General features: G+C 37.6%; 6 protein-coding genes and 2 long non-coding RNA genes across 22 annotated transcripts in view; 5 read left to right on the forward strand and 3 right to left on the reverse strand.

Annotated features, from left to right (window-relative positions):
* Nucleotides 1–1,395, reverse strand: part of LOC148846958 (uncharacterized) — a 4,276-nt gene extending 2,881 nt beyond the window's left edge. The window contains exon 1 of the long non-coding RNA XR_016100198.1: nt 900–1,395. This is a non-coding gene — a long non-coding RNA (uncharacterized LOC148846958). The remainder of the gene's footprint in view (nt 1–899) is intronic.
* Nucleotides 1,396–12,825: 11,430 nt separating this feature from the next.
* On the reverse strand, nt 12,826–26,719 carry LOC148846959 (uncharacterized). Of its 6 annotated transcripts, none has more exons than XM_088950315.1 (9): nt 26,072–26,719; nt 25,236–25,325; nt 23,029–23,081; nt 18,731–18,833; nt 16,393–16,496; nt 14,192–14,318; nt 13,957–14,061; nt 13,719–13,830; nt 12,826–13,401 (listed from the first exon to the last, which is right to left on the reverse strand). In XM_088950315.1, the coding sequence occupies exons 1-8, from the start codon at nt 26,486–26,488 to the stop codon at nt 13,735–13,737; spliced, it is 1,095 nt and encodes a 364-aa protein (XP_088806441.1). In that variant the 5' UTR covers nt 26,489–26,719; the 3' UTR covers nt 12,826–13,401; nt 13,719–13,734. The 6 variants fall into 6 exon arrangements, with proteins under 6 accessions (XP_088806441.1, XP_088806440.1, XP_088806444.1 ...); XM_088950314.1 differs by having other exon boundaries at nt 14,192–14,321; XM_088950318.1 differs by having other exon boundaries at nt 14,192–14,321; nt 25,236–25,311; nt 26,072–26,551.
* An 18,201-nt stretch (nt 26,720–44,920) lies between these two features.
* LOC148846960 (GATA transcription factor 21-like) lies at nt 44,921–46,934 on the forward strand. Its single transcript, XM_088948434.1, has 3 exons — nt 44,921–45,809; nt 45,911–46,309; nt 46,393–46,934. Exons 1-3 carry the CDS (start codon nt 45,618–45,620, stop codon nt 46,717–46,719), a joined length of 918 nt encoding a protein of 305 aa, XP_088804560.1. The 5' UTR covers nt 44,921–45,617; the 3' UTR covers nt 46,720–46,934.
* A 6,743-nt stretch (nt 46,935–53,677) lies between these two features.
* LOC148846961 (DEAD-box ATP-dependent RNA helicase 20-like) lies at nt 53,678–65,653 on the forward strand. The gene is made up of 10 exons (XM_088948946.1): nt 53,678–54,354; nt 54,469–54,755; nt 57,514–57,693; nt 57,799–57,960; nt 58,978–59,132; nt 62,501–62,593; nt 62,709–62,794; nt 62,887–63,113; nt 64,439–64,672; nt 65,153–65,653. Exons 1-10 carry the CDS (start codon nt 54,299–54,301, stop codon nt 65,209–65,211), a joined length of 1,539 nt encoding a protein of 512 aa, XP_088805072.1. The 5' UTR covers nt 53,678–54,298; the 3' UTR covers nt 65,212–65,653.
* Nucleotides 65,654–67,364: 1,711 nt separating this feature from the next.
* LOC148846962 (uncharacterized) lies at nt 67,365–80,074 on the forward strand. Its single transcript, XM_088948947.1, has 3 exons — nt 67,365–67,659; nt 67,775–67,921; nt 79,378–80,074. The coding sequence occupies exons 1-3, from the start codon at nt 67,617–67,619 to the stop codon at nt 79,689–79,691; spliced, it is 504 nt and encodes a 167-aa protein (XP_088805073.1). The 5' UTR covers nt 67,365–67,616; the 3' UTR covers nt 79,692–80,074.
* A 1,026-nt stretch (nt 80,075–81,100) lies between these two features.
* Nucleotides 81,101–84,206, reverse strand: LOC148846963 (uncharacterized). The gene is made up of 3 exons (XR_016100555.1): nt 83,993–84,206; nt 83,781–83,917; nt 81,101–81,547 (listed from the first exon to the last, which is right to left on the reverse strand). It is a non-coding gene; the product is annotated as an uncharacterized LOC148846963 (long non-coding RNA).
* Nucleotides 84,207–86,666: 2,460 nt separating this feature from the next.
* Nucleotides 86,667–91,404, forward strand: CYP90D1 (cytochrome P450, family 90, subfamily D, polypeptide 1). Its single transcript, XM_088948380.1, has 8 exons — nt 86,667–87,233; nt 87,874–88,198; nt 88,449–88,598; nt 88,708–88,953; nt 89,190–89,279; nt 89,371–89,556; nt 89,692–89,813; nt 91,112–91,404. Exons 1-8 carry the CDS (start codon nt 87,019–87,021, stop codon nt 91,257–91,259), a joined length of 1,482 nt encoding a protein of 493 aa, XP_088804506.1. The 5' UTR covers nt 86,667–87,018; the 3' UTR covers nt 91,260–91,404.
* A 5,932-nt stretch (nt 91,405–97,336) lies between these two features.
* LOC148846965 (DNA double-strand break repair protein) lies at nt 97,337–116,694 on the forward strand. Of its 10 annotated transcripts, none has more exons than XR_016100556.1 (8): nt 97,337–97,731; nt 104,369–104,913; nt 105,625–105,770; nt 106,384–106,457; nt 106,588–106,801; nt 113,310–113,357; nt 115,873–116,235; nt 116,321–116,694. XR_016100556.1 is itself a non-coding variant. In XM_088948950.1 (6 exons), exons 3-6 carry the CDS (start codon nt 104,387–104,389, stop codon nt 106,669–106,671), a joined length of 831 nt encoding a protein of 276 aa, XP_088805076.1. In that variant the 5' UTR covers nt 97,596–97,731; nt 98,181–98,409; nt 104,369–104,386; the 3' UTR covers nt 106,672–107,019. The 10 variants fall into 10 exon arrangements, 5 of the variants coding, with proteins under 5 accessions (XP_088805074.1, XP_088805076.1, XP_088805075.1 ...); XR_016100557.1 differs by having other exon boundaries at nt 115,873–116,231; XR_016100558.1 differs by having other exon boundaries at nt 115,873–115,938.
* The last annotated feature ends 2,688 nt before the right edge of the window (nt 116,695–119,382 follow it).

Here is a 119,382-nt window from a genome sequence, read left to right on the forward strand (position 1 = left end):
ATGGAGCAAAGACAACGACTCCAAATAGACGCTAAGCCTTGACTCAGTTTTATGGGGTTTCCTATTTCACTATTCCATTCAGTCTAGTGCCCTAATTAAATTATTGGTGTTTAAATATCATTTCTTATTAGTTTCATTCAAATTCTTTTAGATGTATTCCTAACTCTTTTAGCCCCTTCAAGTTGTAATATATAAATTATTTTACTTAACATGTGCTATAGATGATTTTACTTGTGGCCAAATAGTTTCAGTCCACTTTCTCTCATTGTATCACCTATTGAAGGCTGAAGCTATTCCTAGATTCCTTTACATGACTTGATTTCTAACCCTGTCTTTTCTAATTAAACATTTGCATTTTGCGATATTCATTTTTTTGGATATATTATTTCTTAACTTCCCAATACTATGCTCCTTACAACCATACAAATTAACATTAATGTCTGATTCCAAATCTCCACCAAGCCCATACCAATTCTTTTATAATTTACATAGTAGAAGTAGAAATTTTGGACACTTAAACTAGGGGAGATATTAATCAATATAGCAAAGACTATAACCAAACACAAGATGCTTTTCCTCCAGGCCCTATTTATGAAATAATGGTCAGTTAATTGCAGTGAAATATTGTGTATAAGAGTGGACTGTGGTTGGGCAATTTCGATTGACCACCTCTTGGTTTTCAAATATAAATCTCAAATTTTAAACCCCAAAACTTAAACTCAAAACCCCTAAACTCTTAAACCCAAAAATTTAAGTGTAAAATACATTTAAATGATATATATATCCTCGCTGACCAGGTAGGAGACGGTCAGCCAGATATTCATCCCAAATCGATAATAAATTGTAAGTAGAAACAAGACACAAATACAATAGCAGGGGAGTTGGCATAAACCACATACCTCGAAATACCAGTCACTTTAGTAAAACCTAAATCTCTATCATCTTCATTTATTTCTTTTTTCTTTCTGAAAATTTTCCTTTTCTTTCAGATATAGAGAAACAAGAAATCCTCATTGAAAGAATCTTCTTTTCTTCCTTTTTCTTCTGGATTGCCCTAAAACACCACCAAGAACTGAATGGAGGAGGGTAGATCTTGGGAGGTTGTGGCGTCCTCTTACTCTTACGTCTATCGTTTCTGTAGGGGTTCAATTTAGAGTGGTACCTGCCACAGACAAAGCATATATAATGGTGTCAATGGGGATGTTTATCCAAAATCCAAATAGATTTGGACATCCATTATGTTCATTGATATAGATTGAATCGAATATTTCAATAACCATCCGATAGATCAAACACAACAACGACAAGAAGGTTTTGATGACTGATCAATGGTGTTTTTTTGTCATTAAAAAAATAAACAAGTAGAATTGCAAACCATGTGAAATGTAATCCAGGATCAGCTCCCAACAAAACCCTTTCCAATTCGTTTCTAATATGATCTGACACCGCATGATTTTACCATGAGATGAGATGTGCTGCGTTGGATCATATCGAGTGTGTTGGACTTGGTATTAAATTAAGTTGAGTTGAATTGGAATATTTAAATTAAGTTGAGTTGAACTGGAATATTTAATGGAATCTAAATATTGTAACACGGAAATACCTTGGTATTAAATTAAGTTGAGTTGAATTGGAATATTTAATGGAATCCAAATATTGTAACTAATGAAACTGAATTTTCCTATATAAAATTTGGAATGGATTGGATCTACATACTTTCAATCGGATTGTAGTTGGATCAAAATTCAATCTATTAGAATTGGAAATTATGGCTTTGTCTATGACATTTAGGTTTCATTTAATATTCCTTATTTTAATCTTTTTTAAAGTTAAAATGTATTATGAATACTGACAAAAAGGAAATAAATCCTTAAAAAAATAAAGAACGCTAAATGCAACCTTATTATATTTTTCCCAACCCAATTTCATTAAAGTGATTGTCAATCCATTTCTTCATTTCCACCATTAATTACTAATTACACGTGTAAGCAAAAAGATGGATTGACTACTCTATTCTTTCTTTATTTCCTTTTTCTTTTTTTCTTCTTTCTTACATATTTGTTTGATATTTTTATCATCAAAATTTCTGAAAGGGGGTCTAAAGTTCCCCACTAATCAGTACCAAACAAAATAAAAAATAAAACGTTGTCCAATAAGTGCGGCCAGCGACCCAGCAGTGACAGCAGTACAGAGAAGGATATATGGAGGGAACATGGAACCCTTTTGCTCCTGCTGTGACCACAAACCCAAAAGTTGGGCCAGTGTTAGCTGATGGGGCATTTTTGCACTTTCTCTGATTGATTAAATTATTCCCGGACAAGGAATAATTGGATAACCCACTTGGGCCAAGTTGGACAAGAACAGTCTCTCAGTGGAGGGTTTCCCCTTTTTCCACTTGTTTGTTTCTCCCTCAATATATACCCCATTATCAAATAGCATTATAGCAACTAGAGATACATCATACATGCATCCCATAGGGATATGTTACCAACAATTCTCTCCCGCCACATGTTGAGAATATTTTCCTTATCATTCATGGGAGATGTTCCCTATGTGCGCCTTACGTAATAACTTGTTGGGAGTGTTCGTTAGGAGCAGATCTCAACTCATATATCGGGTAGGACGGTTAACCGGCTGGTTTTTTTGATTAATTAATCGGCTGGCTCTAATACCAATACGTCGAGTATTAAATTAAAATAGTTATAATGTTCCTCTTTCCCTCCCTCTCTCATTGTTCTCCATCTCCCGCCAATCTTCTGGACAAAAACAAACTAAGGACAACGGAAGAATATTAAATTCCAGCTGCCAAGTTCATTAATGTTGTGTGCAGGGTAAGGCTGGAGTGAGGAATAGTTTCTTTGAAAGACAAACAAGGGTTAAGGAAGTGAAGATCTTTGGATTGAGGATGTTGGAAAAGGGGATAATTTGAAAGTACAAGGTAATAGATTGTTTGGGATCGGATAATTTCTGATACGAGAAGGATCTCTATTTATGGAGGCGATCCTGAGATCCTAAAAGGTAGGACGTGAGGATATTCATTCCGTATTGAGGAAGGGAATATTTGATTCACTGTCAATCATTGGATGTGCTATTGGGGTATCGCCACGTGTCTCGTGAGGACCTTTTCAGGGATTGGTTTTCTTTATCATTGAGATCATTCATTACTCATGTGTGCTACTACCTTTTTGTGCGTTATAACTAATCCTATGTGGCAACAGAGATGTCACCATTTGGCGGTTGGTGCTTCGTCGATTCCACGTGGCGGCTCGTAGAGTTCTTTGTTGTTGTGGGTCTATGTGCGTTTGGGCACACATGGGCCTCACCATGGGCTTGGCCTAATGTTCCTTCTAACCTATCGTTAAGAGTGGGTTCGCAAACTATGAATTCATCGCACATTGTAGCAGGCGTAGTTTCATCGCATGCTTAGGTGGGCTTAGGTCCTTTGGACAGGTCCCTGTGGAGATTTTTTATCTTCAGGCATTGACTAGGCTTGGTGGATTGCGGGTTTTGCAAACTCATCGCAGGAGTGATAGTGTATCGTAAATTCATTACAACATAGGATCGATTGCAAGCTGCTCGCATATAGTTATATGGTATTAATCCTGATCGCCTTAATGCCTCCCTCTTTATTTTCAAGCCTCATACTCTTATGTTGGGTTTCCTTTATATAGGGATATTGTTTTATTATATAGTATCTACTAAAACTAATAAAGATAAAAAAAAAAAGATTTATTTAAAGGGGACCCATTTCCAATTGTCTCTGAAGCTTCAGTCGCCTCTACTTATTTAATTAAAGGGACCCCCCTTCCCCTGGCCTCTGAACTGGTTAAGTTGGACTAACAAAGTTATATTTTGCTTCTAACTCATTTTTTCTGCACCTAACTTAACTGAATTGGCTCACCCACTTGCTGGTAAAGTTGACCCAACAGACAATCACAACTATTATAAAATTGTGTGGCCCGCCATTATAGACATAAACATTTGAACTTAAAATATGGGTGGGTGGGTGGGTGGGGTGGGGGGTCTCCATTCTATTGAATGAATAGAAAACTCCAATATTGTTTCAATTATTTTCATTGATCATTACCATAAACTCCTCATAGAAGAGAGAGATGAGGATGACAGATCAGCTCATTGGTTATAAGTTAATGTGACAGTTGTTTCTCTTCATTGTTAATTATAATGACAATTAATATTCTATTTGACTTCATTTTGCTGAGTTGAGAACTACACGTAAGGAGGGCCATCTTTCTTTTGTTCATGTCAGAAGATGGAAGGAGAGGGAGCTCTCTTGGCCACCCCCCTTCCCCACCCCACCAGTGCCCAAAGAAAGAGGACTGGATCCTGATCTTGCTAAGGATGAGTTCGCCACATTTGCAATATGTGGCTCTCCATTAACGGAGACACAAATTCAAGTCCACACTTCTGGTTTGAGTTGGGCCCAGATGAGATGATCCATTGCAAAAGCCTGTGTTATGTGCTTCTCATATGGGTGCGAAGTATTATGTGGGTCACATTTGAATTCAAGTTGCACCGTCTATCCATCCAATGATGCAACAATTCTTCCCTTTTATTTCTTTTTCTTCTCTCCCATAACATAAATTAAAGGTTCATTTAAGTTGGATTTGGATACCCATTTAGCCATAATCGGATTGAATCGAATCGGAAAATATGGTCCTATTAATAGGATTGAATTCGGATACTAGTTGCAAAAAGTTTTCTTTTAACTTCTTTTTTCTTGATGAAATTGGGTTGGAGAGAACGAGATATAATGGATTATTATAACACTAAACACCTAACTACTTTATCCAATTTCTTGTTTTTCCCATAATCAATCAACTGCCCATTAATTATTAAGAATTTAAGATTGTTCAATTGTAGATTTCCTCGTAATTTTTTAAAATCCTCTTAATTATTATATATAATTAAGTTCAATGATGTAATGGACCTTGCTATTTTAATGTCATCTCAATGCCTAAATGTAATTGTTTATGAAAAAGAGATGGGTAACCAAAAGAGATTGATTTGCGCACATCTCCTAATTAATTGTTCCTAGTTAAAAGACGAAGAAACCCACATTTGCAATGATAAAAAAACAGTTGGTTTTTTCTTTTCAAAGTCTAGTAATTAAGTACATGCGTTGCACGTGATACACGTGTTTTCATATTAATTATTTGAATTTTAGATATATCATAGTTAAGATAGAAATTAAAAATTAATAAAAGTAACAATATGATTAAAGATAAAATTAAATATTTATTATTCAATTATGACATCATGGGTTTTTTTGAAAGGCTAGATCACTGACCCACATCTAGATAAGAAAATAACTTTGCTTTTAGGTTACTTTTAAATTAGGAAAAATTATAGTTGGAGCTGGTTGTACATTTAAAATTAGGCTACAAGTTGGTCAATAAACCAACAAAACTCTGGCAACCGGCTCTACATTTCAAATTATAAAAAGGGGTTATATCAGATAAGGGCAATTTTTGAGCCCTAATATCAATAAAAGTAATATATTTAATAAAATTTCAAAAATAAGTTTACTTTTTAAAAATAATATGAAAAAGGGGCAAAGTTAGTGTTCATCATCATCTTCTTGTAGATTATTCATCAGAGCCGCCCGCCGCTGCCTCTAGCACATCTCCGACTGTTGTCTCCATCTCTAGCTATCCTCTCCCACAACCGCCTCTGACTGTCGTCTCCGACGATTGAGAAAGCATCACTGGTAGTCGGACACCGGTAAGTGGTGGAGTTCCGAATCCATGAGTGTCGCAAAAAGCGGTTCTGTCTTGGCCATCATTGTCGTCGGTTGTCAACAAATAAGTGTCGTCGGGCGCCGTCTATGGTCCAAGGAGAGTCATGAGTAAAATTTTATTTCTCTCACTCACTCCCATTTGAGTAGTGAGATTTTTTTATATAGAGGCGAAGGGGTATGGAGTTTGAGAAAGATTTGAGATGTTTCTACGACCATAAGTGACGGTCAGAGACCCACTTGCTAGTGTTCGACTATTAGCAACACTCTATCGATCGTCAAAGATGACAGTCGGAGGCGGAGATGATAGTTGAAGACGTGCCGGAGGCGGCAGTGGGTGATTTTGATGAATAATCTACAACAAGAAGAAAATGAACAATAACTTTGCCCCTTTTTGATATTATTTTTAAAAAGTTAACTTATTTTTGAAATTTTATTAAATATATTACTTTTATTGATATTAGGGCCCAAAGTTGCCCTTATCTAATATAACCCCTTATAAAAACCCTCGCTACATCATTGGAGGCTTATGTGGCTATTGCTAACATAGGACTCTTAATACATGTTGGACACAACAAAAAGCTTATAGTAAAATTGCCCATTAATGTTGGGTGATTGGAAAATAAAAACAAGGGTTTTTAGTTTCCCTCTCTCTTCCTCTCTCACACACACAATCATCTTTATCTTCTCAATGACTATGTGATTTGAAAATATAAAAATAGTTTTTGGTTTCTGTATTTATGTTCTCTATATTAATTTCTCTCATTCTCTCTTAATTTCTATTGTTTTCCCACAGTTTCTCTCCTGCTCCCTCTCTATTTTTTTTTTATTTTCTTACATATTTATATGGTATTAATCAGATTGTATAAAAGAACATAGATCAACTTGGTATGGTTAAACAATTATTACACAAATTTAATAAAAATTCACAAGAAGCTCTTAGCTATGAAATTTACATCAACTGGAGAATGATAGAGATTAAAGAATAAGGAGATATTGACTAAGAGGAAGAGTGAGGGAGAATAATGAGAAAGATTGAGGGAGAACAATAGACAGAGAGAGAGAGAGGTTTTGATTTGGATATAAATCGAAGCTGAGGGAGCCAGATATCGAGAAATGACTATGAGAGTGAGAGAGAAGGGAAGGAGAACGAGAGACAAAGGGAGTGAGAGGGAAATTAAAACCTATTTTCGATATAGGTTTTTTGTTGTGTCCAACATGGACTAAGAGTCCTATGTTGGCAACAACCACATAAGCCTTCAATGACATGGCAGGGGTTTTATAATTTGAAATGTAGAGTTGGTTGTTAGAGTTTTGTTGGTTTCTGAACCAACTTGCAACCTAATTTTAAATATACAACCAAGTTTGACTATAATTTTCCCTCTAAATTATATATTTCATTTATATTATATAAAATATTTTTTATTTATCACACTTAATTGTTTGTCTATGGTATCATTTGACTCAAATCACTAACCCACCATCTAAAAAAATTGTTTGATTTTTAGATTAGCATTACATTTTGTATTACATTTTCATCATTGATAAAATTAGTTCTTATGTATAAAACTTTTTTTATTCAATATAATGAATGCACAATATTGGAGATGTACTCAATATTTTATTTTTTATAAATATATAACATTAGATATGTGCTCAAAATTTTCTCTATCTTTTTTTTTTTAATTTTGTGATTCTTTGTATTTTCTATTATTAAAAATTTTATTATTTGACTATGACATCATTTCATTTCTAAGTAGATTTTGAATTTGGCATTCCATTTTTATCATTAATAAAAATACTTTTTACATTTCATAGTTATTTATTTTAATTTTTATTATTTAATTATGACATTATTTATTAATCCATTTTACCCCAAATGGTCAATTTGCATACCCACCATCGAGAGGGAAGAAAATGATTTTGTTTTCAAATTATTTTTTAAAATACTTATTTTTATATTATTAAAATTAATATTGTGGATTTAATTACAAGAATTTAATGATAAGAAAAATATATTTTAAATATAGGATTTAATTAGAGAGAATAGGAAAATATTTTTATTTCCAATTGGTTTTAAATTTTACACTCTATTTCCATCATTAATAAAAACATTTCTTATTTGCCATACTAATTATTGTTTAATATGTATGTTAAAAATGTTCCTAATTTTTTTCATTTTATCTATTTTTTTAATTTTATTGTTTAATCATAGCAACATGGATTAACCCATTTAACCCAAAATGATTTAATTTCTTATCACCATCTAGATGAAAACACTATTTTTGCTAGGTAGATTTTTAAAGTATAAGCTTTTATGTTATTGGAATTATTAATTTATTAAGTATGAATTTAATTAATATAACTTAATGATGAGAAGAAACAAAAAATGACTTAAATATATGATTCAATGAACATGAATGCAAGTTAATAACTTAAATTTGGATTTAATAAGAGAGAATTGAATACATTGAATATCTTTAAATTACCTCTTTAACTCATTTATTATCAAGAACCGGTTACCCTATTTGCCCTCATTGTTTATTAATAAATTTAAATATAGAGAGGTAAATTTTATACTTAAAAAAATCCAAAAATATTCTTGAAGCCATTCATGCTTTTTAAAGTTGTATAAATGTGCCCTGCCCCCGCCCCCCATTATCAAAATGGGATGTGCTCAAATCACTTCCCCAAAAAAATGCAGTGCAAGCCTATTACCCGTAGACCAAAAAATTGAATCAAACTATATATTGCATGCAGTTAATGAAAAGAAAATGTAAAATGAAATAAATAATCAAGAAGAAATCAGCCTGGCCATTTATATAGACTTCACTTTTACTAAGACCATGTCGTGAATTAGGCTGTGACTGTTGAAACAAAATTGGCCACATCTCATATAAAACAAAACAAAACTCTTTCCTTGAGAGTTAAAAGGGGAGTTCACTTTGTATGCGGGTGGCTGATTTTGAATGGCTATATACTCTATGTAGCATAAGCTTCGACATAGTTTATAGCCATGATGAACTCATCCATATCTCTATCATCTTCATTCATTAATGAGGTGCTTCTCAGATCAGTTGCGTAAATAAGACCATCTCTCTCCTTAATTTGCCCTATGATTTGAACCCATTGGTTTTCTTTCTTTGTCTCAAGTAAGGTTTGGCCAAATCACCGTGCACCCCACAAACATGTGGTTATCTGCCATGCGCGTTATTACAGAAATAATGTGGGGAAAGAAGGCAGAAGAATCTTTAGTAGTATTAATTTAATCTTCTATTTATTAGGAACTTATTAGCATTGGTTAATAGAGTCAAGCAAGGTTTTTAAAATCAAACTGGACAATGAACCAGCTAGGGGTCTGGTTCCTGGGTTGAATGGTCTGATCGTTTAAATCGAATGGATGATTCATTCTAACGAAAATAAAAAATGTCAAAACTGCTAGAAGATTCAAATGGTTCGACTGCCTAATTCAATGTTTTGCTAACTAAATCAACGGTTTTTAGCAAAATAACAATTCTGAGATAAACAGAACTAATCACCTGACTAATTTCTAATTTTTCTGATCCAACCATCCGATCCGGTCTGATCCGGTTTTGAAAACCATGGAGTCAAAGGACTAATATCAGTTGGGTTGGAAGTCACGGTCATATGCACTGACTTGCATTCATTATCTGTCATAACCTCTAACAGTTGTCACCTCAAACGGGTTGGACCAATACAATTTCGGGTCGGGTCATGTTTTGGGCTGTGTTGGCAAAGGCTAGCTGGACCCTAACCCTGATTTAGCCACTTTGGTCGGCTGATCTTTGACCAAATCAATGCTTTTCTTTCTCCAAAAATACAGATTTAACCATTTAGGTCAATGTTAATTTGAAAACATTAATTTAAAAAGAGGTGACTTCGCAGTGACCTATGACCCAACCCGAATTCTTTTTCAAGCTGGGTCGACTCTTTGACAAGTCTTTCTATACTATTCAATCCATAAAACCACCAGTTAGAGAGAGAAAGAGAAAGAGATTCATGAATGGCTATAGAGTCCAAACAAGGAGATGATATTATCATTCTCTTCTAATTCAAGATTTCTTGTAGTGCTGCCGTGTTGCCCCCTTCCTAACATCTCCCATCCCCATCAGATCCCATAAGATAACCCATTATTAACAACAATTGTAGTGTAAAGCATTGCCTAATAGAGTCAGGGATCAGATAGGTCTTCAACAATACAAGTTATTAGGACTACTTAAAGAGATTGACTCTATTGGGTTTCAAGTTGCATTTAACTTGTAAATGAAGAAAAATAATGGGATACTGTTCTTAATGATTTCACTCTTTAATTTCACAAGTGCTGTCCATGGTTTTTAAGCCGTAATTGATTCTATTTTACCCCAAATTCGGTTTTTAACCAAAAACTGTTAAATCAGTCAATGATTCATTAATTCAAATGATTGATCTGTTTAACGATTTTTTGCCATTTTTTATTTTTAATTATTATTTTTTATTTTTGTAGTTAAAATAGACCATTTATTCGAACCAAACAGTTAAACCATCAACTTAAAAACTGGTGGCCAGAATGATTCCATTTCATGATCGTTTTTTAAAAACATGGTACTCCATCCCCCATTAACTGTCATGCAGAATACAAAATTTTCTTTCCCCTTCAATGTATTATTTCTCAAATCTTTGGTCTAAATGATAAGCCATCGAAAGTTTTAAAAGGAAAACCCCAGTCCCGTTCACATCTAATTTTAGCACTTGTGTCAACCATTAATTAATTATTAATTATTGATTCCCATTTCTTCGTTACAACGAAAACGTGTCTCTCGTTGCAATGATCGTTGTATGTTTTGGAGATCATTCACATCGATTATATTGCACCGTTAAAACCCACCTAACCCACATTGATTAATTGAAGTTTAGACTTCTGAGGGAGAGCTGACCGAAGATTCCTAATCAATTTATTGATTCATCATTGACCTGTAAACTATTGCATTAGATTAGTTCAACCACCACTGGCTTAAAATTTTCCAAAAAAATCCAGGCCCATCCCAATTTCCAACTTCTCTTTCCTCGTTTCAAATTGATCTCAAGTTTTGGAATTTCATTTGTTTGATGGTTTCCCTGGTTTATGCATCCCCACCTGAACTCATCCATGTTTTCAATTTTCTGGCGCTTGGGTCAATGTCATAAGCACTAGGGGAAACTCCAACCTCCAACCCCCAACCCTCAACCCGCACAGAATTTTTGACTAAATCCCTAATTTTCCCAGTGCATAGCATCTCTCTACCGTTGTAGTTGAGTAGGGATAAGATCCACGACATGATGGTTGAATAAAATTTCAACCAATTAAGCAATTGGTCCAACCCCTAAAGATTATTGATTCCCAATCTTATCTTTGATAGGATTGACAACTTAGCTTTGTTGGATTTGGACCAGTATGCTACTGGGTCCAATCCCATGTTTTCGTGATTCCTTTATGTGTCTCACACAACAAAATCACGTGTTATGAATAAAATAATAGTCATTCCAAAACCATAATCAGTTGGACTAAAATACCAGATTTCAGAGACCATTAAAAGCCTACCAACCACAAAGCTAAATTTCTATTTATTTTTCTTGTTTACATTGATTTAGTTAAACCCCCAATTAATTTTTTAATATCAATTTAATAATTTAAAACTGAGGAAGCAGATGCCACTAGGGATGGAAACAAGGGAGTTCACATTAGCACCCCACAGAATATCTCAACCGTGTATTAGAAATATCTCCCAATGACAAATACGAGAAATGTTCTCAATGCACACTGAGATGTGTATGTGGGGCACCTTTTGTGGGTTTGGAGAAGGTTTTGTAAATTCTAGATCCTATCCACCTCTCAAAACATCCCAACCTATACCTGCCCCAAAACTTGTAGCGGGTTGAATTTTGAGAATCTAAGCCCTCCCCATACATGAAAATGCAAACCCTTTCCAACCCTCCCCTCCCCACATTTAAGGGTGAGCAGATTGGGTTAAAAACTTGCATCTAATTTTCTATTATTTCTTGTTATATATTTATATATGATAAATTAGTAAAATAACATGAACAAACAACAACATTTCCAATTATTGATTACAATATGTAAAAAAATATACATAAATTGTCAATTATCCTTTACGTAAAATTCAAAATATTATCAAATTCAACACTTAATACATAAAGTTTATATGCTTTTTAATAATATGCGGGTCAGATAGGGTGGAGTTTAGCCTAATACCTTACCCTATTCATACCTGTATGGGTTGTAGAATCCCAAAAGCCTTCCCCACCCCAAAAACTATCCTGAAAAAAAATGGCCCATTGAGACGGATATCCATCGGGTAGGGTAGAAATTGCCATCCCTAAATGCCAACCCATAGAATTTGGTGGGGTCATAGTGTTCCTTATTCTCACATCCAAACATGATATCATCCAATTGCTTTCATTAAACATGCATCCATTACACGTTAGATCATCGTAAGAAAGAAAGAGGGGGTTTATCATCCTAGTCAGGCAGGGGACGTTCCTAATCATGACTGGGCCAGTCACACTACAGCACAGAAAGAGGGGATTTATCATCCATTACATTATTGTGGGATGGGTCTGTACATGTTGTCATTTTCAACATGGCTCTGCTTTTGGATCTTCTCATGACTGGGCCAGTCACACTACAGCACAGTACATTTGAGGCCCACTAACAAGCAAACGTGGCATATCATGATTGGCCCAGTGTCATCCGGTTCCCATAGATACGATCCCAAAACTTGTTTAACCTAGTTGTCCCCTTAGTTCAATCCAAATTGCAAGGATATCATCCGTATATAAATCCATATAAACAAATTAATGAAGCAGACAGTAACTTGATATGCGTCCATGGTGTTAGGAATGCTTCTTCTATTGGACATGTTTAACCTCTGACTGTGAGAAAAATGAATATTTCTTTTATCAGTTGATACTGTAACCAAGAATTTGATTGTAGGTTGCTTGTAACACTGATTTACAAGGACATGAAGGCGACACCTATACTGAATACTTACATCAGTCCATGGGATTGAAACTTTTACCAGCTAAAAAGAAAGCATTACCTATTACCCAAAAAAAAGTGTTGATGGGCCAACAAAGAATTTCAGAAAGCACGGCCAGAGACAGATGTTCAGATGTTATATAGTTACTGCATATAGGAGCCATCATCTTTTTTTCATAGAACGGGAAAGAACAAAAAGGGGCTACACAACATGGGGTAGGCGGGTAGCACGTCCCCAGTAATCCAAACAACTTAAAATCAACAAAGCTCTAGGCAAAGATTCAAAGGAAACTGGAGAAACATAAGCCTGATTTGCTAACCAATCTGCAGCTTTGTTAGCTTCTCTAAATTCATATTGGTACTCCAAATCTCCATCAAAACATGAATGAGTCCTGCATTCTTCAACGATTGTCTTCAATCTCCACGGTGGCTTGGTTTTGTTGTCAAGGCAGTTGATGACAAGCTTGGAATCTCCTTCAATGAAAATGTGATCGTTGTTGACATTTCTAACTAAATTATGGGCTTTCCAAGCAGACCAGGCTTCAGCTAAACTTATGGTGGATGAGACAATGCTGTAGGCTCCAGATCGAGGATATTTCACATATGATCCCTTGCAAGACACCAAATCGTACATTTAACATTCAAACAAGATGCATCAAGATTTATTTTAATGAAGCCATCTTCCTTCTCTAGTCTAAAAGTCATGCTCTTGAAGACTCTTAACTGTTTACTATTGGATTAAAAAGGGAGTTGGGGTCTCATGCCAGTGTGGACTGGGATATGGTTTTACGTAGATTCTGATTCTATGGCTTCACATCACAATGCCAACTAAATAAAGCAAAAGAATATGAACCCGAAGTGGAGGATAGAATCGGAGATTTTTCTATCAAAATATACACCCTGACTTCTGAACATAGTGTCGAATACCTGGTAGTTGAGATGCTCACTGGCATCCATCCGAATACGGAGGTGGAGGATCAAATCTACAAGTGCAGGGGTCAGTGGACCACACGCACCCTGCTCCATTCCCATTAGTTCCCTGTTATGTGTAATACATTGAGATTTTGTATGAAAAAAAAAAAAAAAAAAAAAAAACTTTGATTTTCAAGTAATCACTAGCACAAAAAGAACATTACAACAGGGGGCTTTCCAAGTATTGTCTCACCAGGGAGTGCAGCCATTCTGAGCACTCCTTGATGAAAAAACCAGCCCCACTTTGTTCACCTTTTGAAACCACCTTAGCCACCTCTACTTCGGCAAATTCCGTCATCTGTAACACACAGCAGAACTGACTACAATGACGAGTCTCGGTTACTATTGATGAAATTTCTAATTAGAACATGAAATCTTTTCTTTTTTCGAGGTTGCAAAAGTTTTGTTAAGTGAGGTGTAGGTTGGACCTCAGTTACTGCAGGCATTTGATGTCCACAGGCTAGGTTGAGGAGCAAGAGGGATGTAAATATGGTCATAATAGTAGCATCAATAGGGTTGTGATGGACCATTTCAACGTAGATGACGACCTTGTTCCTACTAATTCAGACAAAGACAATAACCAGTTAACCACAAATGCTGGAAATGGAGATAACCACCAACAATTTTGGCAAGAGAATATGTCAGAAAACAATCTATTTGCTCTTTTAAAAAAGGGTCATTCGACTCAAGAAAGGGGAGGTCATTTTCTCCGATTCATCACCCTATCTAAAAATCATTCTTGCTCAAGACCATGGTTGAACCGGTGACCAAACCAGTCGGGGGTCCAGTTACCGGTTTGAATGGTCCGACCATTTGACCCAAATGACCGGCTCATTCTGACAAAAAAATTTAAAAATTGGAAAATGATCAAAACCGTTCAAACGGTTAACCGGCCGGTTCAGCAGTTTGCTGACCAAAATCAATGGCTTTGGAGGAAAACGGAACCAGTCAGGTGACCCCAGTTTTTCCGGTCTGACCGTCCGGTCTGGTTCGGTTTTGAAAACAGTGCTCAAGACTACCACAATGTTTCCAACCCACGGTCAAACTAACTGGTCAGTCTATCACCTGGCAAGATTTCTGAGTCCATTTCACCCTCAGACCACTTGTAAAAAACTGCTAACTCAGTCAATGGAGCCTAGTCACCCCCACACAGATGCACAGTCTTAGCGGTTTCATTTTTTGAACCCTGATCACCCAAGTTACAATGGAGCAATTCAACTGCTGCACCAAGGAAGTGGTTTCATTTTTTGATTTATTTTTAATACACTGGTTCACCCTTGACACAAAACATTATTTGCCACTTAAACCAGTTATACCTGTCAATTACCCATTAATTGGATAGTGATTTGGCAATCCAGTCACAGTCCCAGTTCAGGGCAACCTCTAACCCATATTGAAAAAAAAAAAAAAAAAAGACTCGGTCAATGACCTAATGACCTAAATGGTTGAACTGTTGACCCATCTGATCTATTCAGAAGGTCACCAGTTTTTTTCTATTTTGATTTTTACTGTAATGATGGCATCACTAGTTAGCATGTTGACTTGGATGTTTGAACTATTGACCTATTGACCCGGAGAGAAAAGTGGTTAACGGGTTCTAAAACACTGATTGATAAAACTTTTAAGCTTGCAAATAATTCATGTTAGGTTACAAGGTACTTATTTTTGTTTTTAAAGGAGTTATCTTCAGTAATTTTGGCAATAGCAGTTTCATAATACATCAAAATTCAGGCATGCTGACAGTCTGACACGACAAAACCAAGTTGACAGACCTTCACCTGATATCCACCTGGCCTACTAAAAAGAAAATAATTAGTAAATCTAACCACCATCAATCACAAAGTTTCAGCAATCTTAAGCGGTCCCTAAGTGGCACTTTTATGTTATTTCCTGGGCCATTAACCATGAACTTCCATTTTCAATTTTTCACCTACAATATCTCCATTGAGAAAATTAAATAACTACAAAAACTACTTTAGGGACAATTACAAAGCTTTTAAGCATGAAGAAGTCCATAAGTCCTCACACTGGGACATGGCTTTAGCTAACATGCTATAATTAATCAATTTTTCACAAAGTTTCAGCAAATCCCACAAGTCTTGACTTCAATGATGATGATCACATGTGAGTAATTTTTGAGTGCATCTCTAGGGAAGCCACTTAGATGCCTTTTGTACAACATATAGTTGGTTAAAATGCCCGAGAATTCAATCGTCCATGTCTTTGAGGCTTAATACTTCTAACCATCATTCCTAAAGCTAAAAGTGGATGGATAGACCAAGGTGAGAGAAAATAACAAGAAAATTCTGTAAATTGGATGCCATAATTGGGAAGCTGGAACTTTCAATCAACGCAAAGCACATGGCTTGGAATTATATTTGATAGATAGAAGCATGGGATTAATGTAGGAAAAAAAAGAACCAGTTGCACAACCCTAAGAAGATTAATGGGAATAAAGCCTGTGCAAACAGAAAATTTCATGGTTATAAAAGCATATAGATAGATAATTCTAGCACAGTAACATGTATAAATGAAGCTCAGTTGAGAGTTGTGCTGCTGGATATACAGAGAACTTGATACAAAGAAGCAGGTTTGAAATGGGCTCCACAAATTTCTCATTTCAGCTTACTGTGTTTCTTTCAGGATTAATTGGGCAGAATCACCTGTTGAGAATCCCAACTTTTGCATGACTTCTTCCAAGCGTTTCACATTAGTCAGGTAAAGGTAGCCAACCTAAAAAAAATCTTCTTATGAGAAAACTTTTTCAGATAACTTGCATCATTTCCTCTTTCACTATTTAGGCATAAGTATCTAATCTTCTAAAAAAACATGATGAGACTACCAGTAATGTCCTGTTTCTTGAGGACAGTGTTGCCCATATCATATAATACCATAAGTTCATACTTGATTAACCTTCTGATTTTGTAATACAGTTTTTTTTCTCCATTTGGTAAATTCCACATTTTTTGGATGAATAAAATAAGTTTTATTAAGAATTAAACATAAGAGTTACAAGTAAACATAAATTTTATTAAGAAGTGGACTCCACATTAAATTTCATGTTTGTTCTATTTAATAGTACTATAACTTACTACTCTGATAAAAGTTTGTACAATGACTTTGCAATAAACAGGACATTGAATTCTGTTAATATTTTCTTATCCATCTCTTCTTATTTGGTACTACACCCTTTTCTTTTATCCCATTAGTAGATTAATTTGATGTAATAAACAAATATTCATGAAATTGGATAACAAGGGGCCTCCATGTGCCTTTGTGCACAGAAGATCCAACTAGTATATTATTGAAGTATCAAAGGGTAAGAATAAAGCCACAAGACACTACAGAACAATCATGAATTCAGGGACATCCAAGGCCCTCAATTTGGTCCTTCATACAAAATATATAAAAAATAGCACTCAGCTCAGGTGAAAACCCCCAGTACAGATAGGACTTCAATGTTCTCTCTCTTACATGACTATCAACAACCGGATTAGCTATTCTGGGAACAGAAGGGGTTCATTTTAATCTGGTAGAATAGTTTAACAATTAGAAGGCTCACTAGATTGAACATGTGTTCAATGCCACAGTTCACATAAGCCCTATAACCAACATTGCATTTGTGTTTTCCCAATAGATTATAGCTGTTCAAACTTTTGATTTTTTAATATAGAAGTTCCCCATAGAAGTATTTGAGATGACAATTCTTCCATGAATATAAACTGGGGAGAGGAATATGGGGACTCTATTTGAGCCCAGAACAAAGTTTCCTGTTTCCACACGGAAGATTTCTGGGTTGTTTGGAAAGCTATAAGCAATCCAATAAACCTGCTCCCCATGTACATAAACATAACATACATATATGCATATTAGAGTATGGACTACATATCTAATACATTACACAGATAAGGGACATTACCCAATGTTGGTCCTGCTATCAGGGTCTTAGGAGGGGTGGACTGGATACAACCAAACCTTTGGCATTTTTTTGAACTGGCCACTCTCAGACTTGAACCTGCATTCTCATGTTTGTCAGCCTGGGATTTTACCATTGAATCAAGCAACTCCTATATAATATTATAGATATCTAAGTAAATAAGTAGGTCCAGGATTAGGCTTTGTCTCAGGCCAGCCCAAACAAAACTCGGTCCGGGAGATCCAGGCCTCAGGCTAATCAGGCCTGACTACCTGAGGCCCAAAGCTCACCACTACCTTTGGAGCTTTTGGAAATTTGTGCTCCCACAATTGCAGTCCCCCTCCTGCATCAACATCTACTCCAACTTCAGACTCCAGTTATAAGTTTACAACACTGTATATGAAAACTCCTTATATTCAAACACTCAGGCATTCAATCATATGTAGGCATGTTATATTGTATCATATGGAGGAGCCATGTAAATAAGCCTAGTTTGAAAAAAAAAAAAAGAAAAAACTAAACTGTAAAACAAACTCTAAATTAGCTAGCACCTAAAATGGTATCTCTCGGTAAGAGGGCACTACACTGCAATTTGATCCTGATGCCCTAGCATTTGTAGCTAGCTAGACATGAGACACCTACATATGATCACACATCAAAACCTACTCCAACCCAGATAGATGTGCTGAATGCAACTATTTGGATGACATTCAACTGCTCAACAGCTGCAATATACTCACTATAGAATTTCTACTTTTGCCTTTTTCTCTCACAAACAGGAAACTTAGAAAAAAAACAAACTAACTAATAACGATGCCTTTAGTTGGGACATATGAGTAAACACAAGCATGACTGACAACAACCATATAATGATGCACTCAACAGAATCTGATAAACTATAAAATAAACTAACTTTATCCTATCTTCCATTCAAGGCTTATTGATAACACCAAAATAATTGGAAAGCCTCTATGGAAGAAGGAAAAATCAATGGGCTTTTGATATGTCAATTATCATTTTCTTAATACATGCACAAGCATAAGGGAATTACTAGTGTTTCCAATGATGAAGCTCTATTATACACAGATACACCAGCTCTCTTTGTAGTCCGTGTTTTTCCTGAGCCAATGTTTTTTCCCCACCGAAGAACATCCCTACACCCAAATTTATTGGAAATTGTGAGGAAGATTAAGAGAATAAAGAAATGAATACAAGAGAGAAAATGCCAATGAGGTTGCAAGCAGTCAAGTCCAAGAGATGAATAGAAACTAATTCAAAGATATAAACACATTATTGAAACCAAGATACAGATGTTAACTAACTTCCTAATGGTGTAAATAGATCAAGCTCAGCCCTTTGAAAAAAGATCCATCTAAAAAACATCTAAATTGATCAAGAAGCTAATGAATTAACCATTATTAGTCCTGTTTTAATGAGAAGATGCACAAATTTTCAGTCTTTAATATTTGTTAAAGAGGTTTGCATGAGGACTGAATCTTTAAGGTCTCAGGTTGAGCCCGTTGGATTACCAAAGAGACAGTATAAATAACCAGCAATAGTTCAATAAGAAATAAACAACTCCAAACAGAACTTTCCCATGAGCACTTTGATTAGCAGCTTTTACAAGGGGAAAAGAAAGAAGGTTAAGATTTTAAATCACTCATTCTGAGAAGGCTGTTTCCTAATAATAATGTAAACACCTCCCCATTTCTACTTCTAGACCAAATCATTAAAAGATGATAAAAAGAGAAGATCATTTAGTGGCGTTTTTAATTGCTAACATTCTCAACCTTATTGAAAGGTCATTTAGTGAATGATTTGGTATGCTAGCTTGAAAAAAAAAAAAAAACTGTTTACTGACCAACTTAGAAGTCTAAAGAGTATATTTGAAATGCATACCTCACATAAGAGGTTCAAGGTTGCTACTATTGAATAGTGTATGTAGGGGTGCCCACGGCTCAGTTAACCGAACCATGGGCAATTTTTGCAAACCGAACCAGTATCACCGGTTTTTCCATTTCTCCAAACCAAAACCGAACCGATACCACCAGTTAACCGGTCCACTGGTTTTGGTTTTTGACCGGTTTGATTCTTCGATTCTTTGGTTTTTTATATTTATAATGTATATTATATAAATATATGTATAATATTATATTATAAATAATAAATGATATATAATATATGATAAATATTATAAAAATATATAATATATAATACATTTATAAATAGATTATTATAAATATAATATATGTATATTTATAATTTCATATATATAATGAATATATATTTATTATAATATATAGAAAATATGTGACATATATTAAAAGTATATATAAAATATACATATAAAATATATATATATATATATCGATTGGTTCGGTTAACCGCCATTTTCTAGTTCAGTTTTCTCGGTTTGGTTCGGTTTTTTGGTCTTTCGGTTTTTCATGGACACCCCTAAAGTGTATGCCCTCAGATCTAATAGTGTTTGTAATTGACTATTATTATGAATAAAAGTACAATTATTTCATGTGTCATGTGATATTTTTTGCTAGTTTAACCCTTATAATACGTTTTAGGATTACCTTTGAGACACCATATTCGGTATATAGTCTAAATGTTCTCAACCAGTGCCGACTTGGGTAGTCTAATCCTTACAAGGTTGACATTCACACACTACCTAAGTGATGGAGTAGACTATCTCATTTGCTAGGGTTGCGACCCAAAGTGTGGGAATGGGTGTTTACCTAAAACATTGAATTATACCAACTTCTAGGTTATTCTTGGACTTTTGGATAGGTGGAATATCTGCTTGTGATCCTTGACATGATAATGATACTCAACCGGATATTCAGCTAAGTTGCTTTTGATATACCAATCAGTGAGATCCTTTTATGATGAACATCTGTATATGTTGGAGTAGTTATGAGGGGTATCTGGGTTAGTGATCATTGTGATAGGATCAACCACTTTGTTAGACAGAGAATATCTGTGAACATACTCTCTTTAGTGGTAATTAAAACTATCATCAGTGGGTGGGTTAATGAGAAGGTGTGACATTGGGCTATATGTTGAGGGAATAAGTCCTTCCCTGAATCCCAGTGTTGGGTATTAATGGCTGAGAGATCATGTAGCAAATGTCTTATTAGGCCCAAAACCCTGATTGACATATAATTGAATTGGACCATTAAGACTTGGACTCATGGGTGGCTGAGGCCCAAGAAGCAAGTATTAGATACTAATGGGCTGAAATGTTCATAACCTATTAGGTGATTCACTCTTTATTCTTTAATTAGAGTAAATTTGGCCTAATGGGCCCAATTCACTTTAAGTGAATAAGGGGGCCCAATAATGGTCCAATCCAATTGGCATGTTTCTAGTTTGACCAGAAACATGACTAGTCTTGACTAGTCAAACTAGGACTGAATTAGTGGTCTATCTTAATCCAGCAAATAGCCATTTGCATTAGGACTTTTCCAGGGTTTTTTAGAGACTTAATAGAAGTCTTTAAATACCTATTAAAGGCTAGAAACACAGGTTACACGTTTAGGGCATTCTCGACAACACAATTCAGTCAAAAAACATTAGCTTTCACCTAGGATCAGACTTGCAATTGTGTTCTCCTTTCTTCCTCCTTTGAATTACCTTCAAGAAGGCAATTTTTGAGGATCATCTACTGTATAAATCTTCCATCAACAGACATGGTTTGAGCAGCCAAGCATGGTTTTGTTCTCAAGGGATCGTGTGATTCAATATCAAAGGTTACACCATCTTCAACCTGATTGAATTGCTAGAGAGAGGAGATCGGATTCTTGGGCATGAACATCACAACTATTTTTGCACTTGTGAGGACTCTTCTAGTAGGTAAATTTGCAATCTTTCTCATGGTTTTGGATCCAATTTGATCTGCTTCAAATCCTAAAATTGATCTTGAGGAGAAAAGATACTTTTCTCCCATGCAATTTTTCTATTCTCTTATCCAATTCTTCAGTTTTTGAACCCTAGTTTTGGAAAAGTTTTGAACAGAAAAATCCAACCTTGTGCATGTCACAACTTTCAGCTACTGATGAAAAAGCCAGAATATCTTCCTTTTCAATTGGACTTCTGAAATTGTAATTGTCCTTTTCTCCCTTAATCTGCACGTGTAAGCTTCAACTTAATCTATGAAGAGCATTACCCTCAACATAAGATTTGCAGTGATTGGCAACCTCTTTTTCTTTGAATTCTTGAAATAGTGCAGAAGTTAATCTGACCTTGATTTCTTTTTTGTGGAAAATGTTAATAGGTGGTGCCAGGATGGATCCTAAATGAGAGGGAAGGGTCTTGGCACTATAGACATGATATCAGGGATATTAAGAGTATAGCAATGATATTGAGAATAACTTATAGGTGAGTTTCATGTTTAGCCAATAGCAGGGAGCAAGGGAATAAAATGTTCTGGGATCTAATATCCCAGATGGGAAACTTGTAATCGACGAAAAAGTAAATATGCAATGGGTGGGTGACTCTTGCTAGCTCATATAAAGGGGTACTAAGGCACAGATATACTGGTACAGAATTCTTTTTTTCATTATCAGTATAGTTAACTGTTACTGATAAAGAAAATAAAACTCAAGGGATGAAAGAGAGGAAAACAAGACTCGAAGTGAGAACAGAAAGTAGGAGCTTCCCCACCTAAAGCTTAGACTACCCCCAAAAAAAAAATTATAAGCAGTTCACCAAAATTGAATCAAAGTCAAAATCCTGTAACAATATCTCAAAATAATGGTATATAAAAGCAAGATCCTATTTTGCTGAAAGTTTGGTTTTTTCTTGGGCATGAAAAATTAAAAGAAAAGGATTCAATACCTTATCCAGTTATCCCAATAAACAGCAATTGCAAACAATCTTATCCAAGGAAGAATAACAGAAACTCTTCCATTTAACCCCAGTCAACATATCGGGCTATCCAGGTTGTTAGATGCGATCTATTACAAGTTGAAGAGTCTAGAAGAGCTAAGAGAAAACCAAAAAACGACATGGATTGATGAAATGACAAATGGTTTAAAGGCTTATAAGTTAACAATGGACATGGCACTGAACAGAGCAGAATGGCAGAACAGGATTCATGTAGCAAACCCCATATAGTTGTGACAAGCCTTAGTTGAGTTGATTTGTGATTGAGATTGTTAACCTTCTCTTACCATATTACTGAATATTCTGAAACCATGGTTCAAAAAACTGAAAACCATTACTGATTCTTCACCAAATAAAGCATCAACTATAAATTATTCACCTTAATAAACATGCAACAAAAAAAAATAAAGTAACTGGGACAGCTTGTATTGTGAGAGGTTAAAATTTCACACTAACCTTTCCTTTTCTGATAAGTAGTCATCCTTACGAAGTTTCTTGAGCAATGCATCCTGAAAGACAACAAAAATTATAATAAATTTAAAGACTCGGTGCAATTTTTCAGTATTCATGAAAGATAACTATTGCATCAATATTCTTTTTTCCTACACGCATTATTGTAAGTCAATTTGGTGGTGTCTTCAGAAATAGTAAGGGAGAGATTTTTCTTCTATTAGTAACAGGATAAAAAAATAGATTTTACAGATTAACATCAAAGTACAAGTTTACAAGAAGATATACCAGGCTGACCACACTCAAACATGAACCAAGCTACGACAATAAAATGAATTTCTCCTGACAAGTGACAACTACTTCTAGGTAGATTACCAGCAAGAAAAGTTTCAGAGGTCAAGAATCTGCCTTCTCTGAATGAACTGATAAAAGTACCTTGGGAGGTTGGGCCATGTCAAAGATAGTGAGCAGAGATCACATTGCAGTATCATGGCTCCATTGCTTTAGGAGACTTAATATACTCACCCACATTGAGAATATAACTCTTGTTTAAGGCCCTAAGATCCATCATATTTTTCTTTCTTCTAAAAAAAGAAAAACATTTCTATAGTAAAAGAGGCAGACAATGTACATGAAATGCTGTACACAATGTCACTATGCCAGTGAAGCTCTGTTATCAATAAAAAAATTAGGAAGACAAGAGCTACTGTTAAAAAAAAAAAAAAAAACTTCCAAATACCTTCCCACATGAATAATCAGATTGTCCCCTGGAAATATACCTAACAAAAGAAAGAAAGGAATTCAAATTATCTTCAATATCATTAAGAAAGTGTGCTAATCCCCATGGACTAGAGCCTACTTATAAAATCCCATTTGATAGCATTCACTGAATTTCCAAAAACTAAAAAGATGATGCAATCTCTTGGAAATTCTTGAACCAATCAGTAAGGCCATAACCTCAGCTTTAGCAGTATTTTCATACCCTGTACGGCCAATGGAAAACCAGATACAGGCAGGGTTTTAAATATCGACACAGGCTGATACTGCTACCCCATCTACCCCTGAAAGAAGTCAGATGCCGAAACACTCACAGTAGGGGTCTATTGGAGAGTCACCGATACAGCCCAATACATTATGAAATTTTAATCCTTGGGTACAGGTATCTTTCAGGCTAGAGAACACCCCATTATCCCAGCAGGACCCGGGTTACCTCATAACTTACTTTCAAAGAAGACAGTGATCTGGACATCTGGAACCGTAAGAGAGGTGATGCTTAAGAAATAAGAAGATAACTGCAGAATCTCCACCAGATTTCTTGGGATTAATAGGTAGAAAGAAACCAAAAGTTGGTCAGGTAGAGAACACTCCAAACAAGGCATTAAATGATAAAGTTTACCTTCAAAAATGCAGTTGCTTCTTTCTTCCGTCCCCACCAAAGAGCAAGAGGAACTGCCTTCCATTAGTCTTTCCCCAGTACCAAGTCCAACTGACTCCCAATGGAAAAGCAAACTCTCTTATACTGCAATAGACCACTCACTCCAACACAATCAAAACAAGAAAAAAGTACCAAAGCTTTCTTATCTCCAAGAAATGGAGCAAAAAATGTCGAGTTATCTCCTTGCCTTTCAAGCACATAATACACATCTGGGGATATATATGGAAAACAGATAGCTGATGTCATCTTTTCTTAATCATCTGGTCACTAGTGATAATCCTTTCCTTCACTGCTTCCCCACCAAATGACTAATTTCTTCTTTTCTTATAAATGCTTTTAGGCTTGAGAGAGTTGTTTTTTTCCTACCAGGCTTGAGAGATTTATTGTACAAGGGGACTATAGGTTGTGATCGGGTATATAAGAGATGATTGTGGCAACAATTAGCATCCCATTTACATAATAAAAACTAGCTCGTGCTTTCACCTTCAGGAAACTGCTACTTGAATTTTTCATGGGAACAAATTGTATTAAAAGAAAAGTATAAGAACAAACTTCAGAGCATGGTCAGATGCATAATAATCACTCCATGGACAAAATAGTTATAATCACAAATCATTATTAAGTTCAAAATAGGGAGAACTAACCGAAGAATGGACTAAAACATCCATCCCAAAGCATCCACATGGCATAAGAATTAACACATGATATTTTCTCTTAACTCATGCATAAGGTTTCCCATTAAATCAAGCATCTGCATGGAAGAAGAACAAATACGTGCCTGTGCTTCACAACGTACTACTGCTGTCACACGATCATTGTATTCCTCAATATTTAAGGGAGGAAACAGGAAGTGCCTGCGAGCATATAACTGCACAATTTGAGAAACCAATGCAGGTAAGTCAACAGAACGGAATGGAATGGCAAAACAGGATTCAAGTAGCCAACCCCATATAGTTGGACAAGGCTTAGATGATGATGATGAACATAGGTAAGTAAAAAGGAAATAAAGGTATTATCAATTACCAGTTCAGTTTTAAAGGAGAGAAAAAAAAGGCAGACAACATAGACAAAGCTGGGGATATGGTAGGCTGCTTTGCTGTGTCACAAGGTCGAGAACACCCATTAGAATGAACAATTTCCTCAGTTTATGTTTTTTCTTCCACGTGCTAATAGTTTCTTTCTTTACTAAATAATTAGATTCATATCAACATTGAAAAATACACTTGTTTGCGTAACCTGAACCACAAGGTATGTCTTTAGCCCTGCAGATCATAATAAAAAGTACTTATATTGTTGCTAATTTAGACCCAATTTAATCTTTTTTACATTGTGCGATTTCTCGTGGCATAAACGGTAGGTTAACACTTTCAACTTATGCAATAGTATTTCTGTTTTTTTTAATTATTCCTTTTTCCTACCACTTGAACTAGTTCTTTCCCATGACTTTTCATCACCAATCCTGAAGCATTACAGGAAATACTATAACATTCAACCTCAGAATCATCGGCCAAGTATAATTAAACTATTTGAAAAGCATATTCCGATGGAAGTTAATTCCGATATAATCCTTACAAACACAACGTGCGAAACATAAGACAGATATACCAATTTTACCTCATAAATGCAATCACCAATATATGCCAAAGACGCTGCGTTGTATATCGATCGAGGTTTTTTAACCGCTGGTGGATCTGGTAACCATCTCTCATAACCCAAATACGAATCTGAGAATTCAGTGTCTTCAGTAGAATCACGGTTTTTCAAGTCAAGAAGCTCAGAAACATTGAAGTTCTTCTTCAGAGTGGTTGGGGTCGTTGTTGGGGTGATTTGCTTGTTTTGAGAGGGTGTAAGACGAACTGTGCTAGGGTTTTTGTTGTTCAATGAGGGTTGGGTGTGATTGGGAGTGAGGCTTCGCTGCGTGTCCCATGAAGATTTCACCACTCTCACTGAAGCCAGTGCTGCTACAGCCATTTTCCCTTCTTCTCTCCTCCGCGAGCATGGAATGATAACGTAACGAGTGCCCAAGTTCATGAATAAAATGGACGTGCCCAGATCACTCCCCGTAAAACCTACAAGGCAAACAATGGATGCATCACCACCATTGATTCAATCAACAGAGGGACTCTTAGGCTGTGTTTAGTTGCAGTGTAAATTTATTTGTATAAATTTATGTACATTGCAACCAAACACAGCCTTATTGATCAATGGCGGTGGTGGTGTAAACAAATATCATGTCATGTGTAATGTAAGAGTGTAAGATCCATGTCAATGCTATTAGGCAGCCCATTTTGAGGGATAAATCTGGGCCTTGGCCCAAACGTAGCACATTCGGACCCAAACCCAGATAAGTTGATGGGCTTTGGATTTAATCCAGATCATAAGAAATAGCAGACCACATTCTACGTGAGGGACGTTTGTCAGCTGACTTCGCTGTTAGGATTTGGCTTAATGGACAAGCAATTTCATTGGTATTTTGTTTTTCATGGATTAGACAGGTATTAAGCATATTTTTATGTATTATAATTTGCATTCTAGGAGTCCGGGTCTGCTCCATATTTTTATGTATTACAATTTACATTCTACGAGTCCGGATCTGCTCTCACACCGACCTTACAATATATTTTAACCGCATATTGCAAATGCCTCCTGTATTTGTGTTTTATTATTCGTGAGAGATATTTCGAATATATGATGAGATGGGGCTGTGAGGTAGGTGCGAGCAGTAGACCCCAATTCCATTCATATAGTGAAAGATAAAACAGGATGCCATCCTAATGCTCCGTTTGGAAAGAGTATAAATACAAATATGTATAATGTAAATACATACAAAAGGTAAAATTTTGCACTCTATATATTTATGTTTGTACTCGTTTCAAACTGAGTTTAAGCAAGAATTATTTGGGCTTCCGGGTTGTAGCTTGTTGTCTTTGAGAGGTTAGACAATGTAGCAAATTAATTTAATATAGACAAGTGATTTAATTTGATATGGGCACACCAAGGATTATTTAATTTGACATGGCCACATCACATTTTCCCCCTTAGGTGTGTATGGGGTATTGATGGAAACATGAGAAAGAATTTATTATTTGGGGTATGGGTGCAAATAGGTCCAAATTCAATTCATTGATATGAGGGAGTCTTATATAGACAATTGTTTTTTTAAGAGCATAAAAAGTAGTTATTTCCACTTTCAAATATAAATATTCTTTTTTAGACATGTATTTACGCGTTTATAGAAAAGAAAAAAAGTATATGTTTCAAATGATAATTACTTCCACTCTAAAAAGAAAAAAAAAAGTTAGTGATGATTATCTCCACCAAAAAAATAAATTCATGTCGAATATTATAAAAATCCATTATTATTTATAAATAAATTTGATTTAATCTCTTAAATTAAATAATAATCTATATATCAAAAAATAAACTAAAAAGCTAACCTAAATTTATAATACCAATATTGGGTATTAGACAAAATTGATGAGAATACCAACCCCATACAGAAAGACAATGACAGAAACATGTGGCTAAACCATGATTCCTCAACAAATAGGCATTATACATATACATACATATATGTATAATGTATATAATTGGACTGGGTTTGGGTTACCTTAGGTCTAAGCCCGAACCTGGCCCGAAAAATAATAAACCTAACTTTTTGAGCACGAACCAAACCTAAGAACCGAAAATTCAAGTCCAACCATGTAAAATTTTGGATTAGGCCGGTTTGGACTCGGGATAGGCCCACCCAAGTTGCACCCCTAGTGGAAAATAGGAAATGGAGGCTCATGCAAATTTTGGCAAGATAATTGGGTAGATATGCACCCAACCCAAAACCTAAGTTAAAATGAACAAAATGTGGACCTTAGGGTAAAAGACTTCATCAACCCGACAACAAATAAATGTGGACCAAAGAAAACTGAGAGCGATCATTCCCCAAGATCTGGTGGATAAAATTATGGCTATCCATATTCCATCTCAGAATCGAGAGGATGAGAAAGTGTGGGGATGGAGTTCAACGGGATGTCTAACAGTAAAATAAGAATATAACTCCCTAAGAAACAACCAAAATATGGACCCAAGATTGTTAAGTTTAATCAAACAAACAAGAAAGATTCCTTGGTTTTGGGAATGCCTGAAGTATGGGATCAGTTACTAGCTCTGAGAACGAGGCATAATCTTACAAACTGACTGCCCTTTTTGTGAAGAAGAGGAGGACAGGGATCAGTTACTAGCAAAGTGTCGGGCAGCAATCCTCAAGTATGGGATCAATTGAGACCACTAACTCTAGATTCAATGGATGACCCAAATTGAAATCTAATAGACTGGTGGACAAATACAGCTAATGTAGCTCATAAAAACAGATGAAACCGGTTCATTCATTATGACTTTAAACTGCGGTAAAAATAGGCCACACATCAGTTGAGGTAACTGAAATGTGGGCGGCATGTGTAGCTCATAAACTAGCTCTTCAAGCCCAAACTAAGCCAATAATCATCCAAGGAGATTCACTCCTAGTCATCAATATCCTACAAAACCAATCGAACATACCTTGGAGATGCACATCAGCAGCGGAAGATTGCAAAAGGATAGCGCAGAGGACTACATGACGGATCTCGAGAAGGAAACGCAGATGCCTCCGCCTCCCCAGAGGTGGTGTTAGTTTAGGTTTTCCTTAATTTAGCTTTTGTCCTTGTTTTTTCTTTGTTTCCTGTTTTATCTTCCGAATGTACCAAAAAAAAAAAAAGAGTTCAATAATGCATGTGGCCGGGTATGTCTTTATTCCATTTCTGCCTTCTACTATTTACCTCAATTGAAGGAGAGCTGCTGCGTACTGCTATGATTGCAGTTAGATCTGAAGTACCCAGAAAACATGCATATGATTTACTAATCAGTGCTCACAGATTAAGGGTGTCAATTTGATTGGATTTGGTTCAATCCGGTCCAGTCTAATGTGAATTCATTACAAGTGGATTAGTTCCAATCTAATTCGATGAATATTTTGGATCGGTCTAATTCAATGTTTAGACTATCCAATTTATTTAAATTTATTTTAACTTAGACTGATTTCAATTCAAACATGGTCCATTGACACCTATATTCTTATCTTACATCAATGGACCAAATATTGGCTTAATCCAACTCAATCTAATCCAATATAAATTTATTATGAATGGATCAGATCCAATACAATCTAAAAACATTTTGGATGAGATTGATCAAATCCAATATATCTTGTTGGTCCATTCAATCCGTCAAAATCAATTTTCAACTGAACGGCCGGTCCATTGACACCTTTACAAAACTTGTACTTTCCCGTGGGCAACTCAACTTTGGTCATCAGAAACCCCTACATCTACTGTGCTGCATGTGTAATAGACGGGTCCCAAGATTTTTTTCTTGTCTGATTGTCTCTACTCCACATGTTGGTTGCCGGGCTATGGCTAATAGTGGCGGTACATTTAAAGAAGCTTCATGGTTAGAAATTATGAGTATAGACCTCATGGCAGTGTGTGTGTCATCACCACATCTCCTTTCTCAGCCCAATAAAGCTAGATAAACCTTTTGCCACGTGGTAAAGAAGGTATTTCTTCTTCTTCTCTTATATATCATTAATTCTATCATGCCTCCCAAGTGGCCCCTCTTTAATTATTTATTTCATGAAGGAAAAGTTTTTGAGTCTTAGTCGGCAGACCTCCAAATTGGGCTGTATAATGGATTACAATGTGTCCAATGTGGAGGATTGGCCATATTATTATACGGTTACATGTGCCAAAAACCAGCACAGTCATGAGTTTTATTAGCTGTAGAACATCTTTTCTAGGGTGTGAGTGGCAATGAATACAAGAAAGGCAAAAACCAGAACCATATTCCATCTAGTATAGAATAGAATCGGCAGGGCTTTATTGACCCTACTGACCCCATCTCCGTGTAGTAGCATCGATATATTGCATCTGCTTCAGTTACCTTTCCCTAAGACTTGTTCATGGGTTGGGTTGGGCTTTTACTCTGTATTAACAGATTTTTTTAAGGCCCAAACCCAAGTTTAGCCCAACCATCGGGCCTACAATTTGGATTTAAGCCTGGCTCTCATAAAAAGTTCGAAGCCCGATATTTAGTCATACTGTTACTATTGCTGAAGCGGCTGAGTATAGAGAGAGAGAGAGAGATAATTTATAAAGAAAATAATAAAAATATATATATATATATATATTAAATTATAAATATATTTTTTTAATAAATATTATATTATTTATATATTTTATATAATATATAAAATACATATTATATATTTTATAAAATATATAATGCTAAGTCGGATCGGGCCGGGTTTTTTTGACCAATCCCGAGCCCGGCCCGAAACATAATCAGGCTTACTGTGTTAGGCCCGTGGGCCTAATTACATGACTAAGCCCGACCGGAGTGCGGGCCGGGCCATCGGGCTTCCCGGCCCATGAACAGGTCTAGGCTCTACCAAAGGTAATCTCGAACATCTTGTCAACTCGGGCTCTACCAAGGATAGAAAGCAATTTCTGCCTCAGTAGGGCCAAATTTAATTTCCCTGTGGAATCACTGAAGCCCAAAGCTTTCTAAGCTTTCTGTTCTCCTTGTCGATGAAGGTCCCATTCAATTCCAATTGATACAACGTTTCCAAATCGTGTGAAAATCACAAGTCCAATCTTCAAACAACTACATGGTAACCATGAGTTTGAAGTGTGTATAAGAATAGATCCACCGTCCACCCATATCTTATGCTATCAAACATCAGGGCATCTGGTCAATTAGGCTATGAAACCACCTCAAAGACTCGTTCAACCTAAAATCTTAAGCTGTTTAAGTGAGGTGGTCTGAATCAATTCTTATTCTCTAACAGAATCTTTCTCTCTCTGCAGCATGAGGACCATATGAGTATATCACTTAGAGACCACTTGATGACTACTAAAACAGGTGCTGAGTGTGGTAACCACCTCAATGACTCTGCTTCATGCTTCAGCAGCAATTAAATAGATCTCGTGTTACTGAATTATTAAATTTCGAAACTTCTTAGCATTCAGTTTGGAGTTCCTATTATCGAATGCCACTTTGTTGGCATACCTAACTAGAACCACAAAAAAGCATCCCTTGTATTCACGAAGAGAAATATAGTGTTAAGACCAAAAAATGGAAACATCCGTGCATGAATTTTTTTTAGAACATCAAAGGGAAGTTACAAGCCCAAGACCATGGCGCATTCGGTTTCTGATTGCAAACTACAAAAGACTTAGGCCCCGTTTGGTTTGTAGGAATAGGGCTTTGGAATTGGCCGGAATCGGTTATTTTGATTTCAGTTGTTTGGTTGTAGGGGTGGATTCAAGCTGAGATGAGTCGAATATTTGGCTATTCGAGCTCGACTCGCTGCAATTGTGTTAAGCTCGAGCTCGACTACAAACCAAGTTTTTCTAAAAAATAAAAATTATACATATAAAAATATTTTTTATTTTACATCCAAAAATTAAGAATTATAAAAATCATTTACTATTATACATATAAAAAATAAAAAGTATACATATAAAAAATGTTTTTATTTTACATACAAAAAATAAGAATTATAAAATTATTTACTATTATACATAAAAATAAAAATGTTATATATAAAATATTATTATATATTTATATGTACGTATGTATATAATAAAAATTTATTTATTTATTATACTAATCTTGATTAGGCTCGCAAGCCTCATGAGTTGAGCTTCAATGGGCTCGAGCTTGGTTCAATTAGCAAATGAGCCTATATATCAGGCTCAAGCTTAGCTTGAAACTCGGTTTAAACCGAGCCGAGCTCAAATAGCTTGCTCGAAGCTTGGCTCGTGGTCACCCTTATTGATTGGGAAAAATCAGAACCCCATTCCCTACCCTTCCCTTGGGAATAAAATCTTATTCTTGTTGATTCCAATTTCCATTCCTAGTCTTATCTAAACCAAATAGACTATGGGAATAGGCCATTCCGGTTCCGGCTGTGAAGCAAACTGACCCTTATTTGCTTTCATAGCAATTGTGTGATTAGTTAGAAGCCAAGAAATTGTAATGTTGCTGCTCATGAGTAGGGGTGGAGCCGAGCTGAATAGTACAAGGCTCAAGCTCGAGCTTGAGTCAAAAAACTCATAAGCTCGAGCTCGGCTCGGCTTGAGCTCGATTTTGAGAAAAAATATTTTATATAAATAAAAAATATATATATAAAAATATTTTTATTCGATATTTAAAAATTAAGAATTATAATATTTTTATTATATATTATTTTCTATGATTTTATATATATAATATATTCAAGCCGGCTCGCAAGCCTCACAAGTCGAGCTCTATTAAGCTCGAACTCGGCTCATTTCTTAATCGAGCCTGTGATTTGAATTCGAACTTGGCTCGAAGCTCAGTTAAAACCGAATTAAACTGAGATTTTCATGAACCGTGCTCGAATAACTCGTTGCCACCCCTAATATTTGTTGTTCATGATTAACTTCTTTAAAGGTTTAACCTATATGTTCTTTTTGGGTAAGTGTGGAAAGCTAGTGCCCCAATTAAGCCACAGGGACCATGCATGGTCCCGTAGCTTACCAGGGTCGTGACTCTGCCATGGCCCCTGACGCATTGGCGCGAATTTGAATGGATTCCTAGCTCTCCTTTGTGTGCATTGATAACATCTTCCGTATTTATCATAAAAGAGATTTCTAATATACGGGAAGAAATGGGCTATGAGGTCAGGTGCATTGTATTTGTATGGGAAAATCCATCCAATCTCGATAGGCGCAAGCTTTTCTGTCTGATGAAAATACCCTTGTCAGATGTTTTTATCTAACTCAAGTAGTCAAGTTGGATAAGTGAAGACACATCTGTGGTACAGAAAAGAGTAGCTAGGTGAAAAAGGTAGTAATTATATAATCGGACCATTCTCATAGATGCTCATAGCAGGTGAGGTCAGTGGTCCGAGAGCTTCCCAGCAAATAAACAAGGACTGTTTTGTCATGTTTCCATCTCACATTCACATGTTGGTGTTGCAGTACTTTGTCTTCATGGTGCTGGATTTCTACACTCATAATTGTATGTACGAAATGGAGCTCTCATTGGATACTACCCCCCTGAGGTGTGTTAATCTCATTAGACGAGGGAAGGATGGAATTTGGTCATGAACTTTTATTGTCTGCTGAGAGAGCTTTAGACAATGAACAATGACCAATTGAACGCGGTAGAGCTTAATAAGAGGACGATCTATGACTCATCAGTACCGAGTACTCTATATATAAGAAGCTTCAACTGTTAAGGTTTAGCAGTGGGAGATTTTAAATTCATCCTCATCCACATCCTCCTCCCCAAGTCTTGTCACAAGTCACAACTATATGTGGTTGGTTACCTGAATCATGTTCTGCCATTTCGTCCTGTTTCAAAAAAAAAAAAAACCCTAAATTGTGGGCAAAATATATTTATTTTATTAACATTTTGCAATTTATTTTTTATAAATTTTATACAAAAATCCAAACTTTCAGGAGAATGATATTACAAAAGAGGTTCTGAAATTTGATCCAAAATAAATCTATGTGAGTTTTTTGAGATTTCATCTTGATTAGCACAATCAAAACTGAATTTTACAAGAAATCTAAAACCAATGAAAATCATCAAGATGAGGATCAGTGCAATTTAATTTGCACTGTACAAAATTATAAGACTGCAAATGAGTTAGAGTCCAAATTTTGGTTTAATTTTGTTATGAGTTTTATTGTATTTTGTTTATTTGCAATGGAGATGAAGCAAAATAAAGTAAAACCTGAAGCTAAAAATGAACCAAATTTTATAATTTACTTGCATTCATATTAGTGCAAATGAAATGAAATTGCACGGCAAACAATAGAGCGCAAGCAAAAATCCTTTGCTAATCCTTTTCACTCATCAACGTTTGCTTTTCCATTTGCTGATGTAATTGATGCAATTACCAAAACACCCCATTTGAAAGCCAAAAACTACAATGTTAAAGAGTAGGTCTCTTATTGACTTGGCAGGGTACATTTTTGGCATTTCCCTCGTTCTAATTAGAAGGACAAATGCTAGCGAGTAGCGACATTCGTTTGGAGAGTGTCAGTATTTTTTCTTTTTTTTTTTCGACAAAAAAAAAAATGACAGAGCAGAACGGGTAGCAATTTATTTACCAAAGCACATTGTGATTGCCTCACATGTGTGTTGACCAAAGTGAGGCTAATTTGGTAAATCGCGACCATTCTATTTCGTCACTTTCTGCATGCGCATTGAGTGTGAAGTATCACTGATGGCATTCTTCCCATTTCACGTCTGGCTTTTTTCAGTAACCCTTCTTAATAGGAAAACGAGTTTGTTTGGCCAGTTGAGCGTGGGTCCCACATGTGCCCTCCACTTTTTAGCTTTTTTGTCGACAGAGTAGAAACTTTAGACAAAGGTCCATTGATTTGATCGAGTTGCTACTAATTTTTAAGTTGGCAATATTTGCTTTCTTTTTTCTTTTATTTTTTATTTTATATTTATTTTGAAAATAAGATAGCTTCATTAAAATAAGTTAAGAAGGAGACCGAATCAGCAACCACAAGACTCCCCCCACACTACATCCCCGCCTTGTATTGGGAATATCTCCTGATGATGATATCATCAATCCTGAGATTATCATTGGAAGATGTTTCCAATATATGGCGGGAATGTACTGTGGGACGTTGTGGGAGGCTGATTTGAACTCGTTAAGAAGTATATTAAGATGGACAATCTTTGTTTTTCCTTTTTGACCTTTAAACTTAGACCGTCTCTTATATGTTCTAAGAGTTTTTTTTTTTTTTTTATTTTACAATTACTAGGGGTCCCAACCAATTATTTTTAAAGTTCTTAATGTTTAAAAATGTTTTTAGATCAGTGTATCCCAATGTTTTAAAAAACAACCCAAAGTCAAAACCATTATAGCCACTGGTTTTTAGGTTGACGGTTCAACTATTTGGTTTGAATGGACAATCCATTCTAACAAAAAATAAAAATAAAAAAACAATAATTAAAATAAAAAAATGACCAAAAATTATTGAACAAATCAAATGGATTGTTGATCTATTCAATGGTTTTTGGCCAAAGACTGGGTTTAAGGTAAAACGGAATCAGTTGCATGGATGATTCCTAGGCCAAATGGTCCAATTGTCTGAATCAGCAATGGTTTGAAAACCATGGTGTATTCATGCATATTTGGATGTACTAATATGAATATAATTTAAATTATATCAATATTTTAATCCTTGATAACATATTTTTTTCATTTATAACAAAGATGCTTAAACTTCTTTGTTTTATATATGCACCATTTTTTTTTTCAATTCCCCTAAAAAATTGCAATGCTTTGATTCATAACTGCTTTTAATTATTATATTTGCTTTTAATTTGTTTGAGTGTGCACTTTGACTGTTTGAAATTGAGATCGGCTTCACTCAGTGTAAGGCCCGTTTGAACAGCCTTTACAGCCTTGCATCGAAAACATCTCCATACTTCTGTGCTTTATTTAATGGGAAAATATTTTCAATGCAAGACTATAAAGACTGTTGAAACGGGTTCTGCACTGACTGAATCCGGTTTTTTTTTTTTACATTGGTGGTAGCTCAACCCAACTAGAATATTAGGCTGAATTTAGAAAGAATACAAATATATTAATTCTTTATACTAGAAAACATTAGATATAAATGTGATAATTTAGCCGTAGTAGAAAAGGTTAGATGATGATGATATGATTAATTTATGACCATAAATAAGAAGATGGTTATCAATAGTAGTAGTAGATTCCAATAATCATAATAGAACTTATGAAGTTAATATAAGTGGGCGCAAAAGTTCCAATGGAAGGAGCAATTAATACGGGGCAATCCAAAGGTCCCCTACCTGATGAATGATTCACATTGGCCACAATTAATATCTGTTCATATGAGTATGGTCTATACTCTATAGGTGGTGAAACTCAGGATCCCATGATCTGTAACCATCACTGCAGGAAATTCATACAGACCTCCCCCTCCCAGATCGATCCCAGTGATGATGGGTCATGTCAGCAGCCTAGAGAAAACAAAAGATTGCATGGTTCTTTGAATTGAAATAAAGACAACGTTTGGTTGCACATAAAATATATTAGAAAACAGTTTTCTTAGAAGGATATTAGCTTCCTAGTGTTCGGTTGCTACATAATACGAAGGGAAGGAAATTCTTCACTTTCAACAGCTTCGTTCTATCAGCATTCCTATAGCTACCTCGCATATGTTAGGGTCAAATTTCCATCAGTTGGTGGGTTCTATACCCATGAGCCAAAGTTTTTTTTTTTTTTTTTTTCCTTTTTCGCCATATTATAATAGATCTAATGATAAGAATTCAACCTTCATGGAATGTGATTAATTATATCTTTGATTATCAGAATCGTTTGTTTGCCATTGACATAGACATAAATGTCAACTGGGTTACTCATCCATCAAGATCTTGTATGCTGCTTCCAGCAGTAATACATGAACGAATTTTACAAAAGAAAAAAAGAAGGCATTGACATAAATGGGAGTAGTAAATTTGGCACCATCCCATTTTGGATAAACCAAACACATCTCTAGTGAAAAGTCAAAGTCATAGATACCTTTGTTTATCAATAGTTTCAAATTGACCTATACAATCAACTCAGTGACCCAAACAAGTCCTGGGTGTGGGATGGTTTAAGTTAGGAAAAATTACATGAAGGCACCTTGGGAGGTACTCCAAGGTACTGACATCAGTACTAAAAAGGCATCAATTTTCACCTGCGACAATAAGGTATCTTTGTAGTTGTAGATATCAACATTCAAATCCGGCCATGCATTAACATTTCGTCAGTTATCTGAAGCACTAAGCACTTGATGTCATGTGCACATTGGAACATTTTAAAACCCCACAACTATCATGAGACTGTTTTGCCCTTACTTTTATTAGGTCTCTAAAACCCTAGTTCTTAACCTTTTATTTTTCATTTTCGTTTTTAGGGTCCGTTTTGTTTGCAGTTGGAATTGGAATCAGAATTGGAATGGTTTATCTTATAGTTTATTTGGTTCAGACATGAATTGGAATAAATAAGAGTGGGATTTTATTCTCAAGGGAGGGGTAGGGAATGACCATTCCCTCAAATGGAAGAATGTCATTCCAGTAAGAATCGGAATCGGAATCCGAATTGGAGTGGTCTATTCCCATAGTCTATTTGATTCAGAAAGGAATGGGAATAATAATTGGAATAAGCAGGAGTGTGATTTCATTCTGGAGGGATAGGCAATGACCATTCCCTCAAATGGCCGCCCAACCAAACAGTTGGGCCCATCCCAATTCCAGACCCCTATTCCTGCAAACCAAACGGGGCTTTAGAATTGAACAAACACTGAAACAAGATGTTGAAGTAACACAATGATCTGCATGGTAATAACCATGTTCATTATATAAACTTGAGTGTTGATTTTTGTAAGTATAGGGTTCCTCTGCTCTCAATAAGTATAGGGTTCCTTCCAAACTGAGTCTAACTATATACAGCAGGTATATCCATGTAACTCTCCCTTTACAAATACTATTTGTACGCACATTATCTATTATATGTGTACCCAAATCACACTAACAGAAAAAAAAAACAAACAGTATATATATATATATATTACTTTTTTATTGGTCCAAAAAACACAAAGAAATATCAAAATATTCTTTCATTCAGATCCAAGTTTAGATAACCTTCGGATCCATAGATCATAGATGTATCCTACGTAATGAATCGTGCATAAAATGGTTACAAACAACATAAGAAACTTTGGCCTCTAATTAACTGCAGAAACCTGCCCACTCTCTCTCTCTCACACACACTTGAAGCATGGGAATGGATAGCTTCAATTCATATGCCAATATGCCATTCCCAGCGTCGTTGTGCCGTCGTATTCCCGATCGAGTTACAGAGCCTTGGTGCTTGGCAAGCCTGGTTCGATCGGCTGGTACGACTACACATTGCATATACTCTGGCTTATCTGGTCTTGTCCGGCCCGGTGTTTTCCTATCACAAGAAAAAAAAAACCAAGTTTTGAATTTAAAGTTGATAAGAGATGAATAAGAAGGCTGCAATGTGTAGTCGCATTCTCATTTCTGAATTTGTGAACTGTCTTGGTTCATTACTGGGTCGGAGGGTTTGCACCACAAAATATGGAGCACTCCATAGGGAAGAATGTTTTGATGGCTAATTATCGTACGTTAAGTTCTCTCTCTCTCTCTGCATATTACATACAATCTGCTCTGATCAGGAAGAGGGACCGCTTCCAATAAGCAATTGGTTCCGCCCCTTTGCCTCAAATGGTCCTTGCATGCTGCTTTGATATAGATAGTCCATCATGCATGCATGTACTCGACCATCCATTGCTGAGAGCACATATATATATGGATATTTCTCCGCCTGCCTCTGAAGAAAAAATCTTCATATATATAGCAGAACTGATGATGATGATGATGATGATGATAATGATGATAACCCATGCATGCCATGCACATATATTCTAAGGAAGTCTCTTTATCAAAGCCAACGTAGGGTTTCTAGCAAGAGGGAGATGAGGGGACTTTTTGCCTCACAAGCGCAGTGTCGTGTAGTTATGGGAGGGTTTGGGGCTGGCCCCCAAAGATTTACAAGCACCGGTTTGAAAACTACGTCAACTTGGACACACTCTAAACCATTGACAGCGTACCTCAACTGTGACAGCATGTTTATTGACGTCTCTGCTGTACAGGAGTGATTGATAAATGGTGTACGTAGCCTACCTCGTGATCATCCAATCTTCTAGCTACTCTATCTCTAAACCATTGATCTCCCTCTCAATACCGAACCCTTCTGCAGTTAGCAGGTCTCTTTTTAATTTGCTTCAATATCTGTTTCATTTGTTGATTTATTCTTACTGTAGCATCTGCAACCATAAATTATAGAGGTCTTATACTTGTCACCAAATCCACGCATACTTGTCTTTACTATATGGTAGAAAATCTCAAATTTGTCTGTCTTCACTTTCTACTAAGCTAAGCCCAGGCTCTATTTAATTTGTTTGCAAATTTGAATAAGATCGGTCTATATACCCATTTTAATTGCACCCGGATCAGTTTTGCATCTAGCTATTTCTTTGTAATTATGTTTTTTGCATTTCTACGTACCTCATACAAAATTTCTCCTTTGCACTCAATGATAATGTAAATTTTGCATCCCAAAAACTGATCATACAAAACAGCTAGCTCTCCTTCAGCCAGAAATGTGGCTTTCCGCTGAAGCTTATGTCAATGGCTTCTCCAAAGCAGCTCAATCAAAGCTTCAGCCCTCCCAAACATACCCTTTGGAAGGATTTCACCAAGAATAAGAAGTTTTAATGCTCATGCCTACCCAAAAGGTTTTCCATATTAAAATTAAATTGAAAGAGGAAAAACCGAAGAAGAAAAATAAAGAAAGAAAGAAAAACACATGTTATCTTTCATATATAGAAACAAAGTTATTCTTCTGGAGATCATTGCCAAAAGATGAAATGGTAAAAAGATGTATAGTCCTACTCGTATATGGAAGCTACACTCTTTACTAAATCCACTCAATTGACAAATATGATCCTAACTTATGTTGAGATACTTAGACATTCATATCATGTACCTCACCCATTATAATTACAATGTGAGGGTAAAGCATTCAGCTAACATTTACCATTTGTCTCTCTTCTTTTAGAGACAAAAATGCACTTCTAGTTAACAACCAAAACATTTTCCCTCATAAGCTCAAAGTCAATAAAGCGATAAAGCAATGAAACATGCAAAATAACAATGCTTGTTGAAACAAAAGCAGAAGTGGCCACCACCACGGAGGTAATTAACCCTAAATATGGCTCATCAAGACAGTGTCAGTACCTCTCTCTCTCTCTCTCTCTCTCTCTCACATACGAGTGTTTTCCTTCTCTCATTTTTGTGGGTGAATTAATACTTGAAGAAACACCTTACTAATGAGTGAAGTGCAGAACCTAAACCCCAGTTGAGCCAGGAACTGAAGATCTCAATCCATTTATTCATATCTAAGCTTAATTACATTGTAAAAACATATTTGAAACAGATAATGAATTGAAAGGCATACTGCCGATTGTGGTAGTCTAATATAGTTATATATGAAGAGTCTTAGTTACAGTAGGAGAAGGTAAGTAGCACATTGAGCTTGGATTGAAGAAATGAGAAATGTGGATTGGATAGAGCTTTTTGTAAACACATCAGTCAGTTGGTCTTGAGAGGAAATGTGCTAGACACGTAGGTGTTTTCTAGCAACACGTTCTCAAATAAAGTTGTAGTCAATGGCTAGGTGCTTGGTGTGAGCATGATAGATGGGATTCATAGCCAAGTATGTAGAACCAATATTGTCACAAAACAACACCAGGGGTGTTTCAAGACAAAAACCAAGCTCTATTAAAAGTGATTGCAACCAAATCAACTCAGTTGTAGTGTCTGCAAGTGACCTAAATTCTGATTTTGTACCAGAGTGAGCAGTGGTGCACTGCTTACGAGAACACCAAGAAACAAGATGTGGGTCCAGATAAATAGTGTAGCCACCAGTGGAGCGCCGATCATCTAGGCAGCCATCCCAATCGGCATTTGTATAGGCAGTAAGAGAGATGTCTTTGCTAGGTTTAAACCACAAGCCAGCATCTAGAGTATGTTTGAGATATCAAAGAATGCATTTGGCCGCAATAAGGTGATCTTCAGTGGGCACTGCATGTATTGGCAGACACGATTCACATCAAAGGATATATCAGGTCATGTCAAAGCAATGTATTGTAGGGCACCAACTAAACTTCGATAAGGTGTTGGATTTGCTAGGGGCTTGCCACCAGATTTGGAGAGTGAGGAAGAAGGGGCTAGTGGAGAAGCGACTGGTTTTGCATCGTCCAGATTGGTGCGTTTCAACAAGTCATAGATGTACTTACGCTGAGAAAGAACCACACCTTGGGAAGAACGAGATACCTCCATCCCCAAAAAATAGTGTGTAGCACCAATATCTTTAATAGCAATCTCTTTAGCTAGCGAGTGCAAGAGAGCAAAGATGGCAGAAGAATTGATCCCAATTAATAAGATATCATCAACATATATAAGTAGAAGAAGTAGAACACCATCCTTTCTATAGAAGAACAATGAAGGATCCACAGTAGCCCCACAAAACCCAAGGGATTGTAAAAATGAAACAAGACGATGAAACCAAGATCATAGAGCTTGTTTCAATCCATAAAGAGCCTTATGTAATCGACAAACATGTGTAGGATGATAAGAGTCAACAAAACCTTGTGGTTGTTTCATAAAGACTTCCTCTTGTAATTGGCCATGAAGGAAAGCATTGTGTACATCAAATTGTCGAATGGGCCAGTTGTACATAACTGCAAGAGAAAGAACACTACGTATGGAGGTGTGACGGACCACAGGGCTGAAAGTATCATCAAGTCAACCCCCGGGCACTGAGTATAGCCACGGGCCACAAGGCGGGCTTTGTAGCACTCAATAGAGCCATCAAATCGACGTTTGAGTTTATAAATCCACTTGGAGGAGACAACATTCATATCAAGTCAAGATAGCACAAGAGACCATGTACCATTGCGCATTAAAGCATCAAATTCTTTAGACATGGCGTGGTGCCAAGGCTCACTTTTAACAGCCATAGAGAAGGATGCGGGTTCGACCACACTATCTGAAAGATGAGCAACTAGAGAAGCAGGAATAGGATACCTCGTAGCAATGGAAGCATGAGAATTATGAGACTGAGATTGTGATTATGTCACCATAGAGTGTGTTCGTGTAGTGGGCTGCTACAAATTGGAAGTATCACGAGGACCATGCTGGATAATATCATGCAATGAACGAATCCTTTGAGGTGGAGAATTAGAGTCGGATGGTGAGACGGACTAAAGGAAAGTCATTGATGTAAGCGAGGTAGCACAAGCAAGTGATGGTGAAACTGCAACAATGCTATCATGCTCATTTGATTGCAAGAACGTAGAAGAGCCATGAGAGTGACCACTTGATGTCATCGTTGGTGAAGTTAAGACTGGTCCTTGGGGAGGTGTAAAAGGATAAACGATGGGTTGGGAGGACTGGTTGGTAGTTGGACCTATGAAAACACCTATACCCTTTGTGTCAAAGACTGTACCCGAGAAAAATGCATTGAGATGAATGATTATCAAATTTATGGCAATTATAAGGGCGAAGAAAAGGGTAATATGCACAACCAAAGGTTTTGAGGAATGTGTAGTCAGGGGTTCATTGAAAAAGAATTTCAAAGGGGGAATTAAGACCAAGGAGAGGAGTGATAAGACGATTAATCAAGAGTGTAACAGTGTAGACAACTTCATCCCAAAAGTGAAAAGGGAGAGAGGCTTGTTTGAGAAGAGCAAGCGCCGTTTCAATAATGTGACGTGTCGCCTCTCAACAAAACCATTTTGAGAATGATTGTGAGGACAGGTGACACGATGGGTGATGCCAAAATGGTCTAAGTAGCCAAGAAAGAAACGGTATTCACCACCCCAATCCAATTGAAGACTCTTTATTTTGCAAGAAAATTGGTTTTCAACATGTGATTTGAAACACAAAAATATATCAATAGCATCGGATTTATGCACTATAGGAAAAACCCAAGAGAATTTGGAATAATCATCAACAAAAACTATATAGAAACGATTTCCATTATGAGAGGTAATGGGGGCAGGGCTCCAAACATCAGAATAAACTAGTTCTAATGGGGATGAGGAAACAGACTCAGACTTTTTATGTGGTAACCTATGACTCTTTGCAGCTTGACAGACTTCACAAATAGAACTAGAAAATCTATTAGAGTAAACCGGAAGACCAAACTTAGAAACAATGTTTTGAACAGTACGAAGAGAAGGGTGACCCAGCCGTGCATGCCAACCATCCATAGTAGTACGTTCTCCCAAAAAGGCTAATGGATTTTCTGTTGGAAATTGATAAAGCCCATTCTTACTGGGTCCTCGTAGTAGAACCTTACCTGTGGACCAATTTGAAACAGATAATGAATTGAAAGGCCTACCGCCGACTGTGGCAGTCTAATATATTTATATATGAAGAGTTTTAATTATAGTAGGAGAAGGTAAGTTACAGAGCAGAGTTATCTAGACAGAGTCCTAATCTATTGAACCTCCAGAGAACTTTCTCTATCGGGGAGTAGACTCCAGGTAGGAGTCTTCTTGTCGATCTGAACATTCACCAATATAAATGATGACAACAAAAACGACAGAACTTTGTAAATGATCAAATCATCTCTACGTCTCATCTTGCTTGCAAACTGTTATAGGCCACAACTGTTTTTATGGACATTGTGTTACTGAAATTAAACAATAAATGACACGAAGTTAGAATATAATAGAACTTTATTTTCCTATCGACATTATTGGAACAAATTAAAACTTAAAGAAACTTATAAATGGAAAATTGGAAATGGTAATTCGGCCGTTGATCTTAGCTTCCCAAGGACCCAAATACATAGATCACAAGTAAAAACGAAAAAGAAATTGAAGAACACATATAGGAAATAGCTAGCTAGGAATACGACAAGGGAGAGGATGCATGATGAGAAACATATATATCCATTAATTGTACTGATGAACAGAGTGAAATTAACAAGTAGTACTCGACTGTGTATCAAGTACTACTCATTGCTTTGCTCATGTGAGCTAGTCATCCAATGGCAGAAATTCATGAAATAAAAACCCAAAAGACTTCCAAATTCCAAAATTTCCAGCAGTAAAACTCCTAGTCCTTAGCTTCTTTAGGTAGCTCCGCATTTCACGAGAAGAGCAGGCCTAATTTGGGCCATATATATGTGACTTTTGAAGAACAACGAACTTTGTTCTTTATCTGTAATATTTTGGCTTTCTCCAGTCTCCAACGATCCAACTAGCTAGGAAACTTCACCAAAAAAAAAAAGAAAAAACTAGCTAAGAAACAAATTAAAAGAGGAAATAAACTAAAAGGGCTCAAAGATTGAAAAAAGAAAAAAAAATCTGATCAACTGATCTTATAATAATTTAAACTGATGATCATCAGAATATATATATGGTAAAAAGAAGGATGACGAGACAGGCAAGGTGTTGGGGAGGGCAGGAGGGGACTGGAGCTGGAGCTGGAGCTGGAGGGCTGTCCCTGTCCCTTTGCCTGCACAGGCATTCAATGACTTTTGGCGATACTAAGGAGATAAGATGCTCCCATGCATATGCATTCAAATCGATCTAACCCATCTCTCTAATCTGCACAATCCCCTAAAATTCCTCTCTCCATGATTCCAAAGCCCATTCATTGCACAGAAAATATTCTATACTCCCCAGAGGGACGTTAGGCACGATGGTCCCCCAGACCACACCCATACAATGACCTTATACCGGGTAAAGGTCGGTCTTCTGCACTGCCACCCCATGAGGTGTCTGATGGGCCGTGCGACTCACACACGGCTAAGGAAAAGCAAAACTGATGACCCAGGTGGGCTACATCACCGATGTGCTCTGATGGGTCTCTGTGAATTGTGCAGTCTACAAATAAATAAATGTCCCAACGTAACTAATCAATCATTCTGAACTTGATTTGGAGATGTGGCTAATTGATCGATGAGACCTTCCAGTACTCCAGAGTGCTGACAAGCCCAAAAGCCAGTGGACCAAATTCATGGGTTGTGAACTTGTGGTGTGTGGGAGATGCCATTCGCCAATACTCCAAGGTAAGGTAACATCGATCATATCCAGCATGTAAATTATAAGACCATTTATTATTATATATTGTGTATAAAAATGGTTGAGACTTGAGAGGGGTCAAATTCTGCAGATAGGGTTCCAAACTAGATTTACCCTTATGGTTTATCTTTTCTAGCTAATTTGTTTGCTTGGGTGTCATGAAGTCACGTGAATGCCTTCTTGGCCTCTCCCTGCCTCTCAGCTGCTTCCAAAATAGATTTACCTCACTATGGATTATTAGACCTTTTTAGCCCTTTTCTTCGATCACCTTCGTCCCATCTCCCTACCTATCTCTAATATCTCTTATTCCTTCTTATTTGCTGCTGCTGGACACAGCAAGACACAGTTTGTTGCTTCATCGATCTTTCTCTTCCCCCATGAATCCAATTTATCTGAACCCATCGCCCTCTTTTTTTCCTATAGCTCCTATAGAGCCCAGTGACGATGAGGATCAACACCTTCAACTCTTTCGTCCACCATCTCAAGCTGTAGCTTATTCTCTCTCAAGTTCTATTTTCTCCAATTCATCAGCTCAGGAAGGAGGAGGTCATGATAGAGAACAACAAGAGGTGAGCCCAAAAGGGTTTGTGCGTGATCTAATTCAATTAATTGTTTAGCTTATGACCATGTGATCTGATCCATGTATACTTATCTCCTTTGTTGATATTAGGCCGTTAATGGCGGACCAAGTGATCATCAGTACTTCCCAGACGACCCCCTACCTCCTACTGTGGAGGACGACATCAACAGTGGCCTCGAGTTATCCAACTCTAAACAACGAGAGAACCGAGGTGGCAGCCAGGGAAATATGGGTTCAGTTAGGTGGATGTCTTCGAAGATGAGGCTGATGAGGAAGATGAAGAATTCAGATCGAGTGGGTATGGATAAACCAGTGAATAAGAATATGCACAAGTTTCAGCAGGATCATCATCATCGGTCACCATCACCATGGGAGATGGACACTAGCAGCAACAGTTCCTCCAACAACGCTAACAACACCGTCAGGGTCTGCTCGGACTGTAACACAACCAAGACCCCTCTTTGGAGGAGTGGCCCTAGAGGACCCAAGGTAATTCACTCTCATCTCTTATTTGATTCCTTTAGATCAGAATACCGCCATTTTCCTCATCTTCACCATCATCTCTGGTGCAGTCACTTTGCAACGCCTGCGGTATCCGGCAACGTAAAGCCAGACGGGCCATGGCGGCAGCGAACGGAACACTGCTTCCCACTGAAGCATCATCCATGAAGAATAAAGTGCACCACAAGGAAAAGAGATCATCAGAAACTGGGTACGTCCAGCAATACAAGAAACGTTGCAAACTGGCCACCTCTCCTCGCAGCATGAAGAAGGTTTGTTTCGAGGACTTCACCATAAACTTGAGCAAGAACTCGTCTTTTCACAGAGTATTCCCACAAGACGAGAAGGAAGCGGCGATCCTGCTAATGGCTCTATCTTGTGGTCTCGTTCATGGTTGAATATCTTCTGCCCTTTTTGGTCTTCCTTTTTTTTTTTCCTTTTTGGGTTTAGTTTTGATTAACTGTTTCGAGCTTGGTTTGTGTTAGCTAGCTACAGCAGAGCAAACTTGTGTGGAATGATTATGAGTGTATTGTGATTGTGAGGGCTAGAGTGAGCATAAAAATCAGGTGAGGTAACAAAAGCTAATAAAAACGTAAATAAAGTTTTGATTTAATCTGTTGATAGTTTGAGTTTATGGCTGTTGTCTGATTCTCTCCTGTCAGCAATTTGAATATTTAGTTTCTCAGCCACAAGACCCACAACTTTCTTGCTTTCCTATACTTTCTCTTTTTTTTCCTTGTTCTTTGTTCTTCCCCTTTTATTTATCATTTTTAGTCAGGATTATCCATTATCATGAATAAAAGGACGTAAAAGGGAGCAAAGTTAGAAAATTTTCATGTTAAGTAGACGAAAAAAAGAGTTCTAAATTAACTGTTCAAGTTCTGAAACACCTGCCATGTCCCAATTAATACAAAAGACGGGCCAACAAAACAACCCCACATCCTAGATTTTCGAACAAATTAAAGGAGCCACTGAGCATTCAATTACATGTTCAGCTGGTTGCATGTTCATGACAGTATCATACAATCTGATCAGTGGAAAAGACCAACTGGATCAACACAGTCTCTGGATATCTTTACAGTCTGCTAGCTGCTTGCGTTTTCAGTCGAAATGGGTACACTAGGGCTTTAATCATGGCGAGGGTGGAGCCGAAATGGAAAGTAGTGCATGTATAACAGTATAAGCTCTCTCTTCTTCATCAACTTTATTGGATCCTCATCACCCCAGAGCTTCTGTGCATACAAGTACAAAGGAGGTAGGAACCATAAGTACCTTAAGCCTCTCTTTTTTTGGTCAATGGAAGCTATCAACTCCAGAGTCAGGAACCATATTTGTGGTTCGTATTGTATTTCCACCAATAAGAAAATTATTTCTGGTGAATGCCAAGAAGATAGCCAAGTGTCCTTACTCTAGCATCTAAATATGCCGGTGACTGAAGTACTGTTGAAGCTAAGAGAATCCACATACACTACTACATACAGCTTTTGATTTCTGTGGAAAAATTAAATTATGTGCTTGGCGCATGCAGCAGGAAGGTATCCTTCTTCCTTTTTTTAAATTGGTACATAAAATGTATGTTAGGCTATGTTTATTCTAGCACAATATGCTTTCTTTCTAATCAAATTCGTTCAACACTTCTATTTACATTAATTTACTCAATAAAAACTCCCTTGACGTTTCTCGTAAATACTAAAATTTCCCTCTTTTCAAAAATTGCATCAGCCCTAACGGAGGAGTTAAAGCTCAGTTTGGAAGGTTCAGTTTGAAAAGAGTATAAATATAAATATGTACAGTATAAATATATATAAAATAATACAAAATATAAGGTTTTGTATTTTACATATTTGTATTTATACTCTTTTCAAATTGAATCTAAAAAAACAACTATACCTTTTTATGGGCTGAATAGTTTTCAATAAGGTTTTTAAAATTGAACCGGACAATCAACCAGTCAAGGGTCCGATTCTTGGATTGAATGGTCCAACTGTTTGAACCAAATGGATGGCTCGTTCTAACAAAAAAATAAAAATAAAAAACAGCCAAAACCACTGGACAGTTTGAACACCCGGACCAGCGGTTTATTGACCAAATCAACGGTTTTTGGCAAAATAATGGTTCTGGGGTAAAATGAAATCAATCACCTAACCGGTTCTCGATTTTTTTGATCCAATCATCCGGTCCAATCTGGTTTTGAAAACCATGGTTTTCAATCAAATGAAAAAAAAAATCAGAAGTCGTATTCAGTCTTCCAACAACAGCAACCTCCGACTCCGTCACTAATCATATATATATAACTGTTGTAACCATTTATGAAGGAGGAGCTCCCATCATCCCTTACCATTGTAATTAAGGTGTGTTTTTCTTCCATCTGAACATTTATACTGGTTTTCTCTTACTGCATGTTGCAAGAATATTAGAATCACCTACACAAGTCGTCATATGTGCACTTTTCTTCTTTTTTAGGAAGAAATATCATTGAATATGAAATTTCAGAATAGAGATAGGATTAGCTGAATACAATGGTTGTTTAAGAGGTTATAGAATCAACTATAACATTCTACACCAGTCATAAAATACAAGGGATGTACAATTCATAATCATTTAGGCCCCGTTTGGTTCAGGGGAATAGGGGTCTGGAATCGGAATCGGAATGGGCTATTCCAATTCCAACTGTTTGGCTGGGCGGAATTGGAATCCTATTCCTATTCCTACTGGAATGGCACTCCCCCATTTGAGAGAATGGCCATTCCTTACCCCTCCCTTGGGAATGAAATCTCATTCATGCTGATTTTAATTCCCATTCACATTCCTATCTGAACCAAACAGACTATGGGAATGAACTATTCTGATTCCAATTCCAACTACAGACCAAACAGACCCTAAATCTCTCACTTGAATTAATGAATGCCATGGGGCATATCATTGATTCCACAGCCTGCTGTACAACCATTGCATTCAACAAACCCGAATTATTCAAAATACAAAAGGAATTCGAAATAACTAAGTTACAGATCGACGATCAATTGCAGATTTTGGCAACCAATAAATTAATGGCATGTCCAATTTGGTGACCAACATGAAGCATCCTAATCCCCATTCCTCACCATTTTATGCTTCATACAGATTATAGCATCTGTGTGGTGATCATAATCCCTTGAATATGAGCACAATCTTCTACAACTTGAATCAGAACTGCATGAGCAGTCTGAATCTCTATAGATATCTCCTTCCCAATCATACCCACAATCACTGTGATCATGAGACAACCTCATGATCTCTCAAATACTATTCTCACTCCTCAAATTGTTTCCTTAAGTCACAACATGAAGAAAACGAATGGTTTAATTTGCAACACAAACCATCAAACAACTACAACTCTCAACACCGTTGAGTTTGGACAATCATCTATTGTCGATGGTGATGAAATCCTCTCCATACGACTTAGGGAGAAGAGACCTTAATTGTTGCATTGATTTAGATTGTAAACCCCTCTTTCCTCTAAATTCTCATTTTTCTTCAATTAGATTAAGATGGTAAACACCCAGGAGGTCTCTCAACTACCCATTTTAGGTCCTCGTTGTGGGATGAACATTTGGCTTTGTCACAAAATGTGAAGGTAAGTACGAAGGTATCTAAATTCAACAAATTGCACATTAATGTATTGGTTGGGCCTCAAATTGGGTTAAGGGACTATAAAGGAGCCAATTTGGGTTTTTAAAAATTTCAACTTCACATGATGTCACATGCAAATGGGTCTTGATGGATTGCTAACTGAGGGGAGGGAGTCAGGATCTCCTGCCCACAAGAACTCTGCCCACACCTACCCACAATACACTACCCCCCGTGAATTGGGAACATCTCCTCCTGTATAATACTATGTAGCAGATGAAATGTTCTCCATGTATGGCTACGATAAATGTGGGCAGAGTTTTCGTGGATAGGAGATCCAAACTCTAGGGGAGGTCTCTCTCCAATGATGTCACTTGATAAGGGAGGTTTTAGTCCATTTTAAAAAGAGGGGAGGTTCCGGCATTTATGAGAAACATCAAGAGAGGTTTAGGTCTTTTACCCCGAAAATTTTCGTTGTGAAGATTAAATATAGAGGTGTCAATTGGACAAATTTGGTCCAATCAGATCCAATCCAATGTGAGTCCACTTATAAATGGACTGGACCCAATCCAGTCCAAATTCAATACAAACTAAATCCAATCCAATCCATTAAAAAGTAAATGGATTGGATTATTGGATTGGATTGGATCCAATCCAAACCGAATAAAATATCAAAATTATATAAAATCATTTTTAGCTCTGAAAAAACACTTTTATAAAAGTACTTTGATAAAAATATTTTCATAAAGCACTTTATTGAAAGTACTTCAGTACTTCAGAAAAGTACTTTTGTAAAAGTATTTTTCGAAAAATATTTCCATAGACTTTTACAAAAGTACTTTCGTAAAAGTTCTTTCATAAAAGTGATTTTTTAAAAGTGCTTTCATAAAAGTGCTTTTATAAATGTACTTCTATAAAAGTGCTTTTGTAAAAGTACTTTCGTAAAAGTTTTTTGGTAAAAGTGATTTCATAAAAGTGCTTACGTGTAAAAGTACTTTTATAAAAGTGCTTTCATAAAATTACTTTTGTAAAGTGCTTTCGCAAAAGTACTTTTGTAAAAATGCTTTTATTAAAGTGATTTTGTAAAAGTGCTTTTATAAAACTTCTGTAAAAGTTCTTTCATAAAAGTACATTTTTTAAAAATGCTTTCGTTAAAGTATTTTTATATAAGTGCTTTCGTAAAAATACTTTTCATAAAATTACTTTTATAAAAGTGCTTTTTATAAAAGTGATTTTATGTTGTTTTCAGTTTTGATTGATTTCAAATTGGACAAGGGTTTAGCCTCATGATCGGATTATTGAAAATTTGGTTTATGTCTAATTCAAACCAATAAGAATACAGATCAATTTATTTTGGATTAGCCCAATCCAATAATTATAATGGACCATCCAAATCCAATTTGATAAGGTTTGGATCGGATTGAATCCAAACCAAAACCGGTCAATTGACACCCCTAATATAAATAAGCAACTGTGGCTAGTTCTCCTATAAGCCATTTGAAAATATATGTACTACTACATTGGAGGTTTAGGGCATCTTATATATTGATATTTTACTCTCCTCATTTCATTTTTAATCTAATTTTATTTGCTCATCATTTAAATAAATCATAAAAAGTTTTGTATATATATATTATTTCTTCACCACATGGCCGTGGCGAGTAGGGGTGATCGTGGGCCAGTCTTTGCACTTATGATAAGGGCTATAGTTTAGGCCCGCGCCTAAAACATAAGCCTTAGCCCAAGTCTACATGGGCCCTGGCCAGGCCGGGCCTAATTTTGGGCCAATGTCTTTCATATATATAAAACCTTACATATCTATAATATTTTATATTAAATGATATAACATGCATATAAACTTATTTTATACATTATATAATATAAAATATTATATATAATATAAATTATACATGCCATATTATAATATTTATATATATAATATATAATATAATATAAAATAATTTATATACATTATACACAAAATGTATAAATTTAAATATATGCGGGCCGGACTAGGTACAGGCTGCGCCTGAACAGAAAACCCAGGACCAAACCAGGAATTTTCATGCTGGGCCTGTACTGGGCGGGCTGAGCTGAAATGATCACCCCCTATTGGCGAGTAAGGATTAGCTGAGTGCAATAGCAATTCAGTTGGCTGTGGCCTGCTGAACAGCTATTGCGCTAAACCGAATTTGATCTGCTACAAGTAAAATGAGCTACATAACCCAATCAAGAATAAGCACATCAGTCATTCATACAGGCACCAGTTGTACTTGGTCCATTTTGTGAGCTTCCCTAAACAATCAAGTCTTAAATGTGTCAAACTAGTTGACAAATAAAAAGGAGCATCCAATTAAGCTCCTTTCCTATCCTGTATAAGGATTTTTTTTTCTCAGCTCAAAACACCTTGCCAGTTGCCACATCCACATGTGAAAATAACATAGTTTTATAATATATAAATTTTATATTGAAAAGTAAAAAACTTTAAAACGGTAACTATAATTGTGATCAGAAATCATGATATATCTCTGATGTGGAATGCGAGGTTGAAGATACGGCCGATTAGTGGGTTCCTTATTTGATGGACGGCCTCTATGGGCAGAAAGGTTATCATAGGTCAATTTGTGTAAAAAAGATTGAAAAAGTTTGACTTTGATTCAACATCCAGTTCTGCTGTCTACAAGGATCGATCTCTGCGTGTTATACAATAATCCATAACAACTCCATGCAGTAATGAAGTTAGGGCTGAATCAAAAAATTTTTACTCCTACCGTGAAATAGGCTTTTCATGTTGAATGAGATTTGGTAGTGTAATATGAATCCATTATAGATGGGTCAGATCCAATCTAATCCAATGAATATTCTAAAGTCAATGGATTCTAAATTGGTCCATTGACACCTGTATTTTTATCTTTTATGAATGGACTGGATATTGATTCAATTGGACCCAATCCAAAATAAATCTAGTACCGATGGATAAGGTCCAAGTCAATCCAATAAATACTTTTTAGACCATTAAGTTAGGATTGTTTCAATTCTGTCTTATTGGTCCATCCAATCTATCTAAATTGATTTTGATTTGGATGGAGTCTAAGTAAGTGTTCAACCCAAAATTGGTCTATTGACATCCTTAACCATACCTCTTTTTTATTTTTTTTCGAAAAAAGTGAATGTTAGATGTAGGGGTGTTCAAATTTGGCTGCTGAATTTAAAGGAAATCAAATAAACTAATTCGGTTTTGTTCATTTGATATTGGTTCAGTTTGTTTTGAGAAAATTTCTCAACCGAACCGAATTGAACAAGGCGCTTTAATTTTCACCAAAAAGCTCGTTTATAAAAAGTTGGAATTTGGGCTTATTGTTTATTCCACTTTGGAGAAATGTTTTCATTAAAAAAAAACAATTAAAAAGGAACTTCCAAACGCTCATAAACTACTTATTTAATAATTATTTATTTGAAAAGTCCATTTAAAAATAATAAGCACCCCCAAACGCCACCGAAGTAAAGCTCTGGCGCCTTTTCCGATGGTACCAACCGGTTCACTTGGTAAATTCTGGCTGGTTGTGGGGAGACTTTGGGACCATAGCTGAGAGTTGGGTTTTTTATCTTTTGGCATTTGGCACCACTCCAGGTGCTTTGAAATGAGTTCCATAATTGGAATGATCTATTTTCATAGTATATTTAATGCGCATAAGAATCGAAATGGGAATTAAATGGATCTTATTCAAAGGGTGGGAGGCCAAGAATGAAAATGGAATTTCAATTCCAATGGAGAATACGATTCCAACAAGAAAGAAAATGGAATTTCAATTCCACTCAACTAAATAATTAAAATTAAAATGGACCATTCCGATTGTCATTCTATACCTATATTTCTGCATATCAAATATCAAATGGGCCATAACTACCTACAAACCCAATCACATACTATATGCATGCCAATCTTCTAATAGTTATTTAGTTAATGGAAAGGTAATTAGGAGGGCTGAAATGGAAGATTGAAGTGCAAAACATAAAGGGATCGTTTGGGAGGGCTTAACTGAAGCTGAAGCTAGGTTTTAGCAGCTTTATTTGAAGCACTCTAAATATTAAAACCGACAGCCCTGGTCGGATGGTCGAACCGTCGATCCGAAAACGGTGGCCACTGGTTAGAACGATTCCGTTTCCGGATCGTTTTTCAAAACCATGAGTGATGATATGGCTCTTTCCTGTTCCCGGCTAGTTAAGGTTTTAGGCTTTTAGTTTCGTTGTTCGTCTTCGGCCAAAAAACTGAGAAAAAGGAAAATTCCCTTCTCTACTTAGCAACAGGTCTTCTGCTAGCAAAGTTCCAATTGTCTCTGTTGTTTCTACGGCGACTGCTAGAAGCACATGAGCCGCTACGTCAACCGGACCGGCGACCCGGGTTCGTACCGTGATCGGAGAAGGTCAGTATTTCCAATTTCCACCTCCTTCGACAAGGAAATTGAGGCAACTTTTTCTTCTTTCTTTCTTTCTTGTCAATTCTTTCGTATTTCTTCTCATTTGCTTTTGATTTTTAGCGATTCGGGTTTCGGAAGCGGTGGAGGTGGCAGCGGAGCTGCGAGTTACGGAATCAGCGGTCGTTCATCATCGTCGAGCAGGAGAGAATACGACGGCGGCGGTTCACCAAAGAATCACGACTTGGATGGGTTGCCCCATTTCGAAAAAAACTTTTATATCGAGTCTCCTTCTGTGGCGGCGATGACCGAGAGTGAAGTCGAGGAATACCGCCAGCGGAGACAGATTACCGTTGAGGGTCGAGACGTTCCCAACCCAGTACGGGAATTTCGCGAGGCTGGGTTCCCAGGTATTTATTTGTTTGTGTGAATAGATATAGGTCCCTTACTTTTCATCTGTTTCGAACTCATTTCTTAATTGCAATCCTGATTCTTCTCTTACGCATTGAGAATGTAATGGTCTGTAGCTTTATGAATTTGAAACTGCTTGAAAATGGGCGTCAAATCTATATCTTAGCTACTGAATACAGCATTTGTTTATAAGATAACACCAGAAAATAGAGATTCCCATATTGGGAGTTTTGTATTACTTATAATAGACTTGAGAGATAGTAGGAATGTAGGATAGAAACTTCATTTTGTATTCTTTATCTTGCTTTAATCTCGACTCTTGTTGTCTAGAGCATTGATGGCTAATGCTTCACTGTTTATGCATTTCCTCTTAACAATTTCTTCAATTTCTTAAAGTTTTGTGGAATTTAAACTCAGGTACAAATTAATAACTGGAATAGTTACGCTCTACTTGGTTGCCTGAAAAACACATAATTTTCACTTTTTTTTTCATTTTTTTGGAACCTGATCTGAATTTGGAGAACCTAAGCCTTGTGCAACTGTATCTAATTCCTGCTTATTTGGCTCTCCGTAGTATGGTTAGTGGGCGTCATGTGCGCCTTGCACTGTCTCCACCCTACAGTATTTAGTAATACTGACCAACCTTTTAACTACATTTCTGGTGTAAAACCACCTCGCTTCTTTGAGCCAAAGCTGAATTATAGACGCCATACCTCCCCCCCCCCCAAAAAAAAAAGAAAGAAGAAAAAAGAAAAAAGAAAATTTGCTTATTTATAGTTGCAATTATCTGGTTTGAGAAGGGTTCCCTTTTTCTTGGGGTGGACTTTGTGGCAGTTGAATGGTATGTCTGGGTATGTCTTTTCAATCAAAACTTAGTTCACCAACCCTATTAAGGTGATAAAAGATCAGCATCTAAAGTAGATATATCATATATCCATTGATTACAGTCTTACAGAAGCATTGTGATAAGAGAAGGGTAAAGGGCGATTTTGGAGATTTGTAGTAAATATGTGGTTCCAGAGTGTGGAATGGGGACCTTTAAGATGCGGGTTTTATTGGTTTCTTGCTTTTGAGGTTTGATCTCTTTAAATAGGCCAAGCTCTTCAATGGATAACAGGGATAAGGTAGGGTACATCCAGATATACAGATTGGATCTTTTTTTTTTTTTGAAGATAAATAAAGAAAAGATTTAATTAAGAATGAGAAAGAAGAGCAGAAGAAGGTGATAAGGAATCACCCACAAATAAAAGACCCTGGCTGCAAACCATCACTTACCCAACCAAACCTCGACACTATCCCCAATAAACCCAGGAAAATTCGGTTAGAACACAACCAAAACCCTAACTTAACCTCCTACTTACCTTCCTAGAGACCATAACTGGACAAAACCACCCCACTGCCCCACCAAAGACCCACACACAAGAAACAATTCTCACTCTAAGCCTTCTAACAAATGAATCAAACAACCTCTTTCCTTTTCTTGACAGCTCTTTTATTCTTCTAAGCTCTCTTGTTGATTCCCACCCCAAATAAACCCCCTTACAATCTATCAAACACCTTTTAAAAATGGCACCAATCTACTAAACTTTTGGTGTCTAAATCTTTTAACCGTGATGGAATGACCCTCACAATTCTTCATTCTCCATGGAATTCACTAATCCTTTCTAGCTCGGAGACTGCATTTTTCTCAGGCACTTGCTCTACCAAGTCAGCTTACTTTTTTGCAAAGGCGTTGCTTTATCTAAAGCCTGTCATTCTTCACCACCTAAGGCCTTGAGTGTCCTTCTCGCTATTCTTCAAGGTCCCACCATAGCTTTCTTCCACTTCCCTAAAGGCTTTCCTTGCAAAATCCTCTCCACCCAAGTCTGCCCAAGAAGAATAATCCCAATATTTTGCTTACCTCTTCCTCGTTGTTAATAACCTTTTCCATGGCGGATTTCCTTTCAACTTCATGGATCTCATCCATCGTGATCTCTTCTTCCTCCTCATCGATCTCCAACTTCAAGTCCTCCTCTAGAGGCTTCATTCTGTAACTCCTTTTCCTTTGGTAGACCTTTGCTTCGTTGACCTCATTCCCTTCACTTCCTTCCTCTCCTTTTACCAAAACCACCCTCTTCCTTCTCCTTCCCCGAGCTATTCTCATCACCACTTTCTACCTTCCTCGAACTCCTTTCCTCCACCTTTTCCTCTCCTTCCAACCCCTTCGTACCTCCCTTCCTTCTGCCTACAAGGATAGAATCAGATCCTTCCAATTATCAAAAAAAAAAAAAAGAGAAGAAAAACAGATCCTTGATTTTTTCACCAGACTGTTGCAAGCCAATGCCTACAAGCAAGGCCCGTGTTTCACTAGACCCTTCAACTACTTCCCCTTTGCTCTCCTCTTTCTCCACTTTTTGAAGATCCTCTGCTGGAATGTTGTTGACATCCAAACCCTCAACCTCCCATTGAGTTCTAAGCTAAGGAGAAGATGATGGACCAAAAGATTTGTCTATCATCGCCCCTTCCTTACTGGTCACATGCTCCTATAAATATTCATGTGCCTCCTCAATAACCAAGCTGTTATTCTTATTTCGCCCTATGTCTTGACTGCCCTCAGCAAGTCCTGTGGTTGCTACGCTGAAAAGAAGTTGATTGTTTTGGTGAAAGGTGTTGATATCATGTAAAACCTCATCTTTGCCCTCTCTATCTGTCATTTTTTATATCATTTTGTGTTTTTCTGGATGGGATGATTATTAAGGGATACTTTTCCCACTGCAGAGTATGTCATGCAAGAACTTATTAAGGCTGGCTTTGTTGAACCTACTCCCATTCAATCCCAAGGATGGCCTATGGCTTTAAAGGGTCGTGATCTCATTGGTATTGCAGAAACAGGATCAGGAAAGACGCTTGCCTATTTACTACCTGCTATTGTTCATGTCAATGCCCAGCCATTTCTAGGTTTAAATGCTTATTCCTTATTCCTTTACGTATTTGAGAATGACTTTTGTTTGTTTCTATCATTTGATAATTGTCTTAAATTTTGTATTGCATCCATATTTTCAGCCCCTGGAGATGGACCAATTGTCTTAGTTTTAGCTCCGACACGTGAACTTGCTGTGCAAATACAACAAGAATCTGCTAAGTTTGGGGCGTCATCAAGGATTAAGAATACCTGTATATATGGTGGAGTTCCAAAGGGACCTCAAGTTCGTGATCTTCAAAAAGGTAGGTCCGAGTTATTTTTAAGAAACTCTTGCTAATACATATTCTGGTTCAATCAAAATATCTATTATTTTTTGTGCATCAATTTATATATTATATAATACATGGGATGGGTCTGGTGGTTGGGTTCTTTAATGGAGTCTAAAGCCATGTTCAGTTCAGTTGCTTATTCTTGCTTATCCTGGATGAGAATGAAATTCCAGAATGAGCTAAATTTGCTGTGAACCAAACATTTTGCCAAAGAATAAATTATAAGAGTACTATTTTGGTCCACATGTGCCATTGTGTAGCATGAATTCATAAAAAACCATGGAATCTTTAGCAAATTGAGACATAATTTTTGTCCCCACTTTTTTCTGCACACAAATTCAAGTTGAAGCATAAATCTTTTGCTGCTGTAAATATCATTCTTTTTTTTCTCCTTGGATATGATCCTCATTGCCACTGGAATAAGGTCCAGAGCAAGAATTGGTGAACCAAACAGGTCATATAGACCCATTCATATCCAAAATGAGCAAGAATACAGAGGCAGCCTGTGGCAGCAAACTGAATATGGCCTAAATGGACCAAGAATCTTCCACATGGCAATATTTTTTTTTTTGAGAAAAAGGTATATATTAGACGAAAGCAAGAACCAAATATGCACAACAAGGAGCTGTGAGTGCTCAATCAAAAGCTGAACATCAACTAAAAGATTAATCAGTATGCATAGATAGAAAAAAGAGAGAACCAAATCTCCACATGGAAATATTATTTGGGGGGCATAAGGGATCCACATATTCTTCTTTCCACCCTCTCTATTTATGTGGCAAATTATCTTAAAACTTGGCTGATCCAATATCTCCTATCTGATGGATGGTTTTATGCAACCACAGAATTTTTGCTTGTAGCACAAATAAGTAGGATCATTTATTGAGGCTCTCTGCTCTGCCCAACCGTGAAAGAAGTATACAATTTCGTTATCATGAACTTCGGAGCTAATGATGGAAAATGTTATTCATTCTTTGTCCTTGTATTTAGGTGTTGAAATTGTTATTGCCACACCTGGAAGGCTCATTGATATGTTAGAGTCCCATCATACAAACTTGCGAAGGGTCACTTACCTTGTTTTGGATGAGGCAGATCGTATGTTAGACATGGGTTTTGAGCCTCAGATTAGAAAAATCATTTCTCAGGTGTGCTTATTTTTCCTCTATTTACTTTATCCATGTAGAATGTCTTGATTACACTTGCTTTATATCCTAATTAGTAGAAAAACTTAGACATTAATGGCTAGTAGTAAGTTTCAACTGCTAGGACATCACGTTATTGATCTTTGTTATTATGTAATGCAATTTTTTAATGCAGTCATCATTATAATCATTTGAGTGCCATTTATTTGGGGTAGGCCAGATGGATATCTGGTTCTTTCAAGATATCCATCTATTTGGGCAGTTCCAGATATTTCAAGATATCCATTTATTTGAGCGGTCCAGATTTCTGGTTCTCCACAGGTTGAATACAGGTCAATATAAAATATCCTGATTCACTCCCCATCTCTGGCAAGAGAATTTGCTGGCCTTGTAGTGCATGGTAGGCCTTAGTACCATAAAAATGTGAATGAGATGCTCAAAACAGAGAAAATAAAAGAATAATAGAAGGTAAAAAGAGGATGCTCAAGGAGCAGGTTTATGGCTATGAGATCAGCTTAATACACCCCCAAAACCAGTTAAAGAACAAGCTATTTTCTCCAGCTCTTTGGAACAGTAGAAATTTTCTATTCTTCAACAGGTGATTTAAAGGCACTCCCGAGTCCTGAGGTGTGATTAGGTGCAGAGGCTAGGCACAGCCCCTTTACAGTAGTGCATGCCTAGTGCACCCAAGCATGCATCTTTATTTTATTTTTTATTTTTTATTTTTTATGTAGAAGTTAAGAATTTAAGACCCAAGGGCTTGTTTTGGGCCTGCCTCAAGAGACTCAGTACACGGTAGCTCGTAGAACTTAATGCAATTAGGAAGGAAATAAAGAGATTAGATGTTTCACATGCTTGCATTGTTGAGTGCTTGAATGTGTGATACGTTCTGTTTAATTTTATTTTTACAATTTTACTTTGATTACATTTTATGTTATATTTATGTATTTTATTTTGCGCTAATATGCTTTTTTAAACTTTCAGTTTTAAATTTAAATATGCATTTTTAATTAATATTTTTCTATTTTTTTGCATTTTTATACTTTTTTTTTAGAATTTTGTGACTCACCTTGTGCCTTGGGCACAAAAACGGCCTTGTGCTTCTTTTTTGCACCTTGCACTTTTAAAACATTGCTCTTCAATAAAGATGATTCCAAGAAGCTTTTAATACAAAATTATGGTTCCCTAGCGCCCCATTTGTTTTCAGTGCGTATGTGCAAATGCATGGGAATTGCAAATTCTGATTCATTTTTGCTTGAGGTTGTACTTCATTGTTTGAGATGTAAATGGGTGCAAATGCATGGGAATGCAAATGATCTCCATTTTATATAGAAGAAAATTAAGGTAGGAGGAAGGTGGTGTAAATTTTGCATCAGTTATTGTGATACAAAACTTGCATTTTCTATGAGTGCAAATGAGACAAAAAGTGCAAATTTTATATCAGGTAGGGAGTGCAAATCATAGTGTCAAACAAAAATTTAATGGGTGCAAAGATCAGCCAATTCTATAGTTGATGCCTTAGCAAAACAAAGGGCTTACAGAAATCAAACTAAATGACAAGGGTAAGGTAGTAGGGACTACCTATTGTAATGACAGGATGTACATATTGTACACACTTGATCATAATTAATAAATTTTTTTCATTGTTACTCAACAAAAAATAAAAACCATAGTGTCAAACAAACTATGGAAAAACTGAATTAGGTGAAAAATTTGCACACACTTTGGATTTGTACTGCACAAAAAGAGCCTAAAAGAAAACCTACTAACTTGAGATCTCAGCCTTCTAATCTAATTTGATCTAGAGTACAAACTAAACATCTCTAGTAGTTTTCAACATCGGCTTTGTTGGTTGGCTGGTTTATGGGCATATATATTGTTTCCTTTTGAGCAATGGCGAAAAGATTTGTCAATGATAAAAAATGAACCCTGGAGTTAGGGCCCTAGCCGGAAAAACACCCACAAACAAGGAACAACAACCAAATACTTGAAAAACCTAGCCTAGAATAGAAGAACCCAACACAACTCTTCTTGGAACTCAATAACCATTACTCTATGGTATGGTTGTGGTGGCAGAAAAATATCACCTTTTTTCTTGGGTGATTATCATCCAAATTATGCTGACATTGATTGGATCTATTGTCAAATAAGCCTCATGATCCAGAATGCTTATGTTGTATATTGTAAGGACAAAATTTCACACAACTTAGCAACTAGAATTAGTATTTCTGTGTCTGGTGAATATTCTTCTTCCAGAAGTGGGTAAAAGTGCCTTAGCTTGCTTGTGCTAAGGTTCTCAAGGTGCTATTAGAAACTACTGCTACTGATGACTCTTTCACTTACAGTATATGTTTCAGATTTCGAGCTGTACTGTGATAAAATAATTTACCTCCTGACCAGTTTTTTCCGTGGATGCCTAACAGGTCCATTTAGGAAATCTGCACTCCTATATTCCAAACATCTTTAGCCATCTCTGTAAATAGTTGACAAGTTAATACCTTGTCTTCCTTTTTAGTTCAGTTCAGATCCAGGTAAATGTGTCAATGCCATCATCACCATCAAGCATTTTTCACCCAAGTAACGCAGCATGAAGATTTGGCCCCATTTAAGGCCATAGTTAAGATATACATGCCAATTTAATTCCCTTCATCTCTGATGTTGTACCACCGATAACAATTTAAAAAATGTAGCACCTCTGGTGCTCAGCTTGAATACACACACACACATGCAAACATACAGTGTTATGTGAGTTGATATCCCTGCTTGTAATGTAATCATGCTCTCATAGTTTCAGTTGTTCTGGTGTTATCTTGACACCTACTAAAGCTGTATCTTTTCTTTCTAATTTAATAAAATTTTCTTCTTTACTCTTCAAAAAAAAAGCGAGTCGATACTCCATTTTCTGAAATATGGCAGTCTTGGATGTCATACCATGACTGCGAATCAGGTAAATTCTGACACCCTGATGCCTGATGCACATGTCCACATTGAAATTCTCTTCAGTTACTATTTTGGAGACTTACCTATTACATGAGCTTCCTTTTATACAAGTGCTGTTATGACTCGTCTTGCAATAAAGCAAGAGGCTTATGATATTTGATGAACAACCATCCTTGTGTAATGGTGTGAGCAGTTTATTTTGATTGTAATTTTTATTTTGGTCTTGTGTAATCATGTTTGTGAAATAGCAAAAGCATTTGTCAACCAGTCAGAAGAACAAAGCCAAAAAAATCAAATTCTAAACATACAAACCTGATATGTTGTTTCAGATACAAATTTGACAGTCATCCCCCCTCTCCCTCGTGAAAAGGAAAGGAAAAACTATTCTATTATCCTCATATTCATGGTGCTTAATCCCTTGTTTGTAACAGATTCGCCCAGATCGCCAAACTTTGTACTGGAGTGCTACTTGGCCCAAGGAGGTTGAACAACTTGCCAGGTCATTCCTTTACAATCCATATAAGGTCTAATCTAACACCCTAATCTAGCATAGCAGTATATGGTTATAAGTTATAACCTGGAATTCCTTCTTGAATGTCTTACTAATTAACTAATTGGTTCCTAATTGTCTTTGAACAGGTGGTTATTGGTTCTGAAGATCTGACAGCTAATCGTGCAATTCGCCAGATTGTGGAGATTGTCTCAGAGAATCAGAAATATAACAAGTAGGGCAAAATGCACCTATGTGATTATAAACACCTTGCTGTTTCCACCAATTGAGCTAATGAACTTTTACTGTTTGTATTGATAATTTCAGATTGGTGAAGTTGCTGGAGGATATCATGGATGGAAGCCGAATTCTTATATTCATGGATACCAAGAAAGGGTGTGACCAGACCACAAGACAGCTTCGTATGGATGGTTGGCCTGCCCTGTCAATCCATGGAGATAAAAGTCAGGCAGAGAGAGATTGGGTCCTCTCAGAATTCAAGGCTGGAAAGAGTCCAATTATGACTGCGACAGATGTTGCAGCTCGTGGTTTGGGTATGTACATTGCTTCCATTAGCTATGGATAGGATCTATACTGGTCTTTACTCAGTTGTGCTTTAATATTTTACATTTTATAGCAATTTATAAACTGTGACATAAATATCTAAAAAAATTATAAACTGTGACATGCATTATTTAGTAACTGATAATGACATTATTTTTTGATAAATAAAATGAAGATTTGTATTAGAGGGAGAGAATCCCTCAAAGGCTTAAATACATGATTGTACCTTGTAGATAGGATCCCTCAGAGTGTTATGCAATCAAACAATGTCCAAAAAAATGAGTGGCAGAAATATGACAGGCTGAGATGGATGAGTAGAAAAACTAGAATGGATAGGATCATAAATAAAGTCATTCGTTTACCAATAAAAAAATGAAATCATTCAAAGAAACCTAAGGGTAGCTCAAATAGGTGATAGAATGAGAGAAAGTAGACTTGGATGGTTTTGTCGCCTGAAACACCCATAAGAAAAAGTGATCAGTTACAAGTTGAAGGGACTAGAAGGGTTAAGGTTCATATCAAAAAGGACATGAGTCGAAGTGGTAAGAAATTATTTTCATTTTTTTATAGTAAGTAGTAAAAAGTGATATAAGCACTCATAATTTAATAATGGGTGTGGCATTAAACAGAATGGAATGACAGAACAGGATTCATGTAGCTGACTCCATAATCCATATAGTTTGGATAGGGCTTAGATGATGATTACAATGAGCATCAGCATGGAGATTTTTCAAAAATGAAGTATCGATATAATGTGGATATCTCAACTTCAATAAAAACATCTTGCAGCTCTGTATCCAATTAGTTTCTTTGCAAGGGATGAGTTGCTTGTATTATGGAGGCACCCCCAAAATGCCCTTAGGTGCATGCTAGAGGTGGTGCTAGAGGGGTATGCCTCATGCGCCTCAAGCCTCATACCCCCCTCCCCCCCCCCCCCCACAAAAAAAAAAAAAAGAAAAAAAAAGAAACACCTTTCAGCTAGTGTTGTGCATCTTCATTCTTCTTATTTTTCTTAATACAAGAAACCTTTAATAAAAAAGAAACAAGAAAAACAAGATGAGATTCTCTTGTTCTTCTTCTTCTTCTTCCTTCTTCCTCCTCCTCTTAGGGAGGGTTACAAATTATGCCTCCTTGTGCTCAGGAGGCTTATGCCTCTTGCATTCTGAACTATGCCTCACGCCTCTAGGTAGTGGGATGCCTCATATCACACCTGTGTTTTAAAAATTGGTACATTTTTCTTTTCCCTGCACACACCACTCACCTTCTAAAATGGAAATGACAACAATAAAGACAAGTTTTCTGGTTGTGGTGGCAGATGTGAAGGATGTGAAGTATGTGATAAATTATGATTTTCCGGGATCCTTGGAGGATTACGTCCACCGCATCGGTCGAACAGGCAGGGCTGGGGCCAAAGGAACAGCGTATACTTTCTTCACAGCTGCAAATGCCAGATTTGCAAAGGAACTTATTACCATCCTTGAAGAAGCTGGACAAAAAGTTAGTCCTGAACTGGCTGCAATGGGGCGTCGTGCACCTCCTCCTCCTCCAGGTTAGTCTGTTTTCCTTTTGACAAGGTATGCATGTTTCTCTGCATGCACAAAGATAATAACAAAAAGGTAAGCAAAGGAATCAAAAGGTGTTCTGCATGTAGTTGCATCATACATCCTATATCTTGTATTGTTTATCATCTCACCTATCCAGACAATTTGGTGAGTGCAAAGACCCGGTTATTTGAAAACAATGCCAACTAGACTTACTCAATTTGTCTTTTAACATGTTCTTTTTTTTCATATATATAACCTTGGAAAATATGCTTTAATTGGATGTGGGATTGTCTGGTTGGCACTTTTTTGGACTGTGATCCAAAGTTGTTTTTAAATTGGACAAATGATTTGGTGAGCCATATTGTAGGTGATGTATAGTTGTATACTGTATTTTGCTCTGGTCAAGTTTATAGGTCCTACTCTCTCTCTCTCATATATATATCATGAATATAATTGTTGTTGATTTTATTTTTATTTCCAATCAGGTCATGGTGGCTTCCGTGATCGTGGGAGGGGCTTTGGTGGTGGTCGGCCATGGAGCTAATATATTAAAAAGAAGGGAACGAATGGCTATGGACCCCCAGCCCAAATAGACAGACTCTGGTCGCTGCAATTACGTCAGGGGCTTGGGTTTGGTTGGACATAGAGTGGTGGGATCCTCAAGTCATGTAGTAGCTTTCCGGTATCTCACTACTGGCATAACGAAGGATAAGTTTTAACTGGCTGGGAGTTGGTGCTTGATGTCATCTTGTCATGCCCAACTGAGCTTGGGCAACCAATGTATTGCAGTTTGTAAGATAAAAAACTAGTACACCGCAACTTTTTACGGCTTGACAGCTTATGAAGTAGAAAAAGGGATAACTATAACCAATCAACCCATTTCTTTCTTAATTATGCTACTGTGAGAGATCAAATGTTGGATTAGTTGGTAAATTTGAATGCCGAGTGATGTGCAATGGAGAAATTGATCTCTGGTTGAGACACCATTTTCCCCGGCGTTTCTTTTTATTTTTATTACCTGCCTATAGTTTCCTTTCCATTTTCTTATGATGTTGTGATCACGGAGACTCCATGTTCAACACTACAAGTGTTTTGAATACATGAACAACATTATGACAATGAGGGACGGCTCAGAAGTGAAATAGCCAATTACCTTCTCTAGTTGTAACATTGCAATTGTAGAATTGCATTGACGAATGACGATTTGCGGTGTTGTGTTGCTGATTGCGGGAAAACAGCGAGGAAGCCATTACAAAGTTTGTGTTTGGTAGAGCTTCCGTTTATTAACTAAACGTTTGCACTTGATTTATCTTCAAAACTGAGAAATGTAATAATGTTAACCCATTTATGACAAATAGGTGCCATTGAGTACTACATCAGCAAAATAGTGAATAAACGCCTAATTGTTGGGTGAAGCGTTAAAATGAAGTTTTAACCCAACGGTAAATGTGACATGTATATAAATCAAAACCAGCTTTTATAAGTATCTATGGTACAAATTACTATAATGGGCTAAATATTGATTTAGCAATGACACGGCAACGTCTTAACAAACATCTATCGCAAAACACCCACAAAACAAAATACATGCAAAGTTTATACTACAAAGCATTTTTTATGATGCCCTACCAAAATAGCGGTTGTGGTTACAATTTAGCCAATAAGCCCCTGTTTGGGAGTTTATTTGATAAATAGTGCTTAAAGATAAGTGCCTATTCTAATAAACATTCATGAATGTGTGTTTGATGAAAAAAGCAGCTTAGGAGCCTGGAGTATGGGTGATCATTTCAGTCCAGCCTGGGCTTGGGCTCGGGCTCGCAAAATTTAGGGCTGGGCTTGGACCTAAATTTTTAGGCCCGGTCCAGATATTTATATATGTTATTTAAAAATATTTGATAGTTGATGTTTTATATATTAAATAGATATTTTTATGAGATTAAAGATCTTAATCGTACAGTCTTAGATCTTACCAAATTCTAATATAACATTTAATGAAATATAGAAATTATTAAACCCTAATCTTCTTGGTTCTCTCTCACCAATTTCACAAAACCACCGTCGTGCCCAATCTCTCTCTCTCACCAAAAGACGAATCTTCTAGTGATGAACCACTGATGAAGATAAATCTGAAATTTAAAGTAATTGCAAGTTTTGGGTAAAATTGAAACTATTTTCAATATTTTATTACTTATTTATTTACATTAATTTGAACTATTCTTTCTTAGTTTGCTAATATCTTTTTTATTTCACTTTTTATTTCTAGGAATTGAATGAAAGATAGAGCCCGTTATGAAGATGTTTCAAGTTGTTTTATGGGTATTACATGACAGTTGATGGTTTTTTTTGTAGATATTATAGGTTATAGATTGATTTTTTGTTGATAGAATAATTGGTTTGTTAAAATTATCGTTTTTAGCATACTAATGACCAATTGAAACTTATAAATTATAAGATATAATTATTATTTTTATATATTAAAAGCTTTTATATTGATATTAAGTTTAAAGTTTCTTAAGGTTATTATAGTCTCCACGACAATAAGTGAAAAAAAAGTACGATTGTTTAAATTTGAAATTGAAATACAATAGTTAGGCCCGGAATCTTGACCCAGTCCGGCCCAGGCTCATGTAGAATTGGGCCCGGGCTTATATTTTTAGGCCCATAATGCGGGATGAACCGGGCCCGGCCTAACCTAAGCCCGTTGTTATGAAGGCAAAGCCCGGCACGGCCCGGTCCATGATCACCCCTAGCCTGGAGGGTGGAGAACTGGAGATGAAGGTCAGTGCCAGGCCCCAGCCAGCAGCGACGACTGACTGAAGGGTGAAGATTCTGCATGTGCTGGCCCGCCGGTTGTCACGGTTCTGAAATCATAATGGAGCGAAAAAGAAAGAGGTGTGAAGATCAAAAAAGAATTACGGAAGGAAACGGAAGAAGGCCGGAAAGAGAACGATGAGCGATGGTCCAAAACTCTACACCAGTAGGCCTAAGAAAGGTAAAAAGGAAAGAGAAAAAATATCAATCTACCTCTACCTTGTCAATTGTCATAAATTCATCACTCTTTTTCACTAATAATTGAGTTTATATAAAATTGATTGATCACTGAGCAGCACAGCTGAAGCAGCATAAGGGCAATCAGTTCTCGACACCTTCAACAATGGACACTCCTCCTCCTCCTCAGCCTCCCAAGGAATCCTTCGCCAGACGTTACAAGTTCGTGTGGCCACTCCTCTTGACTGTAAATCTTGCTGTCGGAGGTATGGTTCCTTCTTTTTGTCTCCTTGTCTACCATTTCATTGCTTGAATCGGACGCGGAAACTAAACTTTGTTTAACTAAGCGGAACCCTAGATTTCTAGGTTTCTGTTCGAGCTGCTGCTATGTGCTTTTGCTTTCTAAATGCTGTTATATTGGGACAATACGGAGGGGAGGGCGAGGGCGGGGGATTATTAACTTAATTGTCTAGAAGACCAACGGTTTCTATTGGTTCCTTCCTGATTTTGAACTGTAGTTCGTGGTTTTTGTAATTTAATTTTTCTTCCCTTATATTTAAAAAACCGTTCCTTTTTCTTCTTTTTCTCTCTGTTATTCCTGTTCTCTTCTTGGGTGCGTATCGTTGACTTGATTTCTTTGTCAGTTTAGTTCGTCGTTCACTTTACCAGATTATGCTTCATTTTGGACTTCGATTGTTTATGTTGGTTATAGAAAGGGAACGAAAATTTATATTCACTCTTCACTGAGAAGTTTACTGGGTGGAATAACTGCTAATTCTTTTCTTTTCTTTTTTTTTTTCCTTTTTGTTTTCCACTGAACTTAGATGTTCATGAATATGAATGGAATAAATAATGAATGCCGGGTTATTCTTAATGCCATTTCTCTAGAAACAGAACATTAATAAGGTTTATCAACTTTATTTGGTGATGACGTACATTTCTACCAACTCATTCTGCAATTTAGCATGCATATACTACTGCACCAGATGCTTTACTGCCCAGTAATCCTCAGTTTCTTACTACTTATTTTGCTGATAAATAGAAGTTCAATTTAATAACTGCAAAGATTATTTACGTTTGGCTACTCGGTTTTTAAATATATTAGCTTGCTGTACTTAGGATGAAAATATTGCATATTTTTGTTGCTTTCAAGATATCAATTATTGCTTCTATTTCACATGCATAGAAATTATGGATTAGAAAGCAGTTAAGGAGGGAAACCAGAATTCACATATTATGGTCTGCCTAGCTACACTATCGAGTTTTGCTGAAGTCAATTAAATGTAGTCATGCTTTGGTTCTTTTAACTGGAATCTACATCCATTACACTGGAGAATAATTTGAACTTAGTGTGTTTATTTATTTTCTGCAATACCTTCATTTGATTACATGGATTCCAAAAGAAAGCTTCTTAGCTTACAAAATAATACCAGATAGCAGCATATTTGAATTAATCTGCATCCGTAGATTTTGGAAAACGAGTGATATTCCCAGGTCTTATGTTAGCATCAGCTGGTTATGTCAGTTACAGCAAGGAGGTGACTGTTAGAATGTATGTGTTTGCATGCCTAAAGCTTGATGCTGAGAACAATCTAATTAAGTGGTTAGTCAAATGCTGGTTTAGAAAATTTTGAATCTCTATTTCCTGTAAGAAAAAAAGAGAAAAGATAAAAGAAAACTACTCGTTGAACATAAATGCAAAGTCTCCTTGAAGCATTGCAGATTTTATGCTCCAACAGTTTATTTCTGCTCTACTTTATGATCTGATGACTAAGTTTTAGAGAGATCCTTCACAGCTAGGGTGCAAGGCCTCCTCAGATCAGCTACTTACTTTTGTAGGAAGATTAAAACATTTCCACAATATCCTGTTCTGAGAATATTAGAATGTTTTACAAGATATGCACAACCATGCCCTACAGTTAGCTCATACCAAACAGCCCCCATTCATGTGTTAAGCAACAAATTTGTGAGATCATGTTTATTTGCTGTCTCATATTGTTCATAAATTTCATGTGGTGATCCTTATTGACAAAACTCTTGGTGTCATTCCTCCTGTTCAGTGTGTTTCTGGCCCTCTTCTTATAAAAAAGCAAGTAAACAATAAAAGTTGAAGGATCCTGGTACCTTCTCATCGTACTTGGTTCCTGTATGTTCCTCATTCCTCCCCTTCAATGCAGCTAGGATTAGGGGGTGTACTATCACCTGATATTTATCCAATTCCCAGAAAGATTAATAATAATAATAATCCTGCATAAGGAGGGCTGGGTTGGATATCGAAGCAAAAAGGTTCCTTATGGAAGGCGGAAAATCAAAAAGTAAGAATTTGCTGAAGCTAAGAGAAGGTAGAAGGGCGACATTAATCCTTCTTGAGGAAGCTGTTCACTGGTTGAAAGGCTTTATCGATGGAGCACTTCAGTCCACGAAAACCGTAGGGTGGAGGAATGTACTGGAGTTGGAAAAGAAAAAATGTGAAGTGGAACTCAGATGGAATAAAAAAGGGTGGTTCATTACCATCATAGAACATTTCGGTGACCGAAAGCAAATGGTATGTATACCAGAAGGGAAACAAGGTCAAGGATGGAAGTCATTTGCGATGGAGTTGCAGAAGTTCCTGGGTGCAAGAACAAGAACAGAGCAACAAGATGGGTACCGCTGAGTCATCGTTCCAGGTATTGAAACAAAAATCAACCAGTTGCGGCAAGGCAGTAATGTTTCCAAACAGGGGACTGAAAGTGTGGGTTGAGGCTGAACTGGAGGATTAGTTGAAGAAAATGGTGGTTTCCGCCAGTAAGGATGTTCAAGACTGGAGGAAGCTGCTAAGAGTGGTAGTGTATAACTTGTAGATAGATTCGGAGGTAACCTTGGAGCCATTTGCAAATAAGAAGGCAATACTAAGCGTCGGAGATGGAGTTGACAGGGGATTTGCAGCTTTCGAGTGGGAAGAGGGGTTGATCTATGTCCAGAAATGGAAACCCTTGTGTAATGAGGTGGAGCCATTCAGAGGGAGCTTCACGCTGAGAATGTTCAGACTCCCGTTTCATCTTTGGAATAGATTAGTCATAGAAAACCTGGTAAAAATGTTGGGGGTAGTGTTGGAAGATTGCAATCTACAGGATCTTCGAGCAGTGGAGGTGAAAGTTAAAGGGGTGGCACCAGAATCAATTCCAAAGACGTTTGAAATACTTGTTGACAATGTCTGGTACAGAGTATGGTTGGTGTCAGAGCTGGAGGTGGAGCTTTGGGGAAGAAAAACCAAGGTAGAAGACGAAGGGGATGTGGCGGGGTTGATCCCATGCGGCAGACAGGTGTTGGCGAACCTGAAGGTGGAACAACAGTGGCCTAATGAGGTAACTGAAAAGCAGCAGCTGGAAAACCAAGAGACAAGAAAGCCATTTCAAGAAAAAATTTTAAAATTTTTTGAAGTGTCTCGAAGTGGGGAGGCTCGAGCATCCTTTGCCGATGTGGTCAAGAAGAGGGTTGGACCACATAATGGCTTATCGCGGGCTGGAGGGTCTGAACCGATTGGAGGAGGGGCCGGGCTGGTTCTAGGTTCGGTCCTGGGGCCACGTGATTGTTTAAGTGAGCACGTGCCCCAGGACAAACTAAAGGGGACTTATAAACAAAAAAAGAGTCTATTTTCTTCCTTCTCGAAGAAGACCTGCACAGGAGACCCTATTCTGGCTTGGCGGAAAACGAAACCTCTACAATGGGTCCCTAGATCGGTGTCTGAGCATTCAAAAGGAAGCAACTTAGTGAAAGACCGACCGAATCCCAGATATCTAAGAGAGGGTAGCGCGGAAAAGGAAAGGGTTGATGAGGGTTGGGTCAACTACCAACCAGTCCAGCATAGGCAGTACGGAGGTAGACCAACTTTCAGAGGCAGACTTGGCTGCAACCCTGCAACTTAGTACATTGTTTTCAGAAGACACAAGGGAAGGATTTAGACTGGATCGGCTTATACACCAGGAGAACAAGGGTGGGGAAGGCAACGACGATCTAGACTTAGAAGTTCTTGAACCAAAGCTTGGCAATGGGCGAGAGTTTAGTAAGGAACTATCCATGTCTCCTCTGAAGCAAAGCAGGAACGTAGCAAGGAGGGACGAACAGCTGGGTGCAGAGAGGGACCACTGTAAAACGAAAGAGACAGGACGATTCACTCCATAGATCCGAACCAAGGAGCTTTCCAACAACCACACCTTCCAGGATCCGATAGCTTCTAACTCCAGTCCGCTCTAGCTAAACCAAGGTAACAGTGTCTTTTCAGTTATTGGTACTTGATGTAACCGTTTTCGGCCACGTACCAATGTTTTGTAATGTAAAATTTTTTGGCTAAGTACCTCGTTATTTGACCCAGTGGTGGCGTGCCTTAGTGATGAGCTACTTGGTGGTGAACTGCCTACTGGCAAACTGCTTGGTGGAGAACTGCCTAGGGGCGAATTGTCTGGCGGCGAACTGCCCGGTGGCAAACTATCTGGTGGCGAACTGCCTGGTGGCGAGCTCCCTGGTGGCAAACTGCCTAGTGGCGAACTGCCTAGTGGTGAACTGCCTGGTGGCAAACTGCCCGGTGGCGAGCTGCTCGGTGGCGAACTACCTGGTGGCGAACTGCCTGGTGGCGAACTGCCCGATGGCGAGCTGCTCGGTGGCGAACTGCTTGGTGGCGAACTGCTCGGTGGCAAACTGCCTGGTGGCAAACTGCTTGGTGGCAAACTACTTGGTGGCGTATTGCCTGGTGGCGAACTGCCTGGTAGCGAACTGCCTACTAGGCGGCCGGTGACTTAGAGAATGCTGGAGCTCCCTGGTGCGGCGCAATCCGACTGCCCTCAGCATGAGGTGGTCTTCTTTCCTTTGTAGGCAGCGGGAGCTAAGGGACCTGCGAGAACTTCATCTTTTCCTCCTCTTTGTAGGTGGCGGGAGCTGAGGGACCTGCGAGAACTCCATCTTTTCCTCCTCTTTGTAGGTGGCAGGAGCTGAGGGACCTCCGAGAACTCCATCTTTTCCTCCTCTTCGTAGGCGGCGGGAACTGAAGGACCTGCGAGAACTGAATCAGAGGTCCCGGGGGTATTTTCCCGGTGGGGGCTCTCCGACGCTTAAGTTAGCACTCTTATTGTAGAGAGCTTTGAAGATAATATGAGAGAGCTAGAGAGCAGGGTTACTTCCCTTTTTTCATCTCCCTCCCCTTTGGGGGGAGAGGTCTTTATATACCGGAGTCCTCGCGGGTTAGGTGGGTGAAAAGCCTCCAAACGGTAAGACTCATCGCATCCTGTCAGAACCGGGGTACGGTGGTGAACTCCTCCAGGTCGTCAGGCTGGCGCTTGTGTCAGGCGGCCAGGTCGGCGCTTGGGCCGGGTTGTCAGGGGGGCGCCTGCGTCAGTCGGCGGGTCAGTGTCAAGGCCAGGTCGTCAGGTCGGCGGGTCAGTGTCTAGACCAGGTCATCAAGCTGGCCCTGTGTCAGTCGGCGGGTCAATGTCTAGGCCAGGTTTGTCGGTGGGCGCCTTATGGGCGGCTTGGCCGGATCATGCGCTAGGCTGGTCCAGGTCGGCCAGGTCGCGCACGCCGCACGTCGCACGCAGGTCGCGTGTGCCGCGCGCAAGTTGCGCCAGGCCGGCCAGACTGGTGCCCGGGTGGGTCACCAACTTCGTAAGTTTGTTGGCTAGGTGTTTTCCTAGTTGTCACGCGGTGCCACGTGTCACAATTTCACTGGAGGGCCAAATCTGCCCTCATCAGTACTAATGGTTGCTCTGTGTCCTATGTGCCAAATTCCATTCCCATTTCAGAGGTTGTAGTCTGTGTAGGAGAAGGGGGGTCGGGTATTAGTTGTAGAGGTACAGCGGAGTTAGAAAGGGAGGTCGAAAGAGAGAAGGAAGTAGAAAGTAGCCTCAGGTCCTTTGGAGACAGTTTGAATATGTTGCCTGAGGGGGAGGAGAATGAACAGTTGAAAGGAAGGGATACTGAGACTAGGTTAGGGTACAATAAGGAGGAAGAAGGCATAGATCGGGACACGGCCAGGGAGATAAAATGAAAGAATCAGAGAAAAAAGAGTTGGCAAGTGAGGATTCTGTGGCATTATTTGTACATAAACTGGGGTGTAAACTGAAGGACCCAAATAAGCTGAAAGCATTCCTGGAGAAAAAGAGAGAAGAAGTCAAGGCCGAGAGGAGGAGAATGAGTGAGGCTGGAAGCAAGGTGAAGGAAGGGGGAAGTGACAAAGGCATTAGAACTAGAGGGGCTAGGAGGGGAGGAAGTAGGTGAGGGAAAAGGAGCGAGGGGTGGACATAAAAAGATTAATGAAAATTATAAGTTGGAATGTGAGAGGATTGGGTAGTGCAAGGAAAAGAGCAGTAATAAAAGGAGTCATCCGAAAAATGGTACTATCACAGGAAACGAAAAGAGCAGAATTTGATACCAAATGGGCAAGGAGTGTGTGGAGGAGTAGGGGGATTAGTTGGGCGGTCCTACCATCTTGGGGATCAGCAAGGGGTGGTGACTTTGTGGAAAAATGAGGTAGCGGAAGGCCTAGAGGAATTGGTAGGACAATTCACAGTCTCAATGAAATTTAGGCAAGCGGAAGATGGTTTTGAATGGGTATTAACCAATGTGTACGGGCCAAATGACTACAGAGAAAGAAGATTATTATGGGAGGAGTTGGCAGACATAAGGGGTTTGTGGGAAGGTCCATGGTGCCTAGGAGGTGACTTTAATGTAATAAGATTCCTGGCAGAAACAAATAGTTCTAGGCAGAGGACCACCACAATTATGAGGAGGTTTAACCAATTCATAGAGGCCTTTGAATTAAAAGAAATTCCATTGTCACAGAGGTGCTATACTTGGTCCAATCTCCAAACCAATCCAATTTGCTCTAAGTTGGACAAATTCCTATTTACAAACGACCTAGAAGAACATTGGGGGAATCTGAACTCTAGAGCACTCCCAAGGGTGACTTCTGACCATTGGCCTATTGTACTTTGTAAGTAGGAGGTATGTAGTGCGGGCCCAACTCCATTTAGATTTGAGAACATGTGGTTAGAGCATCCAGGGTTCATTAGGAAGGTTGAAGAGTGGTGGGTAGAGAGCAATCCAACAGGGGTGTGGTATGGAATGAGGTTTCATAAGAAGCTCCAGTATTTGAAAGGGAGAATCAAGGAATGGAATCTACTAGAATTTGGGAGATTGGAGGAAAGGAAACAGAATGTGATCACACAAATTGCGGACTTGGACAATAAAAAAGGGAGGGAAGGCCTAACTGAAGAGGACAAGGAACATAGGTGGAGCTTGAGGAAACAATTAGAAGATTATATGCTTCAGGAGGAAATAAGTTGGAGGCAGAAGTCATGATGCAAGTGGTTAACAGAGGGGGACAGGAACACTAAATTCTTTCATGCCTTGGCTTGTGGCAGGAGGAGGAAGAATTCTATTACTAGATTGGAAATTGAAGGGAACAACATCACAAGCCAGAGAGAAATAGCGGGAGCATTTGTAGATCATTTTAGGAGCATATATAGAAGGCCACTGAATAATAGGGTATGGTTGGAGGGCTTGGATTGGCCAACACTGAAGAGAGAAGAGAGGGATTGGTTGGAGAAGAAATTTGAGTTGGAAAAAATAAAAGAGGCGATATTTTCGATGGATAGATCAAAGGTACCGGGCCCAGATGGTTTTATGATGACTCTCTATTAGGATTGCTGGGAGATCTTAAAGGAGGACATACTGTTGGTATTTGATGAATTCCATACCAGAGGAGTGATTAACCCGAGACTAAACTCCACATTCATTGCTTTAATTCCCAAGAAAAGTGAGACAAGCCACCCAAAGGACTACAGGCCGATCAGTCTAGTTAACAGCCTTTATAAGATCATCACGAAGGTGTTGTCAATTAGAATAAAAAAGATGCTACCATCTATCATCTCGAACAATCAAGGAGCTTTTGTGAGGGGGAGACAAATAACAGATCAGATACTGGTAGCAAATGAGAGTTTAGAGGATTACAAGAAATCCGGGAGAAGAGGAGTGGTCTGCAAACTAGATCTAGAAAAGGCTTATGATATGGTTGATTGGTCCTTTCTATTGGAGGTGATGATGAATTTTGGGTTTTGAAATATCTGGTGCAATTGGGTGATGGGATGCATTAAGGATTGTCACTATTCTATCTTGGTGAACGGGACAGTGGTGGACTATTTCCCAGCTTTGAGGGGGATCAAACAAGGAGATCCTCTATCCCTCTTTTTGTTTACATTGGTAGCTGAAGTGCTGGGGGGTTTGATATCTAAAGCAGACTCTAGGGAGCTTATAAGAGGGTGGAGAGTTGGAAGGGATAATGTACCACTTACACATCTACAATTTGCAGATGATACGATTCTATTTTGCAAAGGTGGGGATGTCAATTGGATTAAAAATTTGAAACTCTCTATACAACTCATTGAACAGATGTCAAATCTTAGGGCGAATTTTGAAAAAAAATGTATAGTTGGAGTCAATATGGGGGAAGGGGAGATGGGGGAGTTTGCAGATATTTTGAGATGTGCAATGTCTAATTGGCCGTTAAACTACTTGGGCCTACCTTTGGAAGATAATCCTCAGAGATGATTTCTTGGCCCCTATTGTGGAGAGATTTGAAAAGAGACTGGCCAACTGGAAAAGAAATTATTTGCCCCTTGGAGGGAGAATCACCCTAATTAGGTCTACGTTGGCTAACTTTCCTGTATATTTTCTATCAGTTTTTAGGATATCGGTGAAGGTGGCTAATAGGTCAGAAAAGCTAATGAGGGATTTTCTGTGGGAACTGGGGGAGGAGAAGAAGAACTATAGGGTCAAATGGGAGGTGGTTTGTAGAGTTAAAGAGGAGGGAGGGTTGGGTATTGATAATATTAGGACTAGGAACCTGGCACTGCTAGGAAAATGGTTATGGAGATTCTCACTAGAGAAAGATAGGTTGTGGGTTAAGGTGGTGGGAAGTATACATGGACTGGCAGATGATGGTTGGGGTTTAGGAATTCTAGCAAGGGCCACAAGAGCTTCCCCTTGGAGAGCCATTCAAGCCATTTTGCCTTTATTCTCTCCATGGATCAGGTATGACTTGCATTCTGGTACCCTATCAAATTTTGGGAACAAGTCTGGGTTGGGGACTTCCCTCTGAAGGATCAATTTCCAAGTCTTTTTGCTTTGTCCTCCCTCAAGAATGAACCAATTTCTTCCTTTTTTGCTCCTTCTAATTCACCCTTTGGGTTTTGTTGGAACCTAAGCTTGAGAAGAGGTGTTAGGTACACAGAGATTGCCTATACCATAGCCTTACTTTCTATCCTTGAAGGGGTCTTTATTGATCCATCTAAAGCAGATTTCAGAATCTGGACACTCACTCCCCCGGGCTCTTATACTTGTGCCTCCTTTTTCAAAGCACTATTACCGTCTCATCCCACTGGCTTTTCTTTTCCTGTTAAAGAAGTGTGGTGTCGACCTATACCTCCTAAGGTTGGGAGTTTTTGTTGGGAAGCCTTCCTAGGAAGAGTTAATATAGGGGATCTACTCCAAAGGAAAAGACCCAACAGCTGTTTATCCCCTCATTGGTGTGTTCTCTGTAAGGCTGACGGTGAGTCCGGATATCACTTGCTAATTTCTTGTCGGTTTGTTAAAGCTATTTGGGTATGGCTACTTCTTTGTTTGGATGCAGGTGGAACCGCCCCCCCCCCCCCCCCCCGAGTGTTCAAAGCTTGTTTTCTTCCATGCGTAATTGACCAACTAAAAGGGCTAAAATCATGTGGAGTGGTGGTAGAGCTGCAGTATGTTGGACAGTGTGGGAGGAGAGGAACTCAAGGATCTTCTCAAGTAAGAGAGAGGTATGGAAGAAATTATAGAGAGCATTCACATTAGAATGACACAATGGTTGAGAACACTAGAGCTGTTCGAAGTGTTTTCAGTTGATGAGTTGTTAAGGAATTGGAAGGAGATTGCAGATACAGGCCTATGTAGAAAGTTATTAAAAGCTTGCTGGAGTCCTCCACCTATTGGATTCATCAAACTGAATTTTGATGATAGCAGCATAGGCAACCCAGGGCCTTCAGGAATTGGAGGTGTGATAAGGGATGGAACAGGGAACATGTTAGCCATGTACTCTGGGCCGATTGGGGTGGTAGATTCATTGAGGGCTGAGATTCTTGGAGCTATTGAAGGGATTCGAAGGGTCAAGGAAATGAAGATCAAAAAGGTGGTTATAGAAGGTGATTCTGCAATGGTGGTGAAATGGCTAACAGAGGACAGTGCTTTGATGTGGAAATACAAATGGTTAACCAGGGACATGGAAATTCAATGTAATTGGATAAAGAGAAGTGCAAATGCATTGGCTGATGGTCTAGCTAGGCAAGGGGTAAATAGAGACACCTTATTCTGGGCTGTTTTGTAATCACTACAAGATCAGAAAGTTCTTGGGTAACTGGAGTTAAGACCTTTTAGCTCCATCCCGTTGTAATCTTGTTTTTATCATTAATAAAATTTCACTGTTACTGATCAAAATAATAATAATAATAAGCATGAATGAGGAAAAAAAGGAAACAGAAGAGCTTGTTCACTAATTTTAGCTGTGTTTGTGACCAGGGTAATGCATCAGATTAATAAAAGTTTGATTACATAGGTTTACGTCATGGGAAGGTTCATATTTGTGTACTGGCTCGTTTTAGATGATCCTTGAGTGTAATCCATGGGACCTTGATTTCATGATTTGTGCCTTTTTCTCAAAATTGTGACACCAAATGCAGTGCTCGTTTGGGAGGGCTTTCACACAATTGCTTCTGGTATTGCAAGGTAGGCCCCACAGAAATCTAGCAAGCTGTGTTTGGTGAAAACCCCGGAAAGCTGAAAAAGGCTGCCATTGAGCAAGGTGCCAACCAGCTGGTTGGTAAGGTCTCCTGCTGGTCGTAGCGGAGACTTGGGGTCGAGTCTCACCTGCACCTGGGTTGGGGAATGGGCTACTCCCCATTGTGTAGCCCTTCAATAGATACCAAAGAAGCTTTCATTGAGCTGAGAACTCGACTTTCTGGTGAAGCTAGTTTTGATAACTTCTCCAAAGCCGCTCAGTAATGCAGCTCAATCAACACAGAAGCCCTCCCAAATGGGCTTGTAATGCAGCACTGAGCATCTATGACATGGTCAACTGGCACTCATCATGGCAGATACACTCTTCTTTTTCACCATTTCGCATAACCAACACTCAGTTTCAATGATAATTAAAAAAAATAATCTTTTCTCATAATCATTTCTGAAAGTAAGAAAGAGTGGGAGTAAATACCTGATATTATTGATGATAAGTTGATAATCATGGCCATCTGTGATGCTTGAATATCTCTGTTGAATAAATTCTATCATTCTCTCTTCACCCATATTGTTTTTTTACTTTTTTTGCCTTTTTATTTTTGCTGGAAATCTTCATTCTCATTGTTGTAATACTTATGATGAGCACCATCACTTTGTCAGCATATGAGGTCATTAGATTTTCCCCACTAATCTAATGCACATCAGTGCCTTGTCTTGGTGATATGAAGACTTATTTAATATCGTCTCTTAGCTCATTTCTTTTACTTGTATCAATTGTATTTAGGACACTTCTATCTACTTTCCCAGTCTCAACTTCATCATTATCGTCTGTGATTTCTCTACTTTTATAAAAGAAGTAACCCGGTTGGTTCTTTGGCTTCTTAATATGCTTCATTATTTACAAATATGCATGTTGCATCTGTAGCTTACCTTTTTATGAGGACAAAAAAGAAAGATACAGGTGCAGAGGATGTTGAAGCTGTAGTAGATGTTCCCTCTGCTCCAGTTGCAAGTACAACTACCTCAACTCCGGAAATACCACCACCTGCACCATCCATCATAGAGCCCCTGAAGGTACGCCAACCCATTCCTGAGGATCAGCAGCGTGAGCTATTCAAGTGGATATTGGAAGAGAAAAGAAAAGTCAAGCCCAAGAATCCTGGAGAGAAGAAAAGCATCGATGAAGAGAAGGCCATTCTCAAACAGTTTATTCGAGCAAAATCCATCCCAACCATCTAGTGAGAAACCTCTTTCTGGTGGCAATATAGAGATTTTCAAATTTGGATTATCTGTCTGGTGTTTGTTCCGATGGGAATGTGGAATTGTGGATTTCTTATTTTTGTGGGATACAAAATATTTATCTATTTTTCCAATGGGTTTCCCTTTTGATCAAATGTTCTGCTTCTTATACTGCTGAGGAGCCTAGGAAGCGGTGTGGAGCAATCATATTGATATGACATTAGAGTGACCTTTCAGGCGGACTAAATTTGTTCAGGTCCTTGAGGATTGTCTACGCCTTGCATGCTTGCACTAGTTTTTGTTTGGAATTTGCTGTATTTCACTGATGTGTAGACATGAATCAGACGGGATGATTTAGATTCTGGCAGTGGCTTTGATTTGCATTTCTGCTCCCAAGCTGGGTTGGAGTGTTGCAGTGGGTTGTCAGCTGTTGTTTCTTTTTTCCTTCATGGTTGACTTGAGATAGATCAGATGGTCTTTTATCTTTTAACTCACCATTTTGACCAACGATTCAGTCGATGGTAATCAATTAATGGGCATTTGCAGACCACATGGATTGATGCCATTTTAGTTGATGGGGTTTGCTTTTTCTATAGCAATTAGCAAATGAACTCATAAATTCATTATCAAAGATGAAACAACTGCATTTATAATTGACTTCACTTCACTAAAATCTTATAAAATGGCTCCATTTCAGTCTTTATAAGCATTCTTGAAATGGATTCGATGGGAGCCGTGAGCTGAAAACGAAATTATTGTATTTATTTATTTACTTTGGTAAGCCGACACAAGACGGGGGTAACACGTCCCCACAGATCACTGAAACTAATAAAATTCAATTCTCTTGGAACTCCCTCAGCAAAGGTTCTTTATCGGGTAAACGCATTACGAGCAAGCCAGTCAACCGCCTGAAGGAATGACGGAAACAGACTCCAGCAGAGAGTAAAGAGAGCTGGCATGACACTCTTTGATTAGATTGTTCAATCTCCATGGCGGTGCAAGACTTACTGAGGCAGTCGATGACAATCTTCGAATCTCTCTTTAATCTAAATTGGGTGGTCCCTGAAGTTGATGGCGGCATTTATTCGTCCGTGGTGTCTGGAGGTTTACTCTTTGAAAATTTGAAACTGTCGTCTCATGGACCGAAACTACTCAAGGAGCTAAAACCCAATATAAAAAAAAATAATAATAATAATAATAATAACTTAAAATGCTTAAGTGACCAACCATTCAACTTCATTTCAGTTTCTGCGCCAAGATGAAAGTCATAGCACTAAGGAGATTGTACTGGAAATAACTTATAGCAATGTTTGTGCCTTCAAAATTAAGAGTTTAGCTTAGGTTATGTTTGGTTTGAAGAAAAAATAAGTGGAGAAATGAAGGGTAGGAAAACTATTACTGGCTAGTCCTGTCTAAAAGTTTTTCATGAGTCATGGCACATTCATTTTTTTTCTTTTTTTTTCTTTAACATGGGAGCCTGAGCCTGTTACACCAACCGCAGAAAATTACAATCTATCACATCTAAAAAAATTACACCAACCGCAGATAAGTATCAATCAGCCCAGATCAGAATTTACTAGGCCCAAACTACTTAGGGAATGCATCCTGACCGTGAATTGATGCTAAATTCACGGACAGGATGTGATTTATAGGGGTGAAAAGGCTAGTTGTAGGGGGCTAGAATTCAGAATTCTGCATCGTATGTATCCGTAATTTTCCCTAATAGTCTTTAAGTCATTGTGAAAGAACTCTTTCGCCTGCCACTTCTCTTCTTTCTCTACTACAAGAAACTAGCTCTTTATACATTTTTCAACTGATATGGCTTCTGTTAATGCTAGCTCACCAACGACAAGATCCTGGTCAAACAAAGATTGAGATTGAAGATGATCATAATACATCTGTAACCAAGGCACAGAAAACAAAATAAACAGAACAAGTGTCAAGAATAGGAGGCAATTCCACTTTCCAAAGGAAGCCTCTTGGAGGTAACTTCACAACAAAGCCAACGGTGCATAATAAATAGGTGACATATTTGGGTTGGATGGGTATCTGTCATCTCATAACACTGGCAGTGAGAGACTTGGAGTAGTTAGAATCAAAAACTAGTCAGGCTGCACAAACAAAGATGAAGAAAGGATGCCTTCACAGGGTTTCAGTGTACCATCTGGAATTCAGGAAGAATGTCTGATGGACATGTAGCTACTGTTAATATTCATGTAGTTTGTACATGGACCAAGAAGGTTCTACTGATCCCTGCTTTTCATTCGAATCCCCCCCCTGGTAATAAGGCTTGTCTGAATCTTATAGCAATCTGTTTCTGATCATAAGTGGAAGATGAGTCTATCCAAAATCGATGGTCTGAATAAGGTTTGCATGCACTCATCCCTCATTGATTAGTTTTGTTAGTTAAACTATCATGATTGTTAGTAGACCATCTTCTTGTTTCTCAGTGTGGCCGACTGAAATCTTCTTTTGCTTTAATTTTTTGTTTTTCTCTTCAAGTGATCATCTGAAATCATTCGAGAAGGAATGAAACTCCATTAAAAGCATACAATATTAAACAATTATTTTCAAGAAAATGGTGATCCAAGACAAAATTGAGAAAAGGAAACTTTATAAGAATGCTTTAGAATCCATTCAACTTACTACCTAAAATTTGGCATTTGGCTAAATAGGCAAAGATAATTTAGCACAGTTCTACTATATATCTCATGCTGGTACCATATGCCCAATCCTGTGTTTTAACTACTTGGTTGAATCAACTGATGTACCATCCTTGGATATTGACATGAAGAATCCAATGGTTTTCTTCCAATTTAGTTCTGAGGTTGAGACTGGTTAATTTTGTTTTCTTCAGATCTGTCAAGGGGTCTATAATTATAGATATCAAAATTTCCACTAGATAAATTTGTGTGTGTATATAATTCATTACACCCCCCTAATTCATAGACATATATGGGTGCATAAATCACTTCTATTGCATTAATTGTTCAAGCTGTGTTGAAACAGGATTTTTCTATAAGCCAATTTATGGAATTTGTTTGCCAGTTGGCAAGGCTTTCATGGTTTCTATTTTCTATTAGAAGTATGATAACATCAAGTTACATTTCAAGCCTGTGGATAATAGGTTTCAGACTGAAGGGTGGTATATATTATGTGTAAAATGAAGAGTTATTTTCTTAAAAGCTTCTAATCAGAGAACAAAATATAAAATCAGTAAACTTTGAACTATTAAAGGATAAGCATTGGCTTAACTTAACACGTGTTAAGTTTTGGGAACCATGGAAGAATTTACAGCAAATCCTAATTAATTGAATTTTTTTAGCACTTCATCGAGATAAAAGTAGAAATCTTGTATAGATTTACAAATCTATTTGTATAGGTTTCTTTACCTTTCCCTTCCTTTCCTTATCTTTTCCTTCAAACTAAACATAGCCTTAGTTAAATGTTCCATAAATGCATATAACAGCGGGGCCTTCTAATGGATCCAATTCATATGAGGTAATCAAATACAGCAGTGCCATACGTTGTCCAACATATACAGTGAGGATACTGAGGAATGAGGATGATCCTTCTCATAAATTAATATTTGTTAAGAACCTGAGTATGTTGTATTAAGCCGCTCAAATATCCAGTTTGACCATTCAGTTTTCTCAAATAAAAAAACAAAATTTTAAAACGAAAAAATAATTCCAAATCATCTTTTAAAGCTATTTATATACAAAAAAAAAAAGCTTAAAACAATAAATATTACAAGTTGCGATAGGTATTGACACACCTATTTCATTCCTAAAAGCTGGTCAGCAAAACCATTTTGGCTATTGGTTTCCAGCTCTGATTGTCCAATTAATCCAAGTCTGACAAACTGAATTCATCTATCTGTCTTTTGGTAATTAAGCTTGATGCTAAAGTCACAAAATACAAAAATGATGGATTCAAATGTCTAGAAACCCCACCATAGGTACAGCATGAGAGAGAGAGAGAGAGACTTTGAGTTGTGATTACTGTCTCGTTTAACCATTTTCTGTTATCCTGGGTAGATAAAATTGTGAGTGCAATGCAAGTATTATCATCCTGAGAAAAACATACCAGATATGGAGCTAACCTCCTTCCCTTGGAAGATACCTCTACAGTCTTCTAGCATATTTCCTCCGCTTTTCAAACTCTTTCTTTTTCAAATTGTGATGTCAAGCTCAGATCTCACCATTGCAGAATGATACAGAGTCCTGGTTCAAAGTTTTCCTTCAGTTTCTATGTAAATAATAATTTTGATATCAAAAGGTGGCAATTGATCATACAACCTGATCCAAAAATAAGAGCACACGCTGTTAATCATAGAGATCCAACAACAACCCATGTGCATGTCTGAGAAAGCCTTTGATATAGAACAAAATTAGGTCCCCAAACCTAACAGCTTTAGTTCTTATTATAATTGTAAACAAATTATAATCCCTCTCAAGTTTATCCATTCATGTGATGTGAGAAATGAGAATTCGATCATCAGCTTAATTACTTCTCTCCACAAGGGCCATTACCCAATGTAGCTCCTGGCTATCCGGGCTTGGGAAGGTTAGATTGGATATCTCACCTAACTTTTGTCATTTTTCGCACAAAGTGGCCGCTCTGACTCAGAACTACAGTCTCAGGTTTGTCATTCCAAAATTTTTACCATTGCACCAAGCTTTAGTCTCTCCATTGAAGTCTGCAACGAAACTGATTTTACTTTAAACAGTGATTCATATATTTCATTAAAAAAAAAAGAATAAGAAAACCCAATATCTCAACTACTAACTTAAATCCCACCGATGATAATATCAATCTAAAGTATAGTCAATTGAATTTAAATATATATATATATATATACATAAACTCATCATGTAGTGAATGATTTCATGATTATTGAGAATAGACTGATACCCCACACATGCAACTTGTACAGAACTGTTCTACTTCTGATATAACTATAATATTATTATGCTTTGCCCGTTAGGCTCAGTTTGTAAGGAGTACAAATACAAATATATACTGTGCAAATACATACAAAATAATACAGAATACAAGGTTTTGTACTCTACAAATTTGTATTTGTACTCCTTCCAAACTGATCATTAATGAATAGAATAGATTGTATATATGTGGTAGCTAGAACTGTAGGAGATGACCAGGACTTAGATAACGATAAGCACCATTCTGTTGTAAACTGTTAGAAGAAGCAGAAGAACCACCAAAGTAGCAACAGCATGTATATATTTTTCCTCCCTAGCTTTCTCCTTACTCTTTTGCTCTGTTAGCATAATCCATTCTTTGAGCTGAACCTGTATGGACAGGTAAAGCGTCCCATCTGTGAACATAATTCTTTTTGTTTATTATGTCGAATATCTGGAGAAGCGGAAAAACAATGAAATGCAGTGAGTTAGCATGGGCGTTTTCTTATATTCGTCTTCTTTGCCCCAACAGTCTCACTCTTGTCTGATTGCCACTGTCGAAATTCAATGCCTGAACATGTTCTCTCCAACTTGTGGATTCACGTGTGCATCATTTGAGCAATAGCAATGCACATTTTCCAACAGGGTGTATTAGTGTATAATTCTGATCTCTTTTCTTCCTTCCGTAGTCAAAGAGGCTTGAATCGAGATCCCCTGAGCCTTCTTGCTGCAAGGAGAGAAGAGAGGGTGGTGCCGCCAAAGGGGTATGCAGTAATAATGCAGAATATATATATATATATATATATATATATATATATATAATAAATACATATTGCAACTATTCAAAGCTGCAGATATAATATATACTTATAAACAGAGAAAAATAAGGATTATTGCAGACTGCAGAGACACTGATAATAAGCCATCCACAATTAAATATTGAAGTCATGTTACTGCATGTTGTATCCTCAGGAAGTATCGAAAAGATATCTAAGATATTCTCTACCATTTGGGAGCAAAAAGATTTGATAGAATTAACAGCAATAACAGCACATAGAGACACAATGAGAGAGAGAGAGAATCTTAGTGCAATTAATTGTGGATTACAAAAAATCTTAAGTTGGGTGGCTTTGGACAAAGAGGAAAAGGACTGGAAGTTGGGATTGTAAAAAGAATTGAGTGCAAATAAGAAAAGGGTTTCTTGTATGATTTAAATAACTGATGTCAAACAGTCAAACAAAGAATCTGGAATATGGAAACTTTAAGTTAATTTGCTTAAATAATTGGAGGAGGATTTGTTTTAATAAAGGCAGCCACATGCATCACAAAAGTAACCATGAGGGCTAGGGGATTGGCTCAATGTGTTTGGATTGGGTGATGATTTTAGTAGGTAGATAAATAGACTGAGACACAGAGAGAGAGAGAGAGAAGGATGGTGGAAAGCATGTTGGGTTCATTGAGTCTCACATGTTTGCACGATGCCACCAGCGGCACCGCCAGGGACGTTCAAAGCCAGTGCCACCAGACAATTATGGAGGGTGGGGGCGTCTCACTTCTTTTAGAAACAAATGATACATTCCTAGCTCCTTTCTCAGCTACTTCAATTCTTATCCTTCTTAATGTTTGTTAATAATTAACAAATGTAATTGAAAATGTATTCCTGATGGGCTTGTTCGTTTGCATCCGGCGACCCACCGAGAACCGAGCCTGGAATGTACAACACATACACATATCCCCAAATGCACCACCACCGAGGCTGGGTCCTGGGTCCGCCCCAGCATAGACTTAAATGGGTATGGATCGACCCATTTATCCGTTTGGTCGGGCTTGAGGCTTGACATGACCTCAGAGGCTCAGACTTGGCCTTCCCATGACATGATTATCTCTCTCAGGTCCAGCCACGTGTAAAATCCGACCTGGGAGTTGACACCAACGCCTGGCTGCATTAGACAAAGCTAGCTTATTTTTTGGTGAACGAGTTGACTTTGGCTCCTTTTATAAAAAGAGGAAACTAACGGTGGATGTGAAGGCCACCTCATTGAAAAGTAGGAAACAAGGAGGCGTGGCCATTGTCATCACCGTGAATAGGATCGTTTCCTCTTTTAAAAGGAGCAAAAGCTTTTTATTGGTGAACCCCCCCAACCACCAAGAATCCAAATTTAATTAACTCGCTCTCGCTGTGATTTGCTCCACCGGACCTACTAATTAAGTTCTAAAACCTCTCTCTCTCTCTCTCTCACGCAGTCACGCGTGCACATACACGCGAGCGAGAGCGAGAGAGAGAGGGAGGGTTCAATATCCCATCATGATGACCGTCATTTCTCTCCGTCATCTTCATGATTAACGGTATTTAAAGAGAGGAAGGACGGGAGAGGATGATGAGTTACAGCAAATTATCCTGAATGGACATGTCCTTGATTATTAGTGTGGTAGCAATCTTGTTGTCCTCCATCAGTCTGTGCAGGAGTTGGAGGAGGAGAATCAGGTCATCAACACACAGAGGCGGCCAACTTCCTCTGGGAAGTCTAGGATGGCCCCTTGTCGGCGAAACCTTGGAGTTCATTTCCTGCGCTCTCTCAGACCACCCTGAGAGCTTCATGGACAAGCGCCGACGCATGTAAGTATAAGCTTAATTACCTTCTTCATCCAATTAACTTCACTACTTCCAATCTGCTGGCAATAGCATTACCCACTTGCCCAGATGATGATCATCTCTCCCAAGCTCACCTGTAGGCTGCACCACTGTCCCAACTCCCAATACTTCAAATCCATGTTCAGCTACCTCACGGTTTTAGCTTGATGTGGTGCTTGATCATTTCATGCATGCAATTCCAACTTCATTTAGAAATCCAGTTTAATTAGTTGGTGAAGGAATTAACCTTTTCAGACTGTAGCAACTTCATGATTTCATTACTGAGCAATTTTGTGAGAATTCAGATCATACCCAGATTAATGGCAACTGATTTAGGTTATATTAAAATATAGACTAATAGTTGGCATCAAAAAATCTGTATTATCTTCATCCTTCAACCACCTGTTGCTAGAAATGTTAAAGATAGCTAGCTACTAGCCCACCTATTCCTTCATTATTTTGTGTAAATGGTTGAAAGTTACAACTTACCAGTAGAATAGAATCGGATGTTACCGATAATTATTTAATTAGTAATATAATTACTGTGGTGATTGATATAAATATTAGAGTCGAGTTCATGTCATGGATAGATGAATGAACTAACAAGATTCTGGGAGTTGTTTAGGTATGGGAAGGTGTTCAAATCACACATTCTTGGTAGTCGAACCATCATATCGACGGACGCCGAGGTTAGCAAATTTATTCTGCAGAGCGATGCCAAGGTCTTCGTGCCTTCTTATCCGGGATCGCTCACCGAGCTGATGGGAAAGTTGTCCATTCTTCAAATCAACGGAAGCCTGCATAGAAGAATCCATGGACTGATCGGAGCCTTCTTAAAATCTTCACACCTCAAGGACCAGATCACCCAAGACATGCAAAAGTACGTGCAACAATCAATGGGAAGATGGAAAGATGATAAGCTCATCTACATCCAAGATGAAACCAAAAATGTCAGCTCTCTCTCTCTCTCTCTCTCTCTCTCTCTCTCTCTCTCTCTCTCTCTCTCATAGTAATGTTTTGGGTTTGATAGAATGAGATTAATTTAGAAGATATCATTAGAACCCCATATTGGATGCATAATTATTTTGCTTTAATTTACACTGTCAACCCATGCTGGTTTCATGATTATATGTTGTTGAGCTTTAGAGCCCATCATGATATATAGTTGCTAAAAGCGCGTTTCCAATTATTTTCATTCAGATTGGGTTTCAAATCCTGGTCAAAGTATTGATTAGTTTGGATCCTGGTAAAGAAATGGAGTATCTAAGGCAACAGTTTCAAGAATTTATTGCGGGTCTAATTTCTTTACCCATTAACATACCTGGGAGCAGACTCCACAGGTCATTGCAGGCAAGTGCATAGTGCATACTCTCTCTCTCTCTCTCTCTCTGCATCTATATATATTTCTAGGATGATGAAGAGAAAACATCTTCAACAGTCATCACTTATTTGCTTTCAGGCAAAGAAAAGAATGGTGAAGTTGGTGCAAGAAATCATTCAGGATAAAAGGAAGGAGGGGAGCCCAACCGTTCCAAGAGACGTGATTGACGTCTTGCTCGGTGACACAAACGATCAATTGACGGATGAGCTAATATCTGATAACACGATTGACTTGATGATACCAGGAGAGGACTCTGTGCCCGTCCTCATAACTCTTGCAATAAAGTATCTCAGTGATTCTCCTTTGGCTCTCCAACAATTGACGGTATGAAAGCAAAACCCATTATTTTATTTTATTTTATTCATTTCATTTTTTTAATTATGATGACTAACATTACAGCAGCTAACAGTAGCAGAGATGTCATTATTGCGGTATCCTAAGCAATTACTGTTTGGGTCATTAGACGAATACTGTGTAGTATAACAAACAATGGCAATAGTAACTACGATTGAGCCAATTCTAGTAGAAATTTCAGTGTGTCTTTGGTGAATGCATGTCAGGAAGAGAACATGAAGCTCAAAACACTAAAAACTCAAGCGGGGGAACCTCTGTGCTGGAGTGACTACATGTCTTTGTCATTTACTCAAAATGTAAGTTGGAGATTTGATGAAAAGCTCTTTGCGAAGTAAAGGAAGATTCATGACCTGCTGATGACAGTGCATATATACTGTACTTGAACAGGTGATAACAGAAACTCTGAGGATGGGAAACATTATCGTAGGAGTGATGCGTAAGGCCATGAAAGATGTGGAGGTGAAAGGATATCTAATTCCCAAAGGATGGTGTGTGTTTACATACTTCAGATCAGTTCATCTTGATGAACATCTTTATGATTGGCCTTACCAATTCAATCCATGGCGATGGCAGGTGAGATGGGCCCTCCCCTTTTTGTGCTCTCTTTGGTTTCTTCTACTTTCGTAGTCTAGTCGATCGTTTTCTGCTTGGCTTTTGGTCACTGCAGCACGGCAGTAGTCAAAACTCATTTGGTCTGTGGACATACAGGACAAAGACCCGAGTACTTGTAACTTCACTCCTTTTGGAGGTGGCCAACGACTTTGTCCGGGGCTTGACCTGGCCAGGCTGGAAGCTTCCATTTTCCTCCACCACTTCGTTACTCAATTCAGGTATAACAACATCAGCTCTCTCTCTCTCTCTCTCTCTCTCTCTCTGACATAACTCTATCTGGACCGTTGATTGGTATGACCAAAGACCCAAAAAAGTGATTGAATTCTGTGACTTCAACCACTGTCCCCTCACATCCCCGAGTGCTGTGTGTAGGCAAAGGTGACCGTGGTTTCACCCTATTGAGCCCACTAAATTAAAAACTCATTTCATATCTACTGGGGCATAAATCCTCCACCCTGCTATTTTAGAATTTTCTCTCTCTTGTAAAAAGTAAACTTTTTTTATGTGCATGTCAGTCTTTTGTTCACTGCTACATTGAAGTGGCGCCTAATTGTCATAAACAGTTATAATTATTGTATTTCTCGATTTTACTAATAAATAAAATATAAACGTTTATTCAATAGATATAAATGGAACCAAATAGGTGTTTGATTCTGTTTACGTTTATTCAGTAACGTTTTATATTTATGTGACTGCAAAACCGAGAAATACATTTAATGAAAACATTTATAACACATAAACGCCATTAGACACCACATCATCAATCTATTTCAGAAAGCTTCTTTTTGAAACTTCCTAAAGCGGAAGAAAAACGGAAGAGATGCACCGAAATCAAAGTTTGCTACACAAATGCAATTAATGAGACTGGGGCGCCTATATGGCACCACAAACAAACGTTTACTCAATAAAAATAAACGAACCAAACATATACTAATTAGGAAGGGCTGTCACAAACGCTGGATTAATTGTCAGGTTCCTGCAAGTCTTAGTTGAAAAGGGCCAAGCAAGGGACTATAGCATTTATTGTCTTTCATTCCTATATCCATTGCTGGGTGTAAATATAATCCCTCTCTGAGTGTTTACATCCATGAGATGCCTTTTGGTACATTGCATGGTGTTGATTCGCATTCATTAACAGTGATTGAGCCCATGATTTTACAGCTTTGAATGAATTGATGGTCTAACTCTTGATGTTGATGATGATATAACTATCAATAATATACCCAACTCATCACTACATCTACGTGAGACGGAAACATTCACATTGACTGATTGGCACAAACCTTTGAACTATTGAACCATTGGAGTTGTAGCAATGGGCCAAACATGATGCGTGGACCCTTCATCCCATGATGATGACGACCCACTAATTGGATAGTGTAGTAGTATCTTATCTACGGATCCAAAGATGGATGGATGACATGATGGGCCACCCACATGTACTCCACGCACGTTTGATTATATCCAGAACTGATTACACAGTAAGCAACCTGACTTAATTTTTCTTGCACTGCAGGTGGGTGGCCGAGGGTGACTCAGTTGTCAATTTTCCGACGGTAAGAATGAAGAGGGGAATGCCTATTTGGGTCAAAAGGAGAAGCAACCTTCAGGCTCCGACTTCAGAGAAAGTGGCAGGGCAACAGAACCAAATGAATGACAAGTAAGAGAGATGGCTCAGTCCACACGTGTGGTGGCACTGAGAGATCAGCTCTTATCTTTATGTCTTTAACTGTAACGTCATATATATACAGACAATATAAGTACATGCATATATATAGTAGGGGGACCCAACCATCTCTTCATCTTTCACCCATTCATCTCCTGTCTGTACGTTTGCAATAAAGGTGATCCCAGAGTTGCCGTGGTAGGTAACACACTGGTTGGTATACGTCAATGATATTTCTTCAAAGGTCCCACCAACAGCTAAAGCCTAAAGGGATCAGGAAAAGTTACAAATTGTGTGCAAAAAACCCCAAATAAATATACAAATACTTCACCCAACTTTTTATCATAATTACCACTAAATAGTAGTCGTTTGGGGGCGCTTATGGGATAAATAAGTGCTTATCTTATAAATGTTTGGTGAAAAAATGCTTCTTTCAAATAGGGGGTAGGATTAAGTGTTTTGAAAATTATGTGGTGGGTTAAAAAAACTTTGAATTCATTCAAAATGGGCTTATTTCTTGAAAAAATATTTATTGGGTTTTATTTCCCACATACATATAAGTGCTTATTGATGTGGCCCTCGCCCAGGCCTAAAATAAGCATTTTTTTCTGATAAATGTTTAAAAATAAACACTCCGAAACCGGGAGCCAGGGATCCCAGTTGATATTTTATTTTTTACCTCTTAAATCCTTTGTGGGTAATTCACATAAAAACCCCTTTTAAGCTAAAGACAGTTCATGTAAGTGCTTATTAGTGTGGTCCTGGCCTAGGCCTAAAATAAGTGCTTTTTCTAATAAATGCTTAACAAAAACACTCCCAAACGGGAGCTAGGGATCCCAGCTGATATTTTATTTCTTAACTCTTAAATCCTTTGTGAGTAATTCACATAAATTTTGAGTTTAAAACATCTTTTTTAAGCTAAGACAGTTCATACAAAAATAAATAAATAAGCTAGGACAGTTCAAATATGATTTAAACAAACCTGTCAAGAGCAGATGAAATTACTTTTTCAAGAAGAAAAGGATCAAAATGTAGGCCTTTTTGGTGAGAAACCATTGATTCCCCTCATTAATTTTTAATAAAAAGAAGATTAACGGTTTAGCTTTATTCTTCGGAATGGCTTAATAGTGTGGAATTGATAGTTTGATTCTCCTTTTTCTCGCATTGATTGTTCCAGCTAGCTAGCTAGCTTAAGTTGATAAAGTCACAATGGGCCAAGTGTCCGACCATGAACAAGCGATGAAATCCCACCTTCATCATTCTAACCACGTGGCAACAAGGAAAGTAGTAATAGTAAAATATATGAAAAGGCACATAAACAGATAAACTCTGAAGGGCAATGCTAACTATACGGCTTTCCCCAAATCTGTATTCAAGTACGTCGCCATGGGCATCGTGGATATGTAGTCGGTAGTCGCTTTTTGTAGGGCCCAATGCCAACCAAATACGGCTTTGACCAACCCCTACGGCCTAAGCTAGCTTACCTCTCAAGTCCAAAGTGCCCTTTCAGGGGAGCCTGTCCCACTTGAGCTGTTTGGCCTATTTAGAGCTAAGTTGGACCTACTAACCTAAATAGGTGGGTCCATGCGAGGCCCATCACAACCCAAGTTAAAGCTTGAGCCGGCGAGCCCATTACAGTTGGCGAAGCAGAGCAGATGGTGGCTTAAATTAACTAATTAAACTTAGGGAGCCATTTTGATAGTTGTGATGGGAGAGGGATGGTAAAAGCAAGTGAAGTAATAGAAAATAATGAGTAAATTAGTGATGGAATTAATGGTATAAGAAGAAAATCAAAGCAATGGTGAAGTTCGATTTTGGCTAATGACAGATTCCATGTGGAGAAATACCCATACATCGCTTGGATGGCCTAGATCCATTGATTTATTTCTTAACACCACTTTGGTGGATTGGATCATTGGCTTAATTTGATATATCATATTAATGGCTTGAATTAATTGAAATTGTAGTACACCATTTATATCACTATGGCATATTATTTGGAAGGTTTTGATTAGTTGAAAATATTGGTATACCGATTAAATAGTTGGATTTAATTCACTGATCTTTAGGAGGCCATTTTAATGGTTTAGATCTTTGGTTCATTTGGCACGCCACTTTGGATTATATAGATGAAATGAAATCCTAGTGCATCATTTGGATGTCTGGAATAAATTGACTAGTCTAAGGAGGCCATTTTGATTTTGATGGCCTATATCTTAAGTTTCGACTGAAACAGCAATGCCTATGACCATGCGTGTGTCTGTGATTAGACTTGTTCACGGGCTTGGCCCATGAACATTTCACACTGCTTTGACTTTAGGCTTTGGGCTTTGGGCCGGGCTCATTCAAAGGCCATGAATAGGTCTATGCTAATTCCTGCAACATCTTCGTCAAAATGTTAGACTTTTATCATGCAATTAACAACAAACCCAATCCCTGGTTTTTGGATTGGAATCGTGTTGGTCCAACTTAAAGTTGTACCCAGTGGTGCCAGCTAGCTTGCTGGTAACTGGTAAGGTTAGCCTTGTGATTAGGGGTGATCGTTTAATATTCTTTCTATATTAAATATAATGACTTAGGCCAGGGCCTATGCTATATATCCCTTATCAATCGATGGCAACTGGTAAGCTTGGCCCAGCCCAGCCCATGATCACCCCGCACTTGAGATTGAATCCCACCTTCAAGGTATAGGGGGTGTTTGGGGAAGGATGATTTCTAGTCAAAGACCGAAGTTTAATGACAAGGTGCCAATTGGTTAGCTGGTAAGGTCTCCGGTTGGTTATGGCAGAAATTTGGAATCAAACCCCACCTTCATCAAGATTGAGGGTTATGAGTTTGGGGTTGGGCTACCTTCAATGTGATGCTCCATGGAGAGAAAAAAAAAAACTAATGAGAAAGAAAAATAAAGTGGAATAAATTCATCCATTTAAAGGTTATTCTTTTCTTTTTTTTTTTTTTTGGGGGGGGGGGGGGGGCGGGGGGGAGGGGGAGGAGGGATGTTATGAAGCCGTAGTTTTTGTAATTTGTATTTTGTTCCAAAAAAAGTTTAAAGTTGCATAATAAAAATTAAAAACAAAAAAGACAAATTTCTTAAACTATTTTTATGGTTTAGTTTATTGATTAATTCTACCCTGACTGTTCATGTATTGTTAAAGTATCCCTATTATTTCCGATAATTGACATTATCATTAAGTGCTAATAAAAATAAACGAAATATTAAATTACCCTCCCATCTTCCTTTCCATTTTCTTTCTGGATGTAGAGCCAATGTTAATAATTCTTTCCCTGATTATCTGAGTGCAATGTCTTCCATCTCTGAAACGCACCATCCTTTGTCGCCATTGATTATTGGAATGGAAGTCAACGATGATCCCTTGATTGTTGCCTTTGTCAAAGATCGACAAAACCATAATGTTTTCAAGAATCTATACCTGGAACCTCCATTTTATGTGGATATCATCTTTAGTTTTTTGTGATGCAACAGAAATAGTCAATCAACTCAATGCACAGAATGCGGCTTTCCCCAGCTGGTCGGATAACGGATATTTTGCTTCAATTAAGAAACTAGCTGAAAGTTTCCAGTATTGTAGACTTTCATATATATCACGTACTTTTAACATAGCCCATACAGTGGCTTATAAGACATGTATAAATGATGAACTCTATGCTTTTCACGATCTCCTCCACCTCTGTGGATGAGAAATCTTTTTTTTTTTTTTGCGCTCATCTAGAGAAGGTTGCAAGCTTCAAGACTCATTCAATTAACAACTGAATGCTTGTGCTGTGTTTATTTTTTTATCAGCTCTTTGAGTTTATTGGTCTCTCTGGATCTTGGGGCCAACAGGGATGGGTCCATAACCACTATGTGGTTTTTTATAACCCCCATCCAGAAGTGACCAGGACTCTAACAATTCTTATCACATCAAATTAATCTCAATCCAGGCCTATCACACTTAAAATCCCACTCCAAATAAGAGTTCATCTCCAATTTATAAAACACTCTTGTAGTATCGAGTGTCAACCCAATAAATAAATATATATTTTTTTTTAAATTGACAAATACTAACAAAGGTGACACTCAATGTATGTAATGTATGTACATCATAAATTAAAAAAAAAAAACAATTAACATTGTAAAAAAACCTTCAGTTTGTTCGAGATTATGGTAAGGCATTGAGGCATTCTCGCACCCTTCTTACTTTCAACTTTTTTACTCCATTTCACTACTTCATGCGATAATCTATATAGGAGTTCATCGTTGGGGCATCGTTGCACAACATCCTGATTTGCAGCTATAAACTTTCGGCGTAGCATCTCCTCTGCACAAAATACAGAGCATAGACTTGGTTCGTGCTCGTGCCTGCAGTGACATTGTAGAAGCTGGTGATCAAACCTTTTGAGGGAATACTGGAGAGGAGGAGATTGAGATTGTACTGGAACGCACTCTTCTGTGTGCAGTTACCCCTACATCTATACAAAAGTGGTAGACATGTTTCCGGAACCAGAGAGACATGTGTGTAAAATTCGTTGGTGGTCATTTCCGCCTGCAATTGAAAAAAGTACAGCTTTTGGAATGAGAAACAAGATACGTAGAAGATGATGAACAAAGGCCCTACCACAAGAAATAAAAATGGAAGGGAAGAGAGGAGAAATGAAAAGATAGAGATAGTGAAAGGACAGAAAGGAATGGGAAGGAGAAGGGGATCTTGTTACGGCTATTCTGTTAAGGTTGAGGACTATGAATAATTCACATGAAGGGTATTTTAGAAATTAAAAAAATTATGAGTCATGGAAAATTATCAATAAGGGAAATTTTAGATAATTGTTAAAAGTAGTACTTTAATACAATATGTAAACAGTAAAGGTGAGTTATTCAATTAACTAAATTATAAGGATAGTTTTTAAAAATTTGTAAAAAAAAATATTAAAACAACGCCCTTAAAGGTAATTATCAATATAACCAAGCCCATTTTGATATTTTCCAAAAGTCTAAGATTTTTTCCTTTTTTGGATAAATTATATTTTATCACTATGTATCTAGGGATAGTGACAATTAACCCCATGAATGTTCATTTGCAACAAAGATATCTGAATTTTAAATTCCAGCACTTTGCCTCTTCCGTTAAGTTCCATTAGTTAACAAGATTCTCATGCTCATCTAAACATTTCTAAATCTCCAAACTATCCGTTCGTTGTAAATAATCATTTTGTCCTTTCTTATACAACAAAAAGCCATTGACATCAATAGAGGAAATGATCATGTAAAACGTAACAATGCAAAGGATGGATACGAAGAGAAAATGATGAATACCATGGATCCAATGCTAAAAGAAGGAGATACCATTGAAGTCATTGGGGGTTTATAGCAATAGGGGTGCTTGGAGGAATTCCAACAAAATCAAGGTCTGTTTTTTGTTATCTTTGGTTTAGTTTGTAGTTGGAACTGAAATGGGAATTGAAATCAAAATGGTTCATTCCCGTAGTCTGTTTGGTTCGGACACGAATGAGAGTGGGAATTAAAATTAGCAGGAATGAGATTTCACTCCCAAGGGAGGGGGAAAGAATGTCTATTCCCCCAAATGGGGAAATGCCATTCCAACAATAATAGGAATGAAATTCTGATTATGCCCAACCAAATAGTTGGAATCGAAATAACCCATTCTGATTCCAATTCTAGATGGCTATTCCCATGAACCAAACGGGGCCTCAACCTCCAATGAAAAAGTTGCAAAGGAGATAGAATATATTATGAGTATGTCATAGCCAAGGTTTTGTAAGCCAATAAGATCTCCTGCTCTTTGGTTTAGGGTTGGAGGGAAGAGGGAGGAGAAAGAAGAGAAGAATTAGGATCTCCTCCTCACAATAATTATACTCATGTCTACTCATTTTTAATAAAAAACCCATTCTTAGCTCCCCAAAAACCAAAATTTGAAAAAAAAAAAAACTAAAAAATATATTTTCATGTGTTTCTAAGTATCGATAGTTTGAACCATAATTATACTAGAATGGTACATTGGGAACATCTTTCCATGAATAGTAATATGCAAACACGTGGGTTGGAGATCTGAATTCAGAAGAGAAGATAGAGAACCCCCAATGTTACAGCCGCTTTCATTCCTTGAAGACAATGAACAGTACCTTCTTTTTTTATAAAGTTTAGGGTATTTTAGTAAATTTAACTTTCCATCAACCCCATTAACAGAACCGGGGGGGCAAAGTGATGGAATCTGAAAAATTAGGGAGGCTGGCTTTATCTCAAATGAAAGTTCGGGGGAAATTTCTTACTACCCCCAAAGTACTGGGTAGTAATCTGTAATTTACCATTTTTTCTTCCATTCAATTCCTCCTCGGCCCTCCGAATCCCGAAACCATTTGTTTCATCCTCCGCGGCTTGGGAATTGTAACCCTAGCCTACACTTTAGATCTCCATTAAACGACGAAGCGTGTTCTTCCCCCCACTTTCATCCAAGGTGAGCATCGTTTTCGGTTTTCCTTTCCACTGAAAGAAAAAAAAAAGGTTTAGGGTTCGTTCAGAGGCAATCTCTGTTTCATATATATATATTTTTTCTGTAGGCAAAAGGTTAGGGCTTTTATTGCATATGCAAATTCCAAGGCTATAATATTTCTCTATAAATTAGGTCTCCTCTCTGTTCGTTTATTAGCAGTTATTTGTGACATCTTTTGCCTTGCAAACTCCAATCATTGGCCTGCTATGTTTCTCTTATTAGATTGCATAATTTGATTAAGCTTCATTTCTTCGTTAATAACTTTATATATACAAGTTCTGAAAGCGTGTTTGTCAATGAGTTTTTTCGTTTGAACGTTCATATTTAATTTCAATTGCTTTGGTACTTCGATCTGAAATTTTGTATGGTGATGAATGCGATTTCTGAATGATTCGAGAGATTCTCAATTGCAGGTTACGACTGACAAGTGAACAAATTAATTTTGGTGGTTCTACTGTTATTTAGGGTTTTCTCGGTGGCGGTGAACATAGAACAATTTGTACTATATTCGGAGGAGTATTTATTTTGGAATGATGTGGGGTGTAAGAGAAGAAAGAAGCATAAAGGCATGTAACAAGAAAGGATCTCATGAGGCATTAGAGCCGTGTTTGGTCTGATAGAAGAGAAACCGAATGTTCTTAAGTAATTTTTCGAAATTCCTTTAGAACTTTACTTCAACTTTCTGTTTCTTGGTGAAACACAGCGTAAGGGTCATGGTATCTTCATTCTTGGTTCTTGGTGGACACAAATGAATTCACATGGATCTCCTATGCTATGATGATTTGAGAAGAAACCTTTCAGAGATACTCCAATCCTCCTCTAGCAAACCCCTAAGGAAAGTGAACTAGGTCAAAGAGAAAACTTGTTGAGGAGTGTGACAAGACTGAGCATCAACAGAAGGTTTACAACAGAAAGAAAAGGGCTTCGTTTCTGGAGGTGGTAGGGATTGAGGTTGAAGGAGAGGGAGTGGTAGCCCAGGAAGAAGCGGGAGAGAATAGAAGGGAGAGAGAAGAGATGGTGGAAGGGATCCCAAAGAGAAGATAATCCAGGAGAAGGAAGAAGTAATAAGGGGAGGGTGAATATTAAACACTTAGTGAATAGACAAGTGGAGGTGGGAAAACCATTGGGGTTAAGTTTTTGTTTTTTTGGGTGGGGAAGGGTGGTGAGGAAAGCAATCGAACAATTTGAAATGAAAAGAAGGGAAGAATATAATAAGAAGAGAGTTATTGGGAAAGAGGGGAGGTGTGGGAGGAAGGGGAAGGGGTAAGTAGGAAATGTTGATGAAGAATAAAAGGTATTAACCAGAAAAAGGAAAAGGAAAAAAAGTTTTAGGGGAAGGGGTGAGGAGGGGGAGAATGGGCAAAGGAGGGAAGAGGATTTGGTGGGTGAAGAGCGGAGGGGCTGTTTGTAGAAAGAAGAGAAGTGTGGTGGAGGTTGAAATTGGATATGAGGTTGCTACCAGGGAGTTTTAGGGTCTGAAAGATGGAAGAAGAAATGTTGAGTAAGGTGTGAGGTAGGAAATTTCAATCTGGTAGAAGAGAACTAGAAGACAGGTTGAAGAATTGGATTGGAAATGGGTCAGTTTGGTGGCAGCTGTTGGTAATTTTGTTGCAGGTGGGGTCTGGGTGATGCCCGAATTGTGCAAGTCAAGAAAGAAATCCTGGGGAATAGTTCTATGGAGGTGATGAAACCTCCAAATTGTAATTTGTTCAATTTGAGCTGTTTGCTTTTGTTTTTTGCTGTTGTTAATTTGGTTTGATTAACAACAGGTCGGGCTGTTAATCGTATGGGGTCTGGGTGGCAGCTGTTAATTTGATTTGTTATAGCATGCTCACAGGTCGGGCTGGGCTTTTCCTCTTTATAAACAGTAAATGACCAGGCCCAAGCCTGGCCCAACCACTGGACCTAGATCTTGAGCCCAAGCCCAGCCTTGCATAAAGCCCTAAGACTGAGTCCAAGCCTGAAGCTTGATCTAGACAAATATTTTATATTATATATTATTAATAATATATTATATATTTTATAATGTTCTATATATTATAACATAAAAACGTTTTTGACTACTAGAAAATTTCTTAAAGTACCCCTAAGTTTTCTGACAATTGTCTAAAACCTCCCCTGCCGTTAACTTTTCGTCACACTCATCACATGTGATATCACGTGATTAATATATTTATAAAAAATTCCTAAGACACCCTTTTACCTCTGTTTGGATGATTATCTTCCATGTATATCAGAGAGAAATAAAGCTCTCAGAGCACATGCATTCTGTTTGTTAGCTCTCAAAGTGGATATGTTCAGACCCAGTGATTTAAAAGGTGCGCCTTTTGAAAATTTGGCGCTTTTTTGCTTTTTTTTTGAACATAACAGCCAATTTGGTAATGTTGTTCATTCATTCATCCCAATAAAGTGTCTTCTTAAAAAGCAATTAAAACCATAAAATCATTATTTTTTTGTGTGAAAACCAAGAATTTAAGACCTAATGTGGACTTGTTTGGGTTGCCTCGAGGGGCGTGGCACAAAGCGGGCTCGTAGAATCAGGAACGTAATATGTTTTACATTACATTAGCTATGTGAAGTACTGCAATTGAGTGAAAAAAGAAATTAAAGGTTTTACATGCTTGAAAATGTTTTATATGTTTGATTTTATTTTTAAATTATTGTAGAATCAGGAATGTAATATGTTTTACATTACATTAGCTATGTGAAGTACTGCAATTGAGTGAAAAAAGAAATTAGAGGTTTTACATGCTTGAAAATGTTTATATGTTTGATTTTATTTTTAAATTCTCATTTGAATATGCTTTATATCTTATGTTTATATATTTTAATTTTAGATAATAGGTTTTTTAAAACATTATTTTAAAATTTTAGTTTATATTTTTTTATCAATATTATGTTTAATATTTTTTATTTTTTTGGATTTTTTTGAATTTTCTGACATTTTTCTTTGATTTTTAGCATTTCTTTTTGCGCCTTGCATAAAAAGGGCGTGTGCCTCAGGCGCAAATTGACCCCTGCGCCTTGCGTTTTTAAAACACTGTTCAGACCTATGCCAAATGAAGCATACCGGCAATCGGAACCTTGGCCTTTCCGGCGTAGAAAATAACAGATGTGATCTGTTCATGGGATTTGGCTATGAAGATCAGACTACTTCTGTTTTTGAGTAGGAAACCCTACCCTTTCGTTTTAGGGTGTGCCCGTCTCTATATGAAGAAAATGATGTGGGAAGAGTGGGAATATCAGGAAGGGGATAAAGAAGGAGGAGGAAGTGGAACAAGACGGTCCTGTTGATTTTGATTTCCTTTCATTAACATTTTGTTTTCCGTAATTCCTTTTTTTTTAGAGAAGGATGGAGTGCCACACAACCCCAATGGATCCATGAGAATCTGGTGGATTTCCAAGTTCCATGGAGGTTCAATTTCCCATTCAAGCAACCCGGAACTTTGAGTCTTCTGTAATTCAAATCAACTGTTGTGAGCAATATTTCCTACCTGTCTCCGTAAACACACAATCTCAAAGTGCCTTCCCCTGTCCAGCAGTATTTTGGTAAGAGATTTTTAGCCATTTTCCTGCTCCCACCACCAACCAGTCCATCTTCACAATTCCAGTTGGTCTTATTAAATTTCCTAAGCACCCAACCAAAACAACCATCAAACAAATGTCTGAAGAACAACGAAACTCACTTTAAATATTCAATTAAACAGTGCATAAACCCTAAGACGTTATTCTTCTTCTTTGTGGTAACTGTTTCATCAGAAGTATAACAGAAGGAAATAGGAAACAACTGAATTAATGGCAGAGACCATAGTCTGATGATGCAGAAGAAAGGGATGCTGCATGCCAGCTATGGTGGCTGGAGAAATTTTTTTAGCAGTTGGGTTTTATTTTGAAAATTTGAGAAACAGTGGAGGGCAATTTTGACATTTTATTTTCTTCGTTACGATTTAACAATGGTGACAATTATCAGAAATAGTAGGGGTACTTTAAGACAATACTGAAACGGTAAGGGTATAGTTAGTCAATTTCCTAAACCTTAGGGGTAGTTTAAGAAATTTGCCCATTTTATTATTGTATAACATATATTATATATTATTAATATGTAATATTATCGGGCTTTGCTTGGGCATTGGGCTCGGACTGGGCTTATTTGAGAAAGCCCAATCCTGAGCCCATGGGCTTAAAACCTTGTCAGAGCCCGATCTAGAACAGGCCGGGCCGGGCTACCCAGCCCATGAACATGTCTAATTTCAAACATCCTAGCAACTCAATTGGTTGGAGATGGTGTTGTGATATTAAACAGAAAGATTGTAGCATTGCGCATTCAATTCCTTCAATAAACTAAACTGTTTGAGCTCTAAATTTCATAGGTGCAACCTATGATCTGTTGAATTTCCTATTCAACATAAAATCTGAGGTTAATATCAAGCATGACAACAAGCTAGATGAGGTGCAGTGAGGTTCAGGTGATCACTGAAATGAGCCTTCCCTGTGAGCCTAATGCCTAAGCACACCTGAGGCATGCCTTTTAAATCACCAAGGCTGATAGGAGTAGATTCTATTGGGCCTTCCCACTGGGATGCTGATTTTATTGAGTTAGCACTCAGAAGTGCATGGCCCTTCACATAGGAGCTCAAATTGCAGACCAGTTTTATCTCTCTCCTTTAGTTATCGAAGGGGATTCAGTTAATGTGATATGGTAGTGCAAAAGTGTGGGGTGGGGCCCTTGTTTCATGCTCACTACCTCAAGGAAATCAAGGAGATTTGGCCAGTATAACCATTCAGATTAGTTGTATACTGAAGACTTAAAATCAAACTGCAGGACTTGGTAAATGTAGGATAGACAGGGCTTTCTTCTAGAGTGCTTGATCCTTTTCAGTTTTCACACTTAAAACACATGGTTTTTCTACTGTCAATATAGTGCCCTTTTCTCAAAGAAGGAAAAAAGGAATCAAGGAAAGGTCATTGAGTTTGTGAAACTGGTTAGAAAGTTCAAGGAATTACCAAATAACTAAGCTTTAAATATTTGGTAATTAAAGTTTCACAGCAAGACTCCATGAACTTCTGTTCAATCAATAATTTATGAACATTTTCTTCCAAACAATCTAATAAAAAAGGTTTTTCCCGAAATAAATGCTCTATGGTTCTCTATTGTTGTTGTCCCTTTCTTTTATTGAAATCTGTTACCTTTTTCAGAAAAAAATAATAATAACCACAACCCCAATGTTGAGTCTTCTCCTTTCTTTTTTCTGTAATAAATTACAGGTTACAATGTACTCGCCTGGAAACTAGCCTGCAATATATTTGATTCCTACTAATTCCTTGCCTGGCTAGAGCATCTGCCAAGCAGTTTGTTCACCTGGAAGATCTTTTGATCCAGAAAAAGAAAGATCTTCTAACTTTGGAGATTTTTTGGTAAAATCTTTTCTTATTCCTCTATATTCTCTCTGATATTAGTGCATCTTAGGAGTCAGGTTCTCAAAGTCTGCTGGTTTTGGAGGTCTATCTATATTTTTTCATATCTTTGCCCTTATGGGCTTGCTGTCTACGTTTAAGTCTGTAGGCTTTATACCGTGTGCTTCTTTGTCACAGTCACTCATGCAAGATATATTAGATTTCAGGTTGCCTTTGTGGAGTCCAAACCTTGAGTTGTACTTATTAAGTGTTTGGAATCGTTTTTCCTCTACTCTCTTTTCCATGACTAAAGAGTTTTGATTGTTAAAATAAGTATTCCTTTTTATGCAAATCAAATAGGAGTGGAACATCTTCTAATTGAAGGAGATTCTAAGGTGGTTGTGAGCTGGTTAACAGACCTGAGCTTGGTAAATTTGGTGCTACAAGGATTTCCTAAAGAAGGCAAGCTGGCTAACAAGCAACATGAATGTTAGTTCACGTTGGGTGAGAAGGTCAGCAAATGCTATGGCTGATGGTCGTGCTATACAGGGGGTCTTGAGGGAACATCTGTACTGGGCAACCTTGTAATGTTTTGATTATAGTGTACTGTGGTTCCTTACACTTATACTTTCAAGAGAGGTCGCACCTCGTGCCTCTCTTTGGGGTGCTGTAACTTTTCTTACATATTGGTAATGAAATAACTTTTCAATTATAAAAGAAAAAGCCTATGTTGTACCCTATAAAAGATAAATGGTTTAGTGGATTTTAGTTATTGGAATATTTTTTCCTTTTATAGGTTTGGCCAATTGTTCCAAATATTTCAGATTGTATAAGCATTTCAGGACCCAATGATTGAAATTGAGAGTCATTCTCCTTTATAAGTTAACTTTTTAATGAGGACTCTGTAAGCCCTTTAAATTTGATTTTTGCAAAACAAACTGCATTGCTTTTTATTTTTATTTTTTAAATTTTAACCTCTAAAATAGTTTGAAACATAACAAGAGAACCAAAAATACTCTTCAGCTGCTCAACTATTGCTAAATTTAGATGACATCCCATGCTCTTACTTTGTTTTATTAGCAAGTTGTTCTTGATTATTTCTTCAATTTCTTTCAGTTATTGTCTTGCAAAACTGTCTGTGGACTACAATAGAATTATTTATACCTTATATTAAGTGCTCCCTCCAAATTCTCACTTCTTTGTATAGGGTAAGTAATACTTTGTAATGGCGGGGAGAAATCGCATGCCTCGCAATGCTTTCAGTGATGGTCGACGTGGTTATCCCCCTGAAGGCCCATATGTTCGGGGCCCTGTTGCTCGGCCACCTCATCCCTCTCTGTTGGAGGAAGAACTTGAAATTCAGCATGTTGAAATCCGGAGGCTTTTGGATGATAATCGGAGGCTAGTCGAAGATCGCATTGCTTTGCAGCAGGAGCTAGGTGCTGCCAAGGAAGAGCTGCATCGTATGAATATTGTTATTGCAGATATCCATGCAGAGAAAGAAGCACACACTAGGGAGCTTATTGAGAAGGGATTAAAGATGGAAGCTGATCTACGAGCAACTGAACCCTTGAGGAAAGAGGCTCTGCAGATGCGTACAGAAGTTCAGAAACTGGATAACTTAAGGCAGGATCTCACTGGGCAAGTTCAGAATCTCACAGAAGAATTAGCAAAGGCAAAAGCTGATAATCAGCAGATGCCAATTTTAAGGCAAGAGATTGATGCCCTACACCAGGAACTAATTCGCTTTAGGTAATTCTCAAATTTTCTTTTGGAAACCCAGTTTTATCAATGTAGTGAAGTGATAGTTTGTTGTATTGGCCCTTCTAGTTGATGCAACGACTAGTTGGCACCTTGGAATTGCTTACAACCATGCAATAAAAGGATGATATGGAACATTTGGTTCAGTCTTTGTTTTGTAAACATAAAAAAGGCTGGATAGATTAGAATGGTGAATTACAGCCTGTTGTGTTTTGAATGAAAAGTGCAATCTTGATTATTCAATGTGCTCTTTATTCGTGGCAACACGTACTAGCAGACCTCTGATTGGAAATAAAAGCTTAAGAGCTCCTCCAACACCTTCCTTTTATTTTATACTTCTTTTTTCCATTTCATATACTGCCAGTCAATCTTGTTCCAACACATAAATTTAAAGCAGTGGCATGAATATAACAAAATGCAAACATATTCTATATCATTTCAAATAATTAGAGATAGTAACAAACAAACAGAACTTTGAAATATTGACTATTTGACTGGTCATTAATTTAATAGCCATCCTAGTTGATGCTTAGTTGTCCTAGGAGACCACATCTTGAGTATCCACCAAATAGCTAGTGATGCAGTCAGTCTGGTTCTCAATCAGTTGATGTTTTGATTATACTGGCGAAATCTTTATATTATGATCATTTCGTGTCATCTTCTTATGGAGAGATTAAAAGGCTAAAAGAATTCTTTTTGCAGAAATGCTTTTGAGTATGAGAAGAAGGCAAACATTGAGTTGATGGAACAGAGGCAGGCAATGGAGAAGAACCTGGTTTCCATGGCACGTGAAGTTGAAAAGCTACGTGTTGACCTTGCAAGTGCTGATGGTAGACTGCTGGGTGCTGGTATGTTCTATCCCATGCTATATCTATGTGTTTTGAATAAGATTCTATCCTTGGATTTGTCAGATGTTACTTCATCACTTGAATCCCTTATTTTATCTGTTTGGTGGATATTACGGTACCAACCTTTAGCATTCAAGTTGGTAGTTCAACAGATAAGTTTTGCTTTTATATCAATAAAAAGGTTTTTTAGGTGAAAATGCTTATTATTAGATATTGTGTGAAACTTTTTAATCTTACTATGTATGCATGGTTGTATAAGCAATTACATTTGCTTGATATTATGCGATTTTTTCTTTGGTACTCAGTTTAATATGATGGAGTTTGGTTACAAGGAAACTTGTTATGCTACCTAGATGCCTTTTATTTTCTGCTTCCATTTTCTTGCACTTTATACTTCATCAATTAGTATATTTATAAAGGAAATGTCTAATGCATTGCTATAAAAAGTGGAAATGCCTACTAAGCATTGTCTTTTGCATTTCCTGGTCATTTTTTTTTCCTTTCATTTCATGCTATGGCAACTATATGATTGTGTATTGATTCCTTTTACATTTGGATTTCACTTTCATGTCTTGCTTCTAATATGTTTCTATTGGTTGCCTGGTGGCTGAAGGTGGAGCTTATGGCATCAAATATGGGAGCTCCACTGGGGGTTTCTCTGCATCTTATGGTGATGGGCTTCATTTGGTATGAATGCTAAATTGAAATTTGATATCTACATTCAGAAAAAAAGTTCCTCCCTTTGTGAACCTCAAATTTCAACTTTGAACTAATCAACGTATTTTTAGCTTATCATATTCGTTATGCTGCTTTTCAGGGTGGTGCTGACAAGCGTCCTCTATATGGAGCGGGTTCTGGTTCATGGGCTGGACTTGAGAAGTCCCACCTTGGACGCCACTGAGATCCATGAGATTTGGCCTTAGAAACGAAAAAATGCGCATTTTGTGTCCTTAATCATTATTCTCCGATATCCCAAGGCTAGAGTTGCTATATTTCGTTGACAGGGCATCAGTAATTTTAATATGGATGTTGTTAGTGATTTTTCTTTTCTTTTCTTTTGAATTTATATAATTCAGGTTACAACATTTTACTTGGTGATTATCATAGTTCCCATGTTCTGTCAAAGGACTACTTTTGTTTGGAACATTCCATTTGGGTTTATCTTGCTATTTATCTTTCATATGTATGATCAAGTAGATACTGCATATTTTCTTCTTTTTATACAATCTGGATGTTTTGATCTTGTTTCTATGCAATCTCACATTCATGTTTAATACCATATGCTATTGTATGCTGGATAGGTTTTATCTCTAGAAGATGACACTGAAATCATGGGGTTTAATGACGATTTATAATTAGTTTTAGGTCATCTGCTTGCTGGAGAGAGGCGTTAACCATACTTTGTGAGTTCGAAAGTATGGAAAAATCAGTGGTATGCGTATTATATATGGATGTATGTTATATATGCGTCATGTTCATGCTAAGAGCTTCATAGGAGGTACACTATCAGCTTTTTACTGCCTTATGAGATACTCTTTTAGTTGGCCGGATAGGGAGACTTGGTGCACATCTTCAGTGCAAAATGCGTTCTTGAGCTTTTGTTATTTATAGAAATTCCTAAGTCCTAACACTTATTGGATATGGCCTCCTATGGTCTCATGATTTGGATCATATTAATGGCACTTCAGTGGCATCTTAATCATGATGTTCTATGGGTTCTGCTGGCCTTTCAGTCAAGGGTCAATGAGGTGCTTCTTATATATTGGAGCTGCAGACAGAATGGAATTCCTTGATTTCTGGCATTTATTGACGTGATATTTGGTATTATTTCTCTTGAATGGATCTAAAAGAATAGACAGTGCAACTCATGATGGGATTTTCAAAGTGGCTCTATGAATTGGATATGGAGAACAGATTGAGAATAAATGGCTGGTTGTCTGTGTGTTTTCTGTTTCTGTTTTTATGACTGACAATCAGTTGTAGGCCATAATTTGCTTTGTACCTTTTTTAATCCAAGGAGGAGATTGTTTATGGTTCTGAGTTCTATGAGGCATTTGATTGTATTTAACCTGGACGGAAGTAAAAGCAATGATGTATGCCTATTTATAGTTGCTCCTCTCATATTGCTTCTGATTTACAGCTGTAAAACAGTGCCAACAATGCCACAGAGATTTGACAAAGATATGGCATGGATCAAGAAATCTTTTGACTTTGGCTAAACATTGCCTTGTATCTTATGCTACTTTTCTAAAAAAAACTTTGAGCTTGCATTTTGAGGCCATATTATTACTACAGGAAGACAAAAAGTTCTTTCCCTAGGTCGGGCTGTCACCCATTGAGATCAGTTGCATTTTGTTGGCTTGGAGCACATTGGAAAAATATATGATTTAGTTTTAGAGGTCTTTGTGAAGATTTATCCTTTTAGGGTTTTCATAGTTCTTCTGCCACATGCATACTTGGAGCTTTGAGAAGGGATAGTGGCATAAGTTGGAGAAATTTATATGGAAGAATCTTCCCTTTTGCAAAATGTTAATAATATGCCGTATTGTTCAGGTATTGTGTTTCATTAAGGTTTCTAATTGCTCATTTGTTGTAGTTTTCTATACCATCCAGTGGTCGAGATTATCTGGCGAGCTAGATAATAATCAAGTTGCTCCTGTATGAGCTGAAGGGATCCTCAAATATCTAAAAAGGTGGGCATGCTTTGTGGGTTAACTACCTCCTATCTCAACTTTGTAGTCAAGTATTCTGTTACTGCTCTGTATAATGTAACTTTATTATATATTTCATTTTGATTTTAGATTTTGTATGTGGTATTCTTTTTATCATCCTATGATATCCTTTATATGCATGCGTATAATTGAGAATATCGGGAGAGCATCTTCAATTGAAAATGTCATTGACAACTCACATACAACTGGATTATGTGATGGTTCTTTCACTGCAGTCTAAGACTATGCACTTTTCTTTTCTAAGAAGTTTGTCAAGGATTTATAAATGTGTATGTAGGTTTTTATGAATATTAGTGCCGAGTTTAGTCTTTTAGCTTGCCTTGGCCAGGCTTGTGGTTGTGGCTAGTAATAATTTGTATGCATTATAAGCCCATGAAGTTGGACAGTGTTGCACAAATATATCTTGGTGTGTTGGTTTGGAGAATTCTTAAATGGATTAGCTGGAGCAGTGATTCAACACATTCATGTTTCTCAATGCTCATGACTCATGAGATGCGTCAGAGGATCACAATATTACAACCTAACTCTTGAGAAGTGATTCGATTTATAATACACAGAAGTTACCAAAATAGCATCTGCAAGACACCTTCTTTCATGTATAACTGGGCTTTGGTTAGATGACTCAATAACAACTAGTTCATGCCAAAATAGAATGGACAGACCATTTTCTCATGCCCCTTGTCTTTTAGTATCCTGTGGAGTAATCGAGTGGAATATGGTCCATGTTGCGGTATGCTGGACTACTTGGAAGAAAAGCATTTGATAGATTTTTTTACAGAGTAGAATGATCTTTTCTTGCTTTTGTACATTTGACTGAAGTTTCTTAGTTTATTGGTTTTTGAAGTTTGGCCTTGAATGATTTCAAAACCATGGCAAGAATGGATGTTATTTTCAATTGGTTGACTGCTTTGACAGTAGATGTGGTCATTGGAAGCTTCTTGGGGGACTTGGGGGGTCCTCTTTTTGATTGCTTGTCAAGAAAAAAAATGTTGGCAGCTAAAGATATCACGTCTCAATGATAATTTGCAATTTGTGGAATTGCTATTATGGAACACCATACCCATTTTTGAGATTTTAGCTGATGCTGGATTTCTTTTCTCCTAGAAGACAGCAGTAACTAGTGTGGGTAGCTCTGGAAATGGGGGAATCATAAATTTGTTGTTAGAATTGAATCTTACTGCTATTGCTCTGAGAAGGGAGGGGGACCTGAAGAAAATAAAATGAATACTTTTATAAGGAGCTCTCGTTGGATGATTTACTGTTTGAGAGTGGGTGTAGTATTTATTTTCTTGATAGATGCAGGTCAGTTCTTGTCTAAGATTTTTCAGAGTTCGTTCCGTATTTATTTTCTTGATTTACTTGTTTAAGTCTGGTTGTGTGTAGTTGTTCTTTTGAGTAGTGAGTGGGGGACAGGGACTTGTTCTCTTTCTCGGGTGGTTCTTCTTATTTTTATTTTAATAGATTTTCGTTTACTATAAACAATTGATAACCTCCTCAGTTATTCAGGCCAAGCTGGTGAAGCAATATCATGATGTGTTTGCTCTCCTTCAAGGTTTAAGACTAACATTCTCCTCAGGATGGAGGAACTGATTGTGGAAGTGGACTGTCAAGTGGTTATTGGGCAGGTGTCCTCAAGTGCAGGTGGTCCTTGGTCCACCAGTCTTGATTATGGAAGGAAAGGTATTGTGAGAAAGTCTGTACTGATTGGTCAGGTGGATTCCAAGGCCTGCAAACAGCTTAGCAAATGAGCAAAAGCAGGAGTAACAAGGATTGGCCTGGTTTGGAGGAGGGCTTATTTGTAGAACATACGAATTCTGTATTTCAGTCATACCACTCTTGTATTTGCTCCTTTCATTCAAAACATTTTGTGATGTTGGTTTTTTTATTAACAGTTCTGATTACTATTGCTAATAGATAGAAAATACTTGGTCCTTATTTTTCATTCACATTGTAAATAATTTACTTCATAGTTCTACTTATGGAACCAATCGAGATTAAATGATGAGAGGATTTTGAAAATGTTGGTACCGGAAAACAATGGCTGTTCAAGGGGATAGTCTACAGTTAAGTTGATGATCCCTTTTGCTTCGTGTATTTTTTCCACTCATTGGTTGAGAGCAGCCACCATTTGATATCATAAGTTGGAGATTGCTGTTCTTGCTGCTTATTTATATTTACTTGAGCTGACTAATTTTGCTCAATCTACTTTTTGTGTCAATGAAAAAGAAAGTCTGAAAGGGTGAATCAGATGTTATATTATATGGTGCAACAACACAGTATATACTGCCAACAGCTCAAAATATTAATGTGGCACTATGAACTGATGAAGGGCTGACCATAAAACTATATTGCTACTTCAGCCTAGTCATACATGATTTCTTGATTGCTTGTTGCTTGATAGTCTGAGTGAATCTTAATTGTTGAACAGTTTTTTACACTTGAATTGGCAGGTTTGCTTAAACCCAAGATCAAAGTATGGGTCATTTGTCATGTACTTTGGAAGTGAAGATAGGTGACCATTTGTAGTAGGGTTTGAAAAATGTTTGTTTTATCCTTCTTTACTTGTATGCTTGCAATTGAAAATTGGAGGACAATTTTTTTCTGCCTGGCACCACACCAATAATGGATACTTAAGTTGAGCATGCTCCTCTTGGGAGATCATTGTTGACGACCTTGTAACAGGAGAAAGAGCATCCAATGAGCAAAATGAATCCTATGAAGGGTGGTAATGGTGATGGAACTGTCAGATGCCCCCATTTGGTTATGGTCCATTAGATTTTAGTGGGTTCTAGCTTAAAGGAGGGAGAAATAAAACAAATTGAGCTTAAGGATTGAGTGATGCACTTTGTAATTTACATTAACACAAGAAATGGGCCACATGCTGGTGGAGACTTATTTTTCTGGTGTATCTTGGAAAGAACTATTGGATTTATGGTTGTGGGTAAGAAAGTGGTCCAGTGTGCACAAGTTTTAGAAATTGATTATTATATGGCGTTTCATTTGATGTCTTGAACAGGCATGAGGGGTTTTCGGCTGGCAGTATGCTCTATTTACCGAACCACTTGTTTTGATTATTCATCCAGACAATAGTTATAACATCTGGTGGAGGGAGGAGCCTGAAAGAAAATCCCTTTATGGTCTTGCTTGAGGCTTCTTGGAATCAGCTGAATCAAGATGTGTTTGGGGTAGAAAAGTTCCCCCTCATATAGAATCCTTCATGTGGTTGGTGTTCCATGATAAAATTCTAACTATTATTTGCTTGGATAATAGGGGTATGCAGATTCAAAGTTGTTCAATTTGTAGATCTTCTGAGGAATTGTTTTATCAGTTCTTTCTTTTAGGTTGACTGTTCGAGAGAAACGTAATAAAAGATATTTTGCACATGAGCATGGGCCTTTTGTGCTTCTTTGCTTTGAATGTTTGTTGTTGCTTGATTATTATATGGCATTTTATTTGATGTCTTGAACAGGCATGAGGGTTTTTCGGCTGGCAGTATGCTCTATTTACCGAACCACTTGTTTTGATTATTCATCCAGACAATAGTTATAACATCTGGTGGAGGGAGGAGCCTGAAAGAAAATCCCTTTATGGTCTTGCTTGAGGCTTCTTGGAATCAGCTGAATCAAGATGTGTTTGGGGTAGAAAAGTTCCCCCTCATATAGAATCCTTCATGTGGTTGGTGTTCCATGATAAAATTCTAACTATTGTTTGCTTGGATAATAGGGGTATGCAGATTCAAAGTTGTTCAATTTGTAGATCTTCTGAGGAATTGTTTTATCAGTTCTTTCTTTTAGGTTGACTGTTCGAGAGAAACGTAATAAAAGATATTTTGCACATGAGCATGGGCCTTTTGTGCTTCTTTGCTTTGAATGTTTGTTGTTGCTTGATTATTATATGGCATTTTATTTGATGTCTTGAACAGGCATGAGGGGTTTTCGGCTGGCAGTATGCTCTATTTACCGAACCACTTGTTTTGATTATTCATCCAGACAATAGTTATAACATCTGGTGGAGGGAGGAGCCTGAAAGAAAACCCCTTTATGGTCTTGCTTGAGGCTTCTTGGAATCAGCTGAATCAAGATGTGTTTGGGGTAGAAAAGTTCCCCCTCATATAGAATCCTTCATGTGGTTGGTGTTCCATGATAAAATTCTAACTATTGTTTGCTTGGATAATAGGGGTATGCAGATTCAAAGTTGTTCAATTTGTAGATCTTCTGAGGAATTGTTTTATCAGTTCTTTCTTTTAGGTTGACTGTTCGAGAGAAACGTAATAAAAGATATTTTGCACATGCGCATGGGCCTTTTGTGCTTCTTTGCTTTGAATGTTTGTTGTTGCTTGATGGGCTGGGCTCTTGTTCTTAATGAGTTAAGGCATCTGAGATATAAAGATTTAATCTATAGGTGGTATTACATAGTACGTTCTAGGTGTAGAGGGTGTTAGACTGTAAAGTACTGGACTGAGGGCTATTTGCATATCTTGTTTCACATACTTTCTTTCAATAAAAATTTTCAACTGCTTATCCCAAAATTGTTTTGTACATGTCATGTAAGCATAGAGAAGGGGAGATTTGGTGGAAATTATATATTGCTAATGGATACTAATTTGGTGAGAGTTTTTCTTGTATATCCTTTTACTCTGCCTTCTATTAATGACATTTTTTGCCATTAGTGAAGTTCGAAATCATTACTATTTATCATAAAGAGTGTTTCTTTGTCATACATATCTAGTGTCTTAAACATGGTCTCTGCCTCTGGAGTTTTTAATGTTTCCAGTTCTGATGTTTTCTTCTCTGTTCATGTTCTGCAGTCAAGTGTTGCTTCCCTTGTTTATCAAAGATGATGGAAAAGTTGCTAGGTATGCCTTTTTATTCTGCATTGGTAAAGGTAGAAGTATAAATTAGTTCAATATGAGACATATTAATGATATCATTTATTCTTACCTAGTTTTCATGCATGAGGCATATCAATGATTTGTGAAACTGTAAAATATCCTTGTGTGGTCTATCTTTTTTGAAATGTAAAAGGAAAATTATATTAAAGAAAAGAAAAAACTGATTACAACCAAATGGAAGGTGTTAAGATAACACCCCACAATCTCAGTAAAAATCATCCCTACCACTCTAGAAAAAATTACAGTAAAAGAAACTAAAATGAAGCCAATCTTGCACGGTGACAGCAGCTACTACATTGCACTAACGGAACTCAAATTAATCTTCCACCTCTCCAATCTCTTCCAGACCTCCTCTCTCATCCCATATTTTTCCCCCTAATGCTTCAGAAGCTTTCCTCGTACTTTCTTCCATCCTCTTCTCAAAGGATTCGAGGGCTCTCCTAGGTTATTGTCAAGTTATGACTGATGTGACTTCTTTGATATTGGAGAGGGCTATGCTGCACCCAGAAATCGAAGTTTTGGTTATGCTTCACAGAGGACGAGCCTATAGGATGTTTTGGTTGGTATGTAATTGATGTTGATTTTTGCTTGTTTTCCTTCTCCAGGCTGGTACCTTATCACCTAACCTTTATTCTTTTTTATATTTAGCAAGATTTTATTTTATTATAGGAAAGGGACAGGCTGTCCAACATGTTGTGTCAAGCATAGCAGCTCTTTTCACATAGTGGCAAATTATCAAGTGTCCAGCACAGTTAAAACCTTTATTTCATTAAGTTTCATGAGCTCCTTCACAACTTGACCAGTATTGTCCTATGTTTCCTGTCTCAAATCAACTAAGTCTTATCCAAATATATTGTGTCTGCTCTATATTTCCTTACCCAGTCTCCTTGATTCCATTGCTCAGACAAAGCACTGGCTTAACATAATAAATCCATCCACAGTTCAATTATAAATTAGAGCTAAGCTTAACTCGACCACACATAATAGAGCCAAGCGCAACTCTCTCTGTATGCACCATAAAGCATAAACTTCACAAGACCTCATCAGAAGTAGTGTGATGCTGTGGCCTATCACAATTGTAGGATCTTGGTTTTTTTCATTCTCTACTATTAATCCTGTGAAATTATGGATTCTGTTTAGCAATTGACTTAACATTTATCCTTCTGGTTTTAAAATCAACTTCCCTGTGTAGAAAGGGTCTCGATTTGCTCACTACATTTTGCCAGATCCATTGCTGGTTACCAAATACAAATCTTCCTTCTATTTCCAGTTTTTGTACTACCATCCCATGTTTGACTTGTAGTGGTTAGCATTAATCTCTCATTAACCATTTTTTTAAAGGTTAAATAATTTTTGTGACTCCCATTTCTACATACACCTTTGTCTCCATCTAAAGTTATGAAGCTTGCATTGCCGTCACGGTTGGCTGAACTCATGTCATCTCCATTCGAGCAGTGTGATTCTTCTCAATGTTTTCCCCTAAAATTCAGCTTTGGAATTCAATAGGTGTGTGGAGGTTTTTGGTTAAAAGGAGCTACCAATATGTTGGTTGGGCTGCTCCTCAATCTAATGTTGTTGACGGTCTTTACAGCAAACGGATCACCTTATGAAAGTAAATGTAAATCCCACACCATAAAATGGCTCAGGTTACATAAGAACTTTTAGGGTCATTTAACAAAAAAAAACCTATAGTTTGATGGATTTACCAAAATCTACCCTATAGTTTGTGTTTTACTAAAACACACCTATAATTTGCAACCAATTTACTTAATTGACCCAAGGATCAAAATTTTGATGCGATATGTCCCGTATCGGGCATATCGTATTGCATCTTTTGGATTCCGAAACACCTGTACCCTCATTTTTAATAATAATAGTAATAATATATATAAACCAATTTTTGAAAAAAAACAAAAAATATAAAAGCACATGGTTTTTAGCAACGATACACCTCTGTCAATACGACGCAGAGGTGTATCGATACTTTGAACCTTGAATTGACCTTCTATTAGATGGAAGTGAAAAAATACACTTTTGACCCTGATGCCAATTTGAACAAATTTAATCTAAAGAAAAAAAAATGTTGTTCCTTCTCCTAGTAAAACATTGGCAACCATGTTTATGCCCTTCACATTTTCAACTCGATTTAGGAGTTCACAAGACCATTTCCAGACGACAATAGAAGTGATTCTTAGTTGAAGGTCAATTAAATAAATCAGTTGCAAACTATAGGATGTGTTTTAGTAAAAGGCAAGCTATAAGGTCAGCTTTTGTAAAGCCATGAAACTATAGTGAGTGTTTTAGTAAATTACCCTAGATTTTTAGTCCACACTCCCACTACCAAATGTTTCCGTTCTGTTATACTCAGCCACTTGATTAATAGCATTTTCCCCGAACTCAATTATATATTCTCTTTTTTTTCCAGAATGTTTGTATTGAAAAACATATAGTTTGACCATCTTTATCTGGTTTTTGGCAGGTCACTGGGGACGGGGACCGTCGGCGTCATGGCATATTGGCATGGCACTCGCACTCTTGAATGAAGGTCAACATTTTGGTCAGGCCATTTGATTATGGGGCAAAGGATTCATTCAGCCCAGTTGGGGCTTGGGGGTTGAGACCCCAGCCAGTTTCCTAATCCTGCTATTTCAGGGTTCAGGGGTTGGAACCCAAAGTCTCTCCACCCCCGCCACGGCAGAGATGCTTCTTTTTATTTGGATGCTCTATAGTCTCTAAAGCCATTATGCTCCCTCTATAGTCTCTAAAGACACGACCAATTACCTACAGTCGCAAGCATCAGAACCAATTTCCTAATCGTGTGCAAATCTACTTGCAACTGTAGGTAATTGAAATCTGATGTTTGAGTTTCTTTTTTGCATGCATGAATATCTGACGCTTGACTTTTTAACTTTCAATTCTTTGCGCAGAAAAGGGTCAGGGGTCCAGTCCAGTTGCGATGTTACCAATTTGCCTTCTGCTGCGACATTGAAAATTCAATTGCCTAGCGGAATTTACAATTTTTAACGTCTATTAAAAGATTTAAACACTGCTGATTCCATAAGAGTTGGGCCTTCCACCGTTCCCTGACGGTTGGATAACAATCAACAACTTCAAATGAAACAAAGTTCAACAACTCCTTTTAAGGAGGAAATGTCTTCCAAGTTCCAACGATGAATGATAAATCCATGTATATGTTTGAGAGGTTCTTAAACTTCATACAAGTTCAAACTTGACATTATAACGACGTATGTAAGGTTTTACGATGAACATGTTTGAAAGATTCTTAAACAGTCATCAAATCTTCCGACGGTGTATCCAGTGGAATGTTTCTTTGAAATGTGAACCAAATCTGTTGCGTTCAAAATGTCAGTTGAGATCTGTGTTTAGCGATTTGCTAATAAGTTAAAAGTGACTAGTGCAGATGAGCTGCAATTCTGGGCAACCTGTGCGATTCCTTCCTATTTAGTCTGTGCCGTTGGAATTCAAGGCATTGAAAAAACATAGGGTCTCTGGTTAGAAAGCCAAAATAGATGATATCTCGTGTTTCGAAGTATGAATATGGTGTCTGAAATCGGCTAAAAATTGCATTTCATCTTTGTGAGTTGTCTTGTTGGATCTGGGGCTACAGAGACCACAGAAAAACTGGGTCGTGGTAACTTCGCCATCCAAATTCACAGAATCAAGTACTCTCTGTCCTCAAACTGCGAAATTGCCAAAATCCAAAATCAGCATGATTAGATGGCTCTTACTTGTGTCTACATGTTTTGGAACTGGTTTTGGTGATGATGCTTTACCTCAATCCACAAAACAACACCATAGTCCATAAGGCATAAAAATTGTGGCGTTGTTTGTATTAAAAGTTTAAAACATGCCTGCAGTGACGATGCTGACAAGGCATTTACAGCATGTTTTCTTAATTTCCTAATGAAGAAACACCTTGAAGCCCAAGCAGCTTTTTAGTCATTTATTTGCATAGGGGGCATGCAATCACAATCTCTAGACCTCACAAGGTAAATTTTTAATGAAAACACAACCCTTGTATTTCATTAAGGGTCTGTTGCTTTTTTGGATTTTGAGAGGGGAAAATTGGCCAATGAGATTTTGATTTATTAAAATACTCAACTTTTTTCTTCAGATTTATGTGGGACGGAAGTTTTGTTTTGATATCCATCTCCCAGGTGAGTGACTTTCCCATGGGGAAAACTGCCACCCCTTGGATGGAACAAATTCTCCCCTTTTAATAATAAATTTTTATGTCTAAATTATCTGGGAAATAAAATAATATGAATAGATGCATTTACCCAAATAAGTATCTTGCAGGAAACATTTATTTGGACAAGTACATTTACTTGGATAAGTGACTTTCTGAAAAAGTGAATCAAGGGCCTGAGAAAATAATGAATTTTCTATGGTTAGCTATAACAGTCTTACTCTGTTTCAAAGATAGACTTTTTTCCTCCTTAATAAAGGGTGTTGTTCTAGAATGAACACTCAATGGCTAGCGCTGCCTAAGAAGGAAGTTGCGATTTAGAAGTGAAAACGTGAGCAGTTTGGTAATAAGCTTAATAAAACGTATGTGGTTTCAAAAAGGCTTTTAGGGGCTATGAAGTAGGTTGAGGTGAAGTCACAAGACAAATTGCAAAACATAAATAATTAATAGAAAGCAACAAGTGTATGAATGGAATGGTGTTAGACCCAGTCAATTAACCTGGGCTCATTAAGTCATTGCTGTCAGCTACCAAACAAATGGGCTTGACTGCTTCAGTTTAAGGCTTTCAATCCGAATATTTTTACCTATTAGCCTGCGCCACCCATTGTCATCCACCTAGCAACCTAATTAGATTTATCATTTATCATTGTGTAAATTTTTTAAACTACCCTTGTGGTTTAGTTAATTGACTAAATGTACTTTTATTATTTGAAATTTGACTAATGCTATCCTTAATGTTTCTGACAATTGACTAATACTTCCCTTACCATTAATGTTCCATTATAAATTATTCAAATGTGCATTATGTGACTGTTATAACTTCCAAAAATACCCAACTTACCCTTATTATAACTTCCAACACCGGCATCGACACTGGCATTTTCAAGGCGTACTCTTCATCATAGGACTATGAAGGGATATTAACCTTTAAAAGCTCTACCCTCTTCTCTGTCACTATGAAACCCTGACCTTTCAAAGCCTTCCACATTTGAGGAACTGATGGAATAATGTCCAGTAGAGTGGTAGAACGGAGGAAGCGAAAGAGGAGGGAAGAGAGATATCGCGTGAAAGAGAAGTGGCCACGAGCTTCGATTGCAAAGAGCTCTGATCGAACCATCGCCACCCATTTGTGCTCTATGGAATATCACACATCTTACTCCTGTCCTCCCCCCTTGGAATTTTCTCCCAATGAGGCGAGGATTCCATGCTAGAAGAGAAACCCGATTCTTCTTTGTTGACCTTTGAAGAAACCTTCCCAACTTTATTTGAACGCGACACCGACAGTAGACATTGCAGCCGGTGGCACTAAGTGGGTTTGTGAGAGTTGCATTCAAGGCCAATCGCGACAATTCTTTCGGTTTGCAGTCATTCTCCTTGGTGATCCTCCATTATCTCATCTTTTTCCCAAAAGATTTTTCGAAGATCACTATCATTGTTGCTCTCCTCCACTGCAAGTACTTCTCTTTGAATACAGAGAGGTTTGAGGGAGCAGCTCGGTAGTTGGGAAAACCCCCCAAATTTCTTTTGGTTGGTTTCGGACAATTGTAGCGAGAAAGAAGAAAACAGCAATGGAACTTGAGTGTGATTTCAATACTATGAAAACCAGAGAGAGAGGTAGAAGGCAATATCTCGATATGTACCCTCTCTCTCTCTCTCTTTTCCCTTTTTATTGTTTTATTTTGAAAATTTTAAAAATAATAAAAGGTAAAATAGTCTTTTATCTTTTATTAACGAATATCAAATATCAAGGACACTAACTATAACAAAAGTATTAATCAA

Source organism: Nelumbo lutea, chromosome 6 (genome assembly GCF_056320005.1).
Source record: "Nelumbo lutea isolate HS-2025 chromosome 6, American lotus-T2T, whole genome shotgun sequence".
NCBI lineage: Eukaryota > Viridiplantae > Streptophyta > Magnoliopsida > Proteales > Nelumbonaceae > Nelumbo > Nelumbo lutea.

Excerpts from the sequence above, each read along its gene's own strand:
- LOC148846965 (XM_088948948.1), top strand. The coding sequence starts at position 104,387 with ATGGCGGGGAGAAATCGCATGCCTCGCAATGCTTTCAGTGATGGTCGA. Across the intron at positions 104,914-105,624 it reads CAGGAACTAATTCGCTTTAG|AAATGCTTTTGAGTATGAGA; the intron begins GTAATTCTCAAA and ends TTCTTTTTGCAG. Across the intron at positions 106,458-106,587 it reads ATGGTGATGGGCTTCATTTG|GGTGGTGCTGACAAGCGTCC; the intron begins GTATGAATGCTA and ends GCTGCTTTTCAG.
- LOC148846960 (XM_088948434.1), top strand. The coding sequence starts at position 45,618 with ATGAATCCAATTTATCTGAACCCATCGCCCTCTTTTTTTCCTATAGCT. Across the intron at positions 45,810-45,910 it reads ATGATAGAGAACAACAAGAG|GCCGTTAATGGCGGACCAAG; the intron begins GTGAGCCCAAAA and ends TGTTGATATTAG. Across the intron at positions 46,310-46,392 it reads GTGGCCCTAGAGGACCCAAG|TCACTTTGCAACGCCTGCGG; the intron begins GTAATTCACTCT and ends TCTCTGGTGCAG.
- LOC148846961 (XM_088948946.1), top strand. The coding sequence starts at position 54,299 with ATGAGCCGCTACGTCAACCGGACCGGCGACCCGGGTTCGTACCGTGAT. Across the intron at positions 54,756-57,513 it reads TCGCGAGGCTGGGTTCCCAG|AGTATGTCATGCAAGAACTT; the intron begins GTATTTATTTGT and ends TTCCCACTGCAG. Across the intron at positions 57,961-58,977 it reads AGTTCGTGATCTTCAAAAAG|GTGTTGAAATTGTTATTGCC; the intron begins GTAGGTCCGAGT and ends CCTTGTATTTAG.
- LOC148846959 (XM_088950313.1), bottom strand. The coding sequence starts at position 26,488 with ATGAACTTGGGCACTCGTTACGTTATCATTCCATGCTCGCGGAGGAGA. Across the intron at positions 16,497-18,730 it reads CTTCATCATTGGAAACACTA|GTTGGCTACCTTTACCTGAC; the intron begins GTAATTCCCTTA and ends GATTTTTTTTAG. Across the intron at positions 13,831-16,392 it reads TTAATCCTGAAAGAAACACA|GGAACTAATGGGAATGGAGC; the intron begins GTAAGCTGAAAT and ends TACACATAACAG.
- CYP90D1 (XM_088948380.1), top strand. The coding sequence starts at position 87,019 with ATGGACATGTCCTTGATTATTAGTGTGGTAGCAATCTTGTTGTCCTCC. Across the intron at positions 87,234-87,873 it reads ATGGACAAGCGCCGACGCAT|GTATGGGAAGGTGTTCAAAT; the intron begins GTAAGTATAAGC and ends GGAGTTGTTTAG. Across the intron at positions 88,599-88,707 it reads GACTCCACAGGTCATTGCAG|GCAAAGAAAAGAATGGTGAA; the intron begins GCAAGTGCATAG and ends ATTTGCTTTCAG.
- LOC148846962 (XM_088948947.1), top strand. The coding sequence starts at position 67,617 with ATGAGCGATGGTCCAAAACTCTACACCAGTAGGCCTAAGAAAG. Across the intron at positions 67,660-67,774 it reads CACCAGTAGGCCTAAGAAAG|CACAGCTGAAGCAGCATAAG; the intron begins GTAAAAAGGAAA and ends ATCACTGAGCAG. Across the intron at positions 67,922-79,377 it reads TGTAAATCTTGCTGTCGGAG|CTTACCTTTTTATGAGGACA; the intron begins GTATGGTTCCTT and ends TTGCATCTGTAG.